The sequence below is a fragment of the Nesoenas mayeri genome (assembly GCF_963082525.1).
Source record: "Nesoenas mayeri genome assembly, chromosome: 4".
Lineage (NCBI taxonomy): Eukaryota > Metazoa > Chordata > Aves > Columbiformes > Columbidae > Nesoenas > Nesoenas mayeri.
Genome location: NC_137540.1, coordinates 48,524,100 through 48,667,827, shown reverse-complemented (window position 1 = coordinate 48,667,827; position 143,728 = coordinate 48,524,100). Strand labels below are relative to the sequence as shown.

The 143,728-nt window shown below is 38.2% G+C and overlaps 3 protein-coding genes across 8 annotated transcripts; all 3 read left to right on the top strand.

Annotated features, from left to right (window-relative positions):
* Positions 1 to 50,386: 50,386 nt before the first annotated feature.
* EXOC1L (exocyst complex component 1 like) lies at positions 50,387 to 57,296 on the top strand (the record flags this gene model as incomplete). The annotated part of the gene is made up of 3 exons (XM_080343950.1): positions 50,387 to 50,507; positions 54,165 to 54,295; positions 57,033 to 57,296. 3 exons carry the CDS (start codon positions 50,387 to 50,389, stop codon positions 57,294 to 57,296), a joined length of 516 nt encoding a protein of 171 aa, XP_080200076.1.
* Positions 57,297 to 62,793: 5,497 nt separating this feature from the next.
* EXOC1 (exocyst complex component 1) lies at positions 62,794 to 94,712 on the top strand. Of its 6 annotated transcripts, none has more exons than XM_080344496.1 (19): positions 62,794 to 63,076; positions 67,095 to 67,228; positions 68,052 to 68,182; positions 70,239 to 70,398; positions 72,059 to 72,246; positions 73,157 to 73,384; positions 73,814 to 73,946; positions 74,136 to 74,245; positions 74,763 to 74,816; positions 78,811 to 78,960; positions 80,406 to 80,511; positions 85,048 to 85,211; positions 86,381 to 86,491; positions 86,977 to 87,053; positions 87,590 to 87,818; positions 88,955 to 89,138; positions 91,362 to 91,561; positions 93,081 to 93,275; positions 94,080 to 94,712. In XM_080344496.1, the coding sequence occupies exons 2-19, from the start codon at positions 67,105 to 67,107 to the stop codon at positions 94,230 to 94,232; spliced, it is 2,697 nt and encodes an 898-aa protein (XP_080200622.1). In that variant the 5' UTR covers positions 62,794 to 63,076; positions 67,095 to 67,104; the 3' UTR covers positions 94,233 to 94,712. The 6 variants fall into 6 exon arrangements, with proteins under 6 accessions (XP_080200622.1, XP_080200621.1, XP_080200626.1 ...); XM_080344495.1 differs by having other exon boundaries at positions 62,794 to 63,380; XM_080344499.1 differs by having other exon boundaries at positions 62,803 to 62,856.
* Positions 94,713 to 103,818: 9,106 nt separating this feature from the next.
* Positions 103,819 to 134,059, top strand: CEP135 (centrosomal protein 135; the record flags this gene model as incomplete). The annotated part of the gene is made up of 25 exons (XM_080343949.1): positions 103,819 to 103,931; positions 105,091 to 105,281; positions 105,785 to 105,952; positions 107,319 to 107,460; positions 108,545 to 108,629; positions 109,591 to 109,719; positions 111,207 to 111,422; positions 112,003 to 112,068; positions 113,016 to 113,166; positions 114,126 to 114,319; positions 114,791 to 114,934; positions 115,509 to 115,652; positions 117,102 to 117,179; positions 117,379 to 117,530; positions 119,532 to 119,647; positions 119,718 to 119,872; positions 120,367 to 120,422; positions 121,454 to 121,622; positions 124,354 to 124,464; positions 124,802 to 124,987; positions 125,937 to 126,146; positions 127,125 to 127,327; positions 131,511 to 131,615; positions 132,024 to 132,170; positions 133,969 to 134,059. The coding sequence occupies 25 exons, from the start codon at positions 103,819 to 103,821 to the stop codon at positions 133,988 to 133,990; spliced, it is 3,453 nt and encodes a 1,150-aa protein (XP_080200075.1). The 3' UTR covers positions 133,991 to 134,059.
* Between the last annotated feature and the right edge of the window lie 9,669 nt (positions 134,060 to 143,728).

Sequence of the window (143,728 nt, the reverse complement as noted above, 5' to 3'; positions counted from 1 at the left end):
CAATATATTTAATTTTTCTATCATTTCAAACCAAAACAATTGCCCTAATCACATCAGCAAAATGTCTGTGCAGAATATGGATGATAATCTCATTTGGTTTTACTTTAACCTGTCTCTAAATGCATGCTTGTTCCTTGCAGATTTCATTAAGATCAAAATGAACCCATAATTTTCCAGAGAGAAGAAACTATTATTCTGAATGACTGTGTACTTTACCTTTCCTATCTCTAGTCTATAGCTAAGTAATGCAAAATTGTTTATTCTTGCACCTTGTCAATTGTCTTATTGTATTTAGCTATGATTTTGGATCTGATATTTGTGGTAAATACAGATTATGCTACGGCAAATGCACATGCAAATTTAAGCAGTTTTTGACATCAAAAATGCATGGTGACATCTAGGAAAAGATTGCTTAGAAACCATTATTTTATGTTTTGTTGTTTGTTTTGGTTTTTAACTTATAAGTCGTCCACACATTAATGAGGTAGTTGAATGTGCTTTTATTCCTGGAAAAAGAAACCCTAGAAAAGCACTATCAAATCCAAACAAGTGGCACTCGCAATGGTAAGCAGCCACCCAGCAGGGAGCATGATTAGTGAAGAGTACGCTAGTCTGAAAGCTCAGAGCATATTAAAGACCAAACTCATCATTGAACAGCTAGAGAGATTCGCGAGGCTTTTTTCACCTAGATTTTATTTTTGGAAGCCCTGGATGGTGATGATTTACTTGGTGAATAAATGTCTTCACTTTCAGTGTGTGAAAGGGTGCTGATACTCTGGTGCGCACTCATGGGGAATCAGTTACTTGTAGATGTACAGGACCATGGAGATGTGCGACGTGAACGTGAAGGCAGATAATTCTGTACATTATGGTCCCACTCCACCAAATACTATGGGGAAGTTGTGGATGGTTGATCTTCAAACATCAGAGCCCGTCTGTTCAAGTGAGACCAAATAAATCTGAATTAGCACTTGCTACTTTTGCTAGATTTAATGCTGAAATCCTACAGATGATTTTGTAGGAACTTACATTCTTAATCTTTTAATTTTTCCTAATATTTGTTATTCCTGAAATCAGAGGTGTTTTACCTGCATTCACCATAGCAGAGCAACAGCAAAATTAAGATGATATGGTGCTCAGAAATACCTCTTGTGGAAATGTTCCCAATTGTTCATGTATCTTTAAAAGTCATTTATCTGCTTTACACCTTTTCTATACATTTATTGACTCTTTTCTTCACTTTCTCACAGAAACATAAGTCTCTGACACTGTCTGAAGTGGCCAGAGTCTCAGCTATACCAAGCAGCCAGATTTCCATTTAAAACCACTGGAGACTGTGCAAAGACATCATCTCTAAAAATCCTGTCCTTCAAGCCTGTATTTGTTTCTGGGAAAGCAGTCATGATGACATGGAAATGAAACATTCCCCAGATTAATGAAAAGCTGAGCACTTTTAAAATATTTTTTTTCCGTTCCATTAATGAGCAAAGAAGTTTCCAAACTAATTTGCCTAAATGCATGTTGACAAGATTCACAGGGAAAAGCATTTTATTATTTTGCTCCTCAATAAAACAAAATCACTTTCAACCTAAAAATCCCACAAATTCTGGCTTACAGCAATCTTGATAACATTCTAGAGCCTTATGAATTGTGGCACAGTGGAATATAGCAAGGCAGTGGGGTAGAAACCACTGCTTTCAGACAACAATGACAAAACACAGAAATAACCTGTGATTTCTTGATGTAGAGCAAAAAGATCTGCTACGTCTCTGGCTGTAACTTCTAGGTTTATCTGGTGAGACACATCAAAATGTGTCAAGTTATTTTTATTTGCCAGACATTTCCATACCCCGGTCATATGGCACAAACAGTAAAGTGGCTTCAGATCCCATTCACTGTTGCATTTTATTTATAGCATGAAGGTATTCTCCCAGTTGTACCATTCACCTTCTTCCTCCAATAATTTCTTTATAAGGCAATGGCCAAATTTTCTGGGTTTCAATGTGCAACAGTTATCTGAATTTCTTATTATTATCTTGATTATGAACAACCTATAATATTGTTTAGCACTAGGCTGTTCTCTTAAATGTCCACTTCACTATACATTCACACACATGTACAGAATTTTATGGTGAGATCTCCACCAGCTAAAAAGCATTACAGCCGGTGCCAGTGAAGACATTCAGACTAGAAGCCTGAAGATGGCAGCAAGATGGGAAGGCATATGGTAGAGAAATAATCTCTCAGGTATTCTACATATATAAAATATTGTGAAGAACATCTGCAATCTATCCATTAGGCTTAAAATAATATCCAGTATTTTTAAAAAATGGTTCAGGAAGGAGTAAGTAATACCCATAAAACTGAGGAGAAGGGGTTTGCATGACTATTTTTAAAATTTATTTTGGAGAAAAAGAGTAAGTAAAGAAGGAGAAGAATAATAGTGGAATGTCCTTCTAAATTATTGTAGAAATGTAATCAGAGGGAAATCCGATTGTTTTAATAGTTACATTATTTCTATGTGGCTACACTACAAAACTGGATGTGATATTTTGCTAGTCATACATATATTTGTGTTTATAAAAAAGCTTAAAGTATTGTGAAAATAATCACATAGAGAGATTATCAGACTAAAATCTCCACCGACATTGCTGACAGACCATCCCAAAAGTGACTGTGCAGTTTTACAGGTAAAAGAAATTTTTTGCAAGGCAATCAGAAAGCATATGGCTGAGCCCAGGAGGCGAACCTTTTTCCCATATGAAAACATGGCTGTTGAAATTGCTGCTGGCAGCAGGAAAAGTCCTCTAACAAGAATATCTTAAACAGGTAAGCGGGAAGACAAGACTCTTACTATTTCCATAATTTCATAATTGCATTTAAGTTAGTAGACTTATTACTAGTCTCTGCCTCCAGGCATGTGAAGTTGATGAGGAAGATCTGCCCTCACTCTGCTTCTGCCCTCACCCTCTCTTTTTCCGATGGAGCTGTTCCTTCCCAGAAGGGCTGCCCACCATCAGCGCTGCTGCGGCGCCTCATTACCGCTCCATACCGGGTCACGGAAGGCTCCTCTGGCCAGCAGAGAATGACACCATGCTGCCATTGCCTATTAAACCAATTGAGGAAGATGTTAAAGGAACAAAGTGCTTAAAATATTCATTAGTTTTCAGAAGCACGTATATCTTCTTAATTAGCTTTGTCACTGGATCAGATTAACAAGGTTGTAATGACAGTTAGTAAGTGATACATTAATTCATTTAGGAAATGATTCATTTTCTCTGACTTTTTCAATTTGTTCTAACAAAATAAATTCTAGCATGAGTTTTTCAGTTAGGCATGATGCCCTTATTTCACTTGGTGTAGTATTGCAGCTTGAACGCCTGGATAGGATGAGTACATTCAAGCAAAAAATTAGTGTGATTAATTCCGAAGAATTGTGTGACTTCTGAAGTAAAGCTTTTGTTTTCCAAAAATTTGTGTTTGTTCAGTTTTAGCTAAAGATTTATTAGCAGCTTTAATATACTTTAAATTCTTCTACAACAACCTAAAATATGCTTAAAAGTACCACTTGATTAGTATTATTTGTTAGATGTTTTCACTAGCTGGCCATATACACATCAGCTTTACAGGAATAACAAAACGAACAATCAAAAAGCAATCATAATAAAAAAGAGCCATTATTCCAGGAATACCTGACTAGGCCATCTTCCTGTCCAAATTAATCAAACCTCTCGCATTAGTACCAGGCTAGAGCTTTGTAAAAGGTATTTATTATAATTATGCATTTTATCAGTATCTATGCAGCAACATGCAAGAACATCAAGCTAGCACTCTGCTAGTAGTTTTTAAAACAAAAAACTTTCTGATTTGTATTCGAGTTTCCAGTCTAAAAAATTGCATGAGACAGTCTGCACTGTGAGATGTAAGAATCCACCTGATAACTGCAGGCATCCATACAGTTTTGCTTTAAGGAATATGGACTATTTTTCAACAAATTAAATTACAATTAAAACAAAGGTACAGTATTAGGTACAGTATTAGCATGCAAATACCAGCACTATATTCTGAGGTTGCTCTGATTATCCACAACATTTGTATTTGTAGCAGATGCTCTCTCTTTCACATGCTCTGGGCTCTTTAATCAGCCTGTAATCAGAATATAAAATCGTATCCATAAGTGTTGGCTCTAGAAACCTAGAGTGCTTCCCAGATGGCTCTTGAGGTAACATCTATTATCTTTTCAGCCTTGAAGGACTCTTCATAGCTAACAAACCTCTGACAATTGATTACTGAGATGTTAAATCTACTCCCAGTTTTCAATGAGTGCTTCAAGTCTAAGTAGCGAGACGTAGTCATGTGCTGACACTTCTAACTACCTGTGGTTCTGATTTTGGACAGATGAGCAAAAACCTGCCTCCTGGCTGCATAGAGCTATGCAGAGACTGCTTTACGTGCAAGCACTAACATAGGAATGGGGGAGATACTTTCAGCATAAGAAACTTAAAACCTCTATCTCCTACTGTCTAGGAGAGCATCCAAATCACAGTTTGCAGGGTAGTCTACATTATATGACTGGAGGGTTCACCTAGATTTCAGTTCTCTGCAATAACAACACCACAATGGTTAATCGTGCAGCGGAGGAAGAAGAGACAGCGCTAACGTGAATATCCAATCCGTGTGGGTACACGCACCACGGACCATAAATATTCCTCAAACCTGCAGGAACTTTGGGTCTACGGTACAACAAATGCCATGACTTATGTCCACCCAGGAACCAAACAGGTGAGTGTAGGCTTTGCTCAGTCTGTGGTGCCTTAAATTATTGGGTAATTGATTATCAGGCCTGAAAGGTGAGTAGTGAACTCACCACACTTCTCTCCCCATTCCCTCCTGTCCTGTTATCAGCTCGGAGCCCTCTGGTCATGGTTAGGTATTTAATTCACATGGTGGTCTGCGAAGGGGGTGAGGATCCTACCCTGAGGCTGTCCCTGGCAGAAGGCACCAAAACATTAAGTAAACAGGTGCTCAGCACCACTTTGATACCAAGACAATATGTTGTCCTGAAAATCCTCCCCTTCTATTCAGAACATAAAAAGCTCCAACTCACAGCCCCTGTTCAGAGCCCAAACTCCAGAACAAGGACACAGCATTTTATTACCACTTTCCAAGAAGAGACGAAACTCTTCAATGAGGACTGTGGTGTCATTTGAAATATGTGACTAGTCTGCTGCTTGCTGTATTGTGTTAACCTCTTCAGTTTCATGGCTGTTAGACTTTTCATTACCGTCCTCACAGCAGCTCTCAATACCATGCCTTATAACTGCTTAAATGTACCTTCTGGAAAGCAGGTATCTTTAATGTACTTAGTGATATTAAAATCACTGTTTGAGCTTTCTCAAATAACTCTTGTTCCTGATAAACAAGATAAAAATACCAGTTCTTGGAAGCTAAGCCCTCAGTGTTTTCAATCTCCAACATTTATCTGGGCAATATCATGCCATAGAAGTGAAGGGAATTTGTGTTTTGCAAGCTGCAAAAAGCTGAGTTGAAAACTTTTTTTTTCAACGTATTTTTCAGTTGGTGGATAAATTTGAAGCTTCATGAGTAGAAACATACCATTATGTAGCAATGTTAGTAGATGTGTGTTACACGTTTTAGTTATAGGTGGAGTTTTTAAGAGCTTGCTCACCAGTCACTCGGAGCAAGGTAAATCAGGAGCAGCTGCACTGCACTTGGGAAGCTGGAACCTGCAGTATAAATCCAGAAAAATGCTAATAATGTAATGATGGCATATCAAGGTGGATAAATACAGTAATAATGCTGCAAAGAAATTATTTCCTGAGCTATTAGAACTGGCTACATTTGTACCCAGTTATTAAGAAGTTCTCCCTACTGTTTCAAGAATAAGTACTATTTTTTAATATTTGGTTATGTTACATTCTACTAGCAAGAATCTGTAGTATCTCCACAGGGAGCAATGAATGAGAAAGCTTTTTTATTTTTGCCTTTTTTTTTTCCTGAAAAGGGCACTGCAAATCTGTTGAAGAAAAGGGGGTTTATGTTTGTTAATAAGCCTCCTACTCTGCTCCAAAGCATTTGGATGAATTTATATTTTTTACTGAAATAGAAGTGGATTACTCTTTTTAATCAGGATCTTCATGTCTTTCCATAACACAAAAAGCAATTAATAATAAAAACAGAGGAGAGATAGTTCCATGCCTCTCACCAACCCTTTGGTAAGCTCTTTGCTTGAAGATGTGAGAGGCACTTGCATGGAGCTCCAGGCCCCGCTGGCTTTGTCCAGACTTGCCTCAGCCCTCTTGGTGCTCTGTTTTAACTTGTCTAGCTGTGATCTAATGGTCAGGTAACTGCAACCTGCCTCAATGTAGCTTTTGCTTCACTTTGTATGAGCATGTGGTGCAACACGTACAGATTTCTGTGACTAACAGATAGTGACAACAAGAGTTTATTCTGTGCAGTGACCGTAGGATAAAAATGCAGCCTGGAGGAGTACAGGCATGGGAGACCAATCACCCAACACGTAAAACACACCGTATATAGCTCATTCAGATGAAAATTGGACTCGATGAAGAAAAAGCAAGGTGTACAGTACATATAGAAATGATGCCAAGCAGATTCTAAAGCAAGAAGGAAGAAACCAACACGGATGTGCTCCTCTCTGCGCAGCCCTTTGGGATGCTGCTGGCTCTCAGCCATACCAGGACGAAGCGAGGGCAGCAGGAAGATGAGGCAGAGAAAAGGGGAGATGACAGCAGAAAGTTTGTGTGCGTAACGTAATACATGCCACTGCCTGCATTTGCTAAGCCATTCCATTTTAATGTAATTAAAATTTTATAACGGTGTCACAGTAAAATTCTGTATGTTAATAATGATATCTATATTGCTTTCCCATGTGATCCACTCTTTTCCAACCAAGCAGAAGTATCTGGAAATTATATTGTCATATGGCAAATTTAAGGAGATCTGCAGAGGAAGGACCAGTGTACTTATAAGGTGCCTGATTCAATATTTTTTAATATCCAGAAGCCATAAAAAATTTAATTTTTAGGGCTTCTGTCCTGCAAAATCCAGACTATTTTTGTTCTAAATTAAATTGGACCCAGGGAGAGGAAGAAAATCTCCCTGTAAAGATTAGACAAATATGGAATAACATTAGAAATGACCTGCTAAATGTTTTATGGAGTCTAATTTCATGATGCATCTGCTACTTAACTAAACAAAACTGTATGACACTGCAAAGAGATGACAACTCAATTTGATAATTTTGCTGGTGTTGTTCCTCAGAAATTACTTCATCCTTGTGGCAGTATGTAACAGCCTTTAAAACAAAAGAGAATCAGGAAGGTTGATGCCATGGCAATCACTCCACCATATACAGGGTAAAAAGGGAGCCTCTAGGAATAACAGTGGCAACTGGAGGGAACTAGGAGTGGGCCTATGACTTCTTTTTAAGGTGTCAGCACCAGAAACTCAGAAATGTAGGATCAGAAAAACTTCCATCCTTTCCAGTCAATCAGTTTTCTCCCAAAAGAGAGAAAACTGTTGTCAGAGGATGTCGTCCTCTGTTGTCAGAGGATGTAGGGAGGCAACTAGGAAAGCTAAGGCCTCCTTAGAATTAAACCTGGCAAGAGGGGTCAAGGACAACAGAAAAAGCTTCTTCAAATACATGGCAGATGAAACTAACACCAGAGGCAATGTAGGCCCACTGATGAACAAGGTGGGTGACCTGGTGACAGAAGATACAGAGAAGGCAGAGTTTCTGAATGCTGCCTATGTCTGTCTACTCTGCCGGAGGCTGTCCTGAGGAACCCCGCACCACTGAGGCCCCAGAGGCAGTCAGGAAAATGGAGGAGTGTGCCTTAGTTGATGAGGACTGGGTTACGAAGCAATTAGGCAATCTGGACATCCATAAATCCATGGGTCTGGATGGGATGTACCTGTGAGTGCTGAGGGAGCCAGCACTGTGCCTTTGTGGACAAGAAGGCCAATGGCATCCTCTGGTGTATTAAAAGAGGGGTGGTTAGTAGGTCCAAAGAGGTTCTCCTCCCCTTTTACTCTGCCCTGGTGAGACCACACCTGGAATATTGTGTCCAGTTCTGGGCCCCTCAGTTCAAGAAGGACAGGGAACTGCTGGAGACAGTCCAGCGTAGGGCAACAAAGACGATGGAGTGGAACATCTCCCTTACGAGGAAAGGCGGGGGGACCTGGGTCTCTTTAGCTTAGAGGAGACTGAGGGGTGACCTCATTAATGTTTACAGATATATAAAGGGTGAATATCACAAGGATGGAGCCAGGCTCTTCTCAGTGACAACCAATGGTAAGACAAGCGGTAATGGGTTCAAATTGGAACACAAGAGGTTCCACTTAAATATGAGAAGAAACTTCTTCTCAGTGAGGGTAACAGAGCACTGGAACAGGCTGCCCAGGGAGATTGTGGAGTCTCTTACTCTGGAGGCATTCAAGACCCGCCTGGACACATTCCTGTGTAACCTCATCTAGGTGTTCCTGCTCCGGCAGGGGGACTGGACTAGCTGATCTTTCGAGGTCCCTTCCAATCCCTAACATTCTGTGATTCTGTGATTCTCTGTAAAGCAAGATAAAATCCAGAATGGAGTGGGAAAGGACAACATGGGAGGCTTCTTGCTTTGGCATGAGGAATGGAGAAGTATTTTCAAATAGCATGCAGAGAGAAGATGATGTGAGGCACCTTTCATAGGCTGTGAAAATGGGTTGCAGAACCAACCCTGGAGAAGGCCATCACGTCTCTAAGGCTTCTGAATTGAAGTATTTCTGTGTTTTGACTTTCATGTCCAGTTTGGTAGTAAGTAGACCAGATGAATTTAAAGTGTCTGCTCTGAAAGAATAGTTCAAGGCATATCTTTGATGCAAAATTCATTTTCTTTCTCACATGCACACCCCCAGTTTCTTCTGTAATGCAGAGATAAAATAATGCCCGTTTTATTCAGTCAGGTGCATAACTGCATCTATTTGGAGGTTTGCACATCCTTGATAAGCCGCCGTGAGATTGCTTTGAAAGACCTTCCTAACTTCCAGCAACAACAGCGTGTTCAAAACTGTGTTTGATAATGCATTTGATGTGCATTGGTGCCATCAAAAATACCAAGGCTTTTTTCTCACTGTATTTGAACCCATTGGCTTTGGCTAAGTCATAGGAATAAATTCTGCAGGATAAAAGACAGGGGACATCTTCCATTGTCAAGATCAGGAAGCAATATCGCATAATTGCAGTCATCAGCTTAACGAGTTTCATGTGAGTCAGAGCAAAGTCCGATGTTTGAGGGGGGCTTGGCCACACTTGCTGTTGCTGGAAGGCTGTTCTGGTGCCTCCCTTCTCAGTACCACGGGGGACATCTATCCAGATGGATGCAGCCGTGTGTTGCCCTGCCCACGCTCCAGCCCAGCTGCCTGCAGACCGCAGCCCAGAAGCCGGGTAACTGCATTAGCGTTGGCGGTGCCTGCAAGGGAGATGTGCAGCCAAGCCAGGGCTGTGCTGTCACAGAGGCTGCCATCTGTCAACGTGTTAGAGCAATGTGGAGGGTGTGTTGGGTTGGAAGTACAAGTTCCTGCATCTGTTCCTCTACCCAAGCTCATTATTGTCTGAGGTTAAATGTGCCACAAATCATTATTTGCTCATAAATTTGGTTATCATGAACACTTCAAAGTGATCCACAGTGCATAAAAGTATTGAGGTTCCTTCCAAATAATATGTATTTGTTGGCTTTACCAGGGAATTATGTTTATCCTTGGTCAGTTTTAGTGCATAGGTAGATTTCTACCTATGCATATAGGCAAGGATATTAAGTGCTTCTACACTTAAAAATATCTCATCTTTTTAAATGATAAATCATCCTGTCCAAATTACTAAAAATGAATTGACAGGACAGAACGTAACCATCATCTGAGACCTTGGTTTCTTCGTAAAATGTTTCTTGAAGTCATCAAGTACACTATTAGATGAAGCGTATACTTTAATACATATAAATAACGCAATGGAATGACCATAAAAATCTTAGCATAAACATCTTCCATGTAAAATAGCGAATTTACAGAAAATACCAGTAGAATAAATTTCATTATAAGTAGATACTCTTTTAAAAATATAATTGTCTATTTTTGTGCTCATTGCTTATACCTATTAAAACAATAATCCTAGTAATTTTTGAAAGCAAAGACATTTTCATTTAGAAATGAATTACAGAGCAAATATTTGAAAATTTCAAATAATTACCTAAAGTGCTTTTATTGTTTTTCAAAATGAATAAAAGCTGCAATGGAAAAACACTCACACGGAGAAATAGGAGAAATTAATTCTTGCCTCAGTTAACCCTTATCTTTAAGAAGGAGAAAAGTATACCTCTGCTACAAGTATTTCCACTGACAGAGAAGCCCTGTCTGCTCTCCATGTCTGTACGCGTACTATAACAAAAATACAGAAAAGTGTATCCAAATCAGCAAGTGATTTGGTTACTCTTTACTTTCTCCCAACATCTTTAGACTTGGTGGGTACCTTAGTATTTGCTCAGTCAACACAAGTGGTCTAAAGACCTCTGAAGTGATGGTGCAAGGCCACACTCTTTCTGAAATTCTTCCTAATTGCTCCATGAATGAGAAATATTTCTGCATCACCACAGAAGTTATTATCTCCACCGCTTAACTCTTCCTCAAAAGAACAGAAATATGTAATAAGTAATTTTGTCTTTTCCAGGTTATAATTAAGTATTTACCCAGTGGCCCCCAAAACAGTCTACTACCATTGTCAGACAATTCAGATAACTAAAACTCCTTCTGGTCTTTCCAGATTCCCTTTGCCTTTCCAGAAATGTTCTCAAATTTTTCTGATTTTTTCTTAATTCTTACTTCATTATATTCCACGATACTCCTAGAGAATACTTTTTTTTTTCATCACTGGATTGTAGGTTTAGCATCTTGTAAAATACACTTTAATGGCTCCTAGTTGTTATTTTCATTGTTGTGCTGAAATCCTGTCTTCACCTGCATTTGCTTACATTTGGATTTTGAGTTTTTGGAAACTGTTCCTTGTAAACCACCAAGTACAAGTGGTATGTTCATTACAGAGATCATGTGAATATAATACATATATATTGTAGACAGCAGCTAACTATGCATCTAGAGTTTTCTTTAAAAAATTGTTCTAAGAGTGCTCAAGATCATTTGCTACAGAAAAGCAGAATGAAGCCTTTGACTCTATCAGTGAATCCTTTCCTTGCTGGGGCTGAAGTTAAACAGCAATTTTTCTTAGCCTGGAAATGTTCTGAAATGTGAAAGCAATGCTGAGACCTAGTGGTAGAGAACGAAATCATCACAGGATGACGAAGAGAAAGCTGCAGGTGCATTGTAAGTAAAAAAGTTGAGGGAATATAGGAGCACTAAAAGCAAAAAGATATGTCTGAGAGAGTGAATAATTATATTACTGTGGTGACTGGCCAAGTAGGACAACATCTCAGAAAAACAAACTTAAGTCAAATTGAAGCTTTGATTTCAAATTATCTAAACACAATATATTTGGTTAAAAAAAAAAAGATTTCAGCTTCGTGGGATTTCCTCCCTATTTTTTTAGTTAATTTTGCAATATTTGTAAAATTAAGAACTCCACAAAAATCCAGAGTTGGACTGGAGGAAATATGGATACAGTGATATGTCTTGAGATAGAAATGAAACAAATGCTCTTTTCTCACATTTATTATTAAGTAAAGATCAAGTTTTGGACAGGAGAAAATTAAGTCTTGGGAGGCAGTAGCCCTCAAATATCGCTATATTATTTGAAGAATAAACTTTGCAGCCTTTTTGTTTGGCAGGGTAGGAAGGACATGATCAGTAAATTACACAGAATCACAGAATGTTAGGGATTGGAAGGGACCTCGAAAGATCATCTAGTCCAATCCCCCTGCCGGAGCAGGAACACCTAGATGAGGTTACACAGGAATGTGTCCAGGTGGGTTTTGAATGCCTCCAGAGTAAGAGACTCCACAACCCCCCTGGGCAGCCTGTTCCAGTGCTCTGTCACTCTCACTGAGAAGAAGTTTCTTCTCATATTTAAGTGGAACCTCTTGTGTTCCAATTTGAACCCATTACCGCTTGTCTTACCATTGGTTGTCACTGAGAAGAGCCTGAACTGGACACAATATTCCAGATGTGGTCTCACCAGGCGAGAGTAGAAGGGAAGGAGAACCTCTCTGGACCTACTAACCATCCCCCTTCTAATACACCCCAGGATGTCATTGGCCTTCTTGGCCACAAGGGCACAGTGTTGGCTCATGGTCATCCTGCTGCCCACCAGGAGCCCCAGGTCCCTTTCCCCTACACTGCTCTCTAATAGGTCATTCCCCAACTTTTACTGGAACCTGGGGTTGTTCCTGCCCATATGTAAGACTCTACACTTTCCCTTGTTATATTTCATTAAATTTTTCCCTGCCCAACTCTCCAGCATGTCCAGGTCTCGCTGGATGGCAGCACAACCTTCTGGCGTGTCAGCCACTCCTCGCAGCTTGGTGTCACTAGCACGCTTGCTGATAGTACACTCTATTCCCTCATCCAAATAATTGATGAATATGTTGAATAATACAGGCCCCAGTACTGACCCTTGAGGCACTCTACTAGATACAGGCCTCCAACTAGGCTCTGCCCCGTTGACCACGACTCTCTGGATTCTTCCCTTCAGCCAGTCCGCAGTCCACCTCACTACCCGATCATCCAGACCGCACTCCCTCAATTTAGCTGTGAGGATGCTGTGGGAGACTGCCAAATGCCTTACTCAAGTCAAGGTAGACCATGTCCACTGCTCTGCCCTCATCCATCCGTCTTGTTATGTCCTCATAAAAGTCAATGAGGTTGGTCAAGCACGACTTCTCTTTGGTGAAGCCATGTTGACTGCCTCTAATGACCCTCTTATCCTTGATATGCCTTGAGATGGCACCAAGGATAAGTTGTTCCATCAGTTTCCCAGGGATGCAGGTGAGGCTGACAAATTAATCATGACAAAGTTTCTTACTGTCAAAATCTTTCATTTTTGTGTGCTGAAAAAAAGTTGAAGATCTCAATTGGCAGAAATACACTAGTGAAAGTAGACATGGATACAGGGAAAGTCTGATCGTATAGTGATAGGAGATGAGAAAAGACCAAAGAACTATCATGAAGCAAGAATGTCTCTCCCCTGGAAAAAAACTAGTGACAAGCAGATGTCTTGAAAATTTGTTGACAAAAAGACATACAAAAATATGTCTTCCAGCAAGCAAAACTACTTGTGAATCTGAAAAAAATGAAGGAATCCACCATAGAATGCTGGATTTGCACTGGGAAAAGGAGGAAAGTTTGCAAAATCAATTTTAAAATGTTGACGTCTAAGGCTGACAAGTTTATTCCCAGCTTCTTTGGAATGACAAGAAAAGAAGGATCCACGAGCCTACAAATTTCTATTCTTGTTACTGCCAAGAGATCACAAAACCTTCAAGGTCTTACTATCCTTTATGAGATCTTCGTGTACAAAGAAGGAAGTCGGGAATAATTCAAGGACCTTCTTTTAGTGGGATATATAATGCTACCTAAGCCTGACTTTCCAAGTTGAAGTTTTGCAAAATCATTAAATCACAGTCTGTTTGAAGAGCCAGAACATGGATAAGTGTGACTGGAAATGTGAAAGGGACAAAGGGATAGAAATTCCCCTCAGGTGACTTTCTTTTTATTTCCTTTAGGAAAAGTGACTGTATTTTTAGCCAGAGGTTTTCTGAGGTTTATTACAAAATATCAAATGAGGGTTGTCTGAGACAGCCCACCCTGGGAAGGGGCTTTCTGCCCCCTCCTGCTTTGCCATAGGTGGAGCCTGAGAGCAGCTGCCCTCCAAAGGGTGCTCGCCCCTTGGGCTGGTAACATGGCATGGGATGAATCAAAAGAGGTCTTGTCTCACATAGGTCAGTACGAGTGCCTCCAATAAAGTCCTTCAAAATCCACAACAAAATCTGTCCAACATAAGAAAGCTTGGTGGGCTAGGAAGTACAAGCAGAAGATTAGATGGGACATATGTCTTAATGGGTGTTTGAGGTTACCTGCATTTGAAACTCTGCAGACAGATTGTATATACAGCTGTTATCACTGAATGTTTACTTCCCAGTAACAGTCTGGATGACATTCCTTCATTTTCATCAAGCTATGAATCCACAAGCTTTTCCTTTTTGATTCGTGTCCTTGTAAGATCATTGTAGGACATGCCACGAGTCATCATTGTTCTTCTGTCAAGAGCCGAGGCAGGTGCAAAACACATTACAAGGTTCATGCTGGGATTGTACATTATACCAGATTTCTTCCAGCAACAACAGTGGTTTCTGTTATCAACATAAATATCTGTATTTAAATATTAAATCATTAGGGTTCAGCAAGTCAATGGCTAATGACTAAATCATGTGACAAATTTATATAAACATGTATGAGCCACTCTTTTCAGAAAGAAATTGTCTCCTACTGTAATATGAGTATATTACAGTTGTCTGATGTGAGATGTAATCATGAATATAGATTTTGTGTGCTTATGCAATGTGTGAAAATCTTTAAAACGTTATTCAATAGAATTGTCAATTTTGTTTAAATCTACCCGCTGCTGGTCTTCCAGACAGATGGGGAGGAAGCTGCTTCCCGTAGTCTGAGGGCAATGAAGAATGATTTCAAGGTCTTGGGAAGGATGGTGAAAGACTCAGGGGCTCAAGTGATCTTTTCTTCACTCCTTCCATCTTCAAGTGACGATGTGGGATGGAATAGGAAAATTCATTCTCTAAATGGTTGGCTCCAAGAGTGGTGCTACAGGCAGGGCTTTGGATTTTTTGATAATGGTTGGTTCTATAAGACACCAGTCCGGACAGTGTCACGTGGGAAAGGTTTATCTCAGAGGGGCAAAAGAATGCTGGGGCAGGAATTAGCTGGGCTCATTTGGAGAGCTTTAAACTAGGCTCGAAGGGGAATGGGGTTGTAGCTGGGCTTGTCCCAGTGGGGCAGCATTCTAGAACTGATGAGGACCAGGTGGCCTCCTATGCTCCTAGGGAGAAATGGGAGTGCTCTGCTCGCTCCTTGAAATGCCTGTACACCAATGCGTGCAGCATGGGGAATAAGCAGGAGGAGTTAGAATCCTATGTTCGGCTGGGAGATTATGGCCTGGTGGCAATTACAGAAACATGGTGGGACAGTTCACATGACTGGAATGTGGTCATGGATGGCTATGCCCTTTTCAGAAAAGACAGGCCAGCCAGGCGTGGTGGTGGAGTTGCTCTCTATGTGAGAGAGCAACTACAATGTACTAAATTCTGCCCAGGAGTGGATGATGAGCGAGTTGAGAGTGTATGGGTCAGGATCAAGGGGCAGGCTGGCAGGGGTGACACTGTTGTGGGTGTCTGTTACAGGCCACCAGATCAGGCTGAGGAAGTTGATGAGGCCTTCTATGGGCAGCTGAGAGTGGCCTCGCAGTCACAGGCCCTGGTTGTTGTGGGTGATTTTAACTTCCCTGATGTTTGCTGGAAGGACCATTCAGCCAGCCAGCCACAGTCCAGGAGGTTCCTCCAGTGCATTGATGATAACTTCCTCATGCAGATGGTGGAGGAGCCGACTAGGAGAGGTGCACTGCTGGATCTCATCCTCACTAACAAGGAGGGTCTGGTCGAAGCAGTAAAGGTTGAGGGCTGCCTGGGTTACAGTGACCACGAGATGGTGGAGTTCAGCATCTTGTGTGGCAGGAACAGAATAGCAAGTAGAATTGCAACCCTGGACTTTAGCAGGGCTAACTTTGGCCTTTTCAAGCAATTGCTGGGGGAAATCCCATGGGCAAGACTGCTTGAAGGAAAAGGGGCCCAAGAGAGCTGGATTGCATTCAGAGATTGCTTCTTCCGCGCTCAGGATCAGAGCATCCCCACACGTAGGAAGTCAAGGAAGGGAGCCAGGAGGCCTGCGTGGTTGAATAGGAATCTATTGGGTATGCTCAAGCAGAAGAGGAGAGTTTACAGGTCATGGAAGCAGGGGCTGGCCACTTGGGAAGAATATAAGGCTGCTGTTAGAGGATGTAGGAAGGCAGCTAGGATAGCCAAGGCCTCCTTAGAATTACAGCTGGCGAGAGGGGTCAAGGACAGCAAAAAGAACTTTTTCAAATACATAGCGGATAAAACTAATACCAGAGGCAATGTAGGCCCACTGAGGAATGGGGTGGGTGCCCTGGTGACAGAAGATACAGAGAAGGCAGAATTACTGAATGCCTTCTTTGTCTCTGTCTACTCTGCCGGAGGCTGTCCTGGGGAGCCCTGTACCCCTGAGACCCCAGATGAAGCCAGGTCAATGGAGGAGCTTGCTTTAGTTGATGAGGACTGGGTTAAGGAGCAATTAAATAGACTGGACATCCATAAATCCATGGGTCCAGATGGGATGCATCCGCGGGTGCTGAGGGAGCTGGCTGAGGTCATTGCTGGACCGCTCTCCATCATCTTTGCCAAGTCTTGGGAAATGGGAGAGGTGCCCGAGGATTGGAGGAAAGCAAATGTCACTCCAATCTTCAAAAAGGGCAAGAAGGAGGACCCGGGTAACTATAGACCGGTCAGCCTCACCTCTGTCCCTGGGAAAGTAATGGAACAACTTATCCTTGGTGCTATCTCAAGGCATATCAAGGATTAGAAGGTTATTAGGGGCAGTCAGCATGGCTTTACCAAGGGTAAGTCATGCTTGACCAACCTCATAGCCTTTTATGATAATGTTACAAGGTGGATGGATGATGGCAGAGCCGTGGATGTGGTCTACCTTGACTTCAGTAAAGCCTTTGACACAGTCTCCCACAGCATCCTAGTTGCTAAGTTGCAGAGGTGTGGTCTAGACAATAGAGTAGTGAGGTGGGTTACAAACTGGCTTAAGGAGAGAAGCCAGAGAGTGGTAGTCAATGGTGCGGAGTCTAGTTGGAGACCAGTATCTAGTGGAGTACCTCAGGGGTCAGTACTGGGGCCAGTATTATTCAATATATTCATTAACGACTTAGACGAGGGAATAGAGTGTACTATCAGCAAGTTTGCTGATGACACTAAGCTGGGAGGAGTGGCTGACACGCCAGAAGGCTGTGCTGCCATCCAGCGAGACCTGGACAGGCTGGAGAGTTGGGCGGGGAATAACCTAATGAAATTTAACAAGGAAAAGTGTAGAGTCCTGCATCTGGGCGGGAACAACCCCAGGTTCCAGTATCGGTTGGGAAATTACATATTAGAGAGCAGTGTAGGGGAAAGGGACCTGGGGATCCTGGTGGACAACAGGATGACCATGAGCCAGCACTGTGCCCTTGTGACCAGGAAGGCCAATGGCATCCTGGGGTGTATTAGAAGGGGGGTGGTTAGTAGATCAAGAGAGGTCCTCCTTCCCCTCTACTCTGCCCTGGTGAGACCACATCTGGAATATTGTGTCCAGTTCTGGGCCCCTCAGTTCAAGAAGGACAAGGAACTGCTAGAGAGGGTCCAGCGTAGGGCAACCAAGATGATTAAGGGAGTGGAGCACCTCCCTTATGAGGAAAGGCTGAGGGAGCTGGGTCTCTTTAGTTTGGAGAAGAGGAGACTGAGGGGTGACCTTATTAATGTTTATAAATATATAAAAGGTGAGTGCCATGAGGATGGAGCCAGGCTCTTCTCGTTGGCAAACAATGATAGGACAAGGGGCAATGGGATTAAGCTGGAACACAAGAGGTTCCACTTAAATTTGAGAAAACACTTCTTCTCAGTAAGGGTGACAGAGCACTGAAACAGGCTGTCCAGGGGGGTTGTGGAGTCTCCTTCTCTGGAGACATTCAAGACCCACCTGGACATGTTCCTGTGCAACCTCACTTAGGCGTTCCTGCTCCAGCAGGGGGATTGGACTAGATGATCTTTTGAGGTCCCTTCCAATCCAGAACATACTGTGATACTGTGATACTGTGATACTTTCAGCAGACTTGTGACAATAGAGAAAAAATACAGAAGATTAATGATTTTCTTATAAAATAACACACAAATTCTAAGAAAAAAAGTTGTCATTTCAGCATTTACTTCTGTTCCTGCTCCAATAACATGATAATTTTCTTCTCAGTAATCCTGTTACGAGGACCTCAGAAAGTCAGCGTTGCTTTATTTTTCTGCCTGGCCGGGCTCCATTAGCTGTCATGCAGCACCCTCTGGTGGACATTTTCCTACCTATGACAGTGGATTTTCTTTTTTCTACCTGAAATTATTTGACTAGTAGGTGAAGGCAGAACAGGATTTGCTGAGGTCTGTGTGAGATCAGACGTTCTCATGGACTCTAATCTGGGCCGGTACTAGTTCTCACTATGGTTCTTGCATAGTTCTTTAACAGCTTTGACTCAATTTACGTGTTTAAGATTCACTAAGTAAAAGCTAATTTTTGTTCAGTTTCACAGCATTATTCCAAAGTAGCTAAATTGACTTAAAATAATACAATATGTCCTGCATTTTACAAAGAGGTAGAAGCATACAGAGTGTTATTTAAATGTTTATTATTATTATAGAGTGAAAAAAATGACTATTTGCTTTAGAAGTTTACAAGACTCATCTCAAATTTCTCCACATATATAAGGTAATTAAAAGACGAGCAGAGAACTTCCCAGCAGGACCTGTGTATGCTCTGTAACATGTAAGCACAATCCCAGTCACGAGCTTTTTTCCCACCATTTACTCATTGTGAAAGAGACACCAGCTTTAATCTGCCACAGGAGATACTTTCTGTAATCTTGGCACCAGAGGTCACCAGCTGCCTGTTGCTTTCCATGCGAGAGACGGAACATGACACACCAATACGATATTCACAGAGTTCAACTTTATTGTCCAACCGAGCAAGCTTTATACCAAAAGCTGCCCTGTCCAAGCGCCTTGCAACAATATGATTGGTTACAGCATGCACTATACAGTAACATGATTGGCTGCATGCACTGTCCACATGCTCTGCACACACGTGTCAGCAATTGCTCATTGACTGGTACCTTCTTATAGGATTCCTTTTGTCTCTTTTGTCTCCAGCTCTACCTCCTAGCCAGGCTGGTGATGACCCCATCCCCCCAGAAGGAGCCCTGCCACTACATCTCCCCCTCTTTCATTTAATATAATGTTTACAACACGCCGTATCATGCTTTGAAGACAGTGCAAAATACAGGGTAAGAACATTAAAGCCAATTCAATTACAGTTAACAAGAACAGACCTGTTTTCAATATTCCTTTTAACCAAACCAAGCATCCGACCCCAAAAACCCCAACATCTTCTGTTATTTTCATATTCTGCAAATCTTTTATCTTTTTATGTATAGATTCTGAATGGTCTTTTAAGTTCAAACAACACATACAATCAAACTCTTCAGTACCGTGGCCATGGGCCAATAACAAAAAATTAATCACTACCCTGTTTTGCAAAGTGGTTTGCTCAACACTGGCTACATTCATTGCTAAAAGCCATAACACATCTGAGGTTAAGGGTCGTCATCATTGTGTTCGATCTCTTCTTTGTTAGCTAGCCAAGGCCTCACCCACTTTGCAGGAATCCATGAATTTTTATGGTTACCTGTAGAAACACAAGCATATCCCCTTCCCCAGGTTATTAATGACATAGGCCCTTCCCATTGTTGTGTTATTGGATTGAACACACTAACCTTAGGCACATTTTTGGAAAAATCTTTGACATTTTTGATATGGTGCATAACAACACGTTCTATTTCAGCCTCACTTTTAGGTTTAAGCCAGTTCAGCACATACAGTGCCTTCACCGAAACCTCTTCTGGATCTACACCAATTCCCCCTTGTTTTTTCAAAACAGACAAGAGATTTTTCAAGGTGCGGTGTGCGTGCTCAACAATTGCCTGGCCAGTAGAATTAGAAGGGACTCCGAACAGGTGTTGTACCTTCCACTGGACGAGGAAGGTTGCAAGTGTGTCAGAATGGTATGCGGGGCCATTATCTGTTTTGATCTGTGTAGGAACTCTCATGACAGCAAAAGCTTGTAATAAATGACCCTTTACCGCTTTTGCATTCGCTGAAGTCAGAGCTGTAGCCCACAGCAGTCCTGAACAGGTATCCACGGACACATGAATGTCCTTTTGTTGGCCAAATGGTGCAAATTCAGTAATATCAGTCTGCCATAATTGGCTTGGTTGCAAGCCCCAAGGATTCACTCCCTTTTGTTGCAGAGGCACTCTGTGAGCACAATCAGGACAAGCTGCGATAATGAATCGAGCTTCTTCCTTGGTAAGGGCAAATTGTTTTCAAAGCGATGCTAAGGATTGATGGAAGAATCCGTGAGCTTGTCTGGCTTGTTCAAAAGGAGATACATCTGTCACTGCCACAAGTTTGTCTATAATGTTGTTTCCCTCAACTAGCCCACCTGGTAGGTTAGAGTGCATTAAAAATACTGGCACTGTCCTATAATCTAACACGTTCCACAAATCTAATAATACCTCAAACAACAAGGGGTTGGAAACTCGCTGCAAAAAGCACTCTGTATTCTTCATACAACTCCCACAACATAAAGGGAATCTACTACCAGATTAATTGGGCAGTTATGCCATTTTTGTAATGCCGCTATCACCGCTTACAACTCTAAAATTTGAACTGATCCTTCAGCTACAACAATCTGAATGCCACTGGCCATTCTCAAACCATACAAAACCTCCTTTGCGTGAGGGACTACTCGCATCCATGAAAATGGTTATCGCATCTAATGGGCGCTCACTAACAATTGACACAGGCTCCAAGGGGAGGCTGGCTTTAAATATGGGATGCGGTGGATAATGATTGTCCACCTGCACTGGAATCCAGGTGAGAGCTAAGGCAAGATCGTCATGTTTGAGAAGGATCTGTTCAAACAGATTGAGAGAAATGGGGTTCACAATTTTGGCAACATATGACCCAGACAAGGTCAGATATCAGCTTAGTCCTTTCACTACCACCTGGGCAATGGCTTCCCACCTCTGAATGATGGTTTTTTGTTTTTGATTGTTTAGAAATATCCATTCTAATACTAACAGCAGATTCTTTTCTTCCAACTCCACTGGGCCAAAAGTCCTGCCACCTCCTTATTGGTACTGTAGACGTAAAGGGTAACAGGCAATTCTGATCTTATCTGCTGAGTGGTATTCTGTGAAATTTTTCTTGCAATTTGCTCAAGAGCTTTTTGCGCTTCTGGTGTAAGGCACCATGGTTCTTGGGGGTCTCGTCCCCCGCGAAGGAGACTAAACAATGGTTGCAAATCTGTATTTGTAATTCCCACAACATTCCTTATCCACTGCAAGTCCCCTACCAATTTCACTGCATTGTGAAGGGTTGCTACCTTTGCTTTCATAGTAAGCTTCTGAGGTCTAATCATGGCCTGAGTTAGCTCATATCCTAAATATTTCCATGGTGCGGTTCACTGTACCTTTTCTGGTCCCACAACCAGACCACACTGACCTAATTGCTTCATCAACTGAATTATTGTATCCTCACTAATTTCCTTTTCATTGCACAAAAGAGTATCACCCATATAATGATAGATGATCATCTGAGGGTGTTGTTGCCTAAATGACTTTAAAGCTAAACCTACATACCATTGGCAATTAGTAGGAGAATTTTTCATTCCCTGAGGTAACACTACCCAATGATATCTTTCCAAGGGAGCTTGATAATTAAGCACTGGAACAGTAAAGGCAAACTTTTCACAATCCTCTGGGTGTAACGGGATTGTGAAAAAACAATCCTTCAAATCAATGACAATTATATCCCAATCTTTTGGAAGTATGGTTGGGGTAGGAAGATCTGGTTGCAGTGTCCCCATATCTTTCATTACTGCATTATAAGAGTGATCTCAAGAAAGATCTCTACCCTGAGGCATAGGGGCAGCACCCAAATTGTCATTACTGTCACTACTATACAATTTCCTTGTGTTTCCCTGTGGATCAGTGAGTTGACACATATTCGCGAACCTATCTGCTGACCCAGTCTCTAGCCCTTTTCCATATCACACTCGCAAATATTCATCTGCTTCCCTTACTGACCACATCCCATCTTCTACACATTGCTTTGCCCATTTTTGTATTCACTCCTTTTTCATCCAGAGCTCCTCAAAAGTGAGGTCCAATTCTGCCCCCTCCTGTTCCTGTTTTTCCCGTTTTTCACATTCCCTGCCAATTGCCTCCAACCCGTCTTTGATTGCAGCTGATGCCTTTTTATATGCTATTAACCATGAAGTTTTACTTGTACCATCATTTAGCCGCTTCATTGCTTTTAACACTTCTTGCATCTGCATCTCCTGCCATCTCAGCAAGTCCTTCAGGTTCTGCACATGTCCCTCATCCTGGAAGTCAGGGTGATTTTGTTGTCCATCATGGTACTCTATTGATTCTTCCAGCAGAAGGTCGTCAGCTGGATTAACTTGTCCTGGCTTATTGAAACTCGCTGGTTGCTGCCGTTCATCGTCAGAGGCAGGTAATGGCTCAAAGGGCACAGAGGGTATAAGCGACTCGCCGCCTCCCCAAAACTCCATGTCTGATACACAGCATACCAGCGACATTGACTTTTCAGAGTTCTCAGAGCAGGGGGAGCTCATGGTGGGTGGCTCTGGGGGAACGGCACACACTTCTGGCTCCCCTGAGACTTCCTCCATCAGCAGCCTGATCTCCCACCATGGTCCGGTGAGATCACAAGCCTCGCGGCTCCCCGTCGTGACAGCCTCCCATAGTTCAGTCCCTATCTCCTCCCACGTATTGGGAGAAAAAAACTCGTGCGAAGCTCGAACACACCCCTTCTGTTTTGCAAAACGTAGGAGACGCTGGACAGCGTCTCGCTCCAAGTTTCTTCCTGTTCGTGCAGCCAGCTGCAGAATACTTTTAACTACTGCTTTTTCTCCCACGGATGCCGCATTCCCCATGCCACCTGACTCCCCACAGGCCTACTTTTGGCTTTTCTTCGAGCGACCGGCTTACCTTCACTGGCCCGGCGGCCCTCTCGCGTCTTCACTTCCGATGATTGTCTTCGATAAGAAGTATCACATTGGGGTCACCAAAATGTTGCTTTCCATGAGAGAGACGGAACGTGACACACCAATATGATGTTCACAGAGTTCAACTTTATTGTCCGATCCAGCTAGCTTTATACCAAAAGCTGCCCTGTCCATGTGCCTTGCAATAATATGATTGGTTACAGCACACACTATACAGTAATATGATTGGCTGCATGCACTGTCCACATGCTCTGCACACACGTGTCAGCAATTGCTCATTGGCTGGTACCTTCTTATAGGATTTCTTTTGTCTCTTTTGTCTCTGGCTTTACCTCCTAGCCAGGCTGGTGATGACCCCATCCCCCTAGAAGGAGCCCTGCCACTACAGCTGCCAAATTAGAAACTGCAACTTTGTGGAAAGAAACCGCTCAACTTTTGGGAACTCTATCCATTTAGACACAGTAAAGAGCCTTACTCCTGATAAATATTGTTTTGTTTCTCATAAAGGAATATATTCAGTATGCGCCAAATCCCTTTACAATCCCTGTAATCTTTCAAAAACAGTAAGGAGAATAAACCTAATGTAGTCTAGAAGGGAACAGGACAGGAAACTTGGCGACATATTGGAAAAGTGGTTAGAAATTGTAAACGAACAAAATACACACTCTATTTGTAAAATGAGAAGGAAGTGAAAGTGCCAGTATTCTGTTTCGGGTACTATGCAAACTGAAAAAGAAGATTTTGTGCTCAAACCTGCATTTCTAGAGGTCTGATTGCTCACCAGAGTTTTACTTGAAAATCAAGTAAGCCAGAAATTATTTCAGTTCCCTCTGCTGCTGCTCATTCTTGCATCTACATCAGCCTCTCCTTCTGCTGGCAAAAGCAGTTATGAGGCCAAACTGGCCTGGGGAGCTTATTGCTTCCTGCTGCTGTTGGATCCATTTCAACTTGGATTAAACCCCCAGTTCAGTTTCCCGCACAGCCAACATGAACTTGTGCTGGCACAAAGGAGATGACAGAGACAGGGCAAGCAGTTCCCTGCGCATGGCCAATATACGGATAACACATAAGGAATTTGGACAGGATGACATGGATCAGTGACAACAGCACCTGAGTATCTCTCACTCTCTCTGGCCTGTCCCAGTCTTCCCCATCACTTTCACCAAAAAACCCCAAACCTATTCCAAGAATGAAAGTTTAAAGCTTCTACTTCAAAGTTTTACTGATATTTTTTATTATATTATATGCATTAAAAATTTTTGGTAAAACATTTTGCCTTTTTAAAAAAATTACATAAAAATATACAGTCACAAATTGCTGCCAAAAATGCCTGTCATATTCCAGTCTTCTTAAGAAAAAAGGGAAATATTTTTTGACAGAAATTGCAATCAAAATATTTTAAAGATAGGTTTAAACACACCAAATTTCTAAAAATAATGCTGAGAACAAATCCTTTTCCCTCAGTCAAGGGAGCTGCTGTAAAAAGTAAGGCCACATCACTTCAGGGCTGAAACTACGAGTATACATTAATAATGTGCTTACATCGAAAAGCACAACTAAACAGCAGATGTGGTAATGGAACATTAAGCATTATGGATGGACATGATTTATGCTCCTCAGCAGCCATGTTTCTAGCTGAGGTTACCAAAAGAAACCCCAGAATGTATTGCAGAGTTCAAGAAGTCTGAAAGAAGGTCAGTCATACCAAAAAGAGAAGGCAGATTCAGGAAAAGAAAAATTGCTGGGAAAGGTTTATTGAACAATGTTCTGAATGGTCTCACACCTTCAGAGATTACACCACACTTTTCTATTTACAACATTTTGTATAGCATATAAAAGTATCCTAAGAACTTGCTTGTGCAGCTTCCTAGGTGAAAGGATGTCCAAACAAACAAACAAAACAAAACAAAACAAAACAACCATGAAACAAACAAAAAAAAACCCTGAAGAGATGGAAAAAATATTTAAAGGATACATTAAAATACATTAGCAAATAGACAGAATACCTTTTTAAGATGCATTGCTTTTTCAATACAGAATTGGAGTCCAGGTACTTCTTGTAGGATGAAACCCATGCTCCTTAGTACCAAATTTCTGTGGGTGACTCTGACTAATGGCACCATTTTTTGTGGCACACCCGGAGACATGAAAAATCTGAGGTCTTAAGAACTGGTCCACTTACAGTGTTTTGATGTGGTTGAGATGTTATGGTAAAAAAGACCACACAGATCCAACTAGAGGAACAGGGGGTATGTGGTGGACTGTATCCAGATAACAGGAAAAAGAATCAATATTTCCATAAAATAATTATAAAAATAAGAAGTGTTGTTACTAATTGAGAGTCCCTCACACAGCCAATAAAAGAAATTAGAGATCTAAGTGATGGTGTAAGTCAGAAATCAGGAATTGACAGGCTTAATATTAATACAGTCAGAAGACTTCGGAACATAGATCAGTGCAGAACAGACTGCTTTCTTACATACACTTTGTGCTCTAAGGAAAACTAAACTTGGGATTTTTACCTGATAAAAAATAAGAAAAGTGTTGTCTTGACAACTTTAATTCAGTTTAAAACTGTCCTCTCTTCTTTTGGTAACTTTAAAGGCATGAGAGCATTTTAAAACAAATAAAAGTTTCTCTTCTGAGAGTTTGTACCAGTTTAATCAAAGCGCAATTAAACCGAATTTTGCAGAATCACAGAATGTTAGAGATTGGAAGGGACCTCGAAAGATCGTCTAGTCCAATCCCCCTGCCGGAGCAGGAACACCTAGATGAGGTTACACAGGAATGTGTCCAGGTGGGTTTTGAATGTCTCCAGAGAAGGAGACTCCACAACCTCCATGGGCAGCCTGTTCCAGTGTTCTGTCACTCTCACTGTCAAGAAGTTTCTGTAACCTCCTGTGTTTCAGTTTGAATCCATTGCCCCTTGTCCTGTCTTTGTTTGTCACCGAGAAGAGCCTGGCTCCATCCTCATGACACTCACCCTTTACATATTTATAAACATTAATGGGGTCACCCCTCAGTCTCCTCTTCTCCAAGCTAATTTCAATTCAGTTCAGTGTGACTGCTATTTGTAAACTGGACCTAATATATCCATTTTTGTTTGTTTGCAACTAGCTAGGATCACTGTTTAAATTACTAATGAACATGCCCCTGGGTGTCATGCATGAAGCTTCAGATCATGGCTATTGTGTGCTTTAATTTCTATCTGAAAGGCAAGTATCATGATATTGACACAAAGGAAAAAAAAGGTATAAAAGTAAAGAAGTAATTGTGACAAGAAACAGGTATACTAGTTATGCATAAGATAAAATTAAGATGTTTTAAAATAAATCTCTTTCTTTTTCCGTTATACTTCTCTTTTGTGTTTCTGTTATTGTATTTATCATTTAATTAATGCAGGCTTCACTACCTTGCCTTTTATCTCCATTTTCAAAATCAAACATATTTCTCGTTAAATCAATACCGATTTTAATGACACAAGGGAATTTATTCACAGCATCTCTATGGTAGGAACACGATTAATTTAAGCGTTAATTTGGCTCACTGGACAAGAATATTTATCATCACTCTGCAGTTGTCTGTTCATTATGACCTGATGCAAAACTCAAAAGTCAACTGAAGGACTTCAATTAATGCCAGTAGAGTTTAGATCTGATTGTCAATGAACAAGAAAAACAAGCAAAATAAAATCTGGAGAAAATGAACAAAGTCACATAGATCATCTTATCTATATTAGATGGCAGTGTTATAGCCAGGTATTGTTATCTGATTGTCATCAGATATTTACAGAAAAATTTACCTTAGAAGTATTTTTCATATAGTAAATCTGCAAGAATATGATTGAAATAATGTAAGAAAAAATTAAAGCTGTAGCTCTGTAGAAAAGTGTAGAGTAAGAAACAAAGTATCGGTAAATCTGATGATAGCAAAGCTGGTATCAGGATTCTGGGATGTGTTAATCAGTGTAAATGTTGGTCATTCATAGGTGACAATACTGTAAAATCATAAGGACACGTCTTTCACAGTATTTACTCACCTGAAGATATAAATGGTTACTTAGCAGAATTTTCAAAATGCATATTTAAACCTCAAGTACTTTTACAAACTTTATTCCCAGGTTTGTGTGTCAAAAGCCTTTGGAAAGTCAAGATCATGTTTATCCATGTGCCTATTGACCCCTCCATGTCCTCTTCTCAGGAAGCTGTAGAGAGCCATGAGGTTGCCCCTCAGACTCCTTTTCTGCAAACTAGACAGACTCAAAGGCCTCAGCCATTCCTCACAGGATGTGCCTTCCAGCCCTTTCACCAGCTTTGTTGCCCTTATCTGGACACATTCAAGGACCTACATGTTCTTCTTAAATTGTGGGGCCCAGAACTTCACATAATACTTGAGGTGAGGCCACACTAACACTAAATACAAAGAGATAATCACCTCTTTCGACCGGCTGGCCATGCTGTGTTTGATGCCCCCAGAATGCAGCTTGCCCCCTTGGCTGCCAGGACACGCACTGCTCATTCACATGGAGCTGCTGTCGACCAGCACCTCCAAATTCCTTCTGCAGGGTTCATCTCCAGCCACTTCTTTCTCCATTTATAGTTGTGTCCAGTGTTACTCTGTCTTAGATGCAGGATCCAGCATTTGAACTTGTTAAATTTAATTCCATTAATCATAGTCCAACACTCCAATCTGTCTAGTTCCCTCTGCAAGGCCTCTTGTCCCATGACAGAGTCAACTGCACCTCCCAGTCTGGTATCATCAGCAAACTTGCTTATGGTGCATTCAATCCCTGCATCCAGATTGTTGATAAATATTAATACATTGAACAAGACTGGCCCTAGAACTGAACCCTGAGGAACACTGCTGATGACTGGTCACCAGCCAGATGTAGCCCCATTCACAACCCTTTGAGCTCTGCACTTCAGACAGTGAACCTGCTCACGCCAGAGGTGTACAACTTGTTTGGAAAGACGCTGTGAGAGACAGTATCAAAAGCCTTGCTAAAATCCAGAAAAACTACATGCACTGCCTCCCCTTCATCCACTTATCATAGAAGATGTCAAATTAGTTAAACAGGACTTTCCCTTTGTGAACCCATCCCAACTGTGCCTGAAGATTACACTATTCTTTAAATGACTTTCTATAGTACTCAGTATGATATTTTCCATAATTTCTTCAGGTTCTGAGGTTAAACTTACAAGTCTCCCACACCCAGGTCTTCCCTCACACCCTTTTTTAGATTGGAATAACATTGGCCAGCTTCCAGTCAGCAGAGACCTCTTCAGACTCCCAAGACCTTTCATAGATGATTGATGATGCCATAACATCCACTAACTCTTTAAGAACTCTGGGATTAATCCCATTAGGCCCCACAGACTAGTGAACATTCCGCTGATTCAGCCAGTCTTTTACAGTTTCAGCGTTCAAGTAGGTAGTTAACCTGCTGCATGTCCAGAGTGACCTTCAGGATGGGCTGTGATGCCCATGTCCCTTGACTTTAGGACAACCTCGGCCACCTCACTGCAACAGTGAAGCTCACTGGCAGCTCCCACTTGGTTCCAACAACTACACCACCTGCACGGCCTTGCCTTTATCTAAAAGTGCAGGAAGAAGTTCTCACATGAACATCCTTTATGAACAGAGTTTCTAAAGAAACCATAAATGGAGCATCGTGCTGCCTTCAGAAGTAACTTCACAGGTTTTGCAAGACCCCTCAAGCCCTTCACAATTTTTGATTCTCCAGTTATGAGCTTCTTCAAAGACAACCTAGCCTAGAGGTGAAAGCACCGCACTGAGTAATTAAAAAACAAAAACTGAAAAACAAAGCCTAAATTTTAAAAGCATGTGGAAGCCCCATATTTACCTCTGCCAGGGACAGCCAGTGTGCCCAGCAGCAGGACATGCCTTTAGTAAGAAAGGAACCTGTACTTTAAAAATGTGCCATCAAATCTATTAGGGAAAGCATCAATAATTAAAATTAATGCCTGGAAACTGGCATCAGCTACGGGCATGATGACTCAACCTCTTGGAGATCCATTCATTACATTCAACTACAAAAGCTAGAAGTCATAAAAAATGCATGAATAAATTCTTTAAGTATTAACATGCTACTTCTTTAAATGTTTGTTCTGACCCAGGTGGCACTGCTCTGACTTTCTTTGCAGCTTCTTTTCACTTAAATGACCTTAGATTATTGCAGCTGTCTCTCAAGATTAAACAAATTACACTCTTAAAAATGTATTATGAAAGGTTCCTAATTTGTAAGAGAGAAAATGCTCTCTGGCATCCTCTCTTCAGACTCATTACAAAATGTTAGGTTTCATAGCAAAGGTTATAACCTTAAATTTAAATGTTTTCAGCTAAATATGCCATTTGATAAAATCACTTCTGGACTGGGCAAAATTAAGTAAAAGCAGCTTCCGAACTACAGAAGAGACCCCTATTTTGTATCTCAAATCCTCACCAAGGCAAAGCAGGTACATACAGTTCCACAGCATCTACTTTGGTCAGAAGTGGAGGTACTCAGGTACCTTCCACATTAAAACAATGACAGTAGCAAATAAAAACAACTTGATGGACATTTGGCCATTTCTCATTTCGTAGAGTGAAAACTATTTGTCCTCTGATTTGGGGGCTTAAGTTCCTAGTTTGTATTCATTTCCTATTTTGCTTAAGTTGTTTTTTCTAGGGTGATTTATTTAAAGATTCCTCATCATTGGGTGTTTGTTTTCCTCCCCAGTAGGGTTTAGTTGTAGTTTATAAATAGAAGATTCATAGATTATCAGGAATAATTCTACACTTCCTTCTGTGCTTAAAACTTTTCTTTCCAGAGCAGGAGGAATCAGTAGCATTTTGCAGATAAAATAAGAGCCAGTTACCTGTCATTCTTTCTGAAAAAGTTTATCTTAAAAAAAAACCCAAACCCTAACATCTGTGTAAAAAATAACTGAAGTAGTTACAGCTGTATTATATTATTTAGTCCAAGGTAGGAAGAGAAATTTGGACACTACAGGAAATAAACCTTTGGTTTTAGAAGGCATATAATGAAAATTTCACTTCTGAAAATCATCAATGTGTTTAAATACTGCTACCAAGTTTCCAAAAATCAGTACTTCAGCTCACATACCGCTGCTACTTTCCTAGGCTTTATGGACCGCCCGTATCTTATGCATCCCAAGTGCAGATTTGGCCATTATTGGCCATTGGCCATTATCCTCACAGCTAAATGCTATAGTATCTTTTTGTCATCCCTTAGTACATCCATTAATCAATCACTGCCAGTATACTGTAGTAAACAGACTTTTTTTCAAGTATGCATACAATGAGTTGGATTTTTAAAACCCTTTTAAAACCCTTTAAAAACCCTTCTCTGCAAAATTATGAAGTTGAATCTTGTGATAGTTTGAGAAAAGCTTGGAACTCTCTGTTCCACTGAAATTAATGATGGTTGAAAAATACTGAGCACACCCCTCCCTCCCAGAGTCAGGCCCAGAAAGCAGCTCAGGGGAAATTCCTTCTCCACAAAAGAGGCAGCTGAGAATATAACCAAAAGGCTTCCTCTCATGACTTAACAATTCACTTCTTCTGGTAACAGCAGTAAGAATCTCACATCAGAGTTAATTTTGACAAAGGCAAACGAAGTAATGTGCTTTCTAACTCAAAACCCCTTGATGGAAGCACATTACCGCAGCACTTCCAGCAAGTGGGGAACTGCGTAAAGTGCGGTTATCTCAGAAAAGTGGCTGAGTAGGAATGACACATTAGTATCACACAATCCTGATCTTACATACTGGTGCTACATCACATTTATCTTATTAGTAAAAACGCAAAAGCATCACGTTTTAACTCTTTTCAGTACCAGGGAATGAATCCAGTCAGAGAAGAATAGAGAAGATTATTTTTTGAGTCAACCTGTTTATATTTCAAAATAAATTACAAACTCATGTTTTTTACCATAAGGTGTGTATGCCTGTAAGATACATACCTAGATGTTTATCATAATTATAACTGACATAACTGAATTGTGGACAGTTTCAGCAACGATAACAAAAGTCATTTTATATCCAGACTTTCATGAGATCTTCCAAGACTGACAGTAAAAAATGCTGCATTTTCTTTCAGAAACTAAGCTAAATGCTGATGTTTCTTATCAACACCAAAACTGAACAGCTAGAATTCCTTGTGTAGCCTGTTATCTCATTCCTAAACCAGTCAGTAGGTAAGCAGCATTCACCATGTGTAAAGGTGACGGTGTTTCAAACAGCCCTTTCAAGTCAGAAATTAATTTTGAATCTTAGAGGAAAACACTGTTTTGTAAGTATGATATTATCAAAAATGCACATTCTCTTCTTTTTTCTTCTTTTTTTTTTTTCGTTTTTTTTTTTTTTGGTTGGTTGGTTGGTTGGTTGGTTTGGTTTGGTTTGGTTTGTTTTCTTAATGGGGGGGAAGGAAAATGACAGTTTTCTTCCTTTATGCTCCAAGGTCTTCACAAAATTTTCATAATCTCTTTTGAGTTTTTCCCAAGGTCTCCCACTCCCTGGATGCAGCTTATTTTTCTGTTTCTGCATCTGCTTGTTTCTTTCCCTCCCATACATGTTCACACACACACTCAAACTAACAGCACTGAAAAGTGTGAACTGTACTGCTGAGTAAGATGAAGAGCAGAAATAGAAGATTGATGTATTGAGAGACTATACAAACCACTGCTTACTAGGAACATTATAAAGTCTCCCAATGTTAAAAAAAATTAATTATTTATATGGGATACTAACTCTTTGTGCCTATAAATGCCCACTCAAACTTAAAATTTATTGATAAGACCAAGAAATAACACTCTGGGAAATCACACACAAAGTCCACATCAGCACCATTTCATCCATTGTCTCCATTAGTAGTTGATTAATATTCTTAGTGAAGAAAAGTCAATGAGTTGTTTGTTCTCCCTCTCTCCGTTCCTCTCTACAATATTTACATACAGAACAACACCTCTTACACATACTTTCTTTAATAGGTTATTCTGCAGCGTAGGTGATTATGGTATCACATTTACTACTTTCACAGTTCTTGGAAGAACAAAAAACTTTGGTTAAGTTCTTTTTAAAAACAAAATACACAAACCCAAGACCATCATGAACCAACACACTTTGCTAAAACATATGGAATGTTTCATTTGACATTTTCAAATTGAGTTGCATTATTGCGGTGCAGCTAAGCCATTATTTGGATCTTGATTTAGCTTTGCAAATATTAAATATTGACTTCTATTTGCTTAGTATTGACAAAAGACTCTGATTAAAAATACTTAACCTTCTATACCCATCTAGAACCATTATTTGATTCCATTAAATAATTCTGTAAAGTCTCTCCTTGCTTTCCTATGTATGTTATTACACACACCGATAACCAAAAGCACTTCTGGGCTATCACTGAATACCACAAAGTACCCTACAGATACACTGCAGTGTTCTAATAGGGTCAGTAAGTTTCCCCATTTCTCCATTCTCAACAGAGACGCATCAAGTTTCTTACTTCAAAGTTCCCTACAGAGAACATAATCAATTAACTCCAGTACCTGGCACATCATGATATAAAAACTACTGCTTTCATTAGAACAGGAATACACTGGGTAATAGCTTTAGAAAACTACTTAGAGAGACTTCTAGCCTCAGGGACTCATCCTTTGAAAGAAGATTGTGTCACTTAAAAAGACCTTCAGTAAGTAGTTTAGAAATACAAAAAGAATCCCAGAATAGGCAATAAAAAATGTTCCTTATTTGTACGCTTAAAAAAAAAAAATTCAGCTTTATCTCTAAAAAAACTTCTATGTCAAATTGTAGTGCAGCTGCCTCAAAAATTAGATCATGTCTGCTGTAACATCAGTCATTTCTGTATCACCACAACCTGCCATGGTACAAACTCAAAACTTTTTCTCCATACACAAAATCTGCCCCAGCTTGCCGTTTCCTCCTGCACAGATGTTCTTTCTCCAGGTCTAGAAGAAACGTGGCTGTCCCAGGGACAGCAATGTCTTCTCCATGACTTTTTCCATTTACCAATATAACATAAGCAATGCAAACCAAAATCATCAGACATCACTCATCAACATTCATCATCCATATACATCAATTTTCAGTCTCTGAATTTTCCAAACAATATTAAATGACATTCACCCATCGCACATTCTTGCCTTAAAATAATGGTTCCAACTTCACACCTAAAAGACACATATATAAAAGCAAAAATCTAAACATGTCATCGGTAATTATAAAATGTTGGCAGCAAAATGTGGACATCAGAACATTTCTTAGAAAATCAAGCATAAGATTCCCTAACTGGCACTTTATGAAGTATTATATGGCTAGCAAGACTATTTTTAGATCATACTAGGAGTCAGAACAACCCACAAGGTCACTGACATAGGTATCTGTCCTGTGCAATCACTATCAAATCAACACGAATAAACCTGATTCATAACTAGCATGCACATTTACTTCAGCAGTTCTCCAAAACATCAATCATACTTGTACATTAGATACATAAATATCAATTTTTGCACAAAACCTGAAGCATTCTGAAAGTCTGTGTGTTTTGGTCTTTCAAAGACCTAAAAAAGGGAATAGCAGAAGTAATTGCAAAATTCATTTACACTGTCTTGAGACATGTCATATCTGCAGGGCATTCCTTCAGAAATGCTTACAAAGGAGACAATTTTTCAGCTTACTGGGTCCCCAAAACCAAGGAGGCACTGCAGTTTTCCAAAGCAGTTGGACCCTACAGCACCTCCCTTTGACCTCAGTAGACAGGTATATATGCACCTTTTAAAAATGCATACCTATATGCTTATTTTCATAAGAAATCCTAGAAAGGCAGATAGAGGCTGATTCACTAACATTGGTTACATGATTTTATGTGCTTGTGATTAAAGAAATATTAACAACTGCCATTTGTTAATAGCTGGTGGAGTGTGGGTTGCTCAGCAATCCAGTTGGGATCCATTGGGTGCAGAACAGAGTGGAAATATGAAATTACTTGACTGCACCAAGATCAGGCATGTGCTCCCCACAGTACCTTGGATCATGAATGCTATTCGAAATATTAAATATAATGAATCTAACAGTCTCATACTGCCAGCCCAGTCTCATACAGCCTTCATCTATCCTCACCACAGCTTAGACATAAGTGTGTTCCAGAGTTAAAAGCTTTCACTCTGCTCTACTAAAGAAAGCAAAAGAAGGAAGGTAGAATCTTCTTTTATGATCCAAAGTAAAGTTTCCATGTTTCTTGGTGGAATTAAGTGATTCAATCATCTAGTTCATCAAAATTTACCACAGTTGATTAAGAAACCTTAGGGCAGTCAATCAGTCCATTCCTAACATGGGTAGGTTCTTTCTACTGCAAAACCACTACATTTCATCTCTGCATGGCTTATCTCTACAGTGAAGCTAATCAACATAAAATTAGGAAATGAATGTAAAGCAAGGCTGCTATTCCTCATTTCATGTGCAAACATCCAATTTCAAATTACTTTGGCTTAATCTACTCTAAGGTATATTATCCCAAAATGCAAGAGAAAGGAGCCCAAAAAACATCCAATGACTTGTTAGCATGTTCCTGGTGCTTATCCATAGACCAGTTGTTGCACTGTAAGACTTACTTGAGCCCTGTATTGACAGAGTTTCATCCACATCATAAGCCCTGAACAAGGCAATTCCCTGGAAGTTAGAGAAAGTTTTTGGGGGAACTGGGAGATAGTAGGATAACCTACTTGAGGCTAGGGAATTTCTCAAACAGTTTGAAGAATTTAAAATTTAAATAATCATATTGGACATTTTGAAGAGTATCCTATATACACACTGATTTTTCTATGTTGCATAGCCTTATTTTGCTAGGACTTTGGCTTAAATTGCAAAATGTCAAAGATACTTGTCAACATGTTATTTTGCAAGGTCAAGAGTTTGAGGTATGATTAACATTTCATGATGAGACTTTGTTTTTTCTTTTATTTGAAAATACTGCTTGTTTGAAGAATGGTACAGCATTCTTTCCTCTAACTTTTGAAAAACTACAGCTTGGCAAAGCTGGAGATGTGTTTTACCAGGTAAAAACTGAAATGCTCTGTTCTTCCTCAGCATTATTTGTGTCTTAAAAAAAAAAAAAAAATCTAAATTTTTATTAATAAAGGGCTCATGGAAGCTGACAGAACACAGAAGAGCCACACAAAGGTGCGCTGCAGTGAAGGTGAAGTTGAAGCCCATTGGGAATTACTCACTAGCAAAAAAGTTTGCAAACAAAGCTTTTGTTGGCTCAGTCACAGCAGTACTTGACTTCCATTGCAAAGTTAGTGCTTGTCTGGCTTCTCTAGTTCTGTTACTCCACTTTTTCTTATTAGGTCAGACACTGTGTTAAAAAACAACAACAACAAAAAACCAGCAAAACCTCTCCTTGCTTGAAAGTCTTTTGCTGCATATTCCTTCACCTTCCTCAAATAGCTTGCATACTACTCCTTATATATCCTATTCCTCCAAGTCTTCCAGTGATGTTATTGTCTGTCTGTGATTCAGGGCCCCATGTGAGGGCTCCTCTGATGTCTGAAGTGAAAGGGGACAAGGGAACAAGTGGTACCAGCTGTTGTCATGTCCACTTCTTTGTCATCTGGCCTACAGTTTGCTATTGAAGTGCACACAGGACTATTCCATCTCACCGCCTTCTGATAGAAAGAGAAGGTAAATGGAATTTACCTCATTACTCAGAACCATGAGACTTTGCCTCATTAACACATTTGCCAAGTTAAGAAATGTTTGGTAGAATAGAATGCTGATTATACTGTCAATTCTGTGAAGTGACAAAAAAATGGCTTGCAAAAGTTTTAAACTTGGAAGTATTACAGAAGAGATACCTTGTTTATCAGTCACCTTCATGATGAATGAGACAGCTGATACTTCAGTCTCTTAAAGAAGATGGTATTTGTCAATATTTGCTAAATGTTATAGACCAAGCCTTGTGCTTACAGAACAGGTTTATCCTATTAGTGCAACTAAACAAAATCCTATTAATTCTAAGAAGCCTGTTTATTTTATATCCTCTTTAAAAAAATGGAAGCTGAATTTCTTTGCTCATTATTATATATAAAAGGATTACTGTATTTACATAAGGATATTAAAACATAAAGTGCAGAAAAACATCTTGTCTCTCTCATCCTGCTTAATTGTGAGAAAAAAAAGATCAATAACCCTATAGAGCTTGTCTTTGAACTAGTTTGAAAGTCTAAAAACATTCATGCATACAGAAATAAATATTCCACCTTGAATATTCTTCGCCCTGGTATCAAAGTACTGTTTTCATGCATCTTTAATGATCTCATTTCACCCTTGTTCTTTGTCTTTCCTCTCTGCAGAATGGTTTCCCCAGTAAAACAACAGCCAAGACTCAACCCGAATTACTGCTTCAATATGAGAAATAGTCACAGTTCTGTCAATGTAACGGCATATTTTAGTACTGTAGTATTTATGCCTAATAATACATACTGAAGGGCCAAGTTTCCCCAGAGTACACACATTGCCAGTGTTCGATACTGTCATCTGCTCTTCTTTCATACCGCAGCAAAGACTGCCAGGAGCAGGTCCCTCAAGATCAGGAAGCTGGTATCAGCTGGATTAGCGCTCTTGCACTCAAGGTAGGAATGACAGCTTCAAGTGAGATGGTCTGAAATGTCAGAATCATCAATAATGTTGCACACTCCAAGCAAATGCTCTTTCTCCTTCTAAATGATATTTGCATAAATGCAATGGTTATGTATATGGGGCATCAGTATTACTGGATTAATTATTTATCAGCAGAAATCTATTTTACCTGCCTGCCTGCAGTCTTGCTGGCTTCTTCACTTGGAGCAACTATTCAGCAAATACTTAAGCTTTTCAAAATCTTTGTTCTGAAATAAGGGAAATATGCAAATATTCACCTATGCAATCATGTGTATTGTATCCCGCCTTTCCCCATGGATACTTAACATATTTTAATTACAAAAGTTTCTACAATAGCCATGGGGAAATGCCTGAGATATAAATTTATTTTTCTTCAGAAAAAGTACCGAATTACATCTTAAAACTATACAACAGATTCTTTCTAAAATACAATAATGTACAGGTTGTAAAACACTTAATAGAAAATATTTTTATTTAAATGTTTTCTACTACACAAATACAAACTCAGCCAACAACTGCAACCTTCTATTTTGAGTTTTAGCTTCATACAGTAGTTAATTTGATAGCTGCTCGCTCCACTACAGAGTCCAGGTCTGAAAGGTGCTGTGTTGGAACGAGATAAGGACTCAGCAAAACAAGTCAATTCAATGTGAATCACGCTAAACCATTTATTACAGAAACAAGCCTCCTTATATATGCAACTATATTCTAATCACGCGTCCACGCTCCAAGCATGGATTCGCTAAATGAGTATCGTGGGCTGTCCGTGCGCTGGAGTCTCACTGATGATACGTCCGATGATTCACGCCATGCCAGGACCCCGGTGATTGAGGAACGCCCCTCTTGCTCACAGCAGATTCTGTTCTCAGCTTCTCAAAGCGGCCTTGAGATACCTTTGAGCCTGACTAATTCAGCAACAGATCTTTATCTATCAAAACCCCTCCACAGTGCTGAGCTTTCCAGCCTGATTTATTTTCTTACTGCTGCTTCGAGAATGTAGGAAAAGGTAGAAAAAAATGCATTGTGATCTGTCCAGGCAGATTGTTACACATGGTCAAATCTTCTATCAGTGAAGAAGTCTGTACATATATGCAGAGTCAACGCACACAGGCAGGCAGCAACAAAGTTGAGGACTGAATGGGTAAAATCAAATAAGTTGTCTCCTTCAGTAGATGACATCCTGACAACATTTTGTGTCTGACCACAAAAATTGGTAGGAATTGTAACATTTAACAGGATAAGAAGTAACACAGGTGAAACAACCTATTAGAGAAGAAAGCATGTGCCTTGCAGAGGTAAGCCATGGTTGTACATATATTAAGCTGTCCAAAAGAGCTGACAATCACATTGACACATTGTCGAGCTGATGGAGTATGCACAGATTTCCAAGAGATTTCTACAAGCTCTCTCTGAAGTCTCTGAAGGGAACTAGAAATAGAGAGACTGACACAGCTAAAGCTGAGACAGAGTAAAAAGGAAATTCCTCCTGTGAGTAGGGAAAAGAGAAGGAATAAAAGGCAGAAACAAATCTTCAGTTTTCACTATGAAAAAAGTTACTTCAGGACCTTCAGGGATCTTCATTGGGACCTAATCTGTCCAATATATGGACAAGCAAATGGGAAAAAAAAGGGAGTAAATAAAAAGGCAACAAAATATATTATACAAAATTTTTCAGGCTGGTGAAATCCAGAGCTGATAGTGAATGACAAATATGTGACATTTTGATGGGCTGCTACATTCAGCTGAGAGATTCTTTCCAAAAGTAGAGCAAGAAAAAATGTAAGTCAAATGTAGCAAGACTGACCAGAGATATAAGGAGAGTATGAGCAGGTTAAGGTCTTTCAATTTACAAATTAAATTATTAAGGATAAGAAAGTGATAAACACCTATAAAATCACAGTTCAGAAAAAGAAAACAAACAAACAAATAAAACAGTTTGGAAATAGAAAATGACCATTTACTGTTTCTTACACTACAAGCACTAGGAGATGTCCAGAGATATTATCAGACGGTGAGTTTAAAATGAACAAAAGGGAATACTTTTTTATCCAACCTATTAACTAAGTTATGGAACTCAGTGCCACAGGAGAACAAAAGTATAAATCATTCAAAAATGAAATTGGATCCTTTCATAGAAGGTAGGTCTACTGAAGGACTGAACATAACCTCAGGCTTAGGCAGTCCCTAAGACACTGATTGCCAGGATGCAGCGGAGTTTAGGAAAGACCACTCTGCATGGATCCAACCTGGATTCCTTCTGTACTGACACACTGCATCAGAATCAAGGCAGGATACTGAGAAGTATAGGAAATCTCTCTTTTGGCCTAATATGGATGTTTTGTCTTGTTGGTACCAGATCTACTCTTCCTGTGTACTTTTACTATGGAGAATACATAGATGTTAAAAATATCAGCCAGGTTACCTGTAAAATAATCACTGGTTTTGAATAACTCTTCCAGCATGAGACAGCCTAAGTTGAACATTAACCAGCTCATTGGTGGACTTCTGCCAATGACTCTAGGAAAAAAAAAAAAAGAAAAAAAAGAAAAAAAAAGTGTGCTGAAAGTTATTACTTTAATGAAAGAAAACCACTTCAAAATGGCTTAAACATTTATGCTTGTGCTTTGTTTTAAATATGAGAACAGTCATTCCAATGAGATTATTCCCTTGCTTCAAGGGTAATCAGCTGGAGAGGAGCAAAGCAAAGCACTGAAAACGTGGGATACACCAAGGAAACAGTGGCACATGTGTTGCTATATGTACATTGTTTTAAAAGTACATTTATAATTTAAGACAACATAATAATCTGCAACATTCTAGCCTAGAAAACATGGCATCCACAATAGTACTAAATGCACGTGCACAAGCGCATGCAATAGCTCTTGCCACATGCCAAACTTTTCCACCTCTTGGTGAGTGTTATAGACAGACATTTGAAAACCCGCATTGGAGAGAGCCCAGCCAGCCCAGTCAGTGCTTCAGCTGGAGCCCCTGTCCTGTCAGGGCACCCACGCCAGAAGAAACTGAAGTGATATGGACATGAATTACGATCAAAACCTTTCCTCTGGTCAGGACATTGACAGCAGTTCTCACCACGCTGGTCCGACATCTGAGCAGGGAAAAGCTCCCACACAGCCACAGTGCAACGCTGCTGCAAAATCAGCCGGCCACCAGGGAAAAGGTCTTTGGACACCAAATTTAATTACGTCCAGAATAAACTAATTATTTCATTAGTTCAACACAAGGGCTTGATTCTGAAACACTTTTGTGTTTGGCAGACACAGTGAAACTTTACTATCCTACTTTTATTCAGTATTGTTTCCAGATGATTGGAAATATTTATCAAGAAATGGAAAAGAAAAAAAAGTCAGTCTCTAGGTGGGTTTGACTAAACAGTGAAATTGAATGAACCTTCTCATCAAAATGACACATTTGTGGGTATTTTATACTTTATGACCAATGTAAGCAACACTTTTTTCATGAAGATTGCTTCTATCTGTTCAAGACTGCAAAAACCATCAAGTACTGTGCTGAAATGAAAGACGCTGTTTGCTTTTTATATTCAGTTATCCTTTGCTGAAAACATTTTTGGAGGTGACAAATATGAACAGTTTTGAGTTTCAAGAGGCAAAGCAGCAGAAATACTTTATTTATATCCTTAATGCGTTGTGGCTATAAGTTTTGCTGAGTTTCTGTATTAATTGCTCGCATGGTCACAGTGTGTAGATGTCACACTATTGGCTCACGATTCAATCATGCCTTTTTATACAATAAAATATTAGCTATTTATTTACAATTTTCATATAATATTTTGCTGTGTCACTTTGCACAGTGTATTTTCAACCTCAAAGATCCATGGCAATTTCTGCTAAAATTTCATTCAGATAACAACTAATTCAAGAAGTCCATGTGAACCAGTGTTTAGTAAAGATTCTCCCATAAATCCAGCTGCTTGACTTTCAACATATACTACTTGCAATAGAAGAAGTGTCATTGTCCCATGGGAGTACAACACCTGAACTTCCTGCTGCCAGTGTAATCAAAATAATCCTATGCTTATTACAGGATTTAGTGTATAAATAAGTGAGTGGAAGAGCACAGAATATTTTCAAGCTTTCACTCTCCAGTAGCTGAACAGGGAGCATTTGAGTTCACCAAACGTGGAAAGCTTTCAACATAAGGAAGGATTTGGCAGGTGTTATTCTGCATGACTGCCTTTAGGCAACAAAAAAGAGGGACATTAGAAACAATGAGAAAGGTCTGAATTTGAACAAGTTATCATCCAGCATCAAATGAGACTTGCACACAGTAGAGAAAAAAGCTGGAAAATTTGACCCAGTTTTTCAAACTAATAAGGCCAACAAGGCTGCATCCATCTATAATAACTTAACTATACTAGAGAACTGAGTTAATTATTTAATGACCAAATTGGAATTTCAACTTTCTTACAGAAAAGAAGTCCTTGTCTGTGAGTATTTTGTAATTTTAATTAATATAGATGTACTTGTTTCAAAGGAAGCAAAGTAATTACAGCATACTTAACAACTTCCATGTCTATGCTAGTTGAAACTACCTAGTTGGGTTTCTTAAGACATTTCTTAGGAAAAAAAAAATTTAAAAAGATTCAAAGGTCTTTAGCAAAGAATACAGATCTCTGGCTGTAGCTCTTTGGTGTGGTTCATGTAGGGCAGACCTCTCTGAAGCTCTGTCTCTCATTGATTGCAGCAAATTTTCCAACAGCAATATCAAGTATGTTTGGAGAAAATAACTTCCTCCTAAATCATGATTTTACAGATATATCTACTTCACACAATGAACACTGCAGGTGGAACAGACCTTCCAGCAGACAGGACCGGTGATTTTCTGATTACACAGTTCCTGGCCATCAGAGCATTGTTGACTGGCTTGGTTCAGTGCCTCCAGTCCCATCCACTTCTGGGCAGAGACTGGCTGTGCCAAACCGGGTGTAGAATCCTGGTCTACACTTCCATGGTGCGAGGATCTGTCTTTGTCATCGCTGAGCTCTTTATCAAGATTCTAATGGGAGGGAAAACAATCAACGTATTATATGTCTGTCTACAGAAGGAGAGAAATGGAGACTATGAAACTTAATTATAGGAAAATGCTAACCAGGCATGCAACATTAGCCAGCTGAAAAGCATTGCTCAGGCAGCCAAGACCTTTCACTGCCATGAGGAAGCAAAGGGTAACAGGTGATGCAAGTGTAATCCAGGTTATCAACTGAGGCCTGGCAGAGATAAAAAGAGGTTGATCCACAATCTTCCCATCTTTGTGAAATATTCTCCAGTTCTAACTCAAAATTCAAACAAGAAAGACGAAACACCCTGTAGTTTTATTTTACTCAACTTACACTAATATTTTACACTATTTTTTTTTTTCAGTTATGGAGTAAAATGTAAGAATTTAATAAAGACCAAGAAAAAACATAATGAATCCAAGTTTTCATGACCAAATATTAGAGAGTTCCCAAGTCAAAAAAAGCAGAAGTTTGCCCTGGCCACCTACTCTTTTTTTTTCTAATGCTTTCCATCAAATCATGCCCATTTTATGCACCCAGAGATCCCTAAAGATGTCAGGTGGGTAAGGCAAACAGAGCAGCATCAGAGTTCTTTAGGTGCTGCAGTTTGGTGTGCAAGACATGAGATGTTATGACCACTGTAGAAGTTGTGGCTCAGATTAGGAGCAGAACAGACAAATGAGCTAGATTGAGTTGATCCTGCCTTGAGAAAGGCAAATGACCTACTAGTCTTGTGAGCAGTTTCAGCTTCAAGTATTATACTTTCTTCCATGTCCAGGACTCCAACTAAACTGGGTAATGCAGAACTGCCATTTGCCTTCATTCAAGAAATCCTTCTGGTTCCACAAAGAGGAAGTTAGAAACTAGTTTAAGATCAGTTCACATAATCTGCAAATGCTGGGTCATTAAATTTCAGCTAATAATTCTTATACTGAACCCTGTACTTTATAATTGACCAAAGTTACTGCTTGACAATGCCAGTCACCTTTGAAAGCATTTGGAGTTGCGTCCACCGTTCCTTTACTAGCCTCTTCCCATGATGAATTAAATTCACTCTCAACATTTTTGTGTTTTATTTCTTCTCTAAATGTATTTGACATGAACCTATTTGAGTAACTGACAGAGTAAGAACTTATAAAGAACTATATAAAATAAAGTGTATTTTAAGCTACAGAACTGTCAACTATGTGCTCATCCCCTAAATACAGTATCCATACAAATTATGCAGTTGTATAGATTCCCGACTCTTTATGAATTTTTTAAAAATGGATTAGATATCCAGCAGAAGTTTATAGTGTTTTAAGAGTGCTTTGCATCACGTTGATGTATTGATTTTAAATATAAATCTACATTAATCTGAAGTAATTGACTATCTACATTAATAATAATGTTCAATTTTGATGAGGGAAGAGAATGGTTCTTGTGCCAAGATAAATGAAATTTATTACTAGAGACTACAGAGGCAGAGATGAAAATCATTATTAAAAAGTATGAAGAGTATTTTGACAGAATATCTGTTAAAGTTGCTCTGGGTAACTCTTCAAGACAAATTGAGTTTATTCAGAAAATTTACAAGCGAATGAGGACATAAAAGGTCAGTTTAGCTGGCATCACAACATTATTTACTTGAAATATATTTATCTAAATAATTCTTGACCTCTTGGTCAATATAAACCTTTACTGTGCTTTCTTCCCTGTATTTTTATAATACATGACACCATGAGTAACTGTGTTAAACACAGCTGTCAAAATCCTGAGCTTTCAAAAGCTTCCAGCAGTAAGAAGATTAATAGTTATTTGCATGCCCAGAAAGTTACAAGATTTTTTTAAACTTTTTTTTTTTTTGCTTTTGCTTTACTGCTGTCTTGAGGGTTTTACCTCCACAAAGAAACAAAACCAAAACCAACCAAACAAAAAAACCCACCTGTATGACATTGAATGTCTTATATTTAAATAACAAAGTGTTCAATCTGTCATGCCAGGATTTTATGCTTTAATTAAATATGGCTCCAATTCATCAATGCATTATTATGTGCTCTGCTGAACAGGAAACTAAATGCTTATTATAAAGATAACTTATTTAAGACCCTAAATTTTAGCTCATACATGTTTAAAATTCAACACTTGTAAATTCTTCATAGAAGAATTGGATACTTCTTACTTACATGTTACATTTCAAAATATGCTTCTTAAATTCATCCAAAAACCAGCATCTGGTTACTGTTCTATGAAGAACAAGTGTGTGTTTTCTGTTGGAAGGAAAGCTTTGGATGGGATGTTGGCATTGTGTCGCACCACTTATCCCAAGGATGGTCATGATTACATTTTGAGGATGATAAAACAATATAAACTCAATACAAACTTGACAAAATTGAGCTTCAGTTAAATAAAGTCTCAAATCAACTCTTTCTTCCAAGAAAAAAGAGAACAGTAGTACTTTCAAAAGTGAGTCATTACATCACACCATTAGAGAAACCAAATAATCTTTACCAGAACTGATAAGATATTAAGTCATCCTCTGTTTGAGCATCCATATATCCTGAGGTGGGTACAAGACTCTTTTAATGGGAACCCAAAAGGATTTCAAGAGAAAAATAGTTCTACAAGAACATTTTAAGCAACTGATGTCTTCTCCAGCATGTATTTCTATGTTTCTATTTTAAAACTGAGTGACTCAAGCCATATCTCATTGAACAGCACTTCTTCATGAAACGTTGTTATCTCTGCCGCTGCAAGAAGTGAACTAGGTTTATGCTTCGCTGCACAGGGATCTAATTTCATTGGCATAGCTATCAAAACATGTGAATAACTATCCTTAACTGGGAGCCCAATCACCTATAAATGTCAGTGAGAAAAGAGACCTGAGAAAAGTAAATCGTTAGTAACAAGAGGAAGAAAACAGGTGGTGATCGTTCAGAATTAGCTTTCCGAAGCCAGCTTTTGAAACGCCTCTATACAGCCAGCTCATTGTAGAATGTTTTTTGTGATTTCTAGTTTGTACTCTAAAATCCCACCTGTAGCATTAACAAAGTGGTCTGGAGCCCTAAAGATGTGAAAAATACTTATAGACAACAAACCAAGTGTTAATAGAGAAAACCATGCCTGGCTGAAACCTCAAAAAGGAACAACAGTTGTAGGAAAGTAAAGCCTAGTTTAAATAAAATGGGGATCCTGGTGGACAACAGGATGACCATGAGCCAGCACTGTGCCCTTGTGACCAGGAAGGTCAATGGCATCCTGGGGTGTATTACAAGGGGGGTGGTTGGTAGGTCCAGAGAGGTTCTCCTTCCCCTCTACTCTGCCCTGGTGAGACCACATCTGGAATATTGTGTCCAATTCTGGGCCCCTTAGTTCAGGAAGGACAGGGAACTGCTGGAGAGGGTCCAGCATAGGGCAACAAAGATGATTAAGGGAGTGGAGCATCTCCCTTATGAGGAAAGGCTGAGGGAGCTGGGTCTCTTTAGTTTGGAGAAGAGGAGACTGAGGGGTGACCTTATTAATGTTTATAAATATATAAAGGGTGAGTGCCACGAGGATGGAGCCAGGCTCTTCTCGGTGGCAAACAATGATAGGACAAGGGGTAATGGGATCAAGCTGGAACACAAGAGGTTCCACTTAAATTTGAGAAAAAACTTCTCAGTGAGGGTGCCAGAACACTGGAACAGGCTGCCCAGGGGGGCTGTGGAGTCTCCTTCTCTGGAGACATTCAAAACCCGCCTGGACATGTTCCTGTGTAACCTCACCTAGGCGTTCCTGCTCCAGCAGGGGGATTGGACTAGATGATCTTTTGAGGTCCCTTCCAATCCCAAACATACTGTGATACTGTGATACTGTGATAAATCACGTTTTTCAGCCTACAGGGATCCTTTGCAGCTCTGAGAGATTATTCTGAATGTTGCATTTCCCTTTTTTTTTTTTTTCGGTAACTTTATCAAACAAGGAGCAGTGGGAAACGTGCTTCTAGCAAACACTGATTTGTGAGGCTGTGCTTTTTGCCAGGAATTTGAGAGAGGGATTAAATGTGCGCCCTTTGAAGGGCTTCAACATGCAGAATACAGTCAAGTCCCACCTAAATACCGTGGCTGTTCTACTGTGCCAGTAATGACTACTCTGAAGCCCAAGGAAATAAAAAGAAATTTTGTTACTGGTTTAATGGGTTTTAGATCAAGCCCCAGGTAATCAGTTACATGTTTATACTAATGCATATTAGTGAATCCAAAGGAGTATAGAGACACATCATAAATATTGTTTCTAAAGCTGGTGAATTGATTTTTACCAGAACAGTGTGACTGAGAAACAATAAAGATTAGAAGTATTTATCCTTTTAGGACCTGCTACTACACCTATTAATGTCCTGGGTACAGTAGGGAAAACAGTATTTGGACACAGAAAAAGTTTGCAGGAAAAAGACAGGGCACAAAAAGCAACAGAAGTAAATAATATTCAGCAGAAAGGTCTACAACACTCTCCTGGTGAATACTTCACATTGTAGACCTTCGGTCTTCCTTTGTGAGCCTGGATTAGAGTTTGTGCAGCTTTCACAGTCATCTGTAATTCATCTGTCTGCACAGCTACAGGTAAATCCCAGTTACATTTGGATTTAAATGTGTTTGTGGCTCTGGTAACAAGTAGTTTAGTTTGTTCTGCTTTGTGTCTATACAGCATGCATTCATAGGCTGCCCAGGGCGTTGGATGCCAAGATGGGAAGTTGATCCTGGTCCATGGTTGGTGTGTCCTTGCCCAACTGTTGGCTTTCAATTATGAACTGTGAGGATTTGGGCTCACAATATTGCAGCCAAGGTGGATATGAAATCTCATCACTCAAAACATCCACTCAGCCTCTAAGAAACCATTTCTCTTTCCACTCAACAATAATAATACCAGCAAGAAAAAATATTAAAGAAGCAGCTCATAATGGAAGGTTTTGAGTGGGATGAAATTTGAGTAACCTGGAGAGCTTCAAATCACAAACCATGAGGATTTCCTATCGTAGCCTTTAATTGCAGATGTTTCTTTTCCAGTGAGAGCATGCTTGCACATGTGCCTGCACAATGCTTACTTGTGCTCAGTTAAACTCTATGTTTGTATGTGAAATCTTTGTTATTTTTTGCATGAGTCATCTAAAAAGAGCCTCAACGACTATAAGAGGAATATATTGCAGAAAATGAAAGAAAAAAGAAGGAAGAGGTATAATATCAGAAGAAAGGCAACAGGGAGGACAGAAACAGAGCAAGGGAACAGAAAAATGTGTAAGTAGGCAAGAAGCTCTGGGCAGGCACTGCAGATGCTCTTTACCTGCTGTAAGGATCGTCCTTCGAAGTTTTGAATATACTGACAACCAAGCAAGGAGACATAAAAATTAGCTTTATGCATCCTGTAGAGGAAGGAGATTCTAAAGCCTAGCAAGCCTTATTTCCAGTCAACCCGAATCAGTGAAGCTGTAGAGAAATAGAGAGGAATACAATTATTTTGTGAGTCACCTCCAAAATGGAATGGTATTTTCTCCCCACTGTAAACTAGGAAGGGATAAAAGACTATGAAGAACAGAGTACATATTAAAAAGAAAAAAAAAAAAAAAAAAAAAAAAGAAGAAGAAAAAAGGGCATTATCCAAAGTACTGCACCAAAACTGTCTTACTACATTCTAACAGAGGATGGATAAATAAAGAATCAAAAGAATCAAGAGCAATAGTGAATTATTATTTTTTCTGTTTCTTATTAAAATATTCAACATTAAAATCACCATTGTACCTTTCTATGTATATCATCAGAGCGGTCGTTTAATGTAGCATTTAAAGATGCATTAAAGGATATTGCAGAAGTAATTTAATCTCTATAATACTTTTTGAAATATAATTTGATTTAAGAGGAGGTATGAAGACAACAGTTACATCACAGGATAGGATCTTCTGAGCAGTATCTGCTTATACAACAGAACAGAAATAAATCCAGGGGAACCTTTTACCAAAATCTACACAGCAGTTTTCTTTTTTAGACAGCTGCATCTAGCAGGTAGAAATGATTACATTATTATATGTTATAAAAACTTTTGCTCCTTCTTTCCCCAAAATATTTCTAAATATATAAACTGTAATTTATTTGTGTCTCTGCTTTAAGAATACATGGTTTGGGACAATATGCAGATATTTATGAATGTGTTTGCCATGGGCCTCACACTTACCCAGCATGTACAATAGATGCTTAAGTCAGTATGCAGGCAATGCTCTTTCCCTACAGTAGGCATGGACAGAAGAAGGTGGGAGGTAGAGAAGCACCTGAACTTTCATTAGAACTGCTCAGATAAGCAGCTACACAGCCCTAAAGCCCCACCCAAAGCCCAGTCATGGCTTTCAATGTAAAACTCTGCTAATGCACAAATTTCTACTAGCCATGAGTCATCTACTGAGCAGAGTGGCACAATATAAGTGTGCAAGAATATCTGAAAAGACAAAGTTTAAGGGTATCAATACATCAAACCTAAAAACCATCTTGAGAAAACTGAGACTTACAGTTTGATCAAACTGTGAGAAATGAAAATCTACCTGAAGCCAGACCAGAGCTACACACCACTCTTGTCTCAGGTCCATCACTTCCAAGGTGCCAGGGATGCTTCACTCACCATCTAGGCAGTTTCGCCAGTACCAACTGAATCTTTCACAAGGGAAAAACTGGTCGGAAATTCTTCCAGAGCTGAAGGTGTTTTTCAGGGGGTATTTTTGTCTTTATCTTCGTTGCTTCACAACTGCAAAAAAAATATTCAAGCATCTGAGATGCAACATGAGCTACTGACTGTCTGAGTCAGAATCAGCTTCTTAATAAGGACTCTGGCACTGAGTAGGAACACTGAAACCTCCAGCCACGATACTATTAACACTGGTGGTGATGAACTGAAATCTGGGGCACAGGCCATGGCAATTCCGCCAAAGGCTGGCAGAAAAAGAGTGACCGTGAACTGCAAGCCAGTTTGTACACCAGTCCCACTTTCAAGGCATGGCCAGGTCATCAAGGTTCTGGGTGGGCGTCTGAGCACCCCTGAGCCTCAGTTGTCCTGTGGAAGGTCTCCACACCAAGACACTTTCCTGACATGCAGTTGTCTCAGTTTGGAAGTGAGCATCATACTCTTTTCCTAAAATAAGACTTTAAAGGTAGGAGATGAAATTTGTCCTTACGCCCTGTACTAATAAAATATATCCCAATCCTGAAGTTCAGAATAACTTCACTCTCTCAAAGGAGGGATGAAAATTAGTGTATAGATTTAAGAAACACAACTGTGTTTTCACACACATGGGACCAAAAGAAAGCAGAATAAATCAAAACCTTCTAGTTTTTTTTCAAACCCTTTCCTACTCATCTAGCTAATATGCTTAGCATCTATAGCAGGGGATGATTCTCCCTACTTTTACATCAGTTTACTTAACTCTATTTTGCTTCAACATCACCAAAGCACCTTGTAGACCCATGGCACTAAATTGTCCTAATGATATTGCCAAAAAAACCAATTTTTTTAATCCTCAGATTTTTTTACCTCACCTTCTAAATCTTCACTTTAGTGCTTCGTTTTACTCTAAGGATAGGTTCCTTTCTAAGTTACACTGAGACTGAAAGAATGAACAACCCAATAAGGTATTTAGACATACTAAGCTTGAGCATAAAAATCAGAAGAGAACATCCAACTTCTGCAAGCAATCAGAAATTAGTCCAAAGGGAAAACTCCAACACAGACTACGGCAGATACTGAAATTAGAAGAGTACTTGCCCTCAGGAACTTTACCCACACACCTGCAGAGTGGTAGGAACATGTGAAATTTCTGCAAGTCTACTCACGTCTGATGTAAAAGGCCCCTCACGTATGTAAACATACTGAGCATAGTAGTTACCTCTGGTTCCCAAGCTGCACCTGCCCTCTGAGGACTCTTGTGTGGAGGTGCGTTCACCTGTTTATGAGGAGCAGCAAAGGTATTTTTCCTTTAACGCTATTAATAGCCATCAAGCTATGAGTGCAGTACCAGCAGTACCAGCCATAAGGTTATGTAATTCCTTTTATAAATTCTACTGACTCCTTTATCTACCGATATAAAGAATTGCACTGATTGACAATTCTCTTTTGGTAAGCTGTCTTTACTGCGATTACTTTGCGTGTTCCTCGCTCACTCTCCCCTCCTCCAGCAGGGAGGCGGGCCGGGCGGGCGCCCCGACGGCATCTCCGCCCCGCCACGGCCGCGGGACCTCGCTCAGGCCCCGCGCGGTCCCGGTCCCGGTCCCGGTCCCGGTCCCGGTCCCGGTCCCGGTCCCGGTCCCGGTCCCGGCGGGGCAGCAGGGCCAGCACCGACCGTCTGCCCCCGGCGCGTCCCACCGGGGAGGGGGTGGGCGGGCACACGTGGGGCGGAGAGATCCACCGCCCGGCCTCTCTCCGCACCGGCGGCCGGAGCCTTAACGGCGGCTGGTCCCGGCGGCGCAGGGGGCTGGCCGAGGGGAGCAGGACCCCGTCGGGGGCCGCTGCCAGCGATGCCTCCCCCGCGCCCGGGGCGCAGCCTCCGCCGCGCTCCCCCGCGGGTGTCCAGCGCGGCGCGGCGGCTGTGGGGAGCGCGAGGCCGGTACCCGCCGCTGAGCAGCTCCGCGGGGCGGGAGGAAGGAGGGCGATGTCCTCTCTGGTGAAGGAGGACCTGGCCAAGAAGCTGTTCGGCCCCCGGCGGCAAAGGCTGCACGAGTTCATCGAGGTGGAGGGCTCGGGCGCGGAGCGCTGCTACCTGTGCGCCGCAGGTACCAGGGCAGAGCCGGGGACCCGCGAGTGGGTGGGCGAGGGGCGGTAGGTGCCCAGGGATGGCGGTGCGTGGGGATGCGAGCGTGCGCGTACCCCGGTGTGCGACGGAGCGGGGCCGGGGCGGGAGCGGGGAGCTCCTGGGCGAGGGGCGGCTGCAGCCCCGGCCCCCCGCAGGCCGGCAGCACCGGCAGGAAAGGCAGCCCGCTGTGCTTGCACTGCCAGCAGTCTTCGTAAACGGCGTTTTCTCCGATTTCGGATTCATACGGGGTTGAGCTGTAATATCAGCGTAGAAACGTGACGATTCCAACACAACTGCTGAAGGTGGTCAGGACGTGGCAGCGCTGTGAGTGCCTCACGTGCTTTTAAAAGAGCAGCACCTTACGGTAGTTCTATGTTTTGCATAAGAAAGCGCAACAGTGCGTTCACGTTGCAGGAAACATCGGTAATTTTTAGAGCTTTTGCACTATCTCTTGTCTTGGTCTAATGTCCCAATTACCTTGGAAAAAATAAATTAGACTTGTGGTTTAAATAAATACACATTTGCTTTAGTAATTAGCATGAACTGTGAATAAAACAAGATAGCTGTGAGTGATAAACTAAATTATATGGCTACTTACTAAATTTGATTTCAAGTGTATCTGTTTCACAACGTTTTAAGGACAAGGTTTCAGAAAAGCTTGGGAGTTTTTTTCATTTTATTTCACAACACTGACAAAGAAATTCTCTCATCCATAAGCAGTTAGGTCGAAGTGAATGCTTCTTCCAGTCCATTTCCTTTTCAGGTTCAAAATACATAAAACAGGTAGAAATAATGTATGTACTTGAGACTTTTTCTTCTCCAATATGGGATTATGAGAACCATATTCTGTCATCATTTTCTTTGTAAATATCTAAAGTCTTTTGAATATTTAAGCTGTTTTACAAATTACTGGAAATAATGAGCAAGCTATATTCCCTGTGTTCCCACAATTTTAGTAAAATGGGCTTTAAATTTTTGAACTGTAAAAATAGTTCTAAGAAATGGATCCTGAGTGCTGTAGAGCTTCTAAATGTACAGAAATATCAATTTGGTTTATAGTTTTTATAGCTATCTGGTAGGAGTTGCATGTGATAGAGCTAAACACTGTTATGAAACTCTCAAAGGGGAGAAATAGCATTATGCAATTTTAGAATCATTACTAAAAATTTATTTTTAAGGTAAAGGAGAACAAGCCATTAAAGTAAGCCTCTAATCTCTGAAGACATAAAGCAAAATTTATGTAGAGTATTAAAAGTGGGATGTCTCCAGTATACAATATGAAACTCTGTTAATATATACATGCGTAGTCAAATAAGTGGTGAGTAGAGTGGAAATTTGATTCTGAATGATGGGTTGCATCCAGCCGCCAACAGGTACTGCAATCTACAGTGATTCTGTAGGACCAAAAATCATTATCTAAAATCTTATCCCTGCAATGCAACTTCAGTATATTCCTGTTGATTTCATATTATCGTAATTAAAAAAGAAAATTAGTCAGATGATATGTAGGCAAAACTTCAGAAATCTATGCTGTTAGAAATCTGTATTACATCAAGATCTTGGTGTGAATAATGGAACAATCTTATTTTTTGTGCCATATGTGCAACATTATTTCCCTTCCTTTTCGCAATACCAAACCCAAGTTACTGTGTGAAGGCAATAGTGTCCTTTCATTAAATGTTTTATAAACCCTGAAAGAACATAAAGCTGAAATGCAACCATTTGGGGGGATTTTCCCGACCTGGTATTGCTATGCCAGGGAAGAATGGTAAGGATAACATTGTATCATCCAACAGAGACTCTAAAAGAGACATTCCGTCATGGAAGACCTTAAGAAATAGTTTGTGGTTTGTGCTCTATGAAGGCATTGCCATAGCCATGCCCTCCCCAAGAAAAGCTTTTAGAGTTTAATAGAATGACATGGTAGATCTGAGCTCATGTTCTGTATAAAAAATTAAATTGTCTTTAACTCTGTTAACTGAGTACAAGAACAATCAATATCTAAAAAGCATGAAAAGTAAAGAACTTTTCTTTCTGGGGTGGAGGGGGCTGTGGGGTGTTGAAAATAGCCTGTCCAGATTTCACCACTGGGCAGGACATGCTCCTGTTTACATTATTCCTAACGCGTCTGTGCTCTGCTCTTCTGTCATGCAACTTCTGTTCCTGCATGAGGGGCAGAGGAGTGGAGAAGTGGCAGTGCGTGGGACCTGGGGGCCACCAGGATGTCCCCTTATATTTCTGCCAGGACTGGGGGCTTTTGAGCTTGGGGTCATTTCCTTTTGTTTTAACTCCAAGGGAGACAACATATTCTCTCACAAGCAAGAAAACAAACAAACAAAATGTGAGAAACTGAAAGTGTGAACAGAACTTTCCAAGATCAGCCTACTAGGTTTACTTGCAAAAGAACACCATTGCAACTTCTACATAGAAGGTAACACAGTGGTGGTCCTTTGGTTAAAAATCATTGAGTAACTATAGGACCAGAAAAAAAAAGCAACAGTGATTTGAATTTCCTAAGCAGGGAAGCTATAGGCTGAGAGAAGTTATAATCAATTTATATATTTTCCACTGGTTTTCTTTGCAATGGAAAGAATGCATATCCCCAACATATATCCTTTGTTTGTCTTTATTTAAAACACATTTTCTTATCTACAGGTGTGAAATAAGAAATGTTTTAACAGGAATAGGATAAAATTAGTTAAGTTTCAAAATGGGTTTTCAAAAATTCAGGCAGTATTTAGGAATAAAAGAATTTTGCTTCTACATCTGTAGCCTCACGCTATGATGTCGAAATGCTCCTGGCAGATAGAGGTGACATCTCAGCCTTACCTTGGGCTACCGGGTGGCTTGGGGCAGTGATCCTACAGCCATCATGCTGGATGTGCAGGAGATCGTTCAGGCTCCGGTGCTTTTCACACTCATTGTTGTGTGTTACAGAAATCCAGTCTCCTATGTAGCACTCAATGTAATCAAATAATAATGGTAATTATTGCAAAGAGTGTCTTTGTGCTCTTTTTATTCACATTTCCTGCCTAAGTCAGAAAATAGTAATTTCTATAAAGATGGCACTGGGCAACCTGAAGCTTTAAGAAATATTTTCCATGTTATTTTTCTTAAGTGTCCTATTTATATATTTTATAGGAAAATTTTTTGCTTTAAAAAAGTAATGGCCTCATAAGGAAACTTCGTCTACAGAAAGGAAAATATAGCACACGTCATGTAAATACAGAGCCTTGGTAGCAGTTTTGCAGTTTTCTGACATCAGCACCCCAAACGATTCCCCCTCGAAGCAAGCAGGATAAGTGGATTATCCATACAAGTCCAGTGGCAGAATTAGGCTTTCAGCACACTGCTGCTGAATTTAGGTGCAAGGCTTTTGCACAGACAAGATTTGCTTTTCACAGGATGGGTAATGTAAGTCCTAAAGCTACTATAAGTTGGCAGGCTTCATAGGCTGAGAACATGATATTATTTCTGCTGCCTGGGCAAAATAAAACTATTAGGTCCTGTACAGCTCTATACAGCCCTGCTCGCCACCATTTAAGTTATTATCTAAAATGGAGTTTGATTAAGTCTCTTATTAATGGAGCCTTTGGGAAGTACTTGCTTGCACATCTAAACAGTGTTTTTCTTGCAGTGACTAGAAGTGAAGAAATAGAAATATGTATGGTTAAACACTGGCGAGTGGATCGAGAGGAGAAATATGAAATAGTTGAAAACTGGTTTTTGAAAGATCTGGAGATGATTGATGGAAAAGAAGCAGATACTGTAAGTGTACATATTATAAAATACATAGAGTATAATTTTATTGCGTTGCAATTTGGTATACAAGAATTAAAATGCAATTAAAATAATCTGAAAAATAAAGTTATGTAAAAACCAGAATAAATCAAACCTCCAAGGAATTTTGGTTTGATTGCATGTGAGAGGCTCCAGATCCTGTTTGCACTGTTGTGGGGAGAAGGAATGAGAGATTTTCTTATTTGCTGTAATCTTCATTCTCTGTGAGATCTAAGGGACAAGCTGGATGTTTTCTAATTTGGTCATCATAACCAGGAATAAAAATTCTCCACCTGCAGCTCCCAAGGTAAAATTGAGTTAATCCCACAGATTTTAATGTGTATTTGAAAACAAAATTTTAAAAAATATTTTTATGTAAAGTGTGACACCGCCATTTGAATGTATGAACCTGTTCTCTCTGTGAAAAAGTCAACATGTAGAATATCATGTAAGTGCATTGTTTGGTGTACCAGCTCATGAAACTGTGCCTCTCTCACGTAGTTTCATCTGACATTACTTGGATCAATTAAATATTTGTGTATTTGTGTGTGTGAATATGAAACAGCTTTGGCTAGATCCGGCTGACCTGACTGCTAAAAAAGTCCTAATCTCTCAGATACAATTTCAGAAGGGTAAAATAAGGCTGCAGTAATACAATATAGAATAACACTGATGACACTAAGCTGGGAAGAGTGGCTGACATGCCAGAAGGCTGCGCTGCCATCCAGAGAGACCTGGACAGGCTGGAGAGTTGGGCGGGGAAGAACCTAATGAAATTTAACAAGGAAAAGTGTAGAGTCCTGCATCTGGGCAGGAACAACCCCAGGTTCCAGTATAGGTTGGGAAATTACATATTAGAGAGCAGTGTAGGGGAAAGGGACCTGGGGGTCCTGGTGGACAGCAGGATGACCATGAGCCAGCACTGTGCCCTTGTGGCCAGGAAGGCCAATGGCATCCTGGGGTGTATTACAAGGGGGGTGGTTAGTAGATCGAGAGAGGTTCTCCTTCCCCTCTACTCTGCCCTGGTGAGACCACATCTGGAATATTGTGTCCAGTTCTGGGCCCCTCAGTTCAAGGACAGGGAACTGCTGGAGAGTCCAGCGTAGGGCAACAAAGATGATTAAGGGAGTGGAGCATCTCTCTTATGAGGAAAGGCTGAGGGAGCTGAGTCTCTTTAGTTTGGAGAAGAGGAGACTGAGGGGTGACCTTATTAATGTTTATAAATATATAAAGGGTGAGTGCCACGAGGATGGAGCCAGGCTCTTCTCGGTGGCAACCAATAATAGGACAAGGGGTAATGGGATCAAGCTGGAACACAAGAGGTTCCACTTAAATTTGAGAAAAAACTTCTTCTCAGTGAGGGTGCCAGAGCACTGGAACAGGCTGCCCAGGGGGGTTGTGGAGTCTCCTTCTCTGGAGACATTCAAAACCCGCCTGGACATGTTCCTGTGCGACCTCACCTAGGCGTTCCTGCTCCAGCAGGGGGATTGGACTAGATGGTCTTTTGAGGTCCCTTCCAATCCCAAACATACTGTGATACTGTGAACACCAAAAGTAGAATTAAATAATGTTTTACAAAATACAGAAGAATATGCCAAGGAGAGTATCTTACTTAATGTATGCAAAGACATTTTAACAGTTGTCTATGCATAATAAATGTAGTCCAGGAAAAATGACTTCTTTCCCTTTGAAAGTGCTTTCAAATGAACATAAAGTGGAATTCAGATGACATTTTCCTAGTGAAAGAGAAATCAAGAGCCCACAAGAAAGGTTTCAGAGCTTTGCTCCAAGGGCAATTACAAACTGTGGTTGTTCTCATGTCCTGTGCACATCACCCTCAAGTCTAAGACAAGGAACTTAGGAGATGGAGGAGATGAGCTCAGGTTCAGAGTAACCCTGTACTGTGTAAGCAATTTGCAGTTTAGGCCAGAGGAGGAAAATAAAGTCAAAGCAAATAATACTTTGTGTCCCCTCTCCAAGTTATCTTGCTTCTGGAGATGTTCCTGTCCCTTCCCCAACCAAGGTAGCCAAAGGATTTCCTTATCACCTGCCTGCATGACTATACTTTAGCTTTTTTTTCTTAAGTGTTGTGCTAAAATACGTATCAGAGATGATTCAGCCTTCTACAACTTGGATGATAAAAATGTGTCTCATTTTTGGTTAAAGAAAAGCCTGAATGAACCTCAAACTCATAATTAGAGGGGGATTAACACTACTATAAATGTTCCTAATAGTTATTCCTATACATAGAATTTAACAGAATTTAGCTGCTGCTGGGATTAATTGTGCCAAAAAGCCAGAAAGTGCAGAGAAATACAATTTAGGCAGGAAGAGCAATCAATATTCTTCTTCTGACAGACACATATAGTTATAGTCCAAGGCAAGTACTTTTCATATAGTGAGTTTTAGGCAACATGACAAATTGGTTCATTTCAAAACAAGATTGTATAATCCCAATAAAGTGCAGAGTATGGCTTGGACAAACTGAAAGTTTTAGTCAGGCAAAACTCCCAATGGCAAAGAATAGCAGCTAATTAAGAACTGCTACTTTATACAGTTTTAAAAGACCCTTTAGTCTGAATAGCAGAAGTACGCAAAGTCCTTTAGAGTCCATCAAACTGAGAAAAAGGCCTGAAGGTGGCTGAGCAGAGAACAACAGATTGCCATCTACCATCTGTAATGCATGTAAAAATTTCATTGTCTCTCCGTTTTTTTTTTTTTTTAGGACAATCCATATTTTGATATGCACTTCCACAAAGTCTACAATCTGGAAGCCTATAGTTGTGCATCTAAATATACCTTTGTTCGAACGCTAAACAAACTGAATGAAATGTACCTTAAGAAGGATTTGAAGATTGTGAACTTTGATGACACCTACCTAAATGATGATTCAATCTGGTCATCCAACAATAGGGATTGCTTAGTACTTATGAGGATATGTTTCTATGCTTCCAACCTTCTATGTCTCTCCCTGTGCCCTTTGTCCTAAAGATGCATTTTCTAACATTAAGGTGACCGGTTGACTTTCACTGACCAGCATTTCATAAATCATCTGATCAAAAAGACAGTGATATGCAGTATCTGCTTTTTAATTTTACATATACATAAAAAATGGAACATACTTTTTATATAAACAATTGACCGTTCATTTATATATATTAGAAAGGCCTCACTCTGGCAAATACTTATAAATATATGAGACTTCAACACAGGACCAATAACTCTTATGGTCAGCGGTGATTGTTTACATAAGTAGAGCTCAGCATTTGGTCATATGTTCATGGAGGTATAAATTATCTTTCATTTATAGCTGGAAGTATTTTTAAAGTATCAAGAGTGTTAACAGTTAATTTTTATATCCTAAAAGTAGAAAAAATAAAGCAACCAAATGAGGTCTGTACCAGAATGATGCACATTTCCATTTTAACTCCATTAAAGAGATCACACCTAAAATACATTAATACAAGAATCAAATCCTCATCCTGATGAATCGGAGTTTTGCATTTAAGTACCATGGGACCAATTTTTCACCTATGCAGTTATAATTACTTTTGCCTCAGAATATGTAGTACACCCTTTGGCCTTTCCACTATTTGTGGTACTGTCTTAGAAACAGAAAATTAATGTTCTTAAGCAGAATTGCTTTATTTATCAGACCTTTCAGAAATTTTTTCTCCTATATCATCAACACCTTCTTTCTTGCACTTTATTGTTTATGTATATGAACAGGCCCAGTTAGGGAACAGAAGTTGTTTGTTTATGTCTTTTCTCTACCTCTGGACCAAGAGTTAACAAAACACTATGTAAACAGCAGGCTTTGGCTACTACGATTATTTAGTAGGTGCATGATAGACTTCTCAAAATCCATAGAATTATGAGAACAATTTTCACCATCTATGTGTTAGCATGTTCAGTGTAGTATTTAAATGTGTATTAGTACTTTGAGTTCTCTTTAACATGGGGTGGAGTCTACTGAGTGATCTGGAAGGTCCCACCCATAACAAAAAATAACGGCTGGACTTGTGACAGAATTATATTACAGCAGAAACAGAGGATGAATAAAAGCTGTATTGACCAAGAGCTGAAGAGGAACAACACTGACAATAAGAAGCATTGTGACATTGCCCAGTGTCAGTCAGCTAAGATACCTGGCTGCTCTTCCCAAAGTCAGTAGACAAATGACAGCCTGAAAGATGAGTAGAAGCTTCTGGTTAGAACATCCTGCAGGAGAAAATGTCCTTTCCCTTTTGGCAGCCAAGAGAATACAGAGAGACTAACTGTGGGACTAGCCCAGCTACATACCTAACGCTGGTCAATGGAAACAGCTCCTAGGAAATCACAAGCTGGTTACTGCCTCTCTTAGTGCCTGCCACCTGTAAAATGGGATGGTCACACAAGGGTCCTGTGATTCGTACTTCACTGATGTCTTTCTTAGGGACTCCCACCTTTGAAAACATTTGTGTAAATGTACTTTGCATTCAAAATGGAAATAACATCAAATAAAGGTGAATATGTTTGAAAAACTGTATAAAATGTACAGTTTTCTACTTTAATTTTTAAATGTTACCCTATTGCTTGTATATAGGAAAGGCCATACCTTTTGATTATCTAACCTGCAGAAGTTATATATTTATTCTAGATATATGTTGTAAATTACATACATTCTAACCCAAATCTTAATAGTTTCATACACTTTGACAGTTGTAAAGGCAGTTTATGTGGGCAATTCAAATTTTCTGGAAATGGGTAGGTCTTAAATCTTACATTTGCCACCTAAATACTGTTAGAGAGAAGAATTGTATTTATAGTAATTGTTTATGAAATGCAGTTGTTCTTTTCAGAAAGAAATTGAGATAATCCAGTTCAAATATGTGTCTTGTAACATTTGATCCACAGCTACAATAAGTATTTGCCCAATATCTGGGTTCCACAAAATCACCTTCAGTAGCAAGTGTAATTCAGACTACTGTCACTTGTGACATACTGTCTTGTTTGGAGTGTGTATTAATTGTAGTGGTCACAATGTTTTCTGTAATGTTTACAAATTATTTGCTTAATAGGCACAAGAAAACATTTTTCTGTGTGGAAAATCTCCCATAATTCATCTTGTAATTGTAATAAAAAACCAGAACATCTAATGGTAAAGATTTCAGAGCATTCTTTTGAAATCAAGTACAGGTATGGTGAATTTCTGACCAATAATTGTCTGTACCTTGCTAGAAACTGATAGGTTAAAACTTACTATAATGTTCAACCATATTTAATGGACTTGCATCAGTAGTTTATATCTTTCTATTCTTGTACAGTATAAGCATTAAACTGACTATATTAGCAGACAAATAAACCTGCATTTTATGTGCAATAATACACAAAATCTGTTTGGTATTTCTTCTGTCTGATGATACTTTAAACATTCTTCACTAAACAGAAGGAAAGAAGGGCCATTGTCCATGTAAATTATTTCAGTTATTATCAAAAGGAAAAATACTTTAAAAGATTTTGCAGACCTAATCTAGGGACTTTTTTCTTTTACACAGTTCTTTATAAGATGTCACATACCAAGATGCAGTGCAATTGTGAGATGGACCTGATTTCACTATGGAAAAGTCTTTGTCCTGAGGTGTCGGAGACTGTCACTCTGCAGTTAGTACAGCACAGCGGCACCACAGGAGACAGGGAATTTGCTAAATTATAGATGGAAAAGACCTGACAGGCCAAATAGCCCATCTTTCAATTAATGCCAAATTGTTTCCTACATCACATTTCCTGACATTGCATGTACAGAATGTAGTTTGAAATACAATATCTAGGGATTCGTCTGCTTCTCCTAGAAGACTTCTCCAAAACTTAATAGGAAGAAACTTACGTGAGTAAAGGATTATCATGAATGGATTTGTAGCTTTCTTACAAAAGGTTTCAACTAAATGATGGAGTGAATGAATATTTGGTATTGTGGATATAATGAGGATTTTCTTCAGAACAGAGGAACTGTTATGAGCCATATCTGTTCCAAATAAAAGAAAAAAGCATGGCAGCCTGAAAGTGGAGAGTGATAATGAGCAAACAGACCTTCATGCTGACTTGTTTAAGAGGCAGAGTGAGAATAGAGGCTGTCATAAGACTTGATGATGTTTATTTCCTTTTTTTTTTTTTTTAACCTCAGTATTAAAAATATGGAGAAACCTATGACAAAAGAATTTGAAAATACGTTGTCTGTAGCATTCATCAATCCCATATTTGTTTTATTCTGTACTTCAAAAATACAGAAGTTTCCTCCAGCTGCATGCTTCAAAAATCATCTAACATCATCATTCAGATAAGATAGGTCCATATCAACAGAAAATACACTGATGGAGTTCCACTGGAGTTCATGGATTTAAGATAATATTCACCATCTAATACCTATGACCTTGCATTTAAAACAGAAACACACTTTTCTTGTGTGTTTGTCTTTCATGGGTAGCTAATCTTTTCCCACATCTAAAATTAAGCCAATACAAATCAATGCAGGTTTTAAAAAATAATTTAGAAAGTGAAACTGATCAGGGAGGGGATCTTGTTCTAGGCTGTGCCTTCTGGGTGAGTTCTCATTGTTTGCCTTTGTATATCAGAGTCACACAAACAGGAATCCACCTCTGCCCAGAGAAAGTCCGTACTACTTCTTTCCCTGTCATCTACCTATTCCTCAACACTTTCAGTCACTTTCAACATATAAATCTACCTTCTTGCAGTAAAATGAGGTACGATATTATGTAATTTGTAATTTATGAATGTTTTGACATGAGCTGAAGTCAGTATTAGAAGATCAAAGCCACTTTCTGAAGAGCAACTGTGGGAAGCTGAAGTAGGAGAGGAGGGAATGGTTCTGTGCATCACATAAGATGATCTCATGTCAGTTTTAACATGGGCAGCCATATTTTAGCATTAACAAACTATGTTTTGGTTTTTTGTCCAGAAGCAAAATAAACAGCTAAAGACAAGAAACTAGAATGGTTTTTCCAACAACAGCAAAAGTTTTATGAAACCCTGTTCAATCTTTTATAGCTGCCTTGTCCAGTCTTTATAGATCTTGACAAAGACAGTTACATTTTGTGGCTAAATAGAGAAATTACCAAACTGTTACTTCTCTTTTAACCTTGGCCCTCATGAATGATGTATAATGGAAGTATACAGCACGTTTTTCTGAGTCAGAAATAGCAGTACATTCAGCAAGACTCTATCAGTCAGTCATATTTAATGCTTTCAAACAAGTGGAACAAGGATACAGGAATGATGGAATAAGTTTTACATTATAAAATCAGTGTTTTGGCAATTTATAACAATAACTTGGAAAATATGTGTTCTGTTGTTCTTTATTGGTCATGGCCTGGCTAATAAATTTCGTCAATCATACCTTAAAGCCATACTGATGTATTCTTGTGAATAAATCATACAGTTCATGTAATATGTAACGATTTCAGGCATCCGGTAACTTTGCATGCAATCCTTGAAGAAACACTATATTAATTTACACGAATAATGCTAAAAATGAGTGAAGTATATTGATCATGTGGAAAACTTCTGTCACAGCAAAGTTTGAACAGGAAGCTAGATCCAGTTCACAGAATCACAGGATGGCTGGAGTTGGAAGGGACCTCTGGAGATCATCTAGTCCAAACTGTGTGCTAAAGCAGGTTCACCCACGGGAGTGCGTCCAGGTGAGTTTTGAATGTCTCCAGAGAAGGAGACTCCACAACCTCTCCGAGCAGCCTGTTCCATGGCTCGGGTACCCTCAAAGTGAAGAAGTTTCTCCTCATATTCAGATGGAAACTCCTGTGCTTCAGACTGTGCCCATTGACCTTCATCCTGTCACTGGGCACCACCAAAAAGAGTCTGGTCCCATCCTCTTGACACCCACCCTGGAGATATTTATAAACATTGATAAGATCCCGTCTCAGCCTTCTCCAGGCTGAACAGACCCAGTTCTCTCAGTTTCTCCTCATAAGAAAGGTGCTCCAGGCCCTTAAACATCTCCATAGCCTGCTGCTGGAGTCCCTCCAGTAACTCCTTGTCTTTCTTAAACTGGGGAGCCCAGATAATGGACACAGTTCTCCAGATGCAGCCTCATCCGGGCAGAGTAGAGGGGGAGAATCTCCCTCGACCTGCTGGTCACGTTCTTCTTAATGCACCCCAGGATACCGTTGGCCTTCTTGGCCACAGGGGCACACTGTTGACCCGTGGTCAACCTGCTGTCGACCAGGACTTCCAGGTCCTCCTCCACCCTCACACTGCCCGCCCCTGCCGCGCCCCGCCCCTGCCGCACTCCTATTGGCTCGATCCTCCCGCTCTCTCTTTCCCCGCCCCACTCCGCCGGGGGGCGGGCGTTACGTCCCTCACACGCGTCACACCCATTGCACCCATCTCGTCCGGCAGGGGGCGCTGCGCGGAGTGTGCAGACTTCCTAGCCTTCGGTCTCGCTGCTGGCATCACGTGAGCGGAAGCGGCCGTTGCGGGCAGCTGCGGCGGGAGGCGGAGGCGGCCCGTTCCCTGACGGCCCGGCCGGTCCCGCGGTGAGAGCGACGCGGCCCGAGCGACGCGGCCCCGGCTCCTTCCGTCCCTTCCCCGCCCCGGCTGTGGGGCCCTGCCGCTCTTCCCTCCGCGGGCCGGGCTCCACGGGTCGCCCCGGCTGTGTCTGGGCCGCCGGGCTCAGGGTGGGGCCGTGGCTGCGGCTGTCTCCCGCCGGCGGCTGCCCGGAGGGCTGGCTGCGGGCAGTTTCTGCGGGACTGGCAGGTGGGAGGCGGTGAAACTGGTGCGAGAGGGGCCCTTGGGAGGCCGCCGCTGCTATTAGTAGCTCTTCGGAGTTTTATTGTTAAATTAACGATCTTTTGAACGACTTTTTGCTGTGGACGGCGTTCCCGGGGATGTTACTGTTAGGCCACGCTCTCGAGTTACGTTTTAACCTGCTGGGACGCAGGAGAAGCGTGTTTTCCTGTTGACAGACGTGTGGAGGCCGCGCAGTGCTCACGGAGGAGCCCGGTCACATCACTCAGTCGAGTCCTTCCCGTGTGTTTCCTGGCTAGGCTGTGTCTGAGATGTGCGTTTAATAGATTTCATGTAGCCGAGGCTTTTAACATTACTGGAAAAATAAATGTAGCAGTATCTAAAGGGCTTTATTAGAGACTGGCATGGTTTCAGCCCTCTTGAAGTATTTTTCTGGGGAAGCAGCTTTATGTCCAGTTCTTTGTGTCTAATTCTGTGTTCATTTGGGACAGCAGGAGTCACATGTGAAGAACTTGGTGATGTACCTTGTCCTGGCACTTTGTGAAGTTTTGACAGCCGTGACTAAGGAGGTTGAGTTTGTAAAAGAAGTTGGACTATATGTCAGAGCAAGTCTTTGATCTTGGGTTTAATGTGGTGTGTTTCATGGGAAAAGTGTATTTTGGACAACTTGTGTTAGCACTGAAATGGGAGAGCTGGTGAGCTGCAGCAGTCTCACTGTGATTCAGAGCAGAAAGTAAAACCAGAAATCAGGAAAGAAAGGGGATATTTCTGAAATACAGCGAGTTGTTGCTACTTTGTGTGTGCGTTTTATGCACTTGCTGAAGAGTAACAGGAATGACAACCTGATGCAGTTTTGGAAACAGAAGCTGAGCCCAGCATTTGATGAAAGGGAGGAAAACTGTTAGATGGGAGCTTTGGTGTGTTACCTTGCCATCAGGGTCTCATATAAACAGCATTTCTGTGGATGCCCTGAGCTCTGTGCTCTTGACAACACTGATTCCAGCTTAGTATATTGCCCCTTGTTTCCCAAAGCCCTTGGGTTAGTAATCTTTCAAGCTAGTAGATTCCCTAAGATGAGAGATGTGGTGGCAGCCAGCTGAGCTGAGACAGTGGGACATAAAAGACTGGAAGAAAAGTCAATGCCTCTTCTGTTTTAAGTGCCAAGGGAACCTTTTGTCTCTGCTGTGTTTGTCAGAGAAAGCAACACAGGTGTCTCCAAGAGAAAAATCCAACCTAATTTAACTCCATATATTGTCTCAGCATCAGACAGTATAGTATGTGATATGTATTAACCATATTTTTAAAATGCTGTAGAATTTTAAGGCCCAAGTGTAGAGTTATATTGTAGCTTCTGCATTTAAATAAACACGTTGAAATTGATGTCTAAGTGTTGCTCTTTTTAGTCTACCTAGAACCTCTCTGTAGTGTGAGGAACTGTTCTGAATTGGGTGAATATTGCTGATTACTTAATTTTCTGGAGGTTGGTGGGTGTGTATTGTTGGGGAGGGGCGGGGGGTTTGATTGTTTGTTTTTTTCTTATCCATTTGATCTTTGCAAGCTTGGGTATTGGGTGGTGTCATTCCATCCTCCCACCCCAGATTTCTAAAATCTGTAGACTAGACTATGCTTTGCTGGGAAACCAGGTGATTATAGTATTGTCTGTTTTGGAAGTCTCTTTCAGAGTTTTGTGACTTCCTTGGAATTTTATTCTTGTTTGGTGCACGGTTAGTTTAATGCTGGTCTTATCTAACTTCTGCAAATCCTTCATCATAAGTGAACATGCTAGAAATACAGATGCTTTCGCCTGAGCATGTTGCATACTTACTTGAAGGCACTGCCAAAGAAAATCAGAACTCTTAGTGAAGGCTTTTTAAACAAACCAGTTGTTAATGCGTCACACAAGTCTGAGCCGCTTTTTTATTTTCTTGGAGCCCCTTCTTCTCAGCCTTTACTCTCTCCTGCTGCTGTTAGTGCAGAGGTGAATCACTTGTAGGGGGAACCCTGTGAACAGATACACTGCCCCCATCTCTCTCTGCCTCCTTTTCTGCTCCCCTACTTCCCCCAAATCATCTGAAAACACTATTTTTAATCAGAAGAAAAACTAGAAAGCAAACTTCTAGGTGGTGTTAGGAAAGTACTTTTGCTGTTAAAGGTGAGTGCACCTCATTCATGCAACCTAGTGGTCTGATTTGGTATACAACTACATCATTCACTTTAAATGGTATCTGCCAATGTACCAGAAGGTGTAAAGGGATCCTTGATGGCCTTGTACAATCTCCTGTGTTTATTGTTACAGGCTATGAGAGTGAATAAGTAATGTCTGTTTACTGTCTTTCAGCAGAAGTCTGTCTTTTTTAGCATTTGTTTAGAGGGTTCAAGGTCAGCACTTGATTCCTAGAAGAAATATCTTGATTTATTGCTAAGCGTACATGCTTACTTTCTTTCTCTTTTTGAAATATCCTGTTTCTCCCTTGCTGGATAAGAAACTCCATAATTAAAAAAAAAAAAAAAAAAAGTATTTAGTTTCTGAGCTCCAGTCCATGCATCCAAAAAAGGCAGCAAACTAGTCAAACCTGATGGACTTACCTTTGCAAAACTGTGTTGTGGCCTTCTCAGATCTAGATGGCCTTGGAGTCAAACTTCCTGCCAGCTACAAAGATGCATTTCTTTATTCTGCCTTACTGTAACAATTGCCAGATCCTCATTTAAGGATAAAGAGGAAGAGGAACAGCCTGTTACATTTAATAGTATGTGGTAGCTGGCAAGAGCAGCAAAGCAGGTCTTTGCAAAACATAAAACAAACAAACACAATACTGTATTTCTAGAGGCTCAGAGATTTATTGCCTTAGGTGTTTATCTGTCCCCACAGTTTGTGTCTTCCAGAAGGAAGGAAACTTTTATGAAAGATACTTCAATATCCAAAAGATAAATCCAATTTAATAAAAATGTATTACATTCTATTACATGGGCCCTCTATAATGTCTTATGATTTCTTGTTCTTTACAGAAGTATCAACCTGGGAAAACTCCAGTACTGTTTTTTTCTGTTGTTGTTGTTTTATTGGCTTAGATTTGTGAGTGATATACTTTTCTGCTTTAAACAAGCTGTTTGAGCAGGATACTTGTGGATGCTCTCATAACATGGTGTCAAGTACTAATTTTGAATTTCTGTTATGATACCGAGGGAGTGAGGGAGCATGCAGGGACTGATCCTGAAACAGACTGATTTTTCTCTCCAACAGAAGAGGTTTAGGATGTGTATGTGGTACACCAAGACTCGAAACTAATAATTTGTTAGACTTGAAATTGTAGCATATGAGTGGTGGATTGATACAGTATGTTGTATGTCAGTCCAGATTGTATTCCAGAGGTCCTCCTGCAAAGCAGGGAGCTGGAGACACTTTTTCTCCTTCTGGTTTGCCAAGCATATAACCTTGATTTTATGAGAGAGTCCTGAAATTTTAATTGAAGGTTTTTGGTATATTTGATGGGTTCTGGACTTTAAGATTCATTTGAGGTCATCACTGTAGTGACTTTCGTTTCAAATTCTCCATCCTGTCAGATTTTGTTATCTTTTTTTTTTTTTTTTCATTTCACCTGTTTTCACCCAGATTTTTACTGGATCCATGGCATTCATTTCCATTCTAAAATTACACTGCTTTGTGAGGGAGTCTTTTTTTTTTTCTTGATTCCCATTGCAACTTTTTTTTTTTTTTTTTTAATGCTTCACGTTCCACTTTACTACTAAGAAGCCTTTAGTTCTCCATTAAATTTGGCAGAAGGATCATTCTAGTGTTGATAAATTGCAGTTGTCTAACTGAAGTAAGCTTATCTTGGACTTTTTCCTAAAGTGGGCTTGTCTTCTACCTGTCGATCGTGCTTGTCTAAATTATGATTTATGAAGTTACCTGTAAAACTTAATTTAAAAAAACTGTAGTTGCTGCAAGTAAATGTCTGGTTCTTTTGTGTATGTGTGTGTGTGTGTTAAATGTGCCTGAGTGTATTATCACTTCTTAAAAATCTTTCAGCTGAGAGAAAATGACTGCAATCAAGCATGCTTTACAGAGGGATATTTTCACTCCTAATGATGAACGCTTGTTGAGCATTGTGAACGTGTGCAAAGCAGGCAAAAAGAAGAGAAACTGCTTTTTGTGTGCCACAGGTATGTAGTAATACCACCCTGTATTTCTTGTCTTCACCTTTGTTTTTTATTCTGTTGGCATATGTCTTAGCTGTACTTAAAATATTTATTCTTGCCCAATATAAAGCAGGTGCTTTCCGTTTCTAATGGAGAAAATAAATCGTAGCATATACTTCCTTTATTGCTTCTATTAAAAAGGAAACAAAACCCTGTACCCAGATCTGCTTATAATGTGAAATGAAAGAAACAAAATTATTTGTGTGGGACTGGTGAGCTTTTGAAGTAGACTGTATATAGTGCTTAAAAGCAGGTTTAGTAGGTGTTTGGGCTGATCAGCCTAAATAAAATGCAATCAAGTGTACTAGTTAGAGTCCAAGGCAGAGGGCTCTGGAAAGACACAGTAACTACTGAGTTCTAATGTTCCTTTGAGTGTATGTGCATTATATTATGTCTCTTAAATAAATTAGGTGCTTTGGTCAATCTGTCAATAAATTAGCTTGCTACAATTTTTTTTGTACTGAGAAATCTCTGAAAATGTGTTTATTCTGACTATAATCTCCATTTACCTCTGTGCTTTGTCAGTGAGGTGGCCATGGTCTGAGGTCTGCTGTATCAAAGAAATACATGTAAACTGGGTTAATTGCTTCACAAGGTGTATAGTGATGTGTATCTGGTTGACTGAGAGTTAAACTCAACTGTGGAAATGATGGGCGAAATGTTTCAAAGAGTCTCTTTTAATCAAATGAATATTACAAAATTTCCCCCGCAGATAATTAATGTCAGCAGAAACAGATGTTGAAGGAATTTGTGCATTTTGAGCTTACTCTTTTACTTGATTTAACAGTGACCACAGAACGACCAGTGCAAGTCAATGTGGTAAAAGTAAAAAAATCTGACAAGGGAGATTTCTACAAAAGGCAGACTGCATGGGGACTTCGAGATCTTGCTGTTGTTGATGCCAAAGATGCTGTTAAAGTATGTGTAACTTTTTTTGTTTGTTTACTGCTCTCCTCACAACATCCCTTTGGTTCCTAGTTAGAGTTAACTTTCTTGATACTGAGTGGTCTAAAGCTTAGATTGGTAACACATTAATTAGGAATTAGTGTGTTAAATTCTAGTGTTGCTTATGCCTGCATTTTCTTCTAACTTTTCCAAGAATATAACCGTGGTAAACCGAGTAAGAGTAGTCTAGATATGCTTGAATAGCGATACTTAATATCAGCCTTTTTATTGTAGTGATCTCTCTGTGGCTGTACAGTGCTTGTGCTAAGGACCAGTACTTTTATTTTGCTTCAAGTTTTCTGTACATTTTTACTCCAAGCTTAGTATCCTCTTGAAAAAAAAATATCTTGTTACTGATGACATTGAGCAACATGGAATATTTTTTTACTGGGACACTGAAAACATTCTTAATGAGCAGTATATAAGCTTTTGAAGATGAGCTCTTATGCCTCTTCTCTAAATCGTGACATTGGCCATTTGTTGGAAAGCATACAGTCCTGAGGTGTTTTTCTTTTCCATAGAAAAGAGTAACCTATTTTTGGTGATTTAAATTAATCCGTTGTCATTAATAAGATGTACACATAGGCAGAGGTGAAAAATCTTCATCCTATGATGTCTGGTTCTATGTTCTTTTAATTGGTGCTTTGGAAGAATAGTGCAGAAAAGTACGAAGTTGAATATTCTTGAATTTCCCACTCACTAAATATAAGTTTAATATGTTTTGTTATTTCAGTTATCCACATACTCGTTGCCTAGATTTTAGATTTTTCCTGCTGTTCTTCAGTACCCTGTTGGATAATTCCTTATTTCAGGTTAAGGTTCTGTTTAAAATTATACCATCTCTCAGGAGTTTTTCTTGCAAACCAGAATTCAGTTAACTGTTTTCTGAAATATGCTGTAATGTAAATACACTCTAAAGAGTGATTTTGAAATTTTCTTTCAAAAACCAAATGTTGAATGCCAAACTCTCTCACATTAAAAAATGTCAGAATTGAAGTTTATAGGTGCATCGTGTTTTGTTTTCCAAATATGATCCTTTGCAACTCTTTTGCCATAGGCCTTTCCTGCACTAGTTGTCAGGTCAAATTTTATGTAATGATACTCTTTGCTTAGAAATATATGGTAACTATATTTATCAATATAAGCTATAGAAAAAAACCAGAGCTGCTTTTATTGCCCTCTACAGGAAACACCACTTCCCATCATTTGCAGTTTCATGTGCAGCCTGCTTCTGCAGATAGTAGTGACAATATAAGTAATAAATAGAAGCAATAGTAGTTTTTACAAACTGTAAGAATTTAACATGTATCTGAGGCAAGAACATGTTCTGTCAGGAGGTTGGACCTTGTAAAATATTAGGAATATGATTTTTAAAATAGACTGTTACCAGTTAGAGTCCATACTGAGTTCATAAGTGGCTGCAGAAAGGAAAGTACTTTATTGAATTGTTATCAAAGCAGTGTTCTCATCAGGCAACAGATCTAGTTGATAATACTTCTGTGGTAGCTTTTTACCTTTAAAATACCAAATAGTCTTTCTATCTTGTTTGGTGCTATTAAACACTATCATATCTATAAAATATATAAAGTGTTCATAACTTTTCCCCTTGCCTATTCTTCTAAGTCTCCTTGAATTGTGTTGTATATGTTTTCAGTAATTCCAGGTAGTGTGTTTAGTTTCAGAAGGCTAACACAAGGCATTAGTCATTCTGAGGACAGTGTTTCAGAGCAGATAGCACTGTCATATGTTTCTTGAAACCCTTACAGATCTCTGTATTATGTGTTATTGTTGCCTTATCTGGCTTGACCAAATACTGTCTTCATAGTGTGGCTTCTGTTTCTTCACTTCCAGTGTTTTAGCACTTTCATTAAGGTGTACCAGGGTGCCAGTGTTGGTATATCAGCTCAAGGTTGGCATCTGTGTAATTTCATTTTTATCCTGTCATCTCAATAATTAAATGAGTAAACAATCTTTGCTGCTCAGAGAATCATTTGACTGTTGAGCCTGTAACATATCTCATCTTTTGTAGGAGAATCCTGAATTTGACTTGCATTTTGATAAAGTGTACAAGTGGGTTGCGAGCAGCACAGTGGAAAAGAACACCTTCATTTCATGTATCTGGAAACTCAATCAGCGATATCTTAGGAAGAAAATTGACTTTATTAACGTTAGTTCACAGCTTTTGGAAGGTAAATTTCTACAACTGTATGTTAAGCATAAAGCTTAGTAATTACTGATGTAAATCAGATATACTATAAAAAATAATCCTAATTCTGATGTTTTTTCCTATTCAATTTTATATTTTCTAAGCCTTCAGATAAACAAGGTGATTAGATAACAGATTTTCTGCTAGAAAACTGAGAACCGAGGCAAAATACTTCATTAAGGAAGTTCTAAATATTGATAAGCATATTGTATTTCTAAGACATTCTGGGTCTTGAACAAAATAAAAGCTACCTGTAAGATCTGGTAGGGCTAAATGTGTAACAAATCTGCTTTTGTTCCCTTTTTCTTTTCCCCAATTTAGAAAAATGCTTTACTAAGTGTCATTTCAGTAGCATGCTAAAGGTTATGTGAGGTTTTATATGAGATTTCTGGTTTACAAACTGGTTAGCAGATGTTACATTCTGATGGGCCCTGTTACAGTTCATGTGACTGGTTGGTTGCTAAGAGGGCTTTGTATCTTGTTTACTCATGCTGTATTAAATATTGTTACAATCATGTTATCTTTTAATAGTGGTTTTTTTTTTTTAGTAAAGCCTAGTGAGTAAGCATATGTCATGTTGGAGTCTGTCAGAAGTGGATGAACTGTTGATGTTGAATACTAGACCGGCTTGTGCAGAAGAACGTGAATTAGAAATGTGAAACAGGGAGGATAGCATTTCTGTATTTTGATGTTGACTGAAATTTGCTTTTAACCAACCTCTAATTTTTCAAGTTAGTGCACTATTAAAACATTCAAACTTGCTGCCACTTAAAAATATACACATTGTTCATCCTTTGTCTAGCTAACATTCTCTGCTTCCTTTCCTCTGCTTTTCCATACCTTTTAATTCTTCAGAACTGCCTAAAGTTGCAGAAGGTGCGTAACACCTTTTTCCTTTACTCTGGTTTGTAAGCAATTTTTCTTAAATAATATGCCTTTTAAAAGAATTTAAAATAGTATTTTGGATAACTTATCAAATTGTGAGAGATGTTTCAAATGTCCTGAACAGTTTCTGGCTGGACTGTGTTAATGTTCTGTAAAAAACATTTGTTAGCCTTGGAATGGCTTGTTGAATTAAATAAGCACTGCCCTGAGAAATCTTAGTTCATGAAAACATTGCTATAGAATTTTCACTTACCTCTGTACTTTTTCCTGCTATGAAACTTATCTTGAACATCAATATATTTTTTGTTTATTCAGTGGTATATTTCTTTATCTACTGCACTATGTTTCCCTTATATTCTGTCTACCAAAAGAGAGAGTCTAACTTCTACTGATCTTCTGCCAACAAGTCTAGCGTTAATGCTGTAATGTATTCTGATGCTGATTAATAGTGTGACAGGTGAATGGAGTGACACAGCATGTCCCTTTGTACATGTGCAATAAAGGAAGGTTGCTATTTGTATTCTGCTGATATAGCGTAATTTGGAAAACATCACTGTTGGGAACCAGTTCTGGAAATAATAATGAAGCCCATGGAAGGCTGAGATTTGTGAAAAGGGAATGCAGGTAGCAGGTGCTTGTTATGAAAGTTGTTTAAAGGATTAATTTACTTAAAGGTAGTGGAACATACTTAAGTACTCTTAAAATGCTTGTGACTTTCTGCACTTGCTGACGTATTTTATTTCCATTCTCTATGTAAGAATCCGTTCCAAGTGGAGAGAACCAAAGTGTAACAGGAGGTGATGAAGAGTCTGTGGATGAATACCAGGAGTTAAATGCAAGAGAAGAACAGGATATTGAAATAATGATGGAAGGCTGTGAATATGCTATTTCTAATGCAGAAGCCTTTGCAGAGAAGTTGTCAAGAGAGCTACAAGTGCTGGATGGGGTAAACATTTCTTGTAATGTACAGTGTGTTAGCATGTTGAACTGTTTTCATTGATACTGACTATGTAGCGTTCTTTGAAAAGGTAGCTAACATGTTCTGCTGCATATTTAAAGATAAATGTATACCTGTTCCTAAGCAGAGCTACATCCTATGATCAGATTTTAAAGATCTTCAACTTTGCTCTTTACCGTGAGATCTTCTGGGGTCAGTCACAGGCTTTGGAATGATGACTTGAGAAGAAACAGGAGAGGCATTCTACATAGACCTTTCTTGAAGGCAAGGGTGCATGGAGAGAGAGAATAGATGTTCATGTCCATGGATGTGAACTTTTACACCTAAAATACTGGGAAACTGGCGTAGTCTAACAACGTTGCAGTATTGGACTGTCTGTAGCAGTACCATACTGTTGGCTGTTTTGCTTTTTAAACAACCTAACATTCTAGAGGTCACTTAAAATCTAAGGGAGATGTAGGGGTTACAGTTTTGAGAGAACAGTCAACAACCTCCTCAAATTGTTGAGTGGATGTTTCTCTCATATTTTGAAAACAGCTGTTATCAAAGAGGTGACTTTATCACCTAAGCTTTTTTTCTGGAACTAAAAATGTTCCAGTATAGTAGGGATTACTGTTTGGTTTTTATTTTTGTGCAAATCAATACTTCAATTCTACAAATTTGAGCAAAGTTTTGGTTTTATCTCTTTTCTTTATGAAATTAATAAGTGTCATGGACTGAGGCACTGTTGTGTTCAGTAACACTTTAAATGAGAAATACTGCAAGCTTATATTGTTTTGTCTCTTTCATCAAGAATTTTGGAAAGTATTTGACAGTGATGGAGACAGAAGGATATAGCAGAATGCTTTTGAGATATAAGAAAGTATCTCAAAATCTTGTGGCTTAATTTTCTGTACAGGCAAATATCCAGTCAATTATGGCCTCAGAGAAACAGGTGAATATCTTGATGAAGTTGCTGGATGAAGCTCTAAAGGAAGTTGACCAAATTGAGCTGAAGCTGAGCAGTTATGAAGAAATGCTTCAGAGTGTAAAAGAGCAAATGGATCAAATTTCAGAAAGCAACCACCTAATCCATCTCAGCAACACAAATAATGTGAAGCTACTGTCAGAAATAGAGTTCTTAGTGGTAAGCATTTTTATTGTGTTCACTATGGTTGTTCACATCAGGTATAAAATTCTTGTAGATTGCTACCCTCTTTAGCAACCATATATGAGGTTCATTTAAAATAATTAGTTTATTCTGTTTTATTATTGCACTAACCAGTATATTTTTATAATGATGGAATTGTATTATATTTATCATTATGGTTAAGCAGCATAGCAAACTAAGCTGCTTCTGGCTTATGGACAAGCATTGGAACAGGCTGCCCAGGGAAGTGGTTGTCACCATCCCTGGAGGTGTTTAAGAGACATATAGATGTGGTGTTTAGGGACATGGTTTAGTGGTGGAGTTGGTTAACAGTTGGACTCAATGATCTTGAAGGTCTTTTCCAACCTAAATGATTCTATGATTCTATTCTATGATTCTGTGACAATACTATCCATTATTTTGTAGAATCACATGGATTTGGCTAAAGGTCATATAAAGGCCCTTCAGGAGGGAGATCTGACATCTTCTCGAGGCATTGAGGCTTGCACTAATGCAGCAGATGCCCTTTTGCAGTGTATGAATGTAGCTCTTCGTCCAGGTAATGTTTCTGTTAGACTACAATCTAGTGTACAAAATTTATTATGGTAGTACCTTGTATGTGCCTTTCCAACTAGTCCCAGGTGTTCTTTCTGTAGATTGAGGGAATTGTTGCCTCTGGTCCCTGTAGTTCCCACATACAATATATTACTGTATGTTTTGTACTCTGTGAAGTTCTTTTTGTTTTTAGGACATGATATGCTTCAAGCAGTGAAACAGCAACAGCAGCGGTTTAGTGACTTGCGTGAGCAATTTGCACGGAGACTTGCCAGTCATTTGAACAGTGTATTTGTTCATCAGGTATTATTTCTTACTATTTTATGTGAAATTTTCAGTCACAAACTTTTCCTGACAAGCAAACCAATACACCTAAAGTTGGAGATGTTCCGTGATGTAAGCAGTAAACAAATGGACTGCTAGAGGCATTTCAGGCATACGGAGCATACCAAACTATAGTTTCCTACAGAAGTCTCATATTTAAAAAAACCCTGTCTTTGATGGGTTTGCCATCTGAATTAAACACATTGTGTGGTATATAAGAATTTATTTTAATTGTAAGGCTTGATTAATTGAGGAGAAAAAGCACTTATTTTTTGAAGCATGTCAGAGACTGAGAACCTAGAAGTTCTTGCTGCCTGAACTTCAAGGGCCATAAAAAACCCCAAACCATTAAAAGTAAGATGAGTAAACCTTGGGTTTTGAGTCTTAAATTCAAATATTCAGAAATCACTGTCCTAAGACTTGTTTCCTAAAGTCTAGGTGTCTGTCTTAGTATCAGTTTTCTTTCATTTCTGTATTTTTTTTTATCTCCAATTAGTTTAATAAGAACTTCCTTCAGCTCTGTAACAGGCGCTGCTCTCTTTCAGTTGCAGTGAGTACATCGGGTTTGATACAAGTTTTTCTAACTAATTTTTTTGAGCTTGACTTACCTAGCAGCTGCATCTTTGGCTTTACAAAAAGAAATTTATCCTTACCGGTTGCACAGCATCAGACCTATGCTTCCATTATTCTTATTAGGCCTCCAGCTTTGTTTATCTGTTTATGAGTTAACATTCCTCCAGTGTGATCTCCAGAAATTGCTAAAACACAGAATGAGGTGTATGGAGGAAAAATATTTTCAGGAAATTGTAATATGTGTAGAACTGTACAGATACTACAATTGTGTTACATTGTAATATTTGTAAAGAAAAAAAATAATCAGTTTTTATACATATTAGCACAATCAAAGTTTTGGAAGTTTTTTGTTTTATGTACTAGACTGTGTGCAGAAAATGGAATAGAGTTAGGCTGGATAATTCTATAGAAAATTGCATTTGAGAGTACAAGCCTGGCTTTTTATGGCAATGTGCTTCCTACATTTTATTTCCTTTGCAGAATTCCAGTTCTACAGCATTTTATATTTTTTGCCTGTAGTTTCTGTTCGTAAGAAAGTATGTTTCTCTTGTGAGTTTTCATATTTTGAAAAACTGAGCACAAACTATGTCCTGGCCTTTAAATGAACAAGTAGAAGCTGTTTAATGTAAGTCCGATGTAATACATTCACCAAGTTTGGATTTTGGACTTGCATACAAAAGTGGCTGTTTAATAGAATGCCTTTTCTGATGCTCTCTTCTGAGAATTTTATTTTTTAAAATGGTAAGAGATTATTATTACTGTGTAATACTATGTGTATTAGATGAAATACCTCTCAAGAGAGTTTTCAGTGCTATTGAGAATGCTGTTACCAATTTGCAATTTTATTTATTTATTTTTTTAATTCTGGTACTGATAGTGGCCTCACACTGTCTTTCATATAAACTTCCCTCTGAAAAGATTTGAACTGCTGTTGACTGTGAGGTATTAATCAGCTGGTAAATAAACCATGGCCTCACTGTATACTTCATTTTGAGATACAGATTCAAGCGTTGGAGCTACAAGAGATTTTTGTGTTGTCTTAGGAAAATGACCTTGTTTGTTTGGTCTGATGAATAGAATGTAGCAAGTTCTCAACCACAGATTTTTTTAAAGCCCAGCTGGAATACTTTGTTACTTTCAACATCTGAGGAATTGCATTATTTGTTTAGAATGTTTCTCTTAAAAAAAAAAAAGCACTTCAGAAAAAACTAAGGCAGATACAGATTTCTAAATTAAAATAGCAAATGAAAACATGATGATGTCTAGACAGCTGCTACTAAAAGCAAGGCATTCTGATTTGAAACTCTTTAGATGGAAGACCAAAGTTGCATTGACATTTTGAACTAAATATATTACCTTAGAAGTATGAAATTGTTTTTTGTTGTTTTTTGTTTTTTGTTTTTTTTAAAAGGCAAACAAACCCAGTGCTGTGATTCAAACTTCTGTTGTAAGATATTAAGGCACTTCATCTCCTTTACATAAAAATAAGAATAAATATGGAAAGATTTAAACAGAAATGCAACTTTGGATTGCCATTCACTGCAATGTTAAAAACTGTTTGCAATAACTGTTACTAACAGTTAATATAGTTGTCTGTATTGTGTCCTAATAATATTTGATTAACCTTACTGTGTGTCTTTAAAGATTTTTCTTTTTTATTAACAACCAGGTTCACCATTCAAATAAAAGGCAACTCTGGGCTTTCTGTCTTTAAATATGAAATAGTTTGAAGCTTTGAAATTTAGAAATATTTGAATAACAAGCTTGCAGCATCATTTGGTAACAGAGAGAAATTGATTTTGGGAGGGGATTTATCATCTAACTTTATGAAGAATGCAACTACTAAGCAAAAATAAAAAGTTGTGTTTAATAAAGGGACATTAATAAAATTGTTAGATGAAGGAAGCAGTAAGAACTTGGATAGCTGAGTGTTTCCTAACAGTAATATGAACTAGCCTTTGGACTTAGTTGAAGAAAGCTGTGAAAACCACCAGGTAAATTATGTTAATGAACTTGAACATTAAAATGCATGCTGTAGGAATGTTGCATACCAGGGGATAGGAGAGAGAACCATAAATGGTTTTCTCTGCCTGTTTTTCATAAAAAGCATATCAAAGATTTGTGGAAAATACTTGTTATATGCATGTCCAGGAGTACACACAGTAGAGAGTTATGAAGTTGCTAATTACATCAACAGCTGTGTGGCTGATTCTGGTTGGATTCTAATTCCAAATTATATGTTGCATGAACTACACTTCACAAAGTTAGCTTTTTGTTGGAGTCAGAATACAAGATTGCTTTTGGGAGGGAGATTAACAATGTAACTCTTCTCATTGTCTGTGAGAATAAATGAAGTCATCTAGGGCTTGTTTCTTTGGGTCCATTTCTGTCTCAGTTTATGTAGGTAAGAAAACAGGACTTAAAGTAAGTTAATGTTTGTGCTGGATACAAAAAGTAATGCCAGCTTTACTTAGAACCTGGCATGTTTGCATTGTGCTACTTACTAAAGATTGGTCTTTTACAAATGATATCAAGACCTTTTTCTTTCAAAAAATAAAGATATGTAACTGTGTGACTGTATTGTGGAAGCTTTTATGGCTTTTTTTAACCAAAGACTTGAACTGATTAGTACCCATCGCAATGGAGAAAAGTGAGCCAAAGTTTCTTTAGTTTTGACTGTGTGTTGGCTTCTATTCTAGCTTGCAGACATACATAAGCAGTTTTTAAACTGTATAGCTTATATTCTGCCAGCTTGTCCTATCCAAGACAGAACTGTCCAGGAATGCTTCCTGGGTCAGGGACTGTCATTGACTGACATACATGAACCACCTACACGTTATGCTACAAGAATTGGAGACCAATTAGGAGAATCTTTGTGTGCTGCCATGGCACACTATACTTAAGATCGAGTTCTGTTGCAGTATTTATTACAAACCCAGTAAAATAGACTTTACAGGAAATAGTAAAGCCATTTTGAACTTAAGTCATATCCTCCCTTCAACTAGCACAGGGCAAGGGGTTGTGTGTTGTGCTGCATGACTGAAGTGTGATGTTACCTTGCTTGCTTCCAGAATTGTCCAGGAAGCTTGTGAGTTCCAGCAAGTGAAATCTTAATAAAGCTAAATCATATGTTGTTCAAGCACTATGATGTGATCTTCACTTAAAGGATAGTGGGGATTTTTTGTGTGTGTGGTTTTTTGTTTGTTTATTTTTTGTTGTTGTTGTGGGGTTTTTTTTCTTTTTTTTCTTTTTTTTGAGAGACAAGTCAGATAAAAGGAGGAGTGTGAAGTTAGTAGCTTGCTCTTAAATGGGTTGATTTGTCCTGCATGTTGTAAACTGTTTAATAAATGTTTACTGAAAGTGTGTGTGTGCACACATGTCTGTATTTGTGTAAAGGGAGAGAGAACATGTGCGTACTGCTGTTTTTAAGGCTTGGCCAAAGTGTGGACTACAGTGGGTTGAATTGGAGCAGATTTTCAGAGGTGTAGCATAAAGCTCATCATTAACATTGAGGTCACTGACTGACTGGGGACCTGAAATGTCTTACACTGTATGGGAACCAAATCTTCAAAAAGAAGCAGATATGGATTTTATTTGTTTGTTTAGAGAAATAATGTAATAATCTCTTAGAATTTTTCAGAAACAGTTGAACATTTGTCATTAAATCTTCACTCAGGTATACCTTGCATTCTCTTGCAAAAATATCAAATTAACTCACCCTGGAGGCGAAGTACCTTACAATAAAGAAGTTTTCTAAGAGGTATTACCTGCCACAACTGTAGTACCTCAGTGTCTGTATTATGTTAGGCGTCTTTTCAATCTACGTCTCTGGACTTAGTTTCTATGCGAGATATTTTGATGCTTTTCTGTTTGTCTGAGAGGGATGCTCTCTTAATTTTAAGTTTTTCAGGAAACTTCCAGCACTACTGTATAGTGCTTCCAGATTCACTTTAATGCTTTCTTTTACCAAGGGTCACGATCAGAGTTCTACTCTTGCCCAGCACTCTGCTGAATTGACATTACCCAATCACCATCCATTTCACAGAGATTTACTTCGATATGCTAAACTGATGGAGTGGCTAAAGAACACAGATTATGGAAAATACGAAGGGCTAACAAAGGTATGCGAAGTGCTCAAGTGGTGCTAGAGAATGTACATAATATACTGAGTTTGAGAGTCAAAAGAATAACTTGTGTGTATGTGCATGTCCTTTTAATTTTCTTTTATATTAAATTTAATTCACTGCTCCTTTTTTCTTGTTCCTCTTTGGAACAGGAAATCTAATTTTTTGTTTTTTGTTGTATCCTGTATTTTCTCCAAGATTTTATGTCTCTCTTCTGAAGTGTCATAAGATATTAATATTTATGTAAAACAAGTTTACAATTTTAATGTCTAGTAAGAAAAAGAAGTTATTTTCATGTTGTTGTGCTTATTGCTTATGTGACATCTTTATTTCAAGAGACCTTCATTTCACTCGGAATATCAAAAACTTCAGAGGTCTCTTGTAAAGTACATTAAGCAGAAACATTTACCTTTGTGTATATGTAACTTCTAACTACTTTGTTTAAAACTGACATGGAATGAAAAAAAAATACTGCGGAAGTAGAGAAAATGTTTAGATGGAAATCAAGGGAAAGTTAATCCTTACAGAGCCAGACTTCTTTTATTCAAGTACTATCGTTCTTAAAAACTCAACTGTGGAAGATTTAAATTACTCTTAAAATGACTTTGAAGTAATTGTTCTTTTGCTTTCAGTGTAAGGCAAATACTCAAAGAATGGTTGACATCTTTGTGATCGTCTAACAAAGAAACCGAAATATATTTATGTATTATGTGTGCTAAATAAATTCTGAAGAACATAGGAAAAAAATTCTTGGGTGATCTTTGATAAATAAAACATTATAATAACCTTTGTACTAAAAATCTAAACAAACCAGATAATCTTCAAACTTATTTCAGTTGTCTCTTGTTTGTTTAAAACTTGGGCTGATTTTTGGCAGTGTTGCAAACGAATTATTTTGGGATTGATTAAATCTTGTAGTAAGTAGACACAGAGTTTGTGCCTCTCAAAGTTTTCGAGGTGTTTGGTGGTTTGTGTTTTTTTTTTCTTTGTAAGAGTAGTAATAAAGGAGGTCACGTGCTCAGGAAAATGTGTAGGAATGGCATCCTATGTGCTTTGGGGCATAGAAAGAGTCTAGTAAAAGAGGCTGCAGAGAATGGTGCTGAATTCTCTCAGTTCTACCCTTGAATTGAACTCTATGATATATTAGTGCTAGTAATCCTATTTGTATGTACCACATTGCGTATTTTTTCTTGTGGAGGAGAATTAACGCTTTCTGATTGATAGGCAGTGAACTCACTAGGAGAATGAATATAACATGCTTAAATATCATGAATATATTTTTGTGCATGCTACATAAATATATAAATTCATTTATAGTCCAAACTAGTTTGTTGTTTAGTAGAACTTACCTACTTGCTGGATTGCTGGTTTTTAAGATCTATCTAACTATAATAGGACAGAGTCAATATGTATACCTGTTAACTATAAATTTTTCTTTTAAGAATTATATGGATTATTTATCACGACTATGTGAAAGGGAAATCAAAGATTTCTTTGAAGTTGCCAAGATCAAGATGACCGGCACAAGCAGAGAAGGAAAAAAGTTTGGTAAGCCTCCAGGAGTCGTATATCTTGCTTCGAATCTCATTATTTCCTTATAAAATAATCATAATGACATCTAGGGCAAATTATGTAATGGTGTAAATTCGTTTACTTCTGGCAAGTTGGATGAAAAATACAATTGGTAAAACTTTTGAATTCTAGGAGCCCAAAGCTGCACAACTGGAATCTTGTTAAATTGGTCAAGATAGAAGGATATTTCTCAGATTTTCAAATCTGCTCTCAATTTTTAACAAACTGCCAAACATTTTTTTATTACTCGAACTATCCTGCCTTGTTACTGGAACAAATTTGAAAAATGAACCTTTGTAAGTAAAGAAAACTTGGGCAGCAAATGTGTGTTCCTTCTGCTTTTAATAAGTTTTGGGTAGATTTTGAAGAAGCTAGTTTTAATGCTAAGTCTGACGAAGGACTCTTGTGTATTTCATTGTGTTTTCAGTGGGATTTACCTCTGTAGTCTGAGACTAGAAATTATACTTTCGTTAACTTGTAGGTCTTCCTGGTTAAGGGTGTCTGTATTCCTGCTAGGTTTAAGTAGTCTAGTGAGAATATGAAAGTGAAGCTTTAAAAAAATAGCCTGAATACCTAGAAAGCAACAATGCTATAGGTGGTTTTATGTATTGGCTATTCTATATTTTAAAGTACGCTATTTCAAAATTTGTTTAAAATATTTATATTTGCCACAGTTCACCAGTTTCCAAACTCCAAATTCAGAAATGATGTGCAGTTTTAGCTAGTAAGTTCTGTCAAGCCTATTTTTGGTCCTGAACTTATGCTTTGGAGTTTGATGGTAGAGAACAGAAAACAGTAATGAAAGGAAAGCAGGAGAGTGGTGAGGTGAGTGGAAAGATAAGTCTTGGCAAGCTGTTGGACATGGGGAGCCAGTGGTGCCATAATGTGTCACTGTCAGTACAGTTAAATTCATAAATCTTGAAAAGATGCTTCAACAACAAAACACTTTCTCCTAATATAAACTGATTTCTAAAACATTCTAAACATTTTATCCTGGCATTTCTTTTGTGATTTGCATTTGTGAGGAGACAGTTTTTGTAGCAATTTCCTAACTTCTGTAAATATTATGGAGCAATCAGGCATTTTGGAGAAAGAGGTCCTTCAGTTCATAAACCTCTGGAAGGCTTCTGTCATGTATTTGTGCAAACTTCAAGCATATTTGAACTTTACACAGAATAGGCAAGGAGGACAGTAGCAAAGGTTTTGTTTAACCAGTTCTCCTAATTTGATTTCTTTTTAAAATAACATTTTCACAATCATTCAAAGAGTACGTTTATGTTTATGCTGGTGACAAACTGATGCAAAACTTGACCAATGTTCCCAGTCCTCAGAAACTGGTAGGAACTAGTCACAAACCTCAGACTGGAAGCTGTATCCAGTGGGGATTCTCCTAGAATTATTAAAGTTATGAATAGTAATTAAGCCATTAAGTAATCGTTATCAATGGCCACATGTCTGAGGCAAATCTGACAATGAATTAGATCAAAAAAACTTCAGTCCTCAGTACCAATCTTATAAAGAAGGAAAGAAAATGACGTATCTTTAGAAAGCTGTTCCCTACATAAATGATTTCATTTCAGCATTTAAATATCAAGTTCTATATTTATTTTGTAACAGTTTATAATGGTTTGTAATGTCAAAGGCTTCTATGTTAAAGGTAGTGGTTGAACTATTATTATATGCATGTTAATTCAAAATACATCACTTCTTAATAGTAAACTTATTTAAGCAATAGTGTAGGTGCATAATGCTCCAGTTGTACTCAGACACTAAAGAGGACCTGTTTCCAAGCTGTGTTGGTGTGTGTTCTTGCCTTTTTTTGTGCTTTGGGAATAGCACTGCTGTTTGAATGCCTCAAACGCAGAGGGGATGCTGGGAGAATTCTGGCATTCTGTGCTACTGCAAGGTTCTTTGTCTGCGTTTTTATGGCAAAAAAAAAATCTGGGTTGTGAGCATTCACACTTGTCTTAAGTAGTCTTTTTTCTTTTTTTTTTTTTTTTTTTTTCTTTGATAAAGCCAAGACTTTGATACTTAAATACCATAAAATCAATGTGGGAATGAGTGCTACTACTGTCATACATTAATATGATGTGCCTTCTCAAAAGCAACTGTGGCTCACAGTTCAAGGCCTGATCTTTACCTGTAGTTCTTCACATTCTGTGATATAGTCCCACACTTTTGGAAATTGAGGACGATGAAGAAGTGGGACCAATGCATGACAGATGCATATGCCAAATATATCAGGCATAAACATTTTTATTCAAAAACTGCCAAAACCCCCAAGATCTGAAAACTAGGCTGGAATTAAATTTGAGTTTGATATTGTAATTGTCAGTAGTGTTGCCTACTTGAGAACAACTGGTATTTAAGACATGTTCGTGGCATTTAGAAGTATTTACTCATTCTATTACAGTAGGTTCTGCTTGCCTGCTCCATTCTGGGGGCTTGTAGCATCCATCCTCATCAAGATCTTCTTAATACCACATACTGCTTTTAGTGTATGTATGCAAATACCTTTTACTGGTTAGCTATTCTCTACTACAGATGCTCTTTTGCTCTAAATTTCATATTGAAGTCCACTTGAGGAAACTTTTATTCTGAGGAAAAAGCAACAGCAAACAACAACAAAAACCACAAACAAACAGAAAACACAAACAAAGCCCAGGAAAAATAAAAAAGCACCTTGTAATTTTTTTTACTATAATTGAGATTCTTTTCCTCCTCTCAGAATTTTCAGTCATCAATTTTTGGTGCAGCATGAATACAAAAGATGTATTCTCTATGTAAGCTTCTTGATTGGTGAACAACAGAAAAGTTTAGCCAGTCTTACTGTTGATATGAATAATTTTGCAGTGTTGGTGTGTGGTTTTTAAATTGAAGAGGTGGACAATATCTCTGACTCAGTACAAAATTACATAAATACATTTAATTTTTTTCATGTCTGTTATTGATATGAAGATTGGTCTTGGAAACTGAGTCTTTTGCAATATTAACTCTGACAAATAAAACCCTAATTTAATGGACTTTTATATTCGGGAGAACTTAAATACGTTACCAAAAATGTTCTTTGAACACACTGTATAAGAAAAAGTAAAGTTTAATATCTATAAACTTAGTCTATTTTCCATGTAGCTTAGATACTGAATTTCTAGAATAGTACCTCTCCAACTAAATGTGTTTGCAATTTAGTTACTTGCTGCTTATAGTTCTCCGCATGTTTCTTTCCAGTTAGAGCTTAACTTGCATCTTGTGCATGGTTTGTGCAAACTGCATTTTAACTTGTCTTTGTCTTTGATGCTTGCAACCTAATCCATCCCAGCTACACTGCCTCGAAAAGAAAGTGCTGTCAAACAGGAAACTGAGAGTGAGTATAACTAGTTGCATTAGTTGGTATTGTCAATGCATGTGTGTCAATGTAAAGATGTAGTGCTGCATCATGGAAAATCTACCTAACACTGAAGCAGTCCGTTCAGAACGAAATAAGCATTAGCAGAATCATTGGTTTTGTAAGGCAAAAAATGAAGCACGGTTAAAATGGCCCAACAGAGAAGTTGAGAAGGTTTGCAGGTAAAGGCAACATCTTTTGGTTTTTTTCCATGCTACTAGTTTTGTAAGCTTGTGCCTGAGAGGTTTTCGTAGTTTCCCAATTCTTGCAGTAGGTTGAGGTAACAACTCTTATTAGATCTATAGACTTTGTCCTGTGTCCCTACGCTAGATACCAACATAGCAGTTACATGAAACTTGCAGGATTGCTTTTAAACTTCTTTGTGGTTGAGATGTGAGAAGTCTACATGGGGGTCAAACATTGATGATTTCTTGGTCTGTTTTTGTTACTAGCTTTCTCCATCCCGCTACAACATTTCTGAATACTTGGGGAAAAAAACTAAAATATATGTTCCTCACTTAGAAGGCCCCACAATATCCAGAAAAAAAAGTCAGAATATTAATTATGATCAAAAGGAGAGGGGAGCATTAGCAGTAGAGTTACTATGGTATTGTAGATTCAACAAAATAGCTGGAGCAAACTATGTAGACAAAAGGATGTTAACAGCACAAAGACCAAGTTCAAGATAAAAAAGTACCTGTATGTGTATAAAGCTTTTTAATTTCTTCCCTCTTGTGGATTAAGTCTTCTGCTTGTGGCACCTTTGCCCAAAGCACATTCTCAAAGATCATAACTAGTCCTTACTTCCAAGCTTTCAAGAAGAATATCTGTCCCAGTGTTCCTATATTTCACAGTTTTGTTCCTTTTATACCTTTTTCCAGACTCTGCAATGAGGGCTTACATAGCTAACATGATACTTTGAAACTTGCTGAAGTATTTCAGTTACCTTGTAACAAGAAAAGAATGTGTTTATAGCAGAAGCGGTTGTAGCTTAGACAAAAATTTAGTTTATTTTAATGTAGGTTTACTAGCAACTCTTGATCTCATGCACTCTGTAATAAACCTTTTCTTCTGGAGTATTTTATTCTGCCTTTGCTTCCCTCCTTCATAGTGTCTTTATTTCACAGGTCTTCATGGAAGTTCTGGAAAACTGACTGGGTCTACTTCTAGCCTTAATAAACTCTCTGTTCAGAGTTCAGGAAGCCGTAGGTCTCAGTCATCCTCACTGTTGGATATGGGAAACATGTCTGCCTCTGACCTTGATGTGGCTGATAGAACAAAATTTGATAAGGTAAAGTTGCAAAAAGGATTCCTGCTTAGTTTGTATTAGTAGTGTGTTGGGTATCCTCCTTATATAGTTTATAAATCTGTACTGTTTAAATCTTAAAACATGCCAATTTCAAATTCTGTATGCACCACACATCTAACAAAGGCAGTTCTAAGGAATATATAGATCAGAGTATTATTCTCTGATTATAAGATTCCATTTAGTTCATTTGTATGCTGTCAGTGATTTGTAAAAAAAATATCAAGCATACAAATGGTTTATTAATTTTAATATGCAAATAGGGATTGAACTGATGGATTCTCAACTGATTTTTTTCTTTTTTTCTCAATACAAATTCATGTGTTCATTTTGCCAGTATGCAAGCAAAAGTGAAAGAAAAGAAAGAATAATCTTCTTTTAGCCAGGACTTGAGCATGGCTCTGAAATTTTATTTATGCTGGTTTCACATCCAAGTTGTCATCAGTTTTCAGCTTTAACCCATGGTGCTAAGTTATTATTGGAGCATCCTCAGCATCTGTTTAAAAACCTCCTGTCCTCAACATCTGGTTTGGTTGGTTTTGGTGTTCTGTTTTCCTGAGCCTTTAAAAGCGATAGTACTCCTCACTTCCTGTGGAATTAACTCCTCAGTACTATGGAGGGAAAAGGATCTGTTATCAGAGTAAAAGATAAAAATAATTCGCTTGTTCTCTATTGAATTACTTGATGAAATTGAGTATTTTTCTTCTGACTACTTCAAGTCTTTGCTCAGTCCTTTTCTAAGACAAAATATTATCTGCTTGTTTTACTTCCCTGGGGCTTTTAATTTTTTTCTTCTTCCTCTCAGCAACCCAGGCAGAAAAGAGGGTGACAGAACCCATGACTTACTATTAAAATGTGAATGTTTTCATTATAGCACAAAAGTCCTTATTCAGGCTGTGACTAGAAAACTTCTAGTTGTGGGAAAAAATATTGTTCTTTTCTTCCCACTGTTATATGGGTGAGAAGAGAAAGGACTGTTGAAGATGCAGATATCACTTTTAAAGATATAAGTACAATTTCTGTTAAATAGAATAAGCCTTCTAAAGCTTACTGAAGATAGAAAGTAGAACAACCTGTGCAACAAACAATTTAAATTAGTATTGCTAGCTGTGCATGGTATTCAGTGTGTTGATAAAATATTTGTTTTTCTTTAGATTTTTGAGCAAGTATTAAGTGAACTAGAGCCTCTGTGTCTGGCAGAACAGGACTTCATTAGTAAATTTTTCAAACTACAGCAACATCAGAGCATCTCGGGGACAACAACGGTACGACTCTTAATTCTGTCACTGAAGTGAAAAATGTTGAACAGGCCTCACAGAGACCTGTTGGAAAGATAACTTCTGAATTTATCTGGCAATTATGTGATCCAGGTGATCAGCAATTTGTTTTTCTCCATTAGGTGGCAGAATCTTTATTTTTGGCTGATGAATACAAAATCTATTAAAGGACTGGCATGTTTATTTTGCCATGGCTTTGTTTCCTCATAAGGTCTCAATAAACACTTCATCACGCTACGCAGGAAGGCGATGGGAGTAACTGTGGATTGTGGTGTATTCTGGGGAACATGACCAGAAAACTACCTGAACCTTGCAAACCACTGTGTTTGCTACTTGGGGGTGGGCTAGGGGGAGGTGGGGGCAGAAAGCACCACCTGCTGATTAGGTTGGTTTTGTCAGATATGCTTATCACTTAAATACAAAATGGGAGACAAGCTTTCAGCCTCCTGTGTATACATTCCTTGTTCTTACAGAATGAAGTGGAAGAAATGGATGGAGGAACTTTATCTCGTTCATACACTTCTGGTGTCCCACAAACTATATCGTCTGAGTATGTGCTGCTGCTGTTTATTATTGATTCTTAAGCTTACATGTGAATTTATTTGACATATAAAACTTTTTTTCTCTATAATACGAAATTGTTCCCTTTCAGTGAAAATGAATAGCGAACTCTTGATTTGTACCTAGACGCTGAATGTGTCAGTAAATATCTTTTTTTTTTTTTTGTATTGGACTGATGTTTCTGTCTATAGTAGTATAAAAAATGATGCTTAATTCTCTAATAGTTTGCAAAGTGAAACTAGGCACCGTAATATTATACTTTGGAAAATATGCTTAGCAAAGTTCCGAATTAGAGTGCATGGCAGCTTCCACACAGAAAATTTATTTTGGAATATTTTATACCTGTGACTATTGATTTTTCTTTTTTTACTGTATGGCATTGGCCTTTCTTCCCTTAGCAGCATTCTGAAAATCATGAGACTTGTTGAATGCAAATGAGAGTGCTATATCCAGTAAATCAAAGAACATGTAAAATAGCCTAGTAAACTGTCAGAGTAATATTTTTATCTTATGCATTTTTAATAGGAAGGACATGATCCGACAAATGATGACAAAAATATTTCGTTGTATTGAACCTGAGCTGAATAATCTTATAGCGCTGGGGGACAAGATTGATAGTTTTAATTCCCTTTATATGTTAGTTAAGATGAGTCATCATGTATGGACAGCACAAAACGTGGACCCAGCTTCCTTTCTCAGCACAACACTTGGAAATGTTTTGGTGACTGTCAAAAGGAACTTTGATAAATGCATTGTAAGTTCTTTAGTTATTTTAATTAAGCTAACTATAATATAGGAAGCCCATTCCTTCCTCGTTTGATTTTATATTTCTTTATAGTTAAATGTTTGCTTTCAATTTGAAGTAAAAATGAGTAACTTTATTGCACTTCTACTGGCCAAAGCTTCAAAAAATACAAAATAATTGGTGGTTGTTTCTTTTTCCTCTTCATTCCAGTTTTCCTCAATAATTAGGCATTTGTAACACTCATTCACTACTGTAAGGTAGTTGACATTTTTAGTCATTTGTTTAAACTTGTACTCTGAGATTTCTGAAGTCAGTCAAGTAAATTATAGCTCCCAGCCTTGTTTACTTACCAAGACAAAACCTCATGGTCTTACAAGGGTTTTTTTTTTCCCACTTATGTATAATATAGTATAATATGCCAAACATGTCTCATTGATGTATTCAGTTATATCTATATTATATCTAACAAAAACTTGGTTTAGATAGAATGCCAAATCTTTTGGCAGTAGGAAAGGCAGCTTCTACTGTCAGAAACTTGCTTTCACTAATACAATATGATCATTATATGAAATATAGCAAGTTTAGTGAAAACATAGGTGCCAGTATAACTTTTTATTGTCATAAGTTAATTTGACTCTAGTTCAACATAATAGGACTGACCATTCTTCATCAGTTTAATGCTTAAAATATATTGAAGCTGATTTTTTTCTGGATAATACCCAGAAATAACATTTCAGTAGAAGATTAAAGAAACTTCCTGTAGCAAAAGGGATTGTTATCTTGGCTGAATCAGAAAAGCCAAGTTCTTTCTTAGATTATGGAATTAAAATTGTTAATTGTTTCTGGTGGATAAGTTGTTTTGGGTTTGTGTGGGGCTTTTTCCTTAAACTAAGTGAATGAGAAGAAAAGCTGGAAGATTTGCTTGCTTATCTTCCTTTTTTCCTCCCAGTTATAGTATGTCTTCATAACTTTTTGAGGGGAAAAAGGGAGGAAGACTAAGTAGATATACTAATTGAAAGATGAAATTACTTCCATGTTTGAATAAATGTCTATTTTTCGGTATGTCTGTATCTTCTTTTACTAGTTGTTACACGGCCTGAAGTTGTGTATTAGAGGCTAACATCTTTTTGTGTTTTAAATTTAAGAGTAATCAAATGAAGCAGATGGATGAAGTAAAAATCTCAAAGAAGAGTAAAGTTGGGATCCTTCCATTTGTTGCTGAATTTGAAGAGTTCGCAGCCCTCGCTGAATCCATTTTCAAAAATGCAGAACGACGAGGAGATCTAGATAAAGCCTACACAAAACTTATTAGAGCTGTTTTTGTCAGTGGTGGGTCTTCTGAGCTTGCTATAGTTACTAAAATGATTTTCCTCCTGTTTATATATAATTTTGCTCCAATTAACAGGTGACTTTTTTTTACGACTTCATTGCAAATGTCATGACTGATATTGCGGTGAAGTTTTGGTTTTCTGTGTTATCTGTAGGAGAGCAAGTGTAAATCTTTTGATCATAATATGTTTTTTAAGAGCAAACTGTAGATATTTCCCTTTGTACAGACCTGTAACTAACTTTCAGTTATGACAGAGGGAAGTGCTTAAGACTCTAGCAGGAGAGAAGAGAGAGCAGCAACACAACATGCTCAAATGGAAATGGTTTCCTGTCTTTTCTCCCCCAGTGTAGCTTAAACAAAGAGATGAATCTGGATGGGATCCTAGGAATTTTGCCGTAATACTGTTTATCTTCCCAGCCCTATCCAAAATAAATCACTCACGTTCTGACTATGAATTTGACCCTTTTTTGGCAGATTAGGTCTTTTGTGTCCTAACCTGACACAGCAGAATGTCTCTCCAGTCCTCCCTGTTTTCCCAGCTGTAGTCTGGAAAATAGCAGCAACACACTTGTTCTACTGCTTTTATTTAACATAAAAAAAAAAGTGGGGGGGAGGGCATATGCAAGCCAATGAACTCAGGAGAAATTGACATTCCCTTTTAAAATGTGAGTAAACAGATGAGTGGACCTCTCTGCCCTGATTTATCTGCAAATTTTCAAATGGCTCCATGTATAGTAATTCCCAGTCACTGAAACGTATCTCTTTTTTAGGGGAAGATTGGGCAAGAGGAGATGGTAGTAGCAGTAAAGCTAGTTTGAGGAAATTATAGCATAGTGATTCTGAACATATTAGGAAATCGTGAAGAGACATTACTTCGTAGTACAGTAGAGTACATATGTTGTCAGCAGGAGCATCCCAGCTGATAGGACAGTACATTTTGAAAATGTTTATTTGATTACACCCAGCTTTTCTGGCCTTAAGAGTTTACTATTCAAGTGATGAAACTAAGCAAATATCAATAGACAAGCAAATCTGTACAATGGTAAGTAGTGTAGGAAGAATTTAGAAAACTGTGTTTTAAAAGGAGTTCAATATCATGCCAATCAAACACTGAAGAAGAAACAAAATCTCTTTCAGACAAGTACAGAGCAAACTTAAAGAACAAAACATTATGATGGGAGAGGATAAGGGATAGAAGAATGAAGGTGAAACCAAGTCAAAATTATGTACAAAATCAGTGAAAGCAGTATGTTTAGTGCAGCGAGATATTTTATTTACAAGTGATGTTTGAAGTGAGAAAGGTCAGAAAGGTGTAGTACTTCAGGTAGAACTGGGAGAGGTAGTTAGAAGAGTGTACAGGTGGAACAAAATTGGCAGTAGAAAGCTCCCTACTTCACAATTCAGTGTTCTTGTTGAAATGAATTTGTGATCTTTACTGATACTTTGATACCCAGAATCAATTTCATGGTGGGCATCCTGGTAGTCTCAGCAAAATAATTACTGGGTGAGCGGGTATAGAGACCTAATTGCACACTTTGTTGAAGCCATCCTCTTTCAGCCTATCAGCCTACTTCTGGGTGCGATAAGGGAACAATAGGTAGAATTTCTTTTGCCTGCCCTATGGTTGCTTTTTGTTGTTGTTTGTTTGGGTTTATTGTTTGTTTGTTTGTTCTTGTTTTTGAGTGGGGACATTAAAGTAAAAGACCTATGTGCAAGATTATGCATTTTTATTATTAAATTTGGAGATTGACAGTAACTTTGACCAGAAAACTAATAATAATAACTGAGAGACTGGGAAGTACATTTTAAAAAACCCACTACCTTACTGAAGATTTTTCTTCTAGCTAAGAGGGGAATGACACTTTTCTTAAATAGATCTATCATGTGAAATTTATTAGGGATAATGAAAGCTTGTAAGCCTCCACAGAATGTAGGTTATTTTTCACTTACATAAATGACCATATGTAGTCTCTATTTTGTATCTTTTTATAAGTGATTTTTTTGGCATACAAATTTCATTATCTTAGAGCCTGTACATATCTGTTACTATTTTTGAAGGCTCTCAGATACTAATTTATTTAGTGGCAATTACGACAATCACTCTTGCAAATTATTATCATTAACATAAAATCCAAAATTCTGACACTATTATGGTTATTGGTTACATTTTTCTGAATTTGGTTGTCGTTTTGTTGTTTTTAATATTTTGCTTTGTCTTTCAGTTGAGAAAGTAGCTAATGAAAGCCAGAAAACACCCAGAGATGTGGTCATGATGGAGAACTTCCATCATATTTTTGCAACACTTTCTCGCTTGAAAATTTCTTGTCTTGAGGCTGAGAAAAAAGAAGCCAAACAGAAATACACTGATCATCTTCAGTCTTATGTAATCTACTCACTCGGACAGCCTCTTGAGAAATTAAATGTAAGTATATTTGAGTTTATATACATTTAAATAGTACAGAATAGTCTTTCTCAAGTGTTTAATTTGCACTATCTGCTCTCTTTATCATTGCATCTATCATAATCTCTATTATTTTAGACTTGAGCATACCTAAGAAGAGTATATATGAGGGTAACAGTCCTGGATGAAAATAACCAGGTTTTTCATGGCAATGAATAGTACTGACTAAACATCAATTGTGTCTTAAGCAAATGGTTTTGAGGAAGGAAAAAGCAAGGAGAAAAGTAATCAGAAGCTTTGGGATCATTTTCCCCACCTCAGCTGCAGAGAAAATTATTGTAGTTTCTGAACTGTTCAACAGTAAGAAAAATTCTGTATGTCTGAAGTTGAACTAAGTGTTAAACCGAATGCTGACTTAGGTGCAGACTCAGTCCTGCCCACTGAATGTTTCCCACTGTTCATTGCTTTTTCTGTAAACAGGATTTCAGCCGTTCATTTTCTGAAAAGTCTAAGTCTTACTCTCTTTCTGAAAATTAAACTGTTTTTCTGTCGTTTCCCACTTGTTGTGGATTGGGTCTCACCACCACCTAAGAAGCCATGGAACTTGCTCCCTCCCCCTTCCCCAAGCAAGTTAGGGGAGGGAACAGGAGGAGCAAAAGTGAGAAAATTTTGGGGTGGAGATAAAAATAGTTTAATCAGTGAAGATGAAAGAGAGAAAAAAAAATAAGTGATGTAAAGGCAGTCCCTTATTACCTCCGACAAGCAGACTGATGCTCAGCCAGTTTCTGAGCAACAGCCACCTTGGAAGACAAACACCACCTCTGCCGCCTCCTCTAACCCTAATTTTTATAGCTGAGCATAATGTTACATGCTGTGGAATACCCTTTGGCCAGGTTTGACCTGTCCAGCAATAACCAAGACATCAGTGTGTTATCAGCCCTGTTTCAGCCACAAATCCAAAACACAGTATCATATGGTCTGCTATAAAGAAAGTTAACTCTGCATGGCTCTACATGCATGTTCGTGGGTACATATCCCCCTATTTTTATTATGTTGAGCCAACTGGTGCAGGACAATGAGACAAGAGGGCTATTATGAACAAATATTGCTGTAGTTCAGTTATAGTTTAAGTAGAGAAATTCCTATTCAGATACATACTCAGTTTATCTGAAAGATCCAGTGTTTTTCCAGGCTGTGGCCTCATTAATTGAAGATTTTTGAGGCTGATTCAGTGTTAGTTATGATGTTTCAAAGCAAAGCTTGATTGCTTCTAGAAATCATTTATTTCAGTTTTACACTAGTATAACACTTACAGAATGCTCTGTTGTTGGGCTGTGCTTTGGTGTTTCTGGCTGAGCACTGCTTCATGCCCAATAAAAAAAAAACAAACAAAAAAAAAAACAAAAAACAAACAAAAAAACAAAAATGAAAGGAACACACAATGGTCGTCAAGCAGAATCAAGACTTGACTACACATATGCTTGTCAAATTAAGTTAATTTATATTTGTGATAATCATTGATGCTGTTATTGTTTGTTAGCATTTTTTTGAAGGTGTTGAAGCTCGTGTGGCACAAGGTATACGGGAAGAAGAAGTAAGCTATCAACTGGCTTTTAATAAGCAAGAGCTTCGTAAAGTTATAAAGGAATATCCAGGAAAAGAAGTGAAGAAGGGATTGGATAATCTCTACAAGAAGGTAGATAAACATCTCTGTGAAGAAGAAAACTTACTTCAGGTAATCTAAATAATGTCTTAAAAACATTCTAATGTTTACACAAAGGCTTTTATTAGTGCCTTTGCATATGTATGCTCTGAGAAGTGCCTAGCTTCAGCATAACTCTGAAATAACATGAATTTTGAATGGAATTTCTTGTAATCCTGCTGTGATTTTATTTGTTATACCATTGATTTGAACTGTCGTGGTAGAAAGAGAGTTGTAAGAAACTTCCGTTAGGATTCCCAAGGTGCGCGTTGATGGGTGATCTCTGTTCTGCAAAATATACTGCAAGTAGAGAGAACTAGACTTAAATGAACTGTTAACCTGATATGAAATTTAGCCGGTATGCCTTAGCAGAATACACTTTAAATTACATTTTTTTCTCTTAGTTATATTATTTAAGTGTTTTCTTATATTGAGTAAACTTTCTCACTGGAGTAAATGATGAGTAGATTTAAGAGTTAAACATGTATTAACACTTTTTTTTGAAGTCTGAAATATGAATTAGTAGCACTGTTCTGGCTTGAAGCATTTTCTTTAAGGACAAAAGCAATACCTCTTTTAGGGCACCTTCCTCTTTACTATTTTCCACTTTGTATATTTGGTAGGAGTCCTGTAAAAAAGGTCTTAAACTTAATGGGTAAAAAAACTTCAGTCATTTTATTTTTAATGCAACAAGTCATTTTACTGAACATCATCAGCAAGGTTTAGTTTTAAAATGGCACCTGAAGTGAGAATCAGTTAATGAGCCAAGGTTTTGCAGTTCACATATAGTGTTTGTGCCAGTTGACTGAAGTTCCTAAAGTTTGCTTTCTTTGGCAGGTCGTGTGGCATTCCATGCAAGATGAGTTTATAAGACAATACAAGCACTTTGAAGGGCTGATCGCTCGCTGCTATCCTGGATCGGGAATTACTATGGAATTCACTATACAGGATATTTTAGACTACTGCTCCAGTATTGCACAGTCTCATTAAGTTCTATAAAGGAAAAGAGAAGCTAGCAAAGTTTATGCCTGTGTATAAGGGAATCAAACACTATAAATGCTATTTGTTTTTAAAAGGTGGATTTCCATGTTATGTGTAGTTAACTGCCATATATGTCAAGTTACACTCCTGCTTTAAACATCTTTCAGGGCAAAATGAAACCTTCGGGAATTTGTTGCTCTTCTACTGATTCAAGTACCGTCTGAAAGCATTAATTCTGTGAAACACATTGGATATAGTTTTTCCCTTCCCCTAAGGTTCAGATACTTTTATTTATAATCCCTTCTCTTGCTAAAAGCAGTAAGCGCACTACCTTTATAGTATGCAAAAAGGATACTACTGTTTCACTAATATTTTGCATCTTGGAAACTATGTAAGTATTAAAGACTATCAAATTTTTTGTTTGCTCTAGGAAGTACAAATGTGGAAATTTGTACAGTGGGAGTACTGAATTTGTGTTCTGAGATGTGATGTGACTATAATTCTTAATTAAATGGTGTTCATCATATTCTTTATTGTTATAGAGTGTTATTTCCAAAAGCTGAAAATGCAGTTGTTTCCCTTGTTTTGTCTCTGGGAATTGCAGTAGAATTGTCCTATTTCTCAACACACTTTTTTTCCTTCCCTTTAGTAAGTGCAATGTAGCATCAGTATACTCCTACATTGTTTAAGCCCTGCCTGTAGTCCAGGACCCAGTTTTTCTGTACAGCTTGAGGAAATTGCTAAGTTGTGGCATAGAGCTGGGGTGTATGTGGAACATAAACTGAGACCACAGAGGTAAACATGCAGACAGAGGTAAGATTTTTGGTTTTTGAGATGCAGGTGCGAGAATAAAACCCAAAACCCAGTAATATAAGAATGTTCTAAAACTTGAGACAATCTGACCTGCTAGATGACAACTTGGCACCCTTGAGACATGCGGATTTAGGTGAGCATACTAACACTTAAGCCTTGTAGCTCATTAAAACCTAGTTGTCTTCACTAATGAAATACTTGATCCAAGTTTTATAAAACCTGCTTACCATGTCTTTGCACATGACTAAAGGTGGCCAAAGCAACAGCAAGGGGAGGTAAGGGTTACACTTGGCAGAAATTCCCCTTAAACTAGTAGAGATGGCTTATGTAAGAGGACTACCGGGCACTTGTACATCAGGCACTGGAATCCCTGAAGTCTGGCCACAGCAACTATGCAACAGGCAACTGCACAAGAGGCAGGAAGTGCAGGTAGGATCCTTTAGAACAGGAGCAAAGGTGGCGGTACCGTCTGTTTCTCCCCTTTTCTGCAGCCGGAGCGGAGCGGCTGTCGCGGCCGTTCCTCAGCACAGAGCGGCAATTACGCCCGGAGACGTTAAACCTCGGGTCGAGGACTCCTGACGCGGTTATTTGTGGCCCCGATGCCGCGGAGCGCCGCTCCCGGGCCGTTGTCCCTCAGGGCTCTGCCGAACTGCCTCTACCGGCTGTGCCACGTCACCCTGCCCCGCCCCTCCGCGCGAGGGCTGCCGGTCGCGCGGGAAGGGGCGGGGTGGCTAGCGCGAGCGGCGGTTGGCTCAGCAGGCCGCGGGTGCCGGCGCGTGCCCCGTTGCTGCGGTGACGGGTCGGAAGCGGCCGCTGCTCCGCGCGCCATTTTCAAACAGTCGGTGCTGCCTGGGGACTGCGCGGGGCCTGCGGCCCGGGAGCGCCGCGGGCACGGCTTGTGTCCGCCGGGGCGCGGGCGGACACACGGGAAGGAGGAGGGTGCTGCCGGCGGGACCGGGGCCCTCTCAGGCAGGCGGTGGCGGGGGCAGCAGCGGAGCTCCCGCGGCCCCGGCAGCGGCCGTTGTAGCAGCCCTGAGGACAACGCGGCGCTGGGCCGCCTCCGTTTCTTCGGCCCCTGGGGAGCGCTGAGCAGTCTGGGCAGCCTCTCTCAGGCTCTGGCCTACAGGCTGGTCTCGTTCCCTCTGGGTTCTGCAGCTGCCCTTCCGCGCCGGAGCTGCTTCTCTGCCGAAGCCTCAGTGAAACATCTCGGCTGCTCCTGAGTGGCGCGCCCTGCAAGAGCTGCTTTTAACGGTATGTCTGGTAAGACCGACCCGGGGGAGGGTGGAAAAATTAAAAATAAACCTGTTTAATAAGGGACTAACTGTCCCTGTGTAGGTATAGATTCGGCTTGTTGAAATGTCTGTAAAGCTTCTAGTTTGGAGAGACAGGTGAATAAGCAGGCTCTTAGTCGACAGGGTTTTCCTGTACTGTAGTGTAAACCTACAGGATTGGGTGACTCTTTAAAAGACCTGTTTATTTTTAGACTAAGAGTTGTTTCTCTTTTGGCAAAGTGGTGACACTTTGTAGCAAACATGGTGTGTGCATATCTAGTCAGAAGTGAACTCCAAACAAATCAACTTGGAAACAAACTTTTCAAAACATATGCAGGCTCATTCAGTGTATCTCAAAAATGGTATTACAGTAACTGTCTTTTACAGCACAGCCTTTAGCATCACAGAATGTTAGGGATTGGAAGGGACCTCGAAAGATCATCTAGTCCAATCCCCCTGCTGGAGCAGGAACACCTAGATGAGGTTACACAGGAATGTGTCCAGGTGGGTTTTGAATGTCCCCAGAGGAGACTCCACAACCTCCCTGGGCAGCCTGTTCCAGTGCTCTGTTACCCTCACTGAGAAGAAGTTTCTTCTCAAATTTAGTTGGAACCTCTTGTATTCCAGTTTGAACCCATTACCCTTTGTTCTCTCATTGGTTGTCACTGAGAAGAGCCTGGCTCCATCCTTGTGACACTCACCCTATATATATATTTATAAACATTAATGAGGTCACCCCTCAGTCTCCTCTTCTACAAACTAAAGAGACCCAGCTACCTCAGCCTTTCCTCCTAAGGGAGATGCTCCGCTCCCTTCATGATCTTTGTTGCCCTGCACTGGACTCTCTCCAGCAGTTCCCTGTCCTTCTTGAACTGAGGGGCCCAGAACTGGACACAATATTCCAGATGTGGTCTCACCAGGGCAGAGTAGAGGGGAAGGAGAACCTCTCTGGACCTACTAACCACCCACCTTGTAATACACCCCAGGATGCCGTTGGCCTTCCTGGCCACAAGGGCACAGTGCTGGCTCATGGTCATCCTGCTGTCCACCAGGAGCCCCAGGTCCCTTTCCCCTACACTCTTCTCTAATAGGTCATTCCCCAACTTATACTGGAACCTGGGGTTGTTCCTGCCCAGATGCAAGACTCTACACTTTCCCTTGTTATGTTTCATTACATTTTTCCCTGCCCAACTCTCCAGCCTGTCCAGGTCTCGCTGGATGGCAGCACAGCCTTCTGGCGTGTCAGCCACTCCTCTCAGTTTGGTGTCATCAGCAAACTTGCTGATAGTGCACTCTATTCCCTCATCCAAATCATTGATGAATATGTTGAGTAGTACTGGTCCCAGTACTGACCCTTGAGGCACTCCACTAGATACAGGCCTCCTACTAGACTCTGCCCCACTGGCCGTGACTCTCTGACTTCTTTCCTTCAGCCAGTTTCCAGTCCACCTCACTACCCAATTGTCCAGACCACACTTCCTCAGTTTAGCAGCAAGGATGCTGTGGAAGACTGTTGAATGCTTTACTGAAGTCAAGGTAGACCACCTCCACTGCTCTGCCATCATCTATCCACCTCTTTATGTCTTCATAAAAGGCTATGAGGTTGGTCAAGCATGACTTCCCCTTGGTGAAGCCATGCTGACTGCCCCTAATGACCCTCTTATCCTTGATATGCCTTGAGATGGCACCAAGGATAAATTGTTCCATCACTTTCCCAGGGATGGAGGTGAGGCTGACCAGTCTATAGTTACCCGGGTCCTCCTTCTTGCCCTTTTTGAAGACTGGAGTGACATTTGCTTTCTTCCAGTCCTCAGGTACCTCTCCTATTTCCCAAGACTTGGCAAAGATGATGGAGGGTGGTCTAGCAATGACCTCAGCCAGCTCCCTCAGCACCTGTGGGTGCATCCCATCTGGAGCCATGGATTTATGGATGTCCAGATTGCCTAATTGCTTCGTAACCCAGTCCTCATCAACCAAGGCAAACTTCTCCATTGTCCTGACTTCCTCTGAGGCCCCAGCAGTATGGGGCTTCTCAGGACAGCCTCCGGCAGAGTAGACAGAGACAAAGAAGGCATTCAGTAACTCTGCCTTCTCTGTATCTTCTGTCACCAGGGCACCCACCTTGTTCATCAGTGGGCCTACATTGCCTCTGGTGTTAGTTTTATCTGCCACATATTTGAAAAAGCTCTTTCTGTTGTCCTTGACCCCTCTCGCCAGGTTTAATTCTAAGGAAGCCTTAGCTTTCCTAGCTGCCTCCCTACATCCTCTGACAACAGCTTTATATTCTTCCCAAGTGGCCATCCATGGACTCTATAGAGGCAGGTATTAGAGCACTACTGCAGTCAAATGGGGGATCCACTAGGTGCCTTTTTCACTCAAGTGAAAACAACTAACGAGCTCTTTTTAGCAGAATGAGCTAGGTGACCAGTAGTTACAGGACAGGAACAGATGTTTTGTGAACATGTTTCTCACACACACACACACACACAAACAGAGAAAGCCTTTAGCATTTCAGTTCTGATGAATGAAAAATGCATTTTGATATTACCCTGAGCTGAGACCGGAAATTCCAGTTTATAATTGCTTTTGGTGTTAGTGTTATAGACTCAGTAAGGAAATTTATTTCATAGCATATAAATTTGTCTGTGCTAATTTCTCTGTGTTCCATTGTCAGCTGTGTAGTTTTATCTTTCTTCCACACGGCTCAGTGTCCGTATTATGTCTTCCATGGCCAAGAGACATCTTTGCTGTGCTTTTTTTATTATTACATTTCTTATTGATAACACAGGTATTGCATCTGGAACAGTTTTTAACTTATACTCACTGTGAATTTTGCTGCATTGTTTTCAGACTGAAAAGGGGGTGCTTCAAGGTGCTAAAGGTTTTCTGTTTTGTGTTCCACCTGTAATGGTTATTTTAATAACTAACAACATTACTTTTTTTCACACGATTTTATGCTAATTGATTCTATGCATATAGCCTAAACGAACTGGATTTGAAGTTCCATTGTTGCTCATCTTTCATGTCAATGTTCAATTTCAGTCATTGGTGACATAGAAGAATAGGGAACAGTTCACAGATGTCAAATTTGTGCATTTCATAAACACCAAGGTCTTCAGAAGGCTGCTCACAAACATCCACACATGTCACAAAATAAAGCACATGGAAGTTGTTCTTTATTAGTCTTTGTGAACATAAAGGGAAGAAAAAATTAAACTATTTTCTCTGAGTATCTCTTCTGTGAGTAGCTGAAAGACGCACTTGTCTAGACATCTGGACAAATCTTTGCCTGGAAATGCCTCAATTAATGTTTCCTTTTTGTTTATCTGATTTTGTGCTTTTAATCTGAAATGGAAATTGCATTTTCTTCGTAGCAGGACTAAATTGCATGAAATATTTAGATGATGAATTATGTGAACTATTTAGACAGCTAACATAGCCTATCTTGTGGGAAATACCAGAGCTGTTAAGATTGCTTTCCAGTACTTTGCAATTTACAGACAAATCTAGTAAGTCCAGCACATCTTTCATCGTTATTCAATCATGATTCACAAGGCTGTTAAGTTTCTTTAAAGAAAATTGTATTCTGTATTGAGCTGATTGGTTAAGAATGTTGTAGAAAACTTAGATTTCCAAAAAGCTGTTGTGAAGCTTCTTTACCAAAGGCTTTTAAGATATGGCCAAAAGGTCATTTAATAGCTCACTAAGTGATTAAAAGGTAGAAAGCACTACCTTGTGGTGAATGTGCAGATTTCCTGCTAACACTGATCTGAAAGAATGGGTTAAATAGCAACGGACAAAATTTGCTCATTATATTAATGTGTTAAGAGCAGTCCAAGGTTTGCAGAAAGAGGATCACTGGACTGAGTAATAACGTGGGAGTTAAGGAACAGTGTTAATAACGGCAAAGTAAATACACATCATGGGCTCTAAAGTGGCAGCTACCGCTCAGAAGAGATGTTAGCGCCACTGTGAATGCATCTAATTAATAGTTTAGAGCAATCAGAAAGGCAAATGATGAGTCAGGAATCATGAATAGAGAAGGCTACAGCAAAGAATCTTCGTGGCTGCTCTGTGGCAGCTCAGAGTCATCTCAGAAAAAGCATGGAAAAGGGACAAGTTGTACCAGCTCCTAAGAAATTTTGGAAGATCGATCCGTGGGAGATGCTATAATGAATGACTGAAAGCATGAATAAAGAATGAATATTTAGTATGTCTTACAGAGTTATTTTGTTCTGTAGTGGCTAGCATGGGGACATGTTTTGGATTTGTGCTGAAAACACCCTTGATAACACAGGGATGTTTTCATTACTGCTGAGCAGGGCTTACACAGAGTCAAGGCCTTTTTGGCTTCTCACATGACCCATCAGTGAGTAGGCTGGGTGTGCACAAGAAGTTGGGAGAGGACACAGCTGGGAAGGCTGACCCAAGGGATATTCCATACCCTATGATGTCACACTCAGTATATATAGCTGGGGGAAGAAGAAGGGGTGATGTTCAGAATGATGACTTTTGTTTTCCCAAGTAACCATTACCTGTGATGGAGCCCTGCTTTGCCGGAGATGGCTGAACAGCTGTCTGCCAGTGGGAAACAGTGAATGAATCCCCTTTTTTTTGCACAGCTTTTGCCTTATCTATTAAACTGTCTTTATCTCAATCCACAAGTTTTCTCACTTTTACTGTTTCATTCTCTTCCCCATACTCCTGAGGGGTTGTGAGCAAGTGGCTGCATGGGGCTTAGTTGCTGGCTGGGGCTAAACCACATCAATAAAAAGAAAAAAAAAAGGTTGGGGGATGCACACATACATGAATTTATTATATCCTTCTCCAGACATATGGTTAAAATCAGGAATTCGTTGCCACAGGCTATTTCAATGTAAAAGTGCAAAAGATTCAGGAAAACAATTAGACATGTCTAAGAAAGGTCTATCAGGTACTATTATAATTATTGAAGTTCAACTTTAGGCCCATCAAGTCCCTGCACTGTAGGCTTGTAGAAAGAGGAGGTACGTAGGAGTAAGATTTGGATTATGGTTTTTATATTTTTATACTCTTGCTGTGGCAACTGTCAAAGCTATGGTGTATTGGGTCATATCGATCTTGTATTCAACAGCAGTTTATATATTCATTTTCTATTTCCAGAAAACCAGGTTTTCCTAATGGAGAAGTTACTGAATACTTTTCAATGTCATGATAAAACTAGTGATAGACTAAGCTTAGTATATGAGATTTACGCTATGGTTGTCTGTAATGACAGAGGTCTGTAATTACTGACACAGTTTCTTTCCAACAAAGAGTGTACAACCATTACTGTCTTTGAAGAATTTAATATCTCTGTTAAGCTCTCTGAAATAACGACTCCCAATTCTTACTTTCATTTCTGGGCATCTTTTGGACCTATACTCCAGCTACTCTTTTCCTGGAGTAATTTTGGATCAGATGTGGCTCCACGGAATACAAGATAGTGTATGATTCTGGTGGCAACAACGTCTTGAATTAAAAAGTGGCAGTCTTTAGGAAGAAGAGTGATTTACCCAGAAAGTTGTTGGTACCTCTCAATATTAGAGTATATTTAAGTCACTACACCTCACTTAAACGCCCGTTGCAGTGATTTAGAAGATCCTGTGTCTACTTCCTAGTCACAGTTACTGGAGTGCTAACATCTGCCCATTTATTTTCTCCACAGTTACTGTAGAAAAACTTTATTCTCTTACAAGCTGTGACACAGTTTTGTTCTTGATATTTCTTCTGTAAAACCTTCTCAATATGAATAGTAGAAAAATATTTTTTCTTTCCAAAACACAAGCTATTAAATCAGGTTTGATGGATGTTTTAAACTAATTTAATCTTTCTAGCTGATACAATTCTTCTTAAGGAGGAGACGGGCTCAAGCGTTATCAGCTTCTGTAGTAATATAAGATGTATTCCTGAGATGGAATCTAGACACAGTAATGGAATTGCTGTTTTCCTGAATTCAACACAGAATCCTCGACATTAATGCAGAAATAACAGCGTCTCATCAGTTTTAGCTTTAATCTCTGGCTGCCAAAGGCATTTAGGACACATTAGTACCTTGACTTCAACCCAGTACATTGACAGTTACCATTTAGTGGAAGGAAGTATGCTTCCTCCTCCTTTAACAATCCCAGTGCAATATATAAGGGGTTATTCTCCATGTCATTGTCTAGTTAATTTCTCAACAACCTGGACATCTTCAAGCAAACATTTTGGCAGTTTCTGGGTTAGATACTGTGCTCATAAGACTGGGGATTTTCTGTTGTCCATGGAAAAGTACCTGGCAAATACAGTCCCATTGCTAGACTTATTTGTAGTCTTTTGATACGAAATTAAATCTTACTTTCCTCCCTCAGATTTGAGAGAAGTTTGTGTGCTTTCTCATTTTATTATTTATTTATAATTTTATTTTCAAATACCTGCATATATTTATTTAATATATTTTTTAAATCTTGGGGATTGTGAAACAGCATGGTTTCAATGATAACCATCAGGTTAATACTGAAACTTCTGAAGAAATGAGAGAGAAAATGTTTTACAGAAAGAACTATTTTTCGAAAGTATTTCTAACTATTGAAGAGATGTTTTCACATATTGATGAGCATCAACTTTAGTATTTAATCTCTTTTCTCGTTCCATCTCTAAATCCAGAAGGATATAACCATGTACAAATTCTTTTTCTCTCAAATGTACATAGCAAACCCAAAATTCTCATCTGGATTCAGATACGGTAGTGCTGGTCTAGCCTCTTTTAGATCAAGTTAATAATGAAAAGATAACTAATCAGTCAAAGGAAAAAATAAACCCAAACTAAATCTCTGATCCTTGAACTGTATTTACCAGAAAATGATGCAGGTAGGACTATTGTACACTGGTGTTGTTTTTTTTTTTTTTTCTTTTTTGTTTTCCCTCATAGAAAAAAGATGTTCAAAGTTATTCAGTCTTTAAAATTTTACATATTTTATGCAATTTTACAAATGATTGGCATAAGTTATGTTAAGTACCGCCTTGTAAACTTTGAGAGTAAGATTCATACATGAAAGAAATAAGTATATGTGGTTTTTGAGAATAATCTGTTAATTTGCATTGTGGAAGATACCATGATGACTATGATTCAAAAAGCTCAGGATCTACTTCTTCGTATTCCTACAGAAAGATCTTTTCGGAGTTCAGTTCTTACATACTGGACATAGAACTGACAGTTCAGTTCATACATACTCTAAGACACTGGGAAGGAAGAAACTAATTTCCAAGACAAATATTTCTTTATAAAGAAAAATATGTAAATATGTTTAAAACTTACTGCAGTTGCACTGTGATTCTCTTTTGGTTTACTTAAATTTTAAGGGCACGCTTAGGCAGAGTATTTGCTACACAAAATTTGTTTTTTCCATTACTTTTTTTAGTATTATTCCTTCTTTAAAGGATAAATGCTGTTTTGCAGGTGTCCTATTTTTCCTGACTGTGACAAAAGCTGCCTTGGACGTGTGTTTACAATGACTACAACTGCAGAGCGAAGGTTCATTAATCTCAGGAAACGTCTAGATCAACTGGGCTATCGACAGCCATTGGGAGTGGAGAGTTTACCTTTGGTGGAAAAGCTTTTTAGGTATTCAAAAGGAGATTCATTTAAAAACATAGTAATCATATAGTTGGTATTGTTTGATTTTTGACATATAAGGAAGAATGCTTAGTCAGAAGATAATTTTCAAGCAATACTATTTGAGAGCTAACATTCAGTTCTTGTGTATGATGAACTCAAATGTGTTTGCTTAAGTGGTGAGAACATCTGAAGATTTCATTTAATTCAGTAGAATTGTTTCTAAGGATCTTTGGTCGAACCTCGTAAGAGAGCTAACAATAGTCACTATTGATATGTACTTATAACTAACTGTATAAAAATAATCCCTGTTGTCTGTACTGTGGCTTAAAATAAAACATTCACAGCTCTGTGTTTATGATCTCATCTGGAGAAGTTTGAAGTTGCTATCTCTGCAGTTTTTACAGGACACATAACAGAAGAAAAACAAATATTCAGTTGACCTCCTTAATATATCTTCCATTTCATGGCTTTGATATGATTACAAGCAGTGTAATTTCCCTAGTAATCCAAGTATATTTGACTAAACATGCACATGTAAATACTCTGGTTCTGTTGCTCTCTAGCATCTAATATTGACAGAAGAACCATACATATGCAGATGTGGAGTAATCTGCCTTCAACATTGAAGTCTCATTCTAGTGTCTAACAGACAGGTTTAATATCTCAATCACTAACTTTGATATGATTTTCACAGAAGTGTTTATAGCTACTTACTACTAATCTGTTTTTATGGAGCTTCTGATCTCCATGTAAAGACTAGTAACCTTCTGGCCGTTTTAATTATTGACTTCAAGTTTCTTCTGTGGTAAGTAGTGCTACAACTTCCATAGTGCTTGCAGGATAAAATAATCTTTCCAGTTTTGAATATCTATGTAGAAAAGAAAGCTTATTTAATTATCAGCTATAAACTCCTGGTGTGCTTTCTAAATATCTTTATTTTTTATATTTGCCCTGTCCTTTCCGATCAACATTATTTAAGTGAATGATTCCTGTCTTCCAGTTTTTCTTACATTAATAATGTCTTTGCCTTCCTTTGAACCCATTTGTTCTACAGCTAACATGGTATCAGGAAAAGGTTTTTGTTTCTCAAATCATAATAAATATTTGCATCTGCAGTGTAAAAGCTGATAACAATTCTAAAGTGTCTGATGCTCCTTTTTTCTAGTGACCTAGTTCGTACAACAGAGAGCTTGCGCAGTGCAAAGTTATCTGCTGGAAAAAATGAAAAAGAATGCAGCAATTATGATGCTATTTTGGAACCTTATAAAACAGAGAATGCTAAACTTACCAGGGAAAATAATGAACTGCATTTAGAAATACTAAAACTGAAAGAACAATCTGATCGTCATGTTAAAGGTAATATAAAAATTATGATACTTTTTTTTTTTTTTAATCCTTGCATGCCAAAATAAAATTGTGTCTAAATCTTTGATCCTCAGATTCATTTATCTGTACTTAGGAGTGTGAGCTGCCATTGAATTTGGTGTCTTTAATGAATGAAGCTCATGCACAGACATTTCTTTTGTAGTTAAACAGGATCTGAGGTCCTGCAAGTCATTGTTTTAATAAAACATGAAAATGTTAGAACTTTTTAACACACACTTTCATACATTGAAATGCTACTTTTAAATTTAAAATTAAATACTGCTGTTAAATGTGCCAAAGGGGTTTTATTTGTATAACATTTTAAAATATATACTTTGTTGTTTCCGTGTATATGTGTACACATATGTATGTGTATTTGAAAATTTCATGTTATTGAAAAAGAATATAGAATTCTTTTTAGGCTTATTTTGTTGCTACTACAAAAAAATAATAATGAATAAGAAAGATAATATTGCTTTTTCTCTCCTTTGAAGATTTGAAAGCCTCCTTAAGGAGGGTTGAACATGAAACAGGTGACTTGAAATTTCTGAATAACCAATATGTACATAAGATTAAAATGCTGGAAAAAGAGAACAAAGCCAAGACTGAAAAAATTCAGCAGCTTCAGGAGAAGAATCTGCAAGCAGTGGTGCAAACACCTGGTGAGTGTACATAATCACAGGTATTTTAACTTTTCTCTGGGCTTTTTTTGGCTCTTCAGAACATAATCATTTTATCTCTAGGAAGAGAAGTTACTACAGTAAAGTAACTATCCAATAGAATAACATTACCTTTTGAAAGTTTTGGCTCTGAATCACAGTCTGTATGGAATAAGTTTTGTTAGCACATCACATGTGTTAGGGACAATTTTGAATACAAACTTAGATTCAATACATGGCTATTAAGTTAAAACATGACTGGAAAGCACTGTTAATCAACAGATTTTGCTGCACCTAATTTAGTCAGAGGCAGGTTATTTGATACTAGAATCTTTTTGACAGCTAATTGATGATGTGTGACTGATACAGATTTTTGTAACCAAGATCTAAAAGTAGCAAAGTGCAAAATATGTCTACAAAATAATATTCCAACTCTCCGAAAGCTTACATTATTTAAAGGGTCTTTTGATAACTTAAAATGTTCTGGATGTTATTTTCAGGCTAATTTCTTTTTCCACAGTTTCATTTTTCTTCGTTTTTTTCAAGGTAAGGGAAATAGTGAGAAATTTTGAGAAATTGTGAAATAGTGTTTTCTTTCTGAGTCAGTGAATTACCTATGTAGTTTTGGCATCTGAGAGAAATTAATAGGTAGTTAGATGAAATTAATATTTTTCTCTATTTTTCCACACCTTTCTGTGTCCTTTGCTTCAAAGATGCCATATTACACTTTTGTTTTTCTGCATACTTGCCCATTGGTCATCAGTCTTCTGGGGTTTTTCTGTACTACATCATCAAGTATTGTATATTCCTATTTAATCATGTGATAAAGAGTAATTGTTCCCTCTAGAAATAATACTGTGTTTTGCTTTATTTTTAATATAAAGTTACCATGCAAGAAAGTAACCTACTGTGCTTCATATGATATTCATTCACAGAAATGACAATAGGATAGAAGGAAAAAACATTACTAAACTATGCAGAGGTTAGTCCAGTCATAAAATAGTTCTTAAATGTGAAAACAAAGGGTCTTTTGTGATGTTTTAATTTAGCTTCTTTAGTAAGGTAAATCACTAATAGATTCAACAAGTTTGAACTGTAGAACATTTAGGGTTTTAAACACTGAGGAAAATTACTTACACTGAACTTTGCATGTTTCCTTATTATAAAACTGAATGAAAAAACTGATACTAACGGGCAAGAATGGTATTGTCTAGAATGTACAAATTTTATCAACTTATTACAAAGAGATTAAAATGGTGACGTGCTAGTTCAGAAGCAGTGGAATAAATGGGAAATTTAATTTTGTGTTAAAGACGACGACTCCTTTCCTTTAACTTCAAGTAACAGGCATTTGTGGTTGGGCTTTTAGGTGGCAGAAAAAGACACATTCCCTTCAGGCGACAACGCATGCAGATAGACCAGCCTGTCCCTCCGTCAGGCATTAGTGCCTACCCAGTTCCTCAGCCAGAGGACCCTTATATCGCAGACCTTCTCCAGGTGGCTGACAATCGGTAATGTAACAAACTTTTAAATTTTGAAGTGTAGGTGTTAAATACCCGCAGTGATTTTCCACCTCCACCCTCCTTTTACCTTTCAAATTTGCTTCAAACAAAATGGTATTTGATGATATTTTAAGAGCTCTATAGTTCTTAAATAGGATTTTGCTTAGTGATTGACAGTGCTGCCTGTGGCAGAGTTGAAATGGATATTTAATAAGCTGCTTGTTTTATTAAAGGATTCCTCTTGAGATTTCTATATTGGTTTTACTGTCATACCTAATTTTAGATACACTGGAAAAAAAAGCTGACTGTAATGCTTTGCTTAAGGGTAAACTGATTTGTTTTGGAAGACTGAAATATTCTTGATTTTTGTAATGGTATTTTTGTCTTGAGAACCTGTATTATGAAAGGTTCAAGTTAATTTTTTTTCTTATTTAGCTAGTTTACATTGCTGTTAGCTAGGTGTGGCCTCTCTAAGAAGATATCAGTGGCTACCCTGTGCTGGACACAGCCGGTTCCACCTGGCTTCAAAACAGACCCACTGGCCCATCAGTCAAGCTGGTGGCTCCCTTGTGAAAATGTATTTAAGAAAGGGGGAGAAACAATGCTGCGCAGTAACACTTAGAGGGAGGAAAATAAAAATATGAAACAACTGTGAGGACATCAAGGTCAGTGAAAAAGGAGGGGGAGGAGGTGCTTCAGGCACCGGAGCAGAGATTCCCCTCCAGCCCGTGGAGAAGACCGTGGTCATGCAGGATGTCCATGTGGCCTGTGGAGAACAACACTTCAGAGCAGATAACTGGTAAATGATCTCCCTGTCTTCATCTTGACTCATGAGCCTTTTCCTCTTATTTCTCTTCCATCCTGTTGAGGAGGGGGAATGAGAGCACAACTGGGCAGGGTCTGACAGCCAGCCAAGGTCAACCTGCTACAAAGTCTCAAACAACAGCTCTGCATTAATATTTTGTATGAAAAAAACCTATTTTTTCTGAAATATTTATGTTCAGGAGCAAAGAGAAAATACTAATATTGAATTTTTGTAAACATATGATTCTTCCATGAATCCACTTTATAAAAGTATATTGCTACATTTCAGAATTCATGAACTTCAGGCAGAAGTAACAGAGCTACAGGAAAAACTGGAGATATCTGAACGTGGAGTGAAAAATTATAGCAAACAGGTATATTTACAGATTTATTATTTAGCTGTAGTAGCTATTGCAATGGCCTTGATTATAATTTGTGTTTTAACCTCATTGGGAAAGCATTGTAGGGCTTGAATTACTTATGTAATTGTTCTACAATTATTCTAACTTGCCTATGTTGAGCTATTTCCTTTGCTTTTGGAGACAGCAGCAATGATAAAATACCTGCCTGCTGCTTTTGCTGATATATGTTGTGTATTAAAATTACATTAAATAAGCCAAGCTTGATGGTCATAAATAGAGTCTGTGTGTGTCTAGGGTTTTTTAGAATGGATCCAAAATAGTAATTCAATCTACAGATATCTTAGGATAGTTTTTTTCACTGTTTGGACTCATTATATTTTTTCCATTTTAATTTCTGAAAGTTAATTTCTGAACAACAGTTTTTACAATATTTTAGAGTGGATTGATAAGATACGCATAATGTTTAAGTGAGGGAATTGCATCAATTGTTCATATATTGTTATATTTTCAGTGTCTGGGGTTAGTGGACACCATCCTATTTTTTTGTTCACATCTTACTTTTCCTCTTCCAGTATTCCCTGTTTTTCAGTGACTGAAGCAGTCACTGCATTAGCTGATTTAAAAGCTTTTCCCCTAAATTTAAATGCTAGTCTCAGATGGTTAATTTGCAACATTCATTAACTTCACTTTAAATGAAAATTGTTGGTTTCTCTTCAAGAAAATTAACTAGTAGGAATTGTTTCAGGGTTTTTTTTTTTTTAATGAATTCTATTTGATTTGTTTATTTTTCTTTCAAATGAATAACTTTTTTCAGAAAAATCTAGAATTAAATTAAAAAAATGATAGTAAAGATAAAAATTGCATTATTAGGTGTGTTATCTTTTTACTGAATGTTATATAGGTGTTTGTACGAAGAAAGGTTCTATTAAATGTTATAGAACATACCAAAGAACTTTTTTTCTTTTCCTTAAAGGTGGAACTAAGAGACAAAGAAATAGAGCGTCTCATGCTGGCATTGGATGGTGGGCGTTCTCATGAGGTTCTCTCTCTGGAATCGAGAAATAAAAGTAATGAGAAGCTTATCAACCATTTGAATTTGCAGGTAATGGATTTATTACTGTTGTGTAGTCAAAACTAAAAATACTAGCAACCTAAAAAAAGCCCCACAAAACTTCTAGCTTGCTTTTTTTTTTTTTTTTTTTACATTCCATTTATGCTTTAGGAGCTAATGATGGTACACATGATAAGGAGTAGTTCAGTAGATAATCTCATCAGACAGTGGGGAATCTTCTTCATTGAATTCAAATGGTCCCCACCTTTACTCCAACATAACTTGCAAGGAAAGTAGAACCTTAGGATAAAGACATTTGTGTTTACTGTGCGTATTAGCATGCATTCAATATTGGTCTCAGAATGAGGATTTAAATAATACAAGACAGGAAGACAGGCTGGAGTATGGATCAAGTAAAGCCCATCTCTGGATTTATACCATCAATTTTTCATTTTTCCAGCTGAGTTAGATGTTTTGTATACTGATTGTGCATGATGTACAAAGGCATGAGAGCTACGTTGCAGAGTTTATTAGCTTGGATTCAGTGCTCCAAAATTACAGAACGAGCTATGGCTTGGAAGCAGTACAGCTGTGTTCAGTGGTCCTGAATGAGTAAGTCATGCTGAACACAAACTGATTGTACAGAGAGAGTGAACCTAGAGCTGCATAAAGCAGGTTTTGGGTCATCAAGACTGTTTGCTCAGGCTCAGTGCCAACCACTTTTATTCACTGACAATAAACAGATGGATACGTCTATATAGTAGTATTCACGACTGTGAGAGGGTGCAGACTTTCTTTTGTGTCTACAATAATACTTCTTTCTGGAGTTTTGAGGAAAATTGTGTGGACGTGGAAGTGGAGCACCTCTGTTATCTTAAATCTTTCAAGACAGTCCAGGCTCCCATTTTCCTGGGTAGTGTACCTTATTATGTACATTATTTTATTCCTACCCTATATCCCTGCCTTGCTTCCCTTTACTCTCAGATGGATATATTGGGAAAAACCATGTCTGTAGAGCTGGATTTCTGAGGATGGTTGTGGTTAAGGTGCTGAGATATGTTGGGGGCAAGAGGTTTGGGGATTCTGATCTGTAAAGCTTCATGTTTGTGGAGGAGCAACAGTAAGACTAAGCCTAGCAAAAATACTACAGAGGTGGAGAAAAGAGTGTGTCCTTATATCTTCTGAAATTTAGGGAAACTCTTAGTACACTGGGTCTACCAGACCAATGCCCAAGACAGCTTTCTATACAGACCTCTGCTTTTCAGTACTTCGTTTTTAGAATACACCTCAGGTTTTGGAGATGAGATGAAAATCAGTGTAGTAATCAATTCATTCACCTTGCGCCTTGTGACTTTAGAAGTCACATTTTTTCATGTGGATAACCATTAAGTTCTAAAACCAGAAAATCTTGTCATTTTTAACAGGATGTCCCTTTTTTACTATGGATGTAGAGATAATATATTTCAGAAGATTGGGAGGAACTTTTTCTACCTAGTTTAATAATACATATTAATGTTTTAATGAAAAATATCTTTCAGGTTGAATATCTTCAACAAACAAACAAAGAACTTGAAAATCGCATTCAAGACCTCCTGGACAGTAAACAAAATGTGACCAGTGAAGTAGTGCATTTAAGCAACAAAAATGAAGAACTGTGTCAAGAACTGAATGAAATAGACCACTTGGCACAGCAGTTGGAAAGACACAAGGAAATTGTGCTCGAGACTGCAGATAAGGAAATAGAAGAAGCAAAGGTAATCACTGGGGTGTTACAGGGTGAAGGATCTGCTTAGCTCTTACCTATTTTTATAGCTTTGAATTGCAGCACATGATCTGTGGGCTTGTGAAGGAAGACTAAAAATATATTTTTTCAGTTTATGTAACATTATACAAAATTTCTCACTAAAATATGATTAATCACAGTAATTTTGTCTCTTTACTGTATTAGATGAGATGAGTTTAGTTAAGAAGCAGTCTATCTTCCTTCTTCTGTTAGCTTAGTATGAAATAAAATTCTGACATATTTAATACTACTGATTGGCAATAGACATTTGCAACAGTGATGCCTGTATTTGCAGGTTTTTTTTCTGTGAGTTGTCATGCAATGTTTTATTTAATTGTTGTGTTCCAAAAGAGCATGGGTGTGCATACCACAAATTTTTTGTGCTTTCAGTTCATAGGATGTTTACTATTTAAAATTTGGCATATTACAAGGAACTAATTATACTTTACTTTTTACAAGAATAGTCTGTTTCCTTAGGTTTTTTGTAACAGAGGAATTGTTGCCATTTTGAATATGTAACTTTTAACATATAGGTTAATTTTGGTTGATAGAAAGAAATTGAAAGGAAACACAATGAAATACAGGATCTTGAAGAAACAGTAACAAGGCTTAAATCAGTAAGTAAAAACGCTTGCAATTCTTGTTTGTAGCATTTTTATCATACTGTCATCTGTATGATTCTTTTATTTATTATAAAAATTAACAAGTAATAAGAGAAGTTTTATAGTACTCCAAAACTCCACTGTAATAGATTACTAACTACATCATATTGTTGCAAAAATAAACTGAAAGAAACCTCTGTAGACAGTGTGGTTGACTCTGTCCTTATTGTACGTTTCCTTATGTCTGCTATCTGAAGTTGTAATTTCCATTACAATCATTTTTATCACAAGTGGGTTACAACATCTTAGAGGATTTTCTTCATTTAGAAATTACTTTGTCTCTTAATCAGCATGTGAGTAATTACGCAATACTTGGCTCCCTCAGAAACAAAGCATAGTAGCTCAGATGAAAAGCATCAGTATTATCGAATCCTTGAAGACCAAACTCTTTAAAGCATGTAGTAAGTTGTGTGTTAGTTGAGTATAGTGTTTTGTGGTTTTAGTACTGCTATTGAACTTGAAAATACAAAAATAATTAGTTTTCAGGGCACCAGATTATAGGAAAGACATTCCAAATAGCATTTGATTAGCTGCAGAGTTGGGTTGACTGTATTGTTATGTACTTTAACACCAACAGTGTTACTAAATGCTATTAAAAATTATTTACTGCTTTAGTTATTAGTTTTTTCCATGTTTGCATCCCACTGTCCCTCTGGTCGGTTTCTTGAGTTAAACAAGGTTTAATCTTGCTTGTTTTGTTACTGATTGCAAACTATGTAAAAAGTAATGCTTACTTTGAAGTAGTAAAAAGTAGTATAAAAACAATCACAACCTTTAACAAATGTTAAAGTGTAGAACATCCATGTTCAACAGAAGTAAACAGTATTGAATATTAAAAGTTTAACAAAATGGTAAATATTTTTTTCCACTTCTAATTTTTGTAATAATACTTGTTACTTCAGGAGTTGTGCTCATGTCGTAGGGAGAATGAGAGACTAAGTGAAGAACTCTTTGGAAAATCAGATGATAAAGAGAATCTTGAAGTGCTGTTAAGCCAGCTTGAGCAAGAGAAGCAAAGGCTGACAGAAAAAACAGAGAACTTAGAAATAAAAGGTAAATCATCAAATTATGATCCCTGTAAATTATCTACCTATTGTTTTTGAAATAAAAAACCTTACTTATTTAAGATACAATTAATAATACCAAAATATTTTATATATGTAAATTAAAAGACAACTGTAGGTTTTCAGTCAGAATTGAAGGGAAAACTTTTTTTCACAGAAAGATGTCTTCTATATGTCTGTGAGAACTGAAATTTGAGCTTTTTTCTGTGATCTCACAGGACATGCTAACACTAATACTATGGCAGTTTCATACAAAATAATTTCTTTTGCCCAAAACTGTCTTTATTGTCTTTCTGTGCAAGTAAAGTCAGACTGTGTTTCTTGAGACCTTTAACTAGTTGGATCTTGAAAATCTCCAGGAATGGAGATTCTACAGGATCTCTAAGCAATCCATTCCAATGTATTGCTTGTGATTACCCGTAAATTACCTGTAGGACTAATCAGCTTTGTTCCTTGTTTACCTACTGTGAAGCAACTGGCTCTGTGTTATCTCTAACACCCTTTTGGTGTTGTCATTCTGCCTCTTCTCCAGGGTGAACAAGCCCAATTACCTCAGCCATTCCCCAAAGGACAAGTATTTTGCTTCCTGACCAGCTTGGAGGGCCTCCCTTGGGCTCACTCAAGTTTAGCAACATCTTCCGTGTACTAGAGGGGACAAAACTGAATACAGTATTGTAAATGTGATCTAATGAGTGCTAAGTAAAGGGGAATAATCACATCCCTTGATCTGTGTCTCTGCTGATACAGCCCAATGTGCCAATGTTAGGCCTCTATCGGTTCTAAAGCACGCTACTCACTGATATTTAGCCTGCAGTCAACCAGGACTTGTACATCCTTTTCAGACAATTTGCAGCACAGACAATTGCTGGGAGTTAGTCCATCCCAAATGCAAATGTCACGGAAATTCATGAGGTTCCTATACAGTTATTTTTATTTATTTTTCTGCAGAACGAGAACTTGTTCTGGAAATAGAAAGAATGAGAGTAGAATATGGTATAGCCCTAGGAGACAAATCTCCATCTCGTCTAGATGCATTTGTAAAGACGTTAGAAGACGACAGAGATTACTATAAGCGAGAATTAGAGTATCTTCAGAAAATGATAAAACGAAGGCCCAGCCCAAGCCGTAGGACTCCAGAGAAGGTAAATTTCTTGCCATCGAGACAAGCTGAAAAAATAATGAAGTGCTGTAGAACCATTGAAGGAGCTATCAAATATATTTTGAAATTCCGTAGCAGAAAAGTACTGTAGTAGTTTTTAAAATTACATTCTTAACGTAAGAATTAACTGAAACTCAAGTGAACTTGCACTTTATTTTCCTATTTGTGTTTTATGGTAGCATATTAATTAATTATTGATCAGTTTATTTGAAATAGAACTATGTGATAAGCAGAAAAAGGTTGATATCTTGTTAGCCATTTTGCTTTTTCTCTTTAACAGTTCTTATTATTTAAATTATACCACTAGTGCATGGTTTTTTCTTGCAATTAAACTTTACTATCTATGTATTTTTCATATATTACTAATAGCATGAATTCTTTCTTCTTTTTATATGAATTATCAAAATATTTTAATCAGTTAATTTTAACATAAATTTTATTAATCACTTTGCAGAGTGAAGATCTTAGATTGATCACCAGAGAAAGGGATGACCTACGGTCCATGTTAGACAGATTTGAAAAACACATGATAGACATTCAATCCAATGTCAAATTATTGACTGCAGAAAGAGATAGATTAAATGTTCTTTATGAGCAGGTAAGAAGAGATAGCTTATAATTGGCATTGAAATAATTGATCAACACTGGTTGTACTGTTGCTTATTTAAAATGAAATAACCTATCTCTGTAATAGAAATGGAGGAGACAGACCTACTAGAATACAACCAAGAATAATAAAATATATACCTATCATCATGACTTGTTAACAAAATTATGTAGTCCAAATTAGTGTATTAACTTCAAAGCTATTATAACATACCTTACTGCCGTTTGGAAAAGAGAAAGATCAGGAAAAAAGAATCAATAGAATACATGAGAAAGTTGGGTAAGGATACAGGCTACAAAGCAAGAAAGAAGTAGTAGTAAACTGATAAGAAAGCATAATGAATTTAGGCTATGCTTGGAACAGTAGAAGGGTGATGAATATGTTGGCAGCATAAGTTGTCATGCCACTGCATGATTTAGGGAATATATTTTAGTTATCTAAGGAAAAATAAGACTATAATAGCACTTCTATTGTAAGAACAGCATTGCAACCTTTTTTTTTCTGTTAGTATATACACTGAACTAGTTGCAAGCCACATATGCTAACAAACAATAACCTTTTAAAGTCTCAGGGTGAATTGAACAGGATGAGAAGAGAAGCAAAACATAATTTAGTTTCTCAAAGTCAGGTGGAAGAAGAAAGAGACATTGCACTGACTGACTTTAGAAGACTAATGGCAGAAAAAGAAAGCCTCCGAGAAAAACTGAAGGTGAGCTTTTATAGCTTCATTGCTTACAGTGAGGTGGCATATAGGGAATGCTTATACAATCACATCATGTTTGTGTTGGGCTGTCTGTCAGTTCCCCTTTTCAATAACTTTTGAACTTATCTGATTTCAAACTCAATTCAGAGAGCTCAATGAGTTGTCTGAATTGTCCTCGTAAACTCAGTTCCTGGGTGGGCATAGGGGAGAGAAAAACACGCTTTAAGTGTCTACAGGCAAGTACGGCATCACCTTGTGTGAAGAACCCAGGTATGGAGCCCCAGCCACAGAATACTTTTGTGTGTATGCACTACTTTGAAGATGATTGTGTGTCACATGGCTCTTATCCCACAAACTGGGGACTTTATGGACTTTTTCATCTAACTAATCTTTATTTATTGTTGCATTTTGTAGCAGAATATATTTTAAATGCCATATAACTGAACCATCAAACATAAACTCGTAGCAATCCAAGTGTTGTTATTTTTCACCTTTAAAAAAGATTTCTTAATGCAATGATTTTTCTGTTACTCTGACTTTTTGATGTCTGGTATTAATATGCATTCATATATTTTTTGGTTGTGGTCAAGAGCATATGATTTCAGCGGAGTTTCCCCAACTATTAGGTCATTAATATAATGTATACAGGGTTTTTTTAAAAGTCCTGAACATTCAGAAATATAAAATCATATAAGCTGACCGATCCAAAGGCAGCATATGTCAAGACTGACTGTATGATGAGTGTTTCCATAGTTTGATTTACTACCACAGAAACAGAGAACCGTAGTGTATCTGAATGCAGTGGCAGTGAACGACTTCTTTGCTTAAAGCATACGCCCGCAGTGGAAAAGGTATGCTTCCAGCTCCATTCTTTCTTCTTGTAGGTGACCACCAACATTTTATATGTATGCCACTTTGAAATATTCTCACAAAAATGCTTATCTTGGGCATTTCTAGGAAGTTTCAGAGTTTGATTAATAATTTCACTGCACTTGTGCACGGAAGTCAGAGAACAGACAATCTAAAAAAAACTTCATAGACTTGGAGAAAGACCAGTTAGCTTTGTAATCTTTTCTTACATTTCGTATTAATGATAATTTCATAAATTAATTTCAGACAGCTTGAGCCACTAAACTATATATGCTTGAAACCTTTCATGTTGCCCTGTGGCTCAGTAATCTTTCTACAACAAATTGCAAATATTAATTTGTTTGGGACCAAATAGAGATATAGTTTCTATTTAAAAACAACAACAAAACCAAACTCAGTGATGTTACATTGAACTGCAGTGGTCTATTTTCAGCTAATGCTCTGTAGTTTAATAGAGAGAACTTGGCATTTGGTGATTCATCAAAGAATGTAGAGCAATGTTTCCTTAAACATTAAGCTTATATTTCTGTGGTTAAATCTAAAAATCTGTATCTTATTACATGTAATTCTATATTTCTATTTCAGATTCAGCAAGAAGCAGCAAACCTTGAGAAATCAAAGATGCAGCGTGATATTTCAGAATTGGAGAATAATATTCAAGGAGTAAGTGCATTTTTAGGAAGTAAGCTTTTATTACTTCTATTTTATTTATTTTACTACTATTCTATTTTAGGATAGACTTTTCAAGCAATTAATTTTGTTAGCTGTTTTCCACCTCAATTTCTTTAAAAGCCAAGTTGTGATAGCTTTCTACAACAATACAATGTTTTTGTTTTGTTTGTTTGGTTTTTTTAAATTGCAGTTTGAGATGGAAAGGTGTGAACTGAAGACTACAATTTCTATCCTGAAAGAAAGAATAAACTCTTTGGAAAATGAGTTAAAATTGAAGTCCAGTAAACTTGCCCAGACATCTGATGATTCTTCTCAATTTAAAACTGAGATTTGCTCACTTCAGTAAGTCTAATACACAAAATGTGGCGGTCTTCTACAGATGCTAACATAATGTTGGTTATCCTATGACTGTGTAGCGGAGTGGAGTTCCTGGGAAAAAACATAAAATATTTTCAAAATCACTTGCTATTGGTTTTGTCTTAAGGAAAAGTAAGTATGACTGAGGAAAGTGCTGTGCTGGCTTTTCACAGGAAGCTCCTCCTGGACTTATTTGAGCACCAGATATACTGATAATTTTTATGGCTAATTGTGAATGAAAGTTTTCTCCTTCTGTAATTGTTTCCTCTAACAGCCATGTTCTCTGCTTGTGAATATATCAGAACAGAAAACTTCTAAAAAGATTTCCAACTGCTGTTTGTTAAAAGGAAGACAGATGCCTTTGCAGCCTGCAGCAGTAGGACCAAATTGTGCCAGTTCTACAGAGTTGTCAGTAATCCTGAAAATGTTGTGCCAAGCCTTAGACATGGATATTCCACAACTGAGTAGTTCACAGTCATTCTGTAATGGCATTTTAGTTGAGCTGTTTTTCTTGCATCATTCTCTTTCACGTGATAATACCATCACACACATACTACAGTTTTGACAGTTGATGTCTTACGATCCAAAGACACAATCTCTGGGGATTTGACCAACTTGCTCAGAACTAGAGGATCAAGTATACTCATGGATTTTTAAGGCCCATTTAAACCTGTGGGATCATTGCTGCACTCTTCTAAAGTTGTTTTAGAAAAGAGCTCCCATCAGCTATCTAAATGTGATGGAACAAGAAGGCGGCTTAGAGAAGGTGGAAATAGAGTGTTTAATAAATTTGGGCAGAAATTTTGAAATCTGGTATTTGATTTAGGTGGAAATTGGAGCCTTTGATATAAGAGTTCACTACAGGATAGATAATGTTGTAGATGAGATATTTTGGATGTTTTTCAGGTGAAACCAGGGTCTGTGGCTCACACGCCACTCCACTCCTCACCTGAATGCACTGCACTGTGTAACAGTACAATAGCAGGGCAGATAGCTATGAAGAACTGAAGCTGAGAAGCAGGCCTTGGAGTTCATCTAATGTTCCCAATTGCACAAGGAAGGCTGTTTGTAAAACATTGTATTTGTTGGTAAAATTGTGACAATATTCCTAAAAGTGAAATATTTTGTTGGGTTCCTTTTAGTGGAAAGTATTGATATTATAAAAATGAGGCGATAAGGAGTAGGGCTACAGTCATTTCAGCATTTGGTTCTACTTTGTGCATGGTGGCAATTTGTTATAGCTGTGTTTGCTGCCAAGCACCTTCCCCTCCCCCTGCAAAGTTTCATTCTAAGTTGAGTGAGAGCAATCTTTATCTGTGGACATGCTGTATTCCGGATTGGTGGGGTTTTGTTTTTAAATGAAAAGCTTTTGTAGCTTTTGTAAGATCCCACTTCTCAAGGGATTTTTATTTCATGACCTATTTTGTAAATAGTCCATTTGATTACTTTGGAGTTTCATTTTGCATTTTTTTCCGAGGTCACTGATATTTCTTGCTAAGCAAAACAACTATGTAGGTAGATGTTTTCATATATCTTTCAGGCTCTTTATTTCTTAAAAGCATGATCAGAACTGTAGCTGTCAATTTGGTTGCTGCTTTAAATGTGGTGTGGCTGATAATCACTGCTATGAGCTACATATCAAAATCTTTATAAAGCAAAGAGTCAAAAGACACAAGTAACAAGAGTCACATGATGAAGATAACAGAAATCAGGGGAAGTGAATATTTCAGATTATCATGGTGGTTCCACCAAGGTTCCATTGCTCCATTTTGCAGCAGTGTTGAGGTGGACTTGCTGCAGGGGTTCAGAGCAACCTCTCTACCAGAGGGGTTAGTATGACACAACCCCATACTGCTGGTTGGTATGACATAACCCTATCATGAGGTTACACTGGAACTGTTCCAGCACTTCAGGCAGCTTAAGAGCCATAAGTTAATGACCCTGAGTAGATCCCAAACTTCTTTCAACTCTATACTGATCTTCCAGGCTCTTAAATGACCAGCTCCAGAGGTCTGTTGAAGATTTACAGCACCGATTGTCTCTCAAAAAGGATGAACTGCAGTCAGCTCAAGAAGAAATTGTAAAGTTAGAGGAGAAAATAGGTAATCACTAGGTATTTTAATGCTTATTTCCTGTTTTCTAAATAGAAAGTACTTATTATTTTATTTATAGATAGGTTAAACCAGAGGAGCGCTTCACAGGATGAAGCAGTCAATGTGCTTAGAAATACTGTCACTGTTTTGGACAAAGAAAAGGACAGTCTTCAAGAAACTGTAGATGAAAAAACAGAAAGAATTGCATGCTTAGATGACAACTTGGCTAACAAGGTATGTGCAGTAAAAGTACTACTTTGTGATCCATATGGGGATTTTTACAACAGTTAAATTTTAGGGAGATATTTTGCCTCAATGACAAAGCTTGTGCAGAGCTTTCGGCATCACATAAACACTATGTTTGGACCTAGCCAATACAAAGAGTCATTTGCAAACTCATCAGGATTTTAATTATGAGTGTTAGTGTATTCCCTAAACACTCCAAGAAAATAAAGAAGTATTTTTTGCATTTTGTGCTTGGAGGTATTTATTGAGATATAAGGTGTTAGCATGAGATGGGAGAACCTATAGGTGACTTGCATCTTTTTTGGTGACAAGGCAATCCTTCTTCAGTAAAGAAAAGAAACTTGGAAATTTGATTGTGCAAAGATGCAGTTGCTTATTGGTGAAGGGTTAAAATGTCTAAACATAAAGTTCTTTGATTTGAGGTATCCTGTTATGTTGCGATATAATAATACTTCATACAACTTGTGCTTTTCTTTCTCTAGGAAAAAACCATTACTCATTTACGTCTAACTCTCTCTGAGCTGGAGTCCTCAACAGAGTGAGTAAAGACTGTGATGCCTTCTTCAGTGGTTTTATTTTATCTAGTGGTTTTAAAGCGAAAGTAAATGGCTATTTTATTTGTTTTGGTGATACTGAGTTGACTCTGTTTAAGTCAAGTAAAGGAGTGTAACTGCGTTGAGGGAGATGTACACAACTTTTGAAGAGACTTCTCCTGCAATTAAATTGCAGGCTGCTAAGATAGCCATTAACAAGGGTTTGTCTATATTTCTTTTCCTAAATTGGTAACATTTCATAATTCTCGGTTAAGAAGTACCTTTTTGGTACTTTAAATACTGCACTAGATATTATTAGATTGACTCGGGTCTTAATTATTGGCAAGCTAATTTTTCCAGCTTAAGCTACCAGTACAGTCTTAATTAAAATGTATTTATGTAGCTTTTAGCTGAGCTTCATCTGATCTTCTTGCCTCTTTTTAAGCATGACTTTTAAAACTGTAGCTTTTAATAATGAAATATTTAAACACCAATATTGAAACATTTGAAGACCATTGTAACTGAGCATTTGGTACACCAATGCATGAAGTATCTGGCAAAAAAACTAATGCAGAAGTTCACTGAAACTCACATAGTTATGTTTCTACTTTTCTGTTTAATCTCTTCCTTACTCTTTTGATTGTTGTCTTTCAAGTGTAAGCTGTCTTCTTCCTTTATGGTTTATAAAATATGCAATGGCTAATATACTGTAACCACTACTAAACATGGATAAACATATGTATCTTTAATTTTTGTTTGTGTAATAAGATACATCTTGCCAGAGACATCTTCCAAGTTGAAGATGAATTCCATTTTATTTGTGCATTCTGACATTTTAAATCCTTGGCTTATATTTGTTTAGACTCAGTTTTCCAGCCTTCAGAGAGCAAGAAATTACCTTTAAAAACAAACAAACAAACAAAAAAAAACCCCAAACACAAAAAATAAACATAGCCCAAATCCACATCTGATCATTTTCAGCAGTATGTGATATAGTATAAGAAGGGACAACTTAAATAAGATTTTCACTTAATAGCCATATCAAAGACATGCTGAGCAACAGAGACCGTGAAGTATCTAGCTTACGTCGCCAGCTTGATGCGTCCCATGCAGAGCTTGCAGAAACAGGAAGAGTGAAGGAAATAGCTCTGAACGAAAACAGACGATTGCAAGATGACCTGACTACAATGGCGAGAGAGAACCAGGTATGAAGGCAGTACACAATACTGAAGTATTGAATTATTTCTTGCTTATTTCTTGGTACATCAAAATCGCTATATCCTCACTTTTGATTTGGTATTTCTTGAACACCAGGCTATTAAAAATGACTGGGCAGAAACTGCAAAAGTAATTACTCAGATTAAAAAAAGAAATCTAAATAAAATAAATCCAGGGCATAATTGTTTCTGCTATAATGAAATTGTGTTAATCGTTTGTATCACTTGGTAGCTGGTGTTTAATTGGTAAAAAAATGGGTCTGTTATCTGTGGAAAAGGGATTATTAAGAGAGAGCAAGAAAACACAAAAGCAGATAGTGGATTATTAGTCAGGTGAGAGAGAGGAGATTGCTAGCACATCCGAATTCATTTTGGTGCATAGTGATTAGTGTCATCCACCTAGTGTCCGTGCAGCATTGGGTGTGTTGATTGTGGTGTGCCATGTTTTGAGATTAGAATGCTTTGGAATGTAGATTTTAATGTTTGTGTTCTTTGAGCCTTGGTAATGGTGACTGTAAAGAGAGATTGACAGGTTTTTAATTTCCAGTTCTGGCAAGGTTAGTTTCCATTCATGTGTGTCGCTCTGCAGGAACTTTGTTTTTGCTGATGAATTGGGTTAATGTTGGTGTAGAAAACACAAGAGGGCTCAAAACCTGCAAGACACAGGGAATGAAGAAAATTTATTTTTAAGAGATGGTAGTCCTGAATAGTCTGAATTTGTTTCCTGATTTCAGGAGTGAATAAGGATGCACAGTCCATGGGAATAGGAGGGGTTCCCTTTCCATTATGTCAAGGTTGTGTGGGGTTTTTAGATGGTGAATTCAAAGGTGCCATCTATTTCCCCGGAGAAATGTTCTTATTGGATTGTCTTTGCATTGGTAAGGTAGGTGTCATGGTGAGGTGGTATCTTGGTGTTCAGCTGTATATTGCAGCTTTTTGTGTGTGTGGGTTTTGTTATTTGTGGAGATTCTGTTCAGGTACTTTATTTGACTACTTGCAGAATTTTATGTTATATATTTTTATTTGTACTAGTTTTATATTATTTCATATTTCCTTAGCTCTCTAGTAGTTACAATCTACCTCCTTGCTAACAGCTAGCCAGTAGCTTTAGGCCAAAACACAGGTGGGAAGTGAATTATAGTTGTTCAGTTGACTATGAGTTGGTTCATGTGTATTCCTGGTCAGCTTTCCAGACAGGAGGTATACAGTCCCTCTCAGCTGCTGATGGCTAAATGCAATTTATTGTAAAGTGCATGCTAGAAAGGCAACACTTAAACTCACATCAGTTACAGAATCAAAGCTGAAACAAAATCTTTAATGCCTTGAGGAATTACCTATTTCCGTAGGGTATCACTGAATATTTTATTGAAAGATGAGCTATCTCAAGTTGATGGTGTAGGTTAAATAAAATTTTTACAAGACAGAAATAGTAGAGAGTTTCAGTGAGTTAAACTGTTTGATTACCATCATCAACTGTTTGATTACCATCACAGTTGTGGCATCTTCATCTTGAGATGTTCTCCAGGGGTGTGTAAGGCTCACTCAGGAGCATAAGGGACCCTTGAAGAGTCTGTTTGCACTCTTGCCAATCATCATTGCTCCATCTCTTCTTCCTTGGAATTCTCTGGGTCTGTGATCCATGGCTTGGAGAGCCTGAAGTGTATTCAGTCTTATTAATCCCTCATGCAGTTTGAGGAATAAAATTAGTAGGTTTTGTGCACCAGCTGATTACTACTGACCAAAAGCCTCCCAGCTCCAAGTGCATGACAAAATTGTCCCTGTATAATAGAATGTGCACATGGACGATATGTAACAAAAACGTTCAGTGTTTTATATACATAGATATGTGGGTATAATATTGAAATTAGGGATGCCATTCACAGGTATCTACTAAGATGAAATATTAAATAGTATAATAATATGATGACTAAAGCTTTGCCAGTGTGCTTTGGAAGGCTACCACAGACAAGTGAACTGATTTCAGCATATGCTACATAAGGCACCCAGTAAAAAGTCTGCTGTTAATTAATATTAATATACCAGAAAAAAGAAAGAAAGAGAGAAAGAAAGAAAGAGAAAGAAAGAGAGAAAGCAAGCAAGCAAGCAATATCATCTACTCTCACTATCAAATGTGGGGGAAATAGAAGATGATACTTGCCTTTCGGGCTCTCTAGGCTAGAGAACTCAGAGCAAGGTGAGAGCTGAACCTGAGAGGGCCAGAGTTAGCAGCTGCAAAATCTCAAACAAATTCCATGGTGCATTTTTGATATCTAGGTATGATCTTAATAATGCATCTAGTTGTTTTATCTTGCAATTCTACTTTAAAATAAATGTTATTGTATGATAAAGTTGACTTTCTAGTGACACAAAACTTTCCTTCATTCAGGGATAGTGAATCTTAAAGCTAAAAAAGTCCTAGCTCCCAAACATCTGTGTGTTGAATTTTCCAAAGATCATTAGGGTTTGTCATCAGGGAAGCTGCAGATTTTATGAACTGGTATGATATTCATGATTATTCTTGCCTGAAAAACTCTTCGGTGTATCTAAAGTAATAGGGGATATTTCTGAATCTTACAAATCCCAAAGGACTTTGACTAAATTACTTAAATTGGGATAGAATAAAATCTAGGGCATGTGCAATTACTTTTAGTCTGATACAGTAATATATTGTGATTAATTTACTCTAATGCACTGTTTTGCCTTTATGTAATCTCCTTAGGCTATCAGTACTGAGCTTGAAGATGCAATACGTGAAAAAGAAGAAATGAAAACCAGGGTTCATAATTATATAACTGAAATTTCCAGATTTGAGACCTTGACGGCTTCGAAGGTAGAAGTATAATCTGTAGGCAGATCAGTACATCTCAGTAATGTGACCCTTGATAATGCAGAGACATCCAAAATAACCCCTCTCCTGGGAGCCTTGAAACTCAGTAACAACTGCCAAGTTTAATAAAACAGAATGCCATCACTGTGTTAACTTATTATTTGGACCTGCAAAAGCGATGATGCCCTTGAATAGTTGCCAGATAGTGGGATTAAGAAAATCAAGGAAGATCTACTTTCTTCTGGGGCTGGGCAGGGAAATATAAGGAGTAGTCATGACATAAGATCAAGCAACTTGAAGGTACAGTGATCACTGCAGAATGATTTACCATTTCATTTAGGAAAAAGAAAACCAAGAACTGTTAGAGAAGTTCCGAATGCTCCAAACACAAGCTGAAGACTGGGAAATGAAGGCTCATCAAGCTGAAGGAGAAAGCAACTCAATACGACTTGAACTCCTTTCTGTAGATACAGATCGGAGACATCTCCAAGAGAGAGTGGAACTTCTGGAAAAAGAAATTCAAGGGGTAATAAGTTGTGCAATGAAATTCTGTTAAGGAAAGTGGGATATATTCAAGTGCTTTTTAATAAAGTCAGCATACTATTTTTAGTGCTTTAATGGAAAATAATTCCTGTATGTGAATATTTCAAATATGGTCACTGAGTTCTTGAAACAGTAACTGATTTTGGTTAGATGTGCTTTCCTTTTCCCTTCCCTGGTTTCCCAACATTAGAATCACAGCATATATTTTAACACCTTTACATCTCTTCTGTTGGGTAATTATTGCTATTATGTTATTGTCTCTGTAAGAACCTTTTGTTTAGTTGCTTCAAAATATTTGCACATAGCTTTATGAGTATTTTGTAAGCTTAGTTCTTAAATTTCCTTGAAGCTTTGAATTAAGTATTTGAAGCATTGGTGGCTGGAGTAAAGGTAAAAATCTTGTAGTAGCAGTCCAAAACCAGAATCAGGATTCCATAATACTGAAACCTAGACACATAGCATAGAAAATAATGAGCTTCATATTTTAGAAGCAATACCTTCATAAAGATCAATAAAGTTTTAGCGTATAGCAGTTGTGAATTGACCATATTTTGTCTCATGCTTTTAATTAACCAGAGTTAGAGACTTTAATATTGTAAACTAAGTTAAAAATATGTTGTATCTTGGGGGTTTTAAGCTTTTAATTCTTTTCCAAAGATGGAATCCAGCCTCATTCTGCTCTTGTATAGTACTCGTATAATTTTTCAAGATGGTGATTAAAAATTGCACAGTTGGTTTATTAGTTGTTCTTAGCTGTGATTTAGGGAGAGGAAATGAATGTAATATAAAGTTAATTTTATAGGGAAAATTAATTTTGAAGGGAAAAGAAAGTATTTAAAAAAACCCTGTTATCCAACAGAGAACTGCTAATGTTTAACACTGAAGGGGTATCCATATATATATATATATATCTCCATATTGTCTTTATTTAGCATATTGCTGCACATCAAGCATATGAATCTCAGATCTCCTCAATTACAAAAAATATGTCCAAATTTGAAGAGGATATTAAACGTGAAAAACTGGATAAGTCTTCTGTGTTGGCAGACCTGGCTTCTGTGAGGGAACTCTGCGTGAAACTTGAGTCTAACAAAGAAATTTTGTCTCGACAGCTGACATCCAAAAGCATGGATTATGAAAAGGTAAGCAGCAAAGGCAAATTTAATTTGCTGTAATAAAATATCTTCCTTCACTTTTAATGGTTTTCAGATAAAAGAATAAATTACTTCTGCAAGCAAGGTGAGTTAATTTACATCACTAATTTTACATTTTTATATAAATTATAAATTTTGCAGTACACAGATCTATATCTGTGAGTGTTGTACAAGGAGGAGTTTCTTTCATTTGTGACCACTACAAAATGTGGCAGCAATAGTTTCTGCTATACCACAGAGACAAATTATATTTATTTATTTGGGTTTTGTACTGTTTTTTAAACTTACTCAAATTATCAACTTTCATAAAAAAGTGAATAGCGCACTTCTTATTTTTATACTAAAGACTTTTCCCTAATGGATTTTTCAGTAATTGAAATTTAGACTTGGCTGAAGTTCATTAAATATTTTGAAATAGTTTAAACAGTTCTTAGTAGTCACAATTTCTGAACTTTTTTCTGTACAGCTGACTGTTGTGTCTTTACTTAGTGACTTGGTCAGGCTTTCTGTTACTCTAATATTCAAGACCTTGAGAACAGTAGTTCTCATCCCCACAGACTTCTTTTATATTCATAGAACTGATGAGGAAAACAACTGTTCCAACATTTTTAGCAAAAGCCAAGAAGCTATTTGTGAGCTAACCTAGTGGAATAGAATGAAGTATAGTAAAGATTATTTTTGTATTTGTGCAAAAGCCTACTACTGTTAAAAGCCAATTATGTTCTAGGTGCTTATACAAGCATTTCCAGCACTCAGTAATCCAGCTTCCAGTAACACAGCTTGAATAGTTTTTAACTAAGTATAACTTTAAATAACTGTAGGCTTTAATTTGTTTTGTGAGCTCAGTTTCCTGTTCATTTTTATGAAATTTCTAATAATTTCAATTTTTATAACAGCTTTTCACAAAAGAGAACTCCATGTGTTTGTAAACCAGTATATTAATAATGTGTAAAATTTGTGCCCTAGGTTCTAGGTGAATTAGAAGATATAAAATCAGAAGCAGAGCTGCTGAAAAAGCAGTTATCCAGTGAGAGACTTACAGTTCAGAATCTTGAAACGTTGCTGGCTACTAGTAGAGACAAAGAATTTCAGAACCATTTAACATCCCATGAGAAAGATTCCGAAATTCAATTACTGAAAGACAAGCTAACACTTGCTGAGAGCAAACTGTAAGTTTTAACAAGTATATGTGTTTCTTATGTGGTTTACAAAGAAACTTTTTCTGTTTGACAACACTTATTCACAGAGTCAAATTCTTGATGGCTGAGCAGATTTTTGCAGCGATGTCTCTTAGCCTTTCATGGCATCGTTTATTTAAAGTTTCTTTACAGGTCTTTCATATCACTTTCAATAATCAGCACCCTGGTGGACATCAGTTTAGCACAAGCAGTAAACCTACGCTGAAAGGAAGGAACACCCTGCTGAATTCTCAGAGTCTTGAGAATAAGCACTCAGTTTTGCTCTGGCTTTGTCCCCAGTGTGACTCCAGAAAGTCTGCTTCACTTTCTCTGCTGGTCATGACTCTTTCTCACGTCAGTCAGCCAGAGGAGGTGACACCTTGCCCGAAGTTCACTTGTCTGACAAAACTCTCCCATCTTTTCAGTGCAATCACTAAAATCCTTTCCTTCTGAGCCTGTTAGTGAACATAACTACCTAATAGCAAAGTAGCTGATCTGTTGCAGACATTACTGGACGTTATTTCCACTACAGAAACAGCCAACCCATGATAATTTTAAAATTTATTTAGCTGCTGAGTACATCTATAAATGCATGTATGCATTGCAGTATGATTTGCATATTTAACCTTTGCATCAGAGTGTATCAGTTCTCAGAATATTTAACCACCTCTCTCACAGGTTCTGATTTTCTTCTTAGCTTCAGGAAGCAAGTTAATTCAACTCTCCTTTCTAAGCAAAACATCATATTCCTGTTTGGCTTTGAAGAGTTTGAATATGGTTGAATTATTAAGAGAACACAGATTTTCTCAGTCTTGAACTATGCTTTATGTTTTTATATTGGATAGTATTCTGAAGTCCTACCTCCTTTAGAGTGGATTCACCAAGCATCTGAAAGCAAATTGAAAGTAAAATTTTACCATGTGTGTACTGCTCACAAAAAAACCCAGGTAAATTAGGTCCGTGGTAAATGTGAATTGCTTACCTATTGAAGATGCCCATTGTCCTTACTTTGATTAAAGAAAGAATCACTTACATAATAAATACTGAAGTCATAGTGCTTTAAAAAAGCAACTGTATTTTTGCTGCTATTACTATGAAATGTTAAGGAAAAACTCTCATCATTTATTATTCCTTTGAAGTATAAATAGAACTGAACCTGCCACCTACACTAAATGTGGCCACCACTTTCCATTGTAGCCGACTGCAACTTCTTATGCTGTGCATCTACCTAGAGTAGAAAAAAGTTTTTAACAGTTACAGAATAAAGACTAATCCTTTTGGAGCAATGAAGTTAAAAGGAGGAAATTCGTATACAAGAAAAGTGGAGGATTTAAAAAATTTTCTTCACAATATGGAGCAGGGAATTTGAGGTTTCTATTATATGTGTCATAATCATAGCATGTCCTGAGTTGGAAGGGACTCACAAGCATCATTGAGTCCAACTGTTGTCCCTGCGTATGGCAACCCCACAGTTCACACCATGTGTCTGAGGGCGTTGTCCAGCTGCTTCTTGAATACTGACAGGCTTGGGGCCCTTGATAATTCTCCTGGGGATACATTAGCCTGTGACTATAGGTGGTATCTCTACATTAAATAGCAAGAAGGAAGAGCAGCAGCTGCATGTAGATGGTGGTGAAGAGTAAAGTCAAAGTAGAATTTCAGAAAAATTGATAAACCCACTTAGGAAACACAGAGGTAAGGAGAGAGGGGAAATGTATGGAAGGTAATGGAAGATAATGTTTCCTTATGAGATGTAATATAGCATACCTAAACAGTTAAAAGCTTTATGTAACTTGGTGACCAAACGTGCAAGAAAAACGCTTTTAGTTGATTTAGGTAAAGGCTGTGACTTACCACAGGTGATAGTCCACCTCAGGCAGCAGTGATCTCAATGAATCTGTAGGTGACAACACTAATAATCTCCCCTGTGCAATTTGTTTTTTAGAATTGCTGAGTTTTGTTTACTTGGCAGAAAAAAATTAATTGCATAAAAGAACATAAACTAATGGAATGTCCTGACTATGAACATGAACATGAAAGTTACCAAAAAAAAAGGCAAAGAAGGAGGTTTTCATTTAGCTTTAGCTTCTTTGCATACAAACATTATAAAACTCTGTTTAAGTAACTTCCTAGTAATTTTTTCACAATTCTTCCACACACATTGTAGGGTTCCCTTGTTTGTGGCGAATGTCAGTACTTGCATTGTTAATAGGATGGGATATTGCTGGAAGAAGGAAAATGTTCTCCTAGAGAAACAGCGGCTAGTCTATTGAATCGTTTTTCTCTGTTTACCTCAAAGGTTCTGCATGTTACTAGGCGAATGTTCAGGTGTGACCATTAGTTGTATATACCTTATTTTCTATCATACATTTTGTAGTAGTTGCAGTCTAAAGATCAGGAACTTGAAATGCTCACAGCTCTGCCTGAAATAGACAACAATTATGTTTGTGTCTTGTGAAACAGAAAAATTCATTTACTTGGCAAAATTTCAGTTCTGACAAAAGTCACGTGTCAATATTTTTGCGTATTATTTACAGTTTTGGCCTTATTGTGCCTGCACTTCCACTTGATTTATAAAAGGTAATGATACAACCTCTGACTTTAGAAGGATTCTCAAAATGAAATTTAGCTTGTGATGTTCTCTAGTGCTGTAATTTTGAGCTGTAAAGAGTGAGTAGTTGTGTTACTCAGAGCGCTGTTTGGGTGATAGTACAGTAAATGAGATCTTGAAGCTCTACAGTGATTAAGTATTAAATAAACAGAGAATACTTAATAGCTAAACCACTTGTTGAAAGCTATTTGTATCTACTGTTAATGAGCAAGATGCCTTGTGAAAAAAATAGTGTATCATCATGTAATCTCTTATGATGATTACTGTGCATAGGAGTTCCAAATTAAAATATTTCTTAATTTTTTAGTGATTTACTTTATGAATTTAATTTTGTTTAAATGTCATTGACATGGAATAACCTCAGAACTCACAAAGCTGTTTGCTTTCTTTGTTTATTTTACCATAATATTGGGCCCTGAATTCTTTCCTCCATCCTGAAAGCATATGTCTGTCTCTGAGGGACTTGGAATAAGATATCATCGAAAGCTGGTCCTCTTGTCTTCTGCATCTGTTCTCGACATATTGGATCAAGACACCATTCTAGGAATTTTACTGATGAATAGGGAACATAGGAAAAAATATTCTGCGGTACTTTTGGGATTGAATCTCTTGAGTAGTTTGCATCTCCTGGAGTCAGAGACCAGCGGATGCCAGACAGGAAGCCTGTGACTGAGCTGGAACTGGATCTCATTTGTCAGAATTCAAGTCCAGTGCTTTAGCAATAAACTAGTACATCTGTGCTTCTCCAGAAGTGACTTCTGAGCACTCCGCCTCATATTGCCTTTGAAGACTCTGTGGAATAACATAGTGATCTAGATTCTAGTTTAGACAACTTATTTCATATTGTTATTTTTTTTCTTGCTTTACAATGCAATCAATGGTGTTTTGCAATGAAGCATTGAGTTGTCCAGGCTGGTGATTTGCTGAGAAGAATATTTAATCACGTTACTTAAGATTTTTCAAGCATTTTGATTCTTGCAGTTGAAACAGTTGGGTCCAAACACCAAGGGTGTAATTGATAAGCTTTCAGACTCTGGGTTTTAGTGCTCTGAGCTTGCATTAATACAGCGTTTACTTATATTTGATTCAGTTGTGTTCATTTCTAGCCAGATAGTTCCAGCCTACTCAATATAATTTTACTGAAGCCGTATCTGTTGTGTTTGTATTTTTTGGGCACAGTTACTCCTTTTTTCTTTTTTTTTAAGTGTACACATAAAGATCATCTGACATTGCAACATAGTAAATCAATAAATTAATGATTTAATTGTTTTGTCTCTTTTTATAAAACATGTTTGTGTTTACCTTTGTCTGAAAAAAAACATGATGTATTATAGTAAGGTTGTAGTGAGAGGCTTGCCAGCTTCTCATTCATTTCTCACTGTGGCTTCTTCCAGAAACATGTTGCATTCACTTGGTTCTTGCTACTTCTAATTTGTCTTTGATTTGATCTGTGTGAAAGAACATCTTCAGCATCTGTTTTTGTTTTATCTTGCTCTATTCGGTCTAAGCTCCTAGCTGATGGTGTCCAAGGAAAACTTTGTTGCTTCTCATGATCTTTTTTAGAAGCAGCTATAATAGAGAGGTGTCCATACTTCGAAGTAAAGTTGCACAGCTGCAGACTGACTGTGATTTTTTAAAAAGGCAACTGACAACTGAACGCTTTGAACGGTAAGATGCTTTTTTTTCAGTGAGGTGACTCTTCTTATTTCTTTCTCACTCTTAAACCTGTTGCTTTTTTCAATACTGAGAAACTTTTATGGAAAATTACATTTCAATTGTCATGCAAAATCTCATTCTTATCTTGAAAACTGCAGATTTTTTTTAAAAAAGCAACAAAAAACCCCCCACAACTTATATAGTTTATTAATTCCCTTTAAATTTTGTGAGTTTACCTTTGCATCTAAAAAAATTAAAAATCACTTCTTGTTAAAACAAGAAGAAAGTTGAGTGACATTACAAGAAGGCTCTTTGCAAAGTATTGTAAAAATCATCAAGTAAAAAAAATAAATTTTTTCTTCCTTAAACATCCTGTAGTACCAAAAGTGTTTTGTAATTGAAATTGCTATCTGTTGGTAGAGAGCGTGCAATTCAGGAAATGCGTCGACATGGTCTCTCTACATCATCATTACGTGCTTCACCTCCTCTCAGTTCAACATTAAGGTCTCCTTCACGTTCTCCAGAACGTACTGTTGGCAGGACAACTGATGAAGCAGCAGCTGAAAAGTAAGCAATTTGATTTAAGCAGATTGTCTCTGTTTAGGAGTTATGTTTAAACTGGTTCTAAATGATACTTTTCTAATTGTATGAAATTCTTGCACACTTTAGGTGGTGCTAAGTTCTTCTTTTGTTGACTCTCCTACTAGAAAGTATTGATTAGAAATGATAGATGCAAAGTGCTCTCCAAAGACCATATAATGAAATGAATTCCCATTTCTATTTTTGTTAATGGTCTTGCACCAGCTGACAGCTTCCAAATCTATATAGCCTGCTTATTATGGCCATTAATTATATCCAAATATATATTACCAAATAATTATTGTTAATAGTTATCTCCAAACAACAAATTATTCATATTAAGAGAAATACCATTAAATTCTCTCAAGTACAGCTATGAAGAAAAGACATTCCATAGGAGAGAGTCCAACTAAAATGCATTTGAACCCTATACAGTAGTTGAAACTGTCTCCAAAACAAGTGCATAAAAATAATTAGTGCACTTTTTCAATGTTAGTGCTTGGATGCTGTGAATGTCTAAGATCGTGGTCACTAGAGTCCATAAAAAGAAATCAAAATTAACTCACTTGTTCATTTTCACTGACGTTTTTATTCTTCTAGAGATCACTGTTGCTTTAGATGATGTCTGTTAATGTGTTACAGGCCTCAGGATTGACTCTATATCCTGGGTGTCCTATACTGCATAATAAATTGCAGTGAAGAGCAGAAGGACAGGGAGATACAAACAATGATTTTTATAGGAAATACATATGCTATAACAGCTATATAGTGTGCTAGAACAGCTCATTAATCTAAGTAGCTAAATGCTGGACTCCAATAAACAGAATTCCAAACTGACAAGATTTTAAACTTTACTTTTGTTGGTAAATACGTGTAGCTGGTTCTTAAGCTTACTTTTGTTAACAAAAACACAGGTTTCCTGAGAACTGAGGTTGGCATGACATGATCCACATTGTCAGCAATTTTCTTCTGCAAGTTTTTGGACAAAGCAAAAAAAAAAATAAAAAAAAAATAAGGAAACCATATCAAATGAGATATTGGTAGTGGGGATGAAAGAGCAGTTATGCCTTTTCTTTACTGGTGAGCTATTAGGCAGACCCTGTTATGTTGCAAACCAACATTTAGATTGAGATAATGACAGATAACGTATTTCTGAGAATTAGTATCATTAGTAGAGAACTGTCTTTAGTCTTCCTTGCTTTACAGTGAGTCTCAAGAGCAGTAACAATAGTCCAGTTGCTATACTTGAAGACTACCATGTAGTGAACTATTTTTTTCCCGCTATTTGCATACTTAGTTTTAACAATGATGGCTCTGTACCATATCTTATCAGAAAATATCCAATTTTCATGAACTATGTGTTTTTAAATAAAATGTTTTTTAACGACTGGATTAATATGCAGTTTAAACCTACCAATGGTTTATTATATTTAAATGATCTCTGTATTACTTTCACCCTACTTATTTATTCCTTCCTAGGATCTTATGATAGTAAAGTGTGCTCTGTAATGACTGTTCTGTAGTGTTAAAACTGTCTTTTTCTCTAATCTGCTTTAATCTTCTCAAAAATGTTCTTCCTCCTTGTCTCACGTGTACTTTTTTAAGCATTTGAGCAGTAAGTCAATGTATTGAATGTAGAGATTTAGATAAATGCTAATACTTGATATTCAGGAATAACAAAAGAAAATGACGAAAATAAATATAATAATTAATTTTTATCCTAATTTTCATTTGTAAAATATATACTAGATAGCTTTATTTTTACATTTTTTTCTTTCTCTACCAGAAGTGTGAGCTTCAAGGAATGACCAGTACTTGAGCAACTGAAGCATTACCTTATTACAAGGACTTTTTTTGAAAAAATAATGAAGGCTGACCTGTATTCTACCTCTGTTTCCTTCAAATCAGTGGTTACCTTTGAAATTGCTGAGAACCAGTGAAGTAATCAACTTTGCAAAATTCTGCTTTCCCAACTGGCTGGAATGGATATTTTTTTGCTGGCTGTTTGATGGGTTGTGTATCAAGGCTGGCTATGTTTTACTACTGTTTTGCAAACATAATAATTATAAGAAGGAAACAAGTAGCTGATGTGACAGTCTCTTGGTTTTGTTTTATTATTTTATTTCTATTTGCTGATCTCATATGGTTACAGAAATTTGCTCATCTTAGTGTGAGCTACCATAGAAGAATAACATACATAATTGTCTTAATGTTGAGCCAGTGTACGTTTTATACTTATGACAATTTCCTCTGTTTGGGCTTTTAACAAGTGTTTTCTGTTTACATGTCATTCTTCATGGTATTTAAAACTATTGATTATCTGTTTTGTGAATGCATTTTGTTTACTGTACCTTTTCTTAATAAAAAAAAATCAGTTATTCTTAATGTTTTTTAATATAATAACTGCTCACTTCTTTGTTTAATCTTTGTGTGAGTATGCATTTTAAATATTCCAATATTAAATAAAAAGTGAAGAGAAAAATGATATTTTTAAAGATGTATTGAAATCCTTTAAGTATTATAAAATTTGAAGTTAATTCTAAAGTATTTTATATTCAATATTTTTAATGATATCTGGAAATATTTTTTAAGTTTGGTTATAAAAGATCAGAACAAAACCTGGAATCCTTCACACAGTTAAGCTCAAGCTGTTGGAGAGGTGACACGTGCCTTTATGTTGTGACATGCGTTAGATAAATGCCATAAGAACTAATATTTAAAATATCTGGTATATTTAGCAGAGGAGCACTTCAAATTTGGGCTATGAAGTAAGATGTGATCAGCAATCACAATCTTATCATATGGTCTTAAAGTCCATCTGTGCAGATAATTGTATATCAAATCATTCTTCTATTGAAGAAAACAGTTTCCTAATAATTACGTGCCATTCATGTTGACCTGATGTGTATTCACTGGGATCACGCAGATGATGAGAAGTGGGAGCGTGTGTTGTTGCATGTTCTTGCAGTGGCCAATAGATAGTGTTCTGCTTCCTGGATTTTGAATTAAAAACTGTGAGTGCCAGCTGGCCTTACAAGCATCTCTAAGGTGTAAAGAACATATTAAATGGCATGGATTTTTTTTTCCTTTTAGATTTTGTCTATTTTGCACTACAAATGTTGCAGTTAGAAGTTATAAACTACATTGTGTTAACGTGAAATATTGACTCATATATCCATTGATAAATAATTGCTGCTGCCAACTATATAGATCTTATTTTTCATGTATTATATTTTGTCAGTTTTGTTATATAGTGTATCTATATGTATTAAATTTTACTGATTAAAACCACCTTAGGGCACCCATCCAGAATTACTTGAAAACGCTTGTACCACATCAGGCTTCTGAGCCATTAGAAGAATTGTTTATTTAAAGTGGGTGCATCTCATACTTTTTACTTTTTATGTCTCTCATTTGCGTTACAGGAATGAGGAGATCATCGTCTCCGAGTCTTACTTAGGTGTTCATACTGTTTGTAATTAAGTCAGCAGTTTCCACTGATGCTAATTGACATTAATTATTCAGGATGAAGCAGTTCAGTAAGAATGAGAGAACAACTCATTTTCTGCTCTTGATGTCTTCAGTGGTGCCTTTTAAATATCCTGTTTTGTATATAAGCCCACTTAAATTGGAATCTGAATCTTAAAAAAAAAAAAAAAGCAAGCTTTCCATTTTATTGAAAATATTCTATTTCCTCTTGCCAAAAAAAAAAAAAATGTATATTTTGACATTACAATTAAAACCATAATAGTAATACTTATGTGAATATCAATTAGGAAGAATTAATGGATTGTTGAGCACAGGCAGTGTAAGAAAACTGGTATCATTTTGTTAACCAAAGCCTGTGCAGCTTTCTAAAACTAAAGCATCACTAATATTTAGACTACAGTAGAACAGTCATTTTACCTCCTGTTACTGTTATTTTAGATACATTTTTGGATGCAACTAGAAGAAAAAAAAAAGTAATATTTATACAACTTTGCATTAAAATCAAGTATTTCATGTCATGAAGCACAAAACAAGCACAAATTTGTGGAAGGTTTAAATCTGTGGACTACCATATATTCTTTATGTATGAAACAAGCCCCGTGTAATTCGGGATATTAACATGACTCTCCTGGGCTCCACTCCAAGAAGCTTCTGTGCTGTCCTCACCTTTGGGAAGTCCAGAAGATTGACGGAAGCCTCGTGACCTATTTTAGTCCTCAGCTAGGGTGAGTTGAAAGCAGAGCGGGGCAGACATTAAATAATGGAAAAAAAATCCAGATATTCAAGTTGTCTGCCTGCTGTTGTTATCTGCAGTTGGGAATGGGGGACAAATTACATTAGAAAAATAATAAAGGAGAAGCAATAATCATTTTGGCTGTTTCTCTAGAAAAACAAAGGAAGTGTATTGTCAGAAGCCAAGGTGTCTGGGGAGAATAAAAGAACAGTTTCTATAAATTCATTAGAACTTAAATTGCTCAATTAAACTTACAAAGTTGTTTTAAGAAAGTCATAGAATTTTTTTTTCTGTCTTGCAGTATGTCTCTAAAGTTAGATAATTAACCTAAAGTTATATAAACTATTCTAGGGTTCAGTTGGAAAACCCAATTTGTTCTTTTTTTGTCACTCTAAATCCAAGAAACAGTGAGATTCCTATGTGATGCTAATTTATAAAGGGTAAGATTAAGGCTTTAATCTTTCAATTTAAAATATACAGAAAGTGCTGCACATATGACATGACCTATTTGAATGCTGTTATTCCTAAATGACATCATGTGACCACAGACTTTGTTGTTGTTTTTTTTGTTGTTGTGGCTGGTTGGTGGGTTTTTTTAACCATTCTTTGGGACAGAATTGTTGTACTGCCTCGTTTTCTCTGTTAGCAGCATAAGAAACCAGTGTTGTGCAGTTTCGGTGCCCTAGTCTTTCAGCTTTATGTATACGGGCATTCTGGTGTCATTTCACCCTCTGACCCTTCTTGGGCAACACAAAGATCGTATTAGCTGCAGTGTATTAATTCCTGGAGCTAAACCCTTGCCATTTTTCCTGCAGTATGAATGGGAGAAGAGAGGAAGCCCTGATAGCGTGCAAGCACTGTTCAGCAATAGCTGAAACACTGGCATCTCATCAGCACTGGTTTGGGATGCAGAGGTGAAAAACCCCACCTCTCTTCTGGCAGGCAGCACTGTTACCTCTGTCACAGCCCCACCAGCACAGCACGGCGGCAGATGCCCCACACAACAGCTGGGAAGCTGCTCCACAACCATAAGGCTCCCAATACAATGTGGCCATGGTTCTTCTCGGCAAGTCCAGCAAATGGCCCCAAAAGTGATTAAGGGATTGAAGCATCTCTGACATGAGGAGAGGCTGAGTATGCTGGGGGTATTCAGCCTTGGGAAGGCTTGAGGGGGAACATCTCCATGTACATAAATACCTGATGGGTGGGAGTAAAAAGTTTCACAATGTCTTCTCAGTGGTATCTAGGGCAGGTAGGAAAGACAATGGGAACAAATTAAAACACAGGGAATTCCATTTAAACCTAAGAAAAATGCCTTTTTTTTTTCTCTGAGGCTGGCCAAGCAGTGGAGCAGGCTGCCCAAGTGGCTGTGGAATCTCCATCATGAACATATTCAAAACCCAATGGGACAGAGTTCTGGACAGCCTGCTGTAGATGACCCTGCTTTGAGCATGGGGTTGGACTAGACTGTCTCCAGAGGGGCAACAATTCTGTGACTCTGGACATTTTCCTAACAGCAGTGTGACTAGGTAAGTGCCTATGCACTTGTAGAGAAATTGTCCCTCATTATATTATGATCTTTGACTCCATAAAAATTATTGATATAAAACATAATTGTATTGCCATTGTTTTGTCTTAATATGACATTTTTCCACATTAGAGCTCAGGTAGACTGTGAGTTTTGGAGTTTATCACATGACAGTTGCCTACCTCACCTATGTGTGCTGCTACCTCAGTGTCAGCCAAGCAGAGTTGCTCCACCAGGTTTGTCAGTGGTGTGTTCTTCACCATTTCAAGGTTATGATGCAGGAGTTACACTATTTGCTTAAACTAACTCGAATGGCTTGATGGCAAATGGAGAAAGTGGAAAAAAATCAAAATGTCAGCGGCTTTTTCTTGGTTTTAATACCACTGAGCAGGGACGGCTGTGTTTTCCTGAATGCAAACACAGAAATGAGTTGCAGCGTGATCAGTCAGCCGCAAGCAAGTTGAGCTCTGCAGGAGCAGATATGGCTCTTTGAGGAGAATTTCATTGAGCTTCTAAGTCCAGAGGAGCATGTTGACATCTGAGCTTGTTTTTATTTGAAAAGAGATGTGTGTGTTACTGGACTATAGCTGTGTGTGCAATCGTTATCTGTGCCCATTTGCTTGGCATAAATGCACATATATAAAACATGTTGAATAGGAGGTGGGCACTCCTTGCCTTGCTCCTTGCCTTTAAATGGTGTCTTTGTGCCACCTAGTGGATCCATGTCTTTTTTTTTAGTGATCACAGCACCTACTTAACAGCTTGGGGTTTCTCCATAGAAATTCCAGACACGTCTAATAAACTTAAAGTGAAAGCATTTCTAATAAAGTCCTGTGTCCCTGCATCCCATCCATCGCTTTGCTACTGAGGTTTGTGACTCCATCGCTTTCCAGAAATTGTTGATTCTTAAGAAAGAAAAAAAAAAACACAACTCATTTTAGCATATTTTCTCATCCAGGAAAGTGAAAAGATCAACCTCTGTCAAGAAAGGTCTGATGTAATCGAGCAGTTTGACTGATCTGAAGGAACTGGCAAAGGCTGGATTCACCTGTTTTCTGGTGGCTACTTTTGAAGTTTCCTATCAGTACCACCCAATTCTACTGCCTAAAAATGTGTAAGTGCTGCAATAGCAGCAAAGCAAAATGCAGCAAAACCCCTGTGTCTTTCAATGGAGTGCCGCAAAATTCAGTTCTGGTAATTGAGATGGTTTGTATTCATATATTTTGAATATAAATATGTATATATGTAACTGCTAATGTAAAGGTAGTGGTCAATATATTTACTTAATGGTCATCTAAATACTAGATTTGTTGCATGAGCTTGATTTCTGAGTTACGTGTGCCCTGTGTACTATGAGTTTGAGTTATGAGGGAACTGACAAGGGAGTGGACTGTACCTCTCATGGCTTGTTTGACTGGTCATCTCCAGGACACCGAAGGTGAAAAAGTGATTTCTAGCAATTAGTATTTATTTCAGAGACATATACCTATTTTTTATTTTTTTTTTTTTTTCAGAAATATCACTTCTGGCCCAGTAATTCACTGAGCTGGAAATCATTAAGGAGTGCGAGACTATCAGTAAATGCTTGGCAAAACTTACATTCTTCCTTTGAAATATCCAGTATTGGGTATAGTCAGAGACAAAAAAAATGTGTGAGATGGCTCTTTGGTCTGACCCAGCATGGGTGTTATTCTTCTCTTGAGACCCAGTTCCTTTTAAGAATAGCAGAAAGTCTACTTCTGATTGGGCCAAAAAGTTAAGGAGCACTCAGGACCTAAAGCTGTATGGCCTTTCTGTCCAGGGAGTCCCAAGCTGGAGAGCTGGCTGGCAAAACACATTGTTTCTCAGCACTGAGAGATCATCAATCACATAATCAATTTTGGTTCAAAAAGTGGCCAAGTATGGATGGAACTAAGTGCAGCATCTGGTTTCACTGTGATCTCGGGAAACTCAGGCAAAGCAGTGTCCAGCACTAGTAAAATCTTGGCCTAGAGAGCTGAATTGGAAGAGTGGGTGCCCACAAGAGCTGATACAAATACCAGATTTAAGGACATGGGAAAGAAGGGAGGCTCTTTTCTACACTGCTGTGTTGGGGAACAGCTGATTTTTGTTTTGTTTCTTGTAGTTCCTCCTATTCTTTGGTAAATGAAGGGTATTTGTCTGGTTATAGCGCTAGCCAGGCACTGGATTCAGACTTTGGTCTAGCTCTGAGATGAGAACAAATTCGGGTTCAGAGCCGGGGTGTAGTCGGAGCTGCGGATCCCTCCTGTTCGGGCAGCGCGGGGTGGGGGTGCCAAATAGCGCACATGTCCGCGGGATCCCGCTGACTGCGGATGGCTCCAGCGCTCCTGACAGAAGGAACCGACCACCGCAGCTGGAAGGCGAGGGCCGGGGCTGGGGCGCGGTGCTGGCTGGGGCTGGGGCGGAGGCCGGGGCGCGGCGCAGCGGGGCGCCCGTGAGCGGCGGCGGCCGCGCTGCCATGGGGCGCCCACGGCGGGGGCGGCACCGGCGGCGGCACCGGCACCCCGCGGCGGCAGGAGCCACCGGCTCTGCCCTTCGGAGCGGCTCAGAGAGGGAGAACAGGTAGGACCCCGTCGTCTTTCCTCCGCGCAACCGCCGTGGCGGTGCCGGCAGCGGGGGGAGCCCCGCCGCAGCCCGGAGCAGCGCGGCCGCCCCCGGCGCTCCCCATCCCTCCGCATCCCGAGCCCGGCCCTCGGGCGGCGGCAGCGCGCTGCCTTCGCTCAGCGCTCGCCGTGACTCGGGGGCGTTCGCTGTCGTGCGTGGGGGTGTGCCCGTGTCCCTGCCGCTTTGTGTCGCCCATCCGAGGCGGTTTTTGCTACATGTGGCATTTCGCTTGTTAACGCCAACGACGAGCGATCGTGGTGGTGTGTGAGGCGGGCGGCAGGCGGATGCCCAGGGAGGACAGCCGAATAAATAGCACATGTAAGTAGTTACCTACCGATGTGCAGCTGCCTTTGTGCAATTAAAGGTGTAAGGAGGCGTGCGGGTCATTTTCGGAAGATGCTACTTGATTGCTGCCGGGGAATTCAGTGGCTGGGCTGGTTCTTTCAAATTCCTGCTCTTTCTTCCTTTGTTAGCGCTTTCCCAGAGAGTCCTGTGTTCCTTCAGCTGTGCTGAAAAGCAGGAGCTGTCAGAAAGATGACTTTGTTTCACACGATGCTTCTCCAGAGCAGCATTGCTTTGTTTAAGCTCCCATAACCCATTTATCATGTAACTGCCATCGCGTTTTAATGAGCTATGAAATCTGCTGCTTTTCACGGCTGAGAGGCAGCGGCACAAGGTTTCTGTGCAGAACCCGGGCAGGTAAGCTGGAGGTAACGTTATTTTGCGTGGGAAATTGTTGCCTCGCACAATCTCTTCAGTTCGAAAATGTCTGTTTTAGAGAGGGGAAATATGCTTAAAGCAAATCTTTTCTATGTCATCAAGAGATACTTAATTAATGTGTTTTTTTAAAAAAATTAATTTTGCTTTTATTAACGTGAGTCAATTACAAATCTGCTTTTCCGCAGTTATGGTACACAAAACATTACTATGCCTCAGCTCTGTCATTTTCAGTGTAAAAATGTTCAGTTAAAAACACAGTTCAAAGGGTAAATAGAGACCTGGGAACCACAATGGTGCATCCTGAAAATTTAATCTGCCTGACAATAATGGCACTGAAAGTGATCTGCTCTTGGGTGGATGGGGGATGGGAACACGGAGAAAGGGGAGAGTAATTTACAACCACAGGCCTAATAACAGATATTATGCTGATAATAGATATATAGATAATATCCTTCATTATATTCTCAAACAGATTTTCTGTACATAGCCTAAATGGCGTATAGCAATTGTATGAGAAAAGCTCTTAGAATCCGAGCTCTTTAAGCCATTTGACAGCAGTAACATGTATCAGGTCCTATATTTTAACAGGTTAAAGGTGACAAATTGGAGTCAGAACTGACTTTTATTTGGTATTTAGTAATGTACACTCAAAAAAATCCCATCACCAAAACAATTCTAATTGCACTTTGCATAGACAATTAAGTCTTTTAACTATATTGAAACATTAATCAGTAGGCATAAATGTTATTGTGAGTTTCTTCAACAAAGCCGTTGATATTTTTAAATATAGGCAGTAGTCAGTAGTTCTGCATATAACTTATTTCACGTGGTTTGAATCCAGGTCAAGAATGAATCAAATTAACAAATCCAACTCTTCCTTGGTTATCAATTTATCAGATTAGAGGTCATGTTTGGTTTTTAATATTTTATTGCAACAATGAGCTTGAATTTAACACTATGAACTGTATCGAAACTTTATATGGAAGTGTTTTGTATATTTATGTCCTAGTTTAATTATAATTATGTGAATTACCTTGAAATCTTTATCAATAGATATGGCATGTAACAAAGAGATTGCTGTTGTTTTTTATTGGGTCTTTTTTCTCCAATATGAAAATGTATATTGGGGCATCCTGTTGTAAAATTAAAGACCCTTTAATTCCATATCCATTTGGGTGATCCTGCATTTTAGAGAGATTGCTTCACACTTATGAGCAATGATTGTTTTTTTCCTATATGCTGTGTAATGGAATTTTTAAAAGTGCACTGGTAACAAACACAGCTGGTGTAAAGTGTGAATGTCTTGCTGTCTTCTATGCTAAGACATTGACTTCTTATTTGTTTCTTTTTCCTCCAATCTTGGTACTTAAAAGTGTCGTTTTGGTGCGTGTTCTTGTGAGGGTATGCAGGTAGTAGCAGTTGTGAATTGGTAATGTATTAGGTAAAAGCTTTTTTTTTAATCATCTGGTTTCTAAAAATGTAAACAAAACATATTTACTTTTAAAAGGGACTGTTGTTTTTGCAGGAATATTTCATTTTAATTGCAGATATTAAAAAGCAGCCTTTTTAGTTTTGCACTTCTGATTACAACAATAAGAAATAACTTTTGTGCTTTCTTCTGCTTTACCTCCTAGTAACTCCAAATACTGTTTTGCCAGGTATCTCAGTCACTGAAAATTGATATATCTGTGTGAGTAATGTAGCTTAGGGTTACTTCAATATATTCCTAATGTAGGTGTGTCAGGTAAGCTCTTTAAATAAGAAGTACATGGCATAATAAGTGTTGGCTGAAATGTGATGATGAGTTTATGAATATATTTGGTTGTTGTTTCACAATGAAGTCTGACAGAACCAGAATTTTTATGTAGACAGTGTAAGCTTAAATGACTGTATTTTGATTTTTTCCCCACAAACCAGTAGAAGATTTTTTTTTTTTCATATTCTGAATTATTCATGTTTGAAAATCGCTGACTGTGATTGTTAGGAGGGATTTTTTTTTTTCCCCTTGCAAAAAATCAATGCACAATCTTTATTCTGTAAAGGCCCAAATAGGAGAGTTACAACAAATACGGATAAGCCTACTACTGGCATGTTAGAAAAGTACAGTCGATTTCTTTGAAGTCAACAGACTCAGGGCAATGTAGTTACATAAGAGCTTCCATCAGTGTGGTGTAAACCTTGAGATGCTCTAAACACCTCTATATTGTCATTGATCACATGTATCAAATAAAGTTGTATGAAGTGCATGTTAGAATAGAATTCATTGGTTTTGAATAATGTGATAGAAGGCAACCTGAAGTTACAGTGTTAACTTTAATTAGATTATTGTTTCCACCAGAGGGGCCAAATTCTAATTTTTTACCTATTATTTAAATCCATTAGTGATGGATAAAAAGTGTGTTTGTTTCCAAGGAGACTCTGTGAGTTCTGCCTTTAGGAAACAACGAGTTG

Coding starts and splice junctions, on each gene's coding strand:
- EXOC1 (XM_080344496.1), top strand. CDS start 67,105: ATGACTGCAATCAAGCATGCTTTACAGAGGGATATTTTCACTCCTAAT. Junction 72,247..73,156: donor AGCTACAAGTGCTGGATGGG/GTAAACATTTCT, acceptor TTTTCTGTACAG/GCAAATATCCAGTCAATTAT. Junction 86,492..86,976: donor GCATCTCGGGGACAACAACG/GTACGACTCTTA, acceptor TTGTTCTTACAG/AATGAAGTGGAAGAAATGGA.